A 144,179-nucleotide genomic window follows, 5' to 3' on the forward strand; every position below is an offset into this window, starting at 1 on the left:
GAAAAATGTAGTGTTATTCTAACCAATTGCTTATTGATTTGTTAGTTTAAGTTGAAAATTTAAAGGGTATTTTTTCTACTTTGACCACCTCACAGGTAACAGGTATACTAAAGATCTTTGATAAGGACACCTTAATTGCTGTTTGACACATTATTTCACAACCTCCTTGTGACAAAATATCAAGAAAGCTATGACCAATCATGATCAGATACACAAACTACTGTTCACAGTAAATGTGTTCATGATTCAACTATCCTCAAGTATTCACAGAAAATGTTCATTATGTAACTATCTACCAGTATTCACAGAAAATATGTTCATTATGCAACTATCTACCAGTATTCACAGAAAATATGTTCATGATGTAACTATCTACCAGTATTCACAGTAAATATGTTCATGATGCAACTATCTACCAGTATTCACAGTAGATATGTTCATGATGTAACTATCTACCAGTATTCACAGAAAATATATTCATGATGTAACTATCTCCCAGTATTCACAGAAAATATGTTCATGATGCAACTGTCTACCAGTATTCACAGAAAATATGTTCATGATGTAACTATCTACCAGTATTCACAGAAAATATGTTCATGATGCAACTATCTTCCAGTATTCACAGTAAATGTACATGATGCAACTGTCTACCAGTATTCACAGAAAATATGTTCATGATGCAACTATCTCCCAGTATTCACAGAAAATATGTTCATGATGCAACTATCTACCAGTATTCATAGTAAATATGTTCATGATGCAACTGTCTACCAGTATCAACAGAAAATATGTTCATGATGTAACTATCTCCCAGTATTCACAGTAAATGTGTTCATGATGCAACTATCTACCAGTATTCATAGTAAATATGTTCATGATGTAACTATCTACCAGTATTCACAGAAAATATATTCATGATGTAACTATCTCCCAGTATTCACAGAAAATATGTTCATGATGCAACTGTCTACCAGTATTCACAGAAAATATGTTCATGATGTAACTATCTACCAGTATTCACAGAAAATATGTTCATGATGCAACTATCTTCCAGTATTCACAGTAAATGTACATGATGCAACTGTCTACCAGTATTCACAGAAAATATGTTCATGATGCAACTATCTCCCAGTATTCACAGAAAATATGTTCATGATGCAACTATCTACCAGTATTCATAGTAAATATGTTCATGATGCAACTGTCTACCAGTATCAACAGTAAATGTGTTCATGATGCAACTATCTCCCAGTATTCACAGAAAATATGTTCATGATGCAACTATCTCCCAGTATTCACAGTAAATATGTTCATGATGCAACTATCTCCCAGTATTCACAGTAACCAAGAAACAGTGAATGCAACTAACCACTATTCAATTGCATTCATGATGCAACTAACTGTAATTCACAGGAAATGTGTTCAAGAGCAGATACCTTACTCTACTCAGCTTTCACAATATTCTAACTGAATGTGCTCACCTGTAAAATTGCGACGATCAATCCAAACAATCCAATAGCACTGCCAAAAATTTCGATGATAAGAATTTTGACAAAGAGACTAGAGTTGGCAGCATCTGCAAGAGCAGCACCAGATCCAACAATGCCAACACACACGCCACATGCCAAGTTAGTGATTCCCACGGTCAGACCAGCACCGAACATCATGTAACCTGAAACATTGTCGCAACACGATCAGTGTGGGTAGTTCATCTGGTTGGTACATATTTTTCAATGACTCTGTAACACATTTAAAGTCATTATGTAAGTTCTTATAGTTTCAGTTACTTCAATATTTAAAACACGACAACAGGAATGCATCGATTACGCAGAGTTTGAAATTAAGGGGAGTACTGCAGAAGTTAAATTCAAACACTGGTAGTTTTGCATTCATAGATATCCATCAAAATATTTACGTTAGTTACTGATTATCGCACTGTTTTATATCATGATGAACAATGTATGAATTCTATACAATGAAAAAGGGTTAATGTGTAATGTTGAGATTCTTTGAGCCTACACACACTAAACTGCCTGCAGTCAAAGGGAAATAACTCTGTAGTAACTCAAGCCTGAAGCTGCAACTGCTTTGGGCATCACACCATTAGCAGTTAAATTAGCCTTGACTCAAGGACAGTTACATTTTGACAAACATAAGCCTTGTTACTGAGATCGTACATACAGCTTTAATCCACAGAGAACTAATAGATATTAATAATCCCTACCTGCAGCATAATTTTGGTAGAGTTTCTCCTGGTTTTCAATCTTGCTTATGTCAAAATACTGAAAAATGAAAGAAACAAATCAGCATCTTTCGTCTTCATCTTACAAAGATAATAGGCAACCTTTAACCACCAAACACATAATTGTTCCGACTTTTTTTCCACAGTCAAGCCATTAAAACATTCACAGCATGATAGGGAGTGTGTTGAAAAGGGAGGTAACTTCTCAACAACACCATAACTGATGTGAAAGAAACTTGTTGAGCATGTTAACATGGTTAAATGAAGTACTTGTACCATGTTTACTGGTTCTACATTCAAACATTCCCAAACTCTGAGACACCAGTCCTGGGTTTTGGAGTTACGAATGTAGTTCTTCTGACCATGACACGTGAACAATGCTTTCCTCCATCATTCGTGAATACATACAGCTGCTTTGCAGTGTGGTTTATATATAACCAGCGGTGTTCAAATGCCAAAATTTCCTTCTTGCCCAAATGCACATAAACATGAAAATTCTCCTTTCATCAAATCCATTTACCCATTTGCCCGGGACGTTCTTTTCACACGGCTTCATTTCCTCAGCTGACCAGAAGTACACACACGTCACCACTACAGCGCATATTGTGCAAAAGTATTTTAGAAAATATCGATGAGTGGGAGTTGTTTTATTGAACGACAAACAATGAGCACCAGCATTATGAGATATCAACATTATGCAGTCTCCTTCAAACATAACTCCCTGAAAAGAATCCAACCTCAGAAATTCATATTTTCGTGTGTCCGTTCTCCTAATACCGATTGTCATATCTCTCCCACTTTTGGATGCGATCGTTTGGCCATTGCATTTATTAGCTTAGCCCAGCTGCATCTTTGGGGAACAACTTACTATACACTTCCCTCTCAAAAATAACGTCCAATATATGACATCAAGTTGCTAATGCACATTCAAATCTCCAGGAATGATGTCATGATAAGGATAATGTTTTATCATGAAATATACCATGCTTCATTGTACTTTGCTATTAATGGCGTGGCTATCTAATAGACTGTATTCATGGCAGATGGAGGAATGTACTGTATACAAAATAGTGGCAATGCATATGTGTGAGAGGAGAGCTCACTTTCAGTGACTGGTACCACAAGAATGATATAGAAAATAACACAAAAATCTGGTTTTGGTAATCAACTTCCTATGGCCTTTGAAAATACAGTACGTTTAGTGAAATTCAAGCACATTCATGGACCAAACCACACTTTGAGTGAGTGAGTGGGTATGGTTTTACGCCGCTTTTAGCAATATTCCAGCAATATCACGGCAGGGGACACCAGAAATGGGCTTCACACATTGTACCCATGTCGGGAATCGAACCCGGGTCTTTGGTGTGCGAGCGCACGCTTTAACATTTAGGCTACCCGACCGCCCCACCACACTTTGAGGACTGAGGGTGATTTGATCCTTGAATTTCGCTAAGAAGTCCTGTGATGAAACAAACTGCAATACAAACATGGCCACAGTAATGCAGTGTTTAAAGTTAAGGGGATCACTGGGGTCCTCGAGGTGTACTTCTTTAGCATCTTTGTTGTTTAACACCGCACTCAGCAATATTCCAGCTATATGACGGCGGTCTGTAAATAATCGATTCTGGACCAGACAATCCAGTGATTGACATCATGAGCATACATCCGTGCAACTGGTTTACGATACCCAAGTCAGTGAGCCTGACCACCCAATCCCGTTATTAGCATCTGAATCTAAATGTTCAACCATTAACATAAGCTTTATGACAAGGTCTCCTGGAGTTCAATGGTTATTTTCAAACACTGAATGATGATATTGATAGACACATGATACTCGAGATAAATTATACACTTAAAAGTTCAGCATGTTAAAATGATGTTTACTTTATGGTTATCTTTCATTGCAAATTTAGAATAATCTGGTTTATGTTTTTCATATCATGAGCAGGTCTTGCAAAATAGACAACAAGCAACTGACTATCAACCAGGGGTCCGGAAACCATCATATGCGCCGGACATGTCCGATTGGGAATCTCAAATGTCCGGTTTAAAATATTGCTTACCGGACATTTAAATTGTTCTGTCCAGAAATTCTTAAATTTTGACCGGACATGATCAACAGTTAGGACTGAGCAGTTTCTGTCTGCAGTTGTAACATAATGAAGATTATCTACACTGACAAGCTTTGTTTGTTTTGATTGCTGTAAATACATCGTACTTTCATGATAGTCCAATCGGTCAATCACTGTAAAAGGCAATAAACTGAGTTGACACTGATTAATCAAGGATTAATTACTGAGCAAATCTTGTTAATTTGAGAGAAAGGTGTTTACAACTGTACAAATACCTTGCATCATCGATGTACCTCATTATCCTCACAATGCTGCGATACGTAACCTCAGACAAGAAGCAAAAGCGTGACGACAGCCAGTCGACAGATGCAGATCAGTCGAGCGGATCTGCCAAACCGTTAAGTCTGGACGATCATTTTGTAAGTCGTGGCTAACGACTTTCACTTGGTTTACATACATTGAGGATTTGCCGATTTTATTGTTTTCAGTAGCTAGTCGTATATTGAATCTTGATTGACCGCCATTTTGCTTTCTGTGACGACCGATATCAAATTTTTATGGTCAATAATTAAGTACATATGAAAAAGGTATTCAAATAACTATTGCTATCAACGATATTTTAGTATTTGTGATTATATTATCTGTCTTGTTTTTAAATTATCTTTAGTTTTAAAAAAAACCTTTTCCCGTAAGGTCACGTGATAACCAAATATGGGATAATAGTCTTGATCCAAATGTTACAACGCGTACACTTGAGCAGACTCATGAATATAACTCATGAATATTAATTAGACTGTTCACTACGTTAACAGATCGTTATTATAACAGAAACAAACGTATGTTTTCCATGTATATCTAAAATGATATTATTTGTTATTAATTGTCCTGTGAATTAAACAATTTAAATTGAAACAATTCATAATTCATCATATTATGAATACGTAACAACTTGTAATGAGTGTGAAAAGTCATACTAAAATACGCTATTTGAAGGGGGCGTGGCCTAAATGCAAATATCCGATTGGGATTTTAAATTTTCCGGACCCCTGCTATCAACTATTGGTGTATGACAACAACGTTACACTCTAAAACCGAAAGTGACAGTATTATAAAACCGAGAGTACCAGTATTATAAAACCAAGAGTGACAGTATTATAAAACCGATAGTACCAGTAATATATAACAGAGAGTACCAGTATTATAAAACCGTGAGTGACAGTATTATAAAACCGAGAGTACCAGTATTATAAAACTGAGAGTGCCAGTATCATAAAACTGAGAGTACCAGTATTATAAAACAGAGAGTGCCAGTATTATAAAACAGAGCATCAGTGTTATAACAGTCACCACTACCGTGCTCTTCCTTGATACACCTGAACTACATACCACTAAGTTGGTGCTGATGACAATGGCCATGATGATGCCGTAGATGGCGACGGCCTCACAGAAAATAATGCTGATCAGGTTCTTGGTCTTGATTCTAGGTGCCTTCACACCACCGCCGGCGATGCTGGCTCCAGTTGTGTAGATGCCCCTACATGCAACAAACACACCATTAGGAACAGAGTGTGACAAATCATCTTATCATCCACAATATTAAATCATAGTTGCAAACTGTTTCAATGAAGCAACGGCTACAAATACTTAAAACAGACATGTAAATAAAAGTTTGTAATAAAATGGGCTCTGGGGTCCTCAAGTTTTCTACTATGGGAATTGAATATAGGATCCTCTAAACATACTGAATCTATAGCTTTAGACATTAGACATGTTAGAGTCATGACAAGACCTCATTGACTTTCATGCTTTAATTTGAACACTGATTGACATAAGACTATATCAGATTATAATAGCCATATCACCCTGGATTTGTTTGTTTGTTGTTTAACACCACTCCCACCAATATTCCAGCTATATGACTGCTGTAAATAATACAGTCTGGACCAAACAATTCAGTGATTGACAACAATGACATCATGAGCATCGATTCACGCAATTGGGATAAATGACATGCATCAACCAAGTCAGCGAGCTGACCACCCAATCCCATTCGTTGCCTCTTATGACAAGCATATGCGCCTTTTACGGCAAACATGGGCTGCTGAAGACCTGTTCTACCCCGAATACTCATGGGTCCATATCACCCTGGTAAACACCAATGAAGAAAACATCACAAACCTGTGATTGATTGAGTGACATTCATCTAAAAGTAAAATGTTTACTCTTTTGGTACCTTGAAAAACATTAAGCCAGGCAACGTTAGAGAGTTATGTCCATCCAAGATGGTAACCTATCCAATACAAAACGCTCTGCAGCCATTATCACAATACAAGGAGTGTGTTTTTCACATCACAGTCACATGTGTTCCAATTGAATCACCATGATCACAGTGACCTGTTGACATGGTTAACAATCAAGACTTGTTGACCAGGGAAGTCAGTGGTTAGCGTGATCAGTGGTCGACAGTGTTAAGTACAATGACACACTAACATCCCCGTCATGATGAATAACTACCAATTCCACATTCTGATTCCTTAATGCCTAAGACAAGAATAAAGTAATGGGGTCTATTCTGCCTTGGAATCCTGAATAGCCCCCACATATTTGTGTGTTTCCGTTTTTCATGCCAACCCATCTTGTGCCCCCATCCCTAAACCTTTCTTTCTTGTCACGTATAATGGCACCATAGTTTTTCCTTGTTTGGTGACAGAAGATTAAACTTGTTGCGTTGACTATACACAAACCAGTTATTGCTTCAACATGGTCACACATTTAAAATCAAATTTTAAGTATCCTTTGTTACAAAGAAAATATATAATAATGATATATAATATATACTTTATACCCCATTTTACATGTTTTTGGATGGGTTAAATGATAAAGTAGACGCAACAAACCAATCAGAACAATGATTAATGTTAGTCCGGGTTAGTATTGATCTTCAGCAACCCATGCTCACAGCAAATGGCTGCAAGATTGCTGAAGCTGTGTTAAGCGATATTCATTCACTCACTCAGCAACTCATGCTTATCATAATAGGGGCCAACTAACTGGATCGGGTGGTCATACTCGCTGACTCAGTTGATGTGTGTCATCATATCCCATTTGTGAAGATCAGTGCTAATTTCAATCACTGGTTTGTCAGGATTATTTACAGAGCACAGTTATACAGCTGGAATATTGCTGATTGCAGCATTAAACAACAAACAAACAATGATCAGTGTTGACACCTCAACGGCAACTCACCAAGCGGCTCCCACTACAGAAAGGGAGATAGCAAAGCCTGTTCCGATCAGAGCCCACATGTAGGGAGACGTTGACTGGAGAAACCTACAACACATAATCACACATGTTAGAAGACAACAGTATCGGGTGATAAAAGTTATATTTTCCCCACTTTTCCAAAACATGTTGACCATGTGACTATCAAGTTTTGCATATCAATTTAATAAAATCTAAATAGTTTTTACATTTGCAATACTTATCCAGCATTACTACCTTGTATAGTTAGAAATGGTTAGAGATCTCACGGTCATCATTCTTTAGACTTGATTTAAATGAACAAGAAGCCTGTCATGCCCCATGGATCATCCTACGTACCATCCAATGTCAAACCTCTGCCCCTTGCCAGTCAAGTTGTAGTATAAGCCTGCAAAGAAAACATCCACTTGTAACTCATTTATATCACATACATGGTGAAACGTGCAGACAATATCACATCATCAAATTACAAATGTTGATAGCCGAGATCATGATGTTTACCAAGTTTGAGAATTATACTGTCTCTCCAAACAATGCCCAATATTTGCCATTTAACATGCTTAATTAATAATAAGTAATGCTCGCAGTTGTTTCTTTAAACATGTATCTGAATAATTTCTGTCAGGGCTCTGGTAAAACTCCAAAGGAGACATTTTGCACCTAACTCGAGACCTACAGTGGGTACCTGGGTAGGGTCAGGTAATAGGGGGTCAGATACCTGGGTAGGGTCAGGTAATAGGGGGTCAGGTACCTCGGTACTAACTTTAGACCCGTCCAAGCCCTAGGATGCAGAACAGATCTCAAAACCATCTCAAATGGCTCATGTCACAAACACTGATACCTTAAGCATGTTAACACAAGTAAGAAACATATATCATGATATATGTGATTGATAAACATGCTCAATTTGGTCCTTTAAGAATTCTTGCATCAGGAAAAGTATTTCCTGACCCAAATTGCCAGCATGACTCCAAAAACATGCAAAAGACTGAGGGAACACATCTCACACACTGTTTGCACCACGCCTACTGTTAAGCACAGAGTTCTTTAACATGTTAAAATAGATGTCATTCATTATTGGTGCTACAGTTCTATGTCTGAATGAATATCATCCATGTTTTGAACATGAGTCTTCAAACCCCTAGTGTCTAATTGTGTCGGACTAACAAACCATTTTAATGTTTACCCCGTAGACATTGTAGACATCACGATCTTGTCCTCGAACATAAACTTATCATGCCGACTGACCTAAGCATATATTCATAAGCATTTAATATGCTTAATCCTTCACAGTTAACTTAAACTGCAAATCCACAGTGATCCTTTTAAGTTGAATTATGATCAACAGATTAATAATCTGTGATCATGTTCCTGTGAGGTGCCAGTGCAGCATGCACAGCTCATAATCAACATGCTTGTTACCCAGTGATCATCTATCTTCCCAGTCATTGCAAGTAGGATTGTCCTCAGGCAAACTTATTTGGACAGATACATGAATGACATGATTTACGAGACACGACAGTGTTCCTGGTTGCCACTGCCCTCAACATGCTCAATTTCTTCCAATACTCATAAACTCAGTTTATCAGGTTATCTTTGGTTATTGGCAACAGCAGTAAACACATGGATAACATGGTCAAGTCAACACCACTATGAGTGCATGGCCTGGCACCAAGATCATATACCATGGATAGATTATTCAACTGGAGCTTGCCTATATCAAACCCATGATACTTAGTTCAACAGAATTCATGCAGAATTTCACTTGTTCAACATCATGTATATCATATGTTCCACTTATCTGAGATCTTCCATTATCGTATTCCTCCAATATCATGAAAATAATTATGTTGGACTTGTAGTTCATGGTTTCTACTTCAGTTCATCATGTTCACAACAAATAACGTGACTACTTTAACATAAGTGTTCCGAAAATATGTGGTGTCCTGGGGTCATCAGAGTTTACTCATATGACTACCTGAGTATCATATTGCATACATATGCTGAATGCTTAGTGCATGCAGTATTCTATTTGTAAAGTTAGAAATACTTCTAATGAATACTTTGTTAGCAATGGGGAAAAGACAAGTGTGGAAAAATACCCAAAAATCACCTTTTTGTCAATAGTGAAAATGAACAGAATGTATGATCATGATCATGGTGCTCAGTAAATAAATAGTTTGTTGGATACATGATAGAGCTGTAAAAAATAATTGTTCCAGAGCTGCAGATAAGTAGCGTATTTGCGTAAAATACCCCTAAAAAACATTCAGAACCCAATTACTTTCAATTAACTTGCGTACAGAAACACATGCATTAAATGAAAAACTCAAATGTATAAAAACAGCACATGTAAAAACCCATTGAAGCTTTTTCAGCATGCGTACAAAGGAGCTAATTTCCGAAACACAATTACGAAATAAGTTACTTTCCGAGTCAAGCCTATATATTTAGAACAGTTATATACATCTAAAACACTATTTCATTTTTTATAAATCTTAAAATGTTCACTCTTTTTGGAAAAAAAACAATAGTGATGAATAGATGAGTGAAAAGAATATTGGTTACCCAGTGAAAAATGTAACAACCCAATTAAAATAGAAACCCTAGAGTGAAAACTCAATTGCTCAAAAATTGATCTGGAGCTCTGTTGTTCCCCAACCAAAAGGAAGTATGATCATATTATCACTGATTTGTTTGTTGTTTAATCAATGATAATGTCATATTCAGCAATATTCCAGCCATATGCAGTTACATGGTCATTTTGTACAATCTACAAATAACTGAGTTGACCAGACAAACCAGTGATTGATATTAACAGTTGTATACCTTGATCACAGCTCTCATACATAATGATAATTACATATCATTCCCTAACATTGATTTAATTATCATCATGATCATAGGGAATATTCAACATCATGTTATATTGTTAAAGATTACAATCAGATGACAACTGGAGATGACACTGCCATGAAGGATACAAAAAAGTACAAGTAGAAGAAATTATTTAGCATTGTTGGACCTCACAAAATCAGCAGGTGAGAACAGAATCTTCCTGCTACTGCTGATCATGCTGAGCTTGAATGCAATGCCCAACATAGCTACAGTGGAATTCATCAATATCTGGGTCATCACCACCATTACAAAACTGTGTTTATATCTGCACTCATGAACATTTATCAGTAAACTTATATTAGCCTTCGGAACTACCTATCATTCTCTAACCTTCAGTCCACAGCGTATAATACTGAATTTTGATCAATATGGCATATTCTTGAACATGACAAAACCATAAGAAAATTATTATAATGGTACTTACAAGTACAACTATTTAGCTGTTTGTCTCAAAGTGTCATTTTAACAATTACACAAAATATTTATGAACTGGAAGAAATCTTACCATTACATTACATGATCTTAATTGTTTTCAGTACTACGATTACTTACATGATGTATTAAATTGTTACACCTTAAGCATGTTAGTGACAGGACATGTTAATTTATATATTATCCAGTCAATCATGATTATCTGACAAACAAAACCAGATGATGAAGTACATGTTATACGAGATAACAAGTCTTTACATCATGATGTATAAGAAATAATTTACAAAAAATGTAAATACAAATTTTCACCATGTTCACATCACCACAAACCATGCAAACAAAGTTTGAATACTGGCAAAATATCCTGTCAGGTCTTACGACTGGCCTGCAAGCGCTTATCTAACAAACTCGAACAGTAGGGCTATGACTAGGACGATGTGTGATGATGTACGAAAATAATTAATAATCTTCGTTATGCCTTTGGTTCTGGTTGTCCATTTTTGTCTTCAGATTGTCCAATGTGATGTCAACCCCCTACCTTAACATGTCCATAACTAGGTTATAACAACTTACATCACATATAGACCATATAAGCATACTTTCAGTCGGTCGTGTTATCACTTACATTTTAAAGAGTAAAGACAAGAAATGGCTTAGCAGGTTTGGTTTTAGAAGGGAGGGATTGAATCTAATGTGAGTACTTCCTTCACCGGCTTCCCATATTTTCAATTCTGACCCATCCATTATATAGCAGATTACTGGACATGAACAGATCTAGATCATTTAAACTTGTATGAAAGGTTATGGTCATTTATTTCAATGTATCTGAATCAAAACATATCATGTGCGTTATAGGTTAATGTCTGTAAACAGTCATATCCTGGACACAGATGTGTGGTTTCACGTCATGCTAATGACAAACTGAAGGACACGACCCCCGGCTCATATACATCGCATACTTACCTAAAATTATCAAAATGGCTATCAATATCCACACAAGGCTGTCGTATACAACCTTAGCCGAGAAACCCATGGCTTTCGGGGGTGCTTTAACGGCTGATTCCATCTTTTCAGACAATTATTTTTGTGTCATTCAACAAGACCAGTCTCATATGATCACCTCTCGGTTACATACGCGAAATCACGAGACCACTAAAGGGAGACAACGCGTATTGTTGTTGATCACTAAAAAATACATAACAGGCGATTTTAAGGTAATTCTTTTTTCGTCATTGATATTTGTTCAAATTAGAAAACTCTGCCACCAACCAGCATTGAAATGATTATCTAAAAGATAGCAAAATGTTACTGCCAATTTAATAGTTAGGACAACATTGTATTCTTGCATGTACATCTCATTACCTATGCAAAATTGCTAAAAGCGGCGTAAAATCCTAGTTTTCGTCTAAATTAATATTCCGCTAAATTCCGACAGTGCATTTCTTTGTGAAAATATCGTAATGTATTACCTTTGGGTTTGATAGTTAATGTAATGGACCAAATACTGAAATATTATTACAACTGCACAGTTCAAAGACGTACAAACATCTATCTACGTCTTTGCACAATTCTTTATCTTAAGAACGTTTAAAATCCTTTATGTTAAGCTACTGTATCAAAGGAAATAAAAAATAACTTCTATTATTACCTTCAGGGTTAGAAATAATCGAGTTCATAAAAATCGTTTTTGCACTGTGACCCTTAATCATATATGATTATAAAAGAAATATAGAGAGTGAGTGAATTGGGTTAAACGCCGCTTTTAACAATATTCCAGTTATATCGCGGCGTGTCAGCTTAATGTGGGAGGAAAGCTCGAAGTGATGCAGGTCTCAGACGTTTACCACTTCAGTGAAACCCCCAAGCACGGGGATGGTGCTGACAAACCTGGAAACATGATCGGGGCGAACCGGGATTCGAACCCACAATCATAGGTTTCTGGCATGCCCAAGTGACGCAACTCTGCACATCGAATCGTGGCGCCTTAGACGACTTGGCCACCCGTGTCCTGCACATTAACTAGCAAAACAAGACAAGTCTTGAAACATGTTTTCACGTTAACATAGCATAGCGTCCAACGGGTATGCTGATAAGAACAATGTGGATGAAGTAGCCCATGCAAACTCGATTATCCAAACTAAACTAAACTGTGGCTTCAATTTATTAGATATGCGTAAGATACTTGGCATCTATATAGTTAATGGAAGATTTAAATAAGATACCACAGGCAATTTGACTTCCGGATCACATTCTGGATGCAGCGTTTTTGACTATTTTATTATTTCTACTGATATTTTCACAAATTTTCACCAAATTTAGCAGCCTGTTTGCCGTGGGTTGCGTCCACGTGTCGGCAGTCGAAGGGAATCTGGTGGTCGAGGGTGCCGTAGCCGGTGGTCCAACACACCACTTCGACCCTAACTTTGCCAAGACGGGTGGTACAGTGGGCCTGATTCTGTAAATGGGCTGGTCATGTCATGCCCTGTGCATACAATATTTGGCATTTGAAAAGTAAATTCATTCTAAATTTCTATCCATAAACTTACTTAGAGCCCTATGCCCAGAAAGCGATGGCTCATGGGCCAATCTGGTGACGCTGATCTCCGAATTCTGTACGTCTCCAATTGATTGTCATGGGCCGGACCAGCCTGACTTTTTATTCGGTAGACAGCTGAAGTATATCACCCCTTTATCCTTGGTCTTTGCAGCTTAGAGATCAACTGCAGCATAAGACGGTCCTTGTTGCGGTGGGTGGGGAAATGGGGTGCTGAATCATTTTTCCTTTCGACATGGCGTCCCAACACACTGGTTCAACGGACGATATATAGAATCTGACAACATCTCATTAAACGAGACTACATCCAATCGATGTGACTATTGCCCACGTTTCTTGGCCTCTATTGACTGCCAGACTGATCTGATGCAGGCTCCTGTCCTGCTGTTACTACTGCCTACAGCCTCTACTGACTGCCAGACTGACTTGATGCAGGCTAACACCCTGCTGTTACTACAGCCTCTATTGACTGCCAGACTGATCTGATGTAGGTTCCTGTCCCGCTGTTACTACAGCCTCCACTGACTACCAGACAAATCTGATGCAGGCTACCGTCCTGCTGTTACTACAGCCTCTATTGACTGCCAGACAGATCTGATGTAGGTTCCTGTCCTGCTGTTACTACAGCCTCTAATGACTGCCAGACTGTTCTGATGCAGGTTCCTGTTCTGCTGTTACTACAGCCCCTACTGACTGCCAGAGTGATCTGATGCAGGTTCCTGTCCTGCTGTTACTACAGCCTCTACTGACTGCCAGACTGATTTGATGCAGGCTACCGTCCTGCTGTTCCTACTGCCTACAGCCTCTATTGACTGCCAGACAGATCTGATGCAGGCTACTGTCCTGCTGTTCCTACAGCCTCTAATGACTGCCAGACAGATCTGATGCAGGCTACCGTCCTGCTGTTACTACAGCCTCTATTGACTGCCAGACAGATCTGATGCAGGCTACCGTCCTGCTGTTACTACAGCCTCTATTGACTGCCAGACAGATCTGATGCAGGTTCCTGTTCTGCTGTTACTACTGCCTCTATTGACTGCCAGACTGATCTGATGCAGGTTCCTGTCCTGCTGTTACTACAGCTTCTACTGACTACCAGAGTGATCTGATGCAGGTTCCTGTCCTGCTGTTACTACAGCTTCTACTGACTGCCAGACAGATCTGATGCAGGCTACCGTCCTGCTGTTACTACAGCCTCTACTGACTGCCAGACTGATCTGATGCAGGCTACCGTCCTGCTGTTACTACAGCCTCTATTGACTGCCAGACAGATCTGATGCAGGCTACCGTCCAGCTGTTACTACAGCCTCTATTGACTGCCAGACTGTTCTGATGCAGGTTCCTGTTCTGCTGTTACTACAGCCCCTACTGACTACCAGAGTGATCTGATGCAGGTTCCTGTCCTGCTGTTACTACAGCTTCTACTGACTGCCAGACTGATCTGATGCAGGCTACCGTCCTGCTGTTCCTACTGCCTACAGCCTCTACTGACTGCCAGACTGATCTGATGCAGGCTACCGTCCTTCTGTTACTACAGCTTCTACTGACTGCCAGACTGATCTGATGCAGGCTACCGTCCTGCTGTTCCTACTGCCTACAGCCTCTAATGACTGCCAGACTGATCTGATGTAGGTTCCTGTCCCGCTGTTACTACAGCCTCTACTGACTACCAGACAGATTTGATGCAGGCTACCGTCCTGCTGTTACTACAGCCTCTATTGACTGCCAGACTGATCTGATGCAGGCTACCGTCCAGCTGTTACTACAGCCTCTATTGACTGCCAGACTGTTCTGATGCAGGTTCCTGTTCTGCTGTTACTACAGCCCCTACTGACTACCAGAGTGATCTGATGCAGGTTCCTGTCCTGCTGTTACTACAGCTTCTACTGACTGCCAGACAGATCTGATGCAGGTTCCTGTCCTGCTGTTACTACAGCCTCTATTGACTACCAGACTGATCTGATGCAGGCTCCTGTCCTGCTGTTACTACAGCCTCTACTGACTGCCAGACAGATCTGATGCAGGCTACCGTCCTGCTGTTACTACAGCCTCTACTGACTGCCAGACTGATCTGATGCAGGCTACTGTCCTGCTGTTACTACAGCCTCTATTGACTGCCAGACAGATCTGATGCAGGCTACCGTCCAGCTGTTACTACAGCCTCTATTGACTGCCAGACTGTTCTGATGCAGGTTCCTGTTCTGCTGTTACTACAGCCCCTACTGACTACCAGAGTGATCTGATGCAGGTTCCTGTCCTGCTGTTACTACAGCTTCTACTGACTGCCAGACTGATCTGATGCAGGCTACCGTCCTGCTGTTCCTACTGCCTACAGCCTCTACTGACTGCCAGACTGATCTGATGCAGGCTACCGTCCTTCTGTTACTACAGCTTCTACTGACTGGCAGACTGATCTGATGCAGGCTACCGTCCTGCTGTTCCTACTGCCTACAGCCTCTAATGACTGCCAGACTGATCTGATGTAGGTTCCTGTCCCGCTGTTACTACAGCCTCTACTGACTACCAGACAGATCTGATGCAGGCTACCGTCCTGCTGTTACTACAGCCTCTAATGACTGCCAGACAGATCTGATGCAGGCTACCGTCCTGCTGTTCCTACAGCCTCTAATGACTGCCAGACAGATCTGATGCAGGCTACCGTCCTGCTGTTACTACAGCCTCTATTGACTGCCAGACTGATCTGATGCAGGCTACCGTCCTGCTGTTACTACTGTCTCTATTGACTACCAGACTGATCTGATGCAGGCTACCGTCCTGCTGTTACTACAGCCTCTATTGACTGCCAGACTGATCTGATGCAGGCTACCGTCCTGCTGTTACTACAGCCTCTATTGACTGCCAGACTGATCTGATGCAGGCTACCGTCCTGCTGTTACTACAGCCTCTATTGACTGCCAGACTGATCTGATGCAGGCTTCCGTCCTGCTGTTACTACAGCCTCTATTGACTGCCAGACTGATCTGTCAAGTCAGTGCAGTCACTAACTACTGCTTCACAAGAAAAAACAACAGCTGTGAGACCGTCGCCTATGAAACTCCCAAACCCAAAACTGTACACACTGTCGATTCGCAGACTCCAAAACCAGTACCTGAACCAGAACCAGAAAATGTTCAGTTTTCAAAGAAAGAAAATTATTAAAACAAAACCATCAAAAAGAGAAGCTGCAAACACCACCACCAAACGCCACCTCTACTTCAGAGGTCCCCATAAAGGTGCATAACTCCGTTGGTCCTCTGGACATGGAGGTAACTCCAACTCCACATGAAACAAAAAGGAGTACAAAAAAACTACCTCACGTTCACGTGATATATCTCATGTGGAAGCACCACAATGAATCCTACATTCTACCATGAATTTGGAATTTACTCGATTCTGATTGGTCAATCAGAGGCTATTAAATCACAATGAACCCCCTCTGATTGAAACAGCTGGTTTGACGGCCGCATCACCGCGGAAGCTAAAATTGATAGAATAGTACTATTTTCAGTCATTGTCGGTAGGCACATTTAAATAATTATATCTACAATTACAGGTTACAAAATGCGCAGATGCGGTTACTACAATATTCAAAGGATGTGTGGCAATACATTTCGTGCAGAAAAATACGACAGAAATCTACAAGGGGAATGTATTTACGTTTTGGAGACAACAGAGAGCTTGAAATTTTGGCGCTTTTCTATATACGACCGTGACGTCATATCTTTTGCGTCACAATGAGCGATATGACGTCATAATGGTGACGCGCGATGTAGAGCGAAAGCCTTGCAAAGCTTGCTTTGTTTTCTTTAGGGATGCCCACCTCATGTTAGCTTACCAAGTTGCCGTGATTATATACTTTCAATGCCTGTCATATGTTCGAGCGAAATATTACGGAAACAAACTGCTTGCGTATATACAGCACCATATTTTGTTCGGTGATTCCGCAATTCAGATCGATAACCCACTCAAAACACTGAACTCAACCCATGCCGCTTCACTCAGTATTTTTGCTAACACCAAAGAGTTCGCGTTTTATTTAGTCATGGTAGAATGGAGATAAACATACTGTGTTTTCAATGTAGAGCTAGGTTACCTGTAGATTTAACCGCGCTAAATTTAACATTTGAAACCTCACGGTTCCAAATTCAATTTAGTGGGGTTAAATCTACAGGTAACCTAGCTCTACATTGAAAACACAGTATGTTTATCTCCTAATTATACGCTAGAATTGCAGAATTTTGATAAAATACAACTAATATTTCAAGCTTTTAAACCGTCGGCTTTTTGTCTCCAAAAAACTTAACTAAAGAACACCGATCAATTTGATATCAGTCAGTACAGTTCTTACCATTCGTTTTCCCCCTGATGATAAAACTACGCGAGGTTCTCTATCCTGGTGAGGCAGAGCATAATCCATAACCCTATTCCACTTAACACTCATCTTCAAACTGTTGCTGTCCGTGTAACTCTGAACATAGTCTTTACTTTATGTTCACTGTATCTTCCACCTTCCTCAATCTTATCTTCAGACTTTGTATGATCAGCTCCCGAAGCCCTGTATAATCATGGGCGATTTAAACGGGGGAGTAATGATACAAATAGTAAAGGAAAAGTCCTTAAAGATTTTATCTCAAACAATGATTTATGCATCTTCAATGATTGATTTCATCCTTGTCTGCATCCTGCCAATGGTCGGTCCATGATGACCATTGTGGAAGTGACCATTTTCCAACATTACATTCAACTATCAATCCCGCTGATGATTTAAAACAAGATATTTTCAGGAATGCTCCTGATCCTCTACAACTATTTTCAGACCAATTAAATGCTATTGCAGACGAAAGTATTCCTAAGTCCTCTGTGAACCGTCATATACGTAAGCCATGGTTTGATAATGATTGAATGAAAGCCAGAAAATATAGGAAGGAAGCTGAGAAATATTTCCGCCCACATGCTATCCTGGACAACCTGAATGATGTCAAGGCGAGACGTACTTATAAACAAAATAAACGTCAATCCAGAAGAAACTATGTACCAAATCTAAAATCAACCACTAAATCTGAAATTGTCAACAGGCTGGTGAAACTTTAGCAAACCAGGAAAGAGTAAGGTCAATTTTTACTCTGACATTGGTGAGGACTACAATGAAACATTTTAACTCCATGAATTGCATACTGTCCTGGGAAAAGCTCAAGACACTGCAGCAGGAGCCGACAGCATTCATCATCAGCCCCTGAAACACTTGCCCGATTGGTGTTTGGAAATTATACTTAATAAATTTATATTTGATGAAATATGGACAACTTGAAATTTCCCTCCTTCGTGGCACAATTATTATATTTCCTATATTATCATTCCTATACCAAAGCCTGGACGGGATCATACAGATCCATCCGATTACCGTCCAATATCATTAAATAGCTGTGTAAAACCATGGATGGCATGGTCAACAATCGAATAGTCTGGTACTTGGAGACCAATAACCTCCTGAATGACATCTAGTGTGGTTTCCGAAAAGACAGAAGTACCATTGACCATTAGTGGCGTTTAGAATCATTTATTAAAAGTTCCATTGTCAACAAACAAGGAAAAAAGGTACTGTATCAACAACCCAGGTTATTTCTCAATTTTTAAATAACTGACAATTTCAAGAACGAGTGGGCTCTACCATGTCTGATCATTTCGATCTAAATCAGGGCGTCCCTCAAGGCAGCATCCTATCTGTCACACTATTTAGCATAACACGTGATAGAACACCTGTGTTGATGGGTCACTTTTTGTGGACGATTTCAACACTTCTTGTCGTGGTAAGAACATGCATACAATAGAAAGACAGCTCTGTGTTAACAAAATTCTAAATGGGCCAACGAAAATGGCTTCAAATCTTCCTAATCCAAAACAAACTGCATTCACTTTTGTCATATATACAAACCGCGCGGGCGGGCGCACGCACGCACGCACGCACGCACGCACGCACGCACACACACACACACACCCACTCACTCAATCACCCACTCACACACACACACACACACACACACACACTCACATACAGAGACCACACACACATGCAATTTTGACAAAACTATACCAAAGATATAAAGATATACATAAAATATTGCAATGATAGCTGATTTAAACATATGTAGATAATCATAGTAACACACTCACACACACTCACACACTCACACTCACACACACACTTTACATACACACAACTACGGAAAGCTAATGTAATGAATTGTGTGCCTGACGTCCTCCAAGGAGAGAAGTAACCTTGTGTGCTGCACTGAGAAAGTATACTGTGTTAAAAATAGTATATGTATTCACACATTATGTGATAGATGTGTGTTGTGAGGAATGTTGAAAACCAATGCGTCACCAAACCGAGAGTAGTACATTAATGAGGTCAGTTATGAGAAGCTTCGCATATAAAATGTCAGTTTAAATACGAAAATAATACAGCTCTTATCAGTCGTCGCTCATCCGGTACATTGCGAAAGGGTAGCCCCCATTCTACCCACCTCCTCGCCAACCCCACCACCCCCCACACACTTTCCCAATGTTCTATTTAATTGAGAGTGACGTGTAAATAAAATAGTCTGTCTGTCTGTCTGCCCCAACATTTGTCAACTGTTCAGCCAGGCGTAGAACAATCAAAGGTTCAACTGGGGTATGGCTGTGAGATAAGTTCACCCTTCACTTAGAGTTCACTCTCTCACCGCCTCCTTCATCGATAATCAATGATAACTCTGTTCATCAATGAGGTTTCTATCTCTGATATAAATAAACTACTTTTTGGACTCCTATGCAATCATCATCTCATAACTTCATCTCAGAGAAGGCCGCACAACACCAATCCAGTATGCTGATTATGTATCCGACCTTATTCGAATTCCGACATAATCATGATGTAATTGTTGTAAGGACTTTAAGATATATATGTGTTGTAAAACATAAAAGATATGTGATCTGTATGTTGTTAAACCAAAATTGAAACCAAATATATGTCTAAATGTTGTAAAACATGTAAGAAAACAAACAAAATGTTCTATATAATTATGTTTATCTGTCAAATATGTGATCTTTATGCAAGAGTACCATAAATCATTGGTAATAAAAGTTTATGTATCATACATATATGGTGATCTATATGTTCTAAACCATTGGTAATAAAATTGATGTATTAAACAAGTTATTCCACTTATTATTTCACTTCTCCAACAATCTGACCCATGCCCACTGAGAGAGAGAGAAGAAGAAGAGAGGGAGGGAGGGAGGGAGGAGAGAGAGAGAGAGAGAGAGAGAGAGAGAGAGAGAGAGAGAGAGAGAGAGAGAGAGAGAGAGAGAGAGATATGCTTGGCGATTTTATGCGTGTTTCGCACACGGCCCACTATCAAGACCCCTAATGATATAGTTAGCACCACCCGCCACTTAACCCCGATGTTGTTATACCCCTATCAGTGTTGGGAAAGTGGGGGGACACCTGCGATAGATACCCAGGGTGGGGATTCTTGGTGATAACATTTTTCCCAGTATTATTATTTCACTTCTCCAACAATCTGACCCATGCCCACTGAGAGAGAGAGAAGAAGAAGAGAGGGAGGGAGGGAGAGAGAGAGAGAGAGAGAGAGAGAGAGAGAGAGAGAGAGAGAGAGAGAGAGAGAGAGAGAGAGAGAGAGAGATATGCTTGGCGATTTTATGCGTGTTTCGCACACGGCCCACTATCAAGACCCCTAATGATATAGTTGGCACCACCCGCCACTTAACCCCGATGTTGTTATACCCCTATCAGTGTTGGGAAAGTGGGGGGACACCTGCGATAGATACCCAGGGTGGGGATTCTTGGTGATAACATTTTTCCCAGTACACATGCTTGTCGATAGAACCGACCAACGAGGGTGGAGCAGTAACAGTGCGTGGGCTGGCTGATTGTGTTCCATCGTACCCAGATGACGTGGGACGTTGCTCATGCTATAACCCACTGGTGTGACCTCCCAGGCTCACTTAATTACAGGCTAGCTTGATATGGCTGGAATAGTGTTGAACCCGGCCTGGATGTCTCGCTCATACATGATCAATTTTATGTTCAGCTCTTTTGACACATTACAGCCTGAACTTAGTAGCATGTGCCGTTATATGAATATAATGAATATATAGTACTTTCATTAATAGGAGTACTTGTGATAACTTTAATAACGATTTCTTTGATTTTGCTTTGGGTTCAGTTGTCCTATTGTCCATTAGTTAGATATCGTCATTTCAAAAATATAAGCGACAAAACCCTTTCCATATCCACATATATGTATGTATATATATATTACTGTTAAGTCTAACTTCGACACATGAAAATAGTAAGCGTCTTTTGAACTGTATATACACATATAAGATATATATAAGTCCTATTCTCCTGTCCTTCTTTTTGAGAATATATTATATGAATTGGATTTCTTAATCCTAGAAATCAGAGGAAATAATAATTGAACACTGAATGCTTTTAACATATTATATACATGTAAAACTAACACATTAATGTCGTGTTTACCCATCACCTGGTACCGTCTGTAGTTTCGATCTTCTACTCATTCCCTCTCCGCTTATTTTCAACACGATACAGTAAACTACGTTTATATCGATTATGCTTATAACGAACTACGGTTATTACGAACTAAATTTAGTGGTCCCTTTAAGTTCGTTATAACCGTAGTTTAACTCATATACAGTTACATATGTCGTCTGTCAAAAGTATTCATGTTTCAAATAAAATATAACAGTTCCTCATGAAGTGATTATCATGTCTTGTAGGGGCGGTCGGGTAGCCTAGTGGTTAAATCGTTCGCTCGTCACGACGAAGACCCGGGTTCGATTCCCGACATGGGCACAATGTGTGAAGCCCATTTCTGGTGTCCCCCGCCGTGATATTGCTGGAACATTGCTAAAAGCGGCGTAAAACCGTACTCACTCACTCACTCACTCATGTCTTGTAGTGTCTGTTGATTGCTTTTTGATAAGGGTGTTCAACTATAACAAAATAATGTGAAATATATCATTTCTTCTGCAGCTAAAGGTATGTGAGCGTGTAAAAACTATGCCACTGTTTATTGTAGTCAAATAAAAAAGATCTGCAAGACATATTGCATCATGTTTTGAAATGTCTCATGCCTAATGGGCAGGTTATTTATTTCAATACTGTATTGAATTCCATTCCACACACTACTGCACACAACATGCGCTAATTAAAAACAATTCGTGTCTGGTTTGAAGGCAGGTATAACGGCGGTAGACATGAACTTTTGTTTGTAAAACAATTTGTGTGTATTAAAACACGGGGGTGGGGGTGGGGGTGTTTAAAGGGAGGTATGAATATTTAGTTGTCTGTTCATGTAACTGAATTCACTATTTTTTCCTGAATGAAATATTAATTAAACCAAATGAGCTTACCTCTTGCTGAAATGTTGTAAACAACCAATCGTTGTGAATATTTATAACGTCAATGCTAGGGAATAACCAGTTCCGATTATCCAAGGAAACAGATTCGATATTGGCGTAAAATGTTATGCCGACACCGTGAGCGACATACACAAGCGCTAGGAAAGGTAAGTCATGAAATCATTTCCATGTAGAAACAAAGAATGACTAAAATAATCTATAAACATTAAATAACACAACAACCAAAACATAAGTGGTTGAACACGTTTTTATACAGTTTCTTGAATATTAACGGCAAAACCTTTTTCGGGGTTTTTATCGTAAGTGTTTAAAGAATGGACACATATACATGTAGTCATACGAATCCTCAAACTTGTGACACAACAATATGGAGGGTGGGCACATTCATTCAAGCAACACGCAAACCCCACAACACTAACCATATACGCCTCCAATATATTCATAAATTTATACATAAATATACCAGAATATTTAATCAAATATGGACAATTGAAATAGTAAGGGGAGTGATTTAAGCCTACGAGGGTGGAGTGCTCCGAGACTAGGGACGGTGATGTCTGGTTATATACCAAAGAAGACAGCTTCCTCAAAGTTGCTGACACATGTTGAAATGTTGAAGAACTTGTCAGTTTGGATTGAGCCGCCTAGAAATGTCCCATCGTTCTCCTGCTATACTTTTGAACAACCTGGATGACCTAAGCTATGCCCAGGCTTCCAACACTGACGAAAGCTACAATGTTTCCACCTAAAGAAGATGCTTTCAAGCAACACATGGTGAGAGCCACTCATCTCATCTGCAGTGACAGATCATATGTCGTCTCCAGAAAGTGTCCTTGTCTCATGCCTGGACTGCCACGTACTGAACACTGCACCTGCTTCGTTTTCCCAAACTCTGCACATGATGATGAACCTGAAGGCTTGAGTGGCAGTGGCAGTGGCAGTGTTGGCAGTGACTAAATGCATCTTACTGTATTGGAGTGAGTGAGTGAGTTTGGTTTTACGCCTCTTTTAGCAATATTCCAGCAATATCACGGCGGGGGCCACCAGAAATGGGCTTCACACATTGTACCCACGTAGGGAATCGAGCGTGACGAGCGAACGCTTTAACCACAAGGCTACCCGACTGCCCCTACTGTATTGGAGAAACATTATGGATTTGTTGATGAGTGAGTGAGTGAGTTATTATTTAACGTCACATGAGCAGTATTTCAGCCATATCGTGACGAGAAGTTATACATTTATGATACATTTATGATACATTTATGATACATATATTTAGACTTAATAAAAAGCTGTCAACGATGGACAGTAGAATAACTAGAATATCACAGACTTGATTTAGAACTAGTTGAGAATATTAAAAAACCCAGTAAGCATTAATGAACAACACAATATAAAAATGGGCTAGAAATCGTCAGCCACTGAAGGGAGATCACCATACTGGGGACCATGGGGACTTACAGTACCTTTGCTTCCTGCATGGACCCCGGCAGGATTTATATCATCCCTTCAGTCACTGGCGACAGTGTGCCAGTTGAGCCTTTGATTAAAATAACGAATATACTACGTTTAAATGCCTGGTATACAGAAAAATACTTCGAATGATATGGGACTTACATACCCTCTTAGGGGGACAATAAGTTTAGCTACTTCAACCCCCCTCGAGGGTACAGCCACTAACAATCTAAGTTATTAAATTGCACTACGAATTTTTAAAACAATACAGTAAGTACATCCAAATTTATGAATAAGGTCTATTTCTTTTTAAAAACATAGTATTAAATGAGAATGAACTTTACTAAAAAGGTCCTTCACTGTTTTTACACTGAAATATTTATCCCTTGAGATGGAAAAATCAATACAGTCAAGCTTGACATGCTTGACCGTGATTCTTTCATCACAAGGGATACAAAACGGAGGATTCTCACCTTTTAACAAATATTCATGAGTATAACGAGAATGGCCAATACGACATCGTCTTAATACGACTTCTTCAAATTTTTGACAACCCAAGTAGGTACAACCTATATTTGCTTTTATGTAAATGTAATTTATTTATACCCACTTGGGTGTCCCACTTCTTCTGCAGTAGGTCTTTGATATAGCATCTAATAACAGGTTTAAAGTCACTGTATGGTAGAACAAGTGTAGTCACAGATTTGTTGAGAGCTGCCTTTGCTGCAGCATCAGCCATAGTGTTACCCGTGATTCCAACATGACTGGGCAACAGTCGTATTGGCCAGTAGCAAGGTCATTATATAATTCTAAAATATCTAAAATGAATGGATGATGTGAAGAGCTTGATTACCTGTATACACGATAATGAATCTGAAAAGATGATGAACCGTTTACAACTGGACTGTTTTTGGATATATTCCAAAGCAGTTAATATTGCTCTGGCTTCAGCGGTGAAAATTGAGCTATGGTCTGGTGAGTGGGATGATACGGTTTTTGATCCAATGTCAGCAGCACTGGAGACTGTGCAACCGTCTTTGGATCCGTCTGTAAAAAATGGAACGGTGGGATTCATATTTAGTTCTAACTTGTATATATTCTTGCTGATATATTAATTGATTTGTGTCTGATATTTCAAATTGTGTAAGAGTAAAGTCCACCTCCGGTCTGAAAGGTTGCCAAGGAGGAGAAGACAGTTACATGCAGGGTTTAACGGGCTAGAACGTAATATTGTAATGTATTGAAGCGATAATTTGATACGCCGTTGCTTCAACGATGGTTCATCAGCTTTTACATATAAGCTATCAACAGGAGACGTTCGACATGTGCCAAGACATAGTCTTAGGCCCTGATGGTGAATTGAATCTATTTTTTGCAAATTGCTCTTACAGGCTTCACCATAAAAGATGGAGTCATAATCTAATTTAGAGCGGATCAGAGACCTATACAAGTGTAGGAGGGTTCTCTGATCACCTCCCCACTTTGTATTGGCAGCAACTGTCAACAAATCTAGAGCCTTCAGGCATTTAGTTTTGAGATAATTAATATGTGGCTTAAAAGTTAAATGGTGATCGAAAATGAGACCCAGGCAAATGGCCTCTTAACCCCAAATTATGTAGATCTTTTAAAATACCATGCTTCCAAGTGGTATCATACGCTTTTACTAAAACAAAAAAGATTGAAACTGCGTGCTGATTATTGACAACTGCATTTTTGACAAAGGATTCTAAACATACCAGATGGCCCATGGTACTTCTATTTTGACGGAAACCACATTGGATGTTACTTATGAGATTGTTAGTTTCCGAGTACCACACCAGTAGATTATTTACCATTCGTTCCATGGTTTTGTACACACAGCTGGTTAGTGATATTGGTCTATAATTAGATGCATCAGTATGGTCCCTACCAGGTTTGGGTATGGGAACAACTATTGCATTACGCCACGAAGGAGGAAAAAATCCTGACGTCCAGATCTGATCAAATACATCAAGAAGCGTCTCTAAACATGAATCAGGCAAATGCTTCAGGAGCTGATAGAGAATATTATCAGCTCCTGAAGCAGTATCGTGCGCTTGACCTAGGGCAGTATTAAGCTCGTGGAGCGAAAATACCTCATTATAATCTTCTCCATTTTGAGAAGTAAAATCAACTCTCTTCTTTTCCTTTTGTTTCTGATATTTTTGAAACTTAGGATCGTAGTTCATTGATGAAGAGTGTTTGGCCAGTGCTTCGCTCAATTTATTGGCAATGTCCAATTTATCTGTTAACAGATGGTCACCATCCTTAAGATGATGGACACTCAATTTTGAACCTTTGCCTTTAATTTTAGCAGTCATGTTCCACACCTTGGATATAGGTGTGCGAGAATTGATTTAAGAGACATAATTCCTCCAAGACTTCGCTCATTTTGCTTGAAGGTACGGCGTGCCTTGGCACTTGTAACTCGAGCAGACAAATTAAGTAAAACTTAATGTAGTCCACCGGATTGATCCATGAGCCACTAGCCATAAGACTCTCATCTTCCCGAGGCAAGTGAGTTAACTGACTATAAAAGTCCAGTTTCCACCCTTGCCGAACTAGGATGGTATTATGGAGTTAGATTTTGGCTGGACTAACGAGTCTATGCACAGCCCAATCAAAATCGCGCACCGAAATCGAAATCCGAAGTGTCATGCAGATTTCGGTCGACTGCAGGATTTGCAAAGCATGTGCACCGCTAGCTCGTTGTCAACAGATATTTTCTAAATCTTTTCATGTTTTTAATCAAGGTGCTCACTTGATTTGATGCGCTTCGCGATGTAAGACCCATTTTGTCACAATATAGATCTTGATTATCGATCAAATCGTCTTGACTGGGCGCCACCGTTTTGTTTGAATCAAATGCAAGTGATACGAGAGGTTGAATCTGATTGGTCCATAGGAGAGGCATAGAAGGAACAAAATTCGTAATAGCCACTGGTGGCGCTGCGATCGGGCCCAGGAATTCCATCCTAGTTCGGCAAGGGTGGAAATTGGACTTTTAAAGTCAGTTAACTCTCTTGCCTCGGGAAGATGTAAGACTCTAGGCATATGAAAGATTTCACAATAAAAAAATCAGGTTTTATACGATAAACAATTTGGCCCAAACCTAAAGTATAAGTGAAATGTGAATATAATTTTTGTGCATATACAAACGATGCACAGGGCTCGACATGACCAGCCGATTGATAAGACCGGGCCCATCCTACCACCCGTCTAGGCGAAGTAAGGGTCAAAGTGGTGTATTGGGCAAAGGCACACAGTTCCTGGATCCAGTGCCCTCAACCACCAGACTACCGTCCTCCGCCGACACAGGGACGCAACCCACGGCAAACAGGTTGCCCAATTCGGTCGCCTTTGACGACCAGCAATGGGGTACTGTGGAAACATTCTGCCCCGGTTCCACACGGGGGAAGAGCTATTAGCGTTACCCAGCACTCACCACGGAGAGGTTGCTCTTCACGAGTGCCGGATTTGTTGATGAGTTACTGACAATTCTGAATCAATTGCATATTAGTGCTGCACATTAACACTTCAAAGTAAGTCAATATGATCTGAAATTATAGTACATAACATAGGCGATAATTATCTTTTATATATCACAATGACATGATAGATGGAGTTCCTGGTCAAAATTTAAATTTTGACATTTAAATTTCTCATACATTCCAAAGTGAAGACGAAATATTGTCATTTTCCTGTATTGGCGGCCATCTTGGAGTCCATTTTGTCCGCCATATTGGATAAATCAAATTTCTCAAGCTCATATATGTGAGTACTTAAACGATTCATGTGTTGAAATAACACAATTTGTTGTACAGGAATGTTATTGTTGTCATAGTATTTCTTTTAATGTGTAATATATATTTGTTGATTTTTAACAGGATGGGAGGTGGGATAACATTTACTAAGTTTTCATACATTATATTATACCTACATTAATTGTGGAATTTTGTATAAGCTCCTAAAGTATTCAGGCAGATTTTGAGATATCAAACGACATGATTGTCACTTTGGAGGTTACATTATCTTTAGTTTTGTAATATATTTAAAATGCAAGTCGAGTGATCTTTTTCACTTTTTGACACATTTCGGCCCATTGCTCGACTGAAACAGTTTTGATCACTAAATAAGCATCATTATTGTATATATGATATGTAGAATTCTTTATTAATAGAAAAAACGTTATCTCGATACATTTCGTTGGTCCCCATTTCTATTTAAGGTGAGGTGAAATGGGGTTTAACGCCGCGTTCAAGATCATAACACGTATATATAGCACGTGTGTTAATGTCTGTGTTAGTGTGTGTGTGTGTGTGTGTTAGTGTTAGTGTTAGTGTGTGTTAGTGTGTGTGTGTGTGTGTGTGTGTGTGTGTGTGTGTGTGTGTGTGTGTGTGTGTGTGTGTGTGTGTGTGTGTGTGTGTGTGTGTGTGTGTGTGTGACCATGATTATCTATATATGTTAAATCAGCTATCATTGCAATATTTTATGTATATCTTTATATCTTTAGTATAGTGTAGTTAAAATTGTATGTGTGTGTATGGTCTCTGTATGTGTGTGTGTGTGTCTGTCTGTCTGTCTGTCTGTGTTTGTCTGTATGTGTGTTTGCTTGTACTAGTCCGGACTAATGAATGCCGAGTTTACAGCACAGGAACTCGTTATTGGTCAGTAAATAAAAATATATACACCCTATATGTAAGTAGAGAATTTTCTCTACTTACATAAAGGGGGTATACATTTTTATTAAGTGACCAATAACGAGTTCCTGTTGTTTACAGTGCTAACCCACTGTACACCTCACTCAGACACAGTACACTGACTACGAGCCGACCAAATAATGGATACTTGATACATTTCGCTGTTATTAGCCGTAAATAGGATGTAACCAAACACGCGGATGCACATTTAAATCTCTTACCGTCCTTGACCCTTTCTGTATTTACAAGTACAATTCAAACTACACAATTCTGCTATCCGTGTATTTTGTAATGTAGAAATGACGAAAGATAGTTTTCACAATTTTTAAATGATCACATAATGCCATAACTGAGTTAGGTACTCGGGATTATTTTTATCACTGTATTTTAATCCTTACGCGCATTCTGATTGGTTTGTCGTATTCGCCGACAGGTGGACAATCCTTCTTGCAGGTTAAGGAGAGGGGCGTGTCGTGTGACGAATGACACAAAATCATACGAGCAAAATGTGCATTGGTCATCGGTCATCATTTGATTGAAGGTACGATATATTCTAAATATTAGTAGTAGTAGTAATAGTTGTATTATTATTGTTGTTGATGTTGTTGCTGTTGGTTTTCTTGTTGTTTGGATATCTGTGTAAGCTTGTGTCAACTTGATTTTGCATGTAGTTGCGTCATGTTTATGAAATGTCACACGGGAACGCCCAAACTTGGGACCTATTATTAAATGTATAACTTCTTTGCGTAAAATTACCCACTGGCTAATGGGGTTACTGGTTTCTCTCTGGGTCTTCCATTTAACTGTTTTATAAAAATACCGACAGCTCCGTCTTACCGACACACGCCACACATGTAAGGAAAATGAAACCAAGTGAAACATCATCCGTAATGCTTTTAAAGTTGTGATCTCAATTGGAACGAGGCTGCTCACGATTCCTTGGTCCATATTTGAATTACTGACGAAGTTTTTAATTGTCAACAAAAGTGGAGTCACCTGTGATTATGTGGCCAACACGTTTGTAGCAGTGCCATGACTATTGTCAACCTCAAGTAATGAAATTTACTTCATGAGCTGCCAGTTCCACGTTCAGCAACACGTCTATACACGAAAAACTTGTATGAAACAATGTTCAAGAAGGAAAATGAAACTGTTGATGGTTCTCAAAACTTGAAATATTGTCGCACAGTTAGGGAAATTGATTTTGTTTGTCTGAGAACGTTAGGGAAGGAAATATACTGTTTAAAAAGGGGAAAACTATTTTTCAGTCATTTTCTTCAATTTTCAGTTAAGTTCAGTGAAACTTTTGTCTTGACAATAGAGATTATAAATACATTACAATATCAGCATGGTTTATGAAATATAAACTACGTTGATTAGAAAATACACCCAGTGATGTAACCACTTATATCGGGTACACCATCTCACGGTCACTGCGGTATATATATACCAGGAAGTAGTTGTAGTGATAAGGTCGAGGAAAGAACTTGAGCCCTTCCTCATTTTATTACTGCACGCAGACGCAAACATGCTATAACATTCAATAATGAGAGTTTTCACAAATGTAAAATATTATTATTTAATTTCCTTGTTGAGAATGTTTAAACTTTTGGCAAAACAATTTGAAGGTAGGTAACATTTAATTTATATATTCTATATTATTATTACCATCATGTTGTTGTTTACATATCTTTGTGACCCGTGAAGATCCGGGGTAGGATTGTTCTTCAGCAACCTATGCTGGCTGTAAAAGGCGATCGCGATCCCAATCGCGTTGATCGATGGTCATGATGTCAATCACTGGATCGGGTCCAGACTCGATTATTAACAGACCGCCGTCATATAGCTGGAATATTGCTGAGTGTGGCGTTAAACAAAACATACCTTTGTCAGCTTTATTTTTAACTTGATATTGTTTATCATATGATTACGTCAGATTTATGAAAAGTCACAAGACAACCTCCAACCCTAAAACTTACTATCAAATGTGTTACTAGAAGTTCCTGAGGTTAAGTTACCCATCGATAGTCCATGGTACATAAATATCATGGTTATATATGAAAAAAGCTTGTTGTCTCCGTGTGATATATATTAACTTGCCAAAGGGTTACTGAGTACTTATTATAACTGTACATGAAATATATCGAAAGTAATATCTTATATACCAATCCAACCATCCCCAGCGAAGCTACGTTCACCAACGCCACCCAAAACACGCGGCTATACGTGGATAAGGAAAGTGAACTCAACTGAACAAAGCAGATGTGTGTTGAATAGACAAGTGTTGTGATGGAAGTCTGTCGCGTATTGCAATCCTACCCACATCAGACTGGCCCGCTCCAAGGAGAGGAGTAACCTAGTGTGCTGCACTGAGAAAGTATATAATATCATAATATATTGTATCCACACATTTTGGAAAATATGAATGCTCTGTGGAATGTTGAACTTAGATTCCGACATGGAAATGATATTTGCACTTCCATTTTAATCGATTCAATGATAGTGAAAGTGCTAGCGTTCATAATTTAGAATCATAACATTGCGACGACTATTCGAAGATGAATACACCACTAAAACTAGGGAGGACATGGCTTTCCCAGACTTCTATAAAGTACAGATTCCATGAGAGATAAGATGTGTTACAGTTAATGCCCCAATTAGTTTCCCAAAATGTCCGACAGTATTTCAAGTTTCAAGACCCACCAACAATTTCATTTTCCTATACGAACACCATGTCATCTAGGTTGTTCGATTGTAGGAAAGTGTTACAGAACGTGGATTTGGCAGCTCATGATCTCATTCCACTAGTTGTGACTGCCAAGACTCATCATACTGCTACCAACCTGTAGACCATATGACCAAAAACTCATAACAAATTCGCATGGTGAGTGAGTGAGTGAGTGAGTTGGGCTTAACGCTGCTTTTAACAGTATTCCAGTTATATCACGGCATGTCAGCTTAATGTGGGAGGAAAGCCCGAAGTGATGCAGGCCTCAGACGTCACATGGGGTTAATTGTCAGTTCACAATTCAAATTATCCTGGATTACCAGTAGTTGTCTAAACTTAACCTGCATGTAGCTGACATACCACTTGTGAAATATCAGTATGAATAGATTGTATATGAAAGGCCCGAGGAACATCAGCCTATGTTGTCTTCAAATTAAGCTTTTATGATTTTTAGCAACTCTTAAAACGCCACCAAAGGACTGAAATGTAAACACACTATCTTTCATTAAAGTAAAATAGTTACATATGAAAATGTATTGTTTTGTAACTGGTGGCTATTTCAGTTACTTGAAAATATTTATCACCTCTTGGTACATATCAAAATGGATATTAAACTGAATTACATTTGGAAAGCCAAATAGATCGTCAGAGATGGATGTGGCAGTTATGTGCCGTTAACTGAATGTAATCAAACGCACGTGCGTACATTTAAATTTTCACCGTGCATGACCCGTGCATGTGTTAACATCAACAATTCTGTTGTTCATCTACTTTGTAAAGTAGAAATGACGCTACGTATTTTACACAGATTTTTTCATCACACATTGCCATAATTGAGTTATCAAAGTACTTCAATCTTTACGTGCATTGTGATTGTTTTGTCGTATTGACCGACAGGAGACAACTCTTCGTGCATGTCACGGGGTGGGGCTTGTGGTGTGACGAAAGACTCAAAATCATACGAGCAAAATGTGCGTCCTCATGTGCATTTGGAATATTTAACATATATGTCAAGATTTTATTGAAGATACGTAATATTCTAAATAGTAGTATGTTGTTGTTCAGTTGTTTCGATATCTGTGTAAGCGTATTGTCATCTTGATTTGACATTTCATGTTATGAAATGTCACATAACAACGCCCAAACATTAACTCAGATTTGAAAAAAAGGAAGTGGAACAGAACATTTGTTCTGTACCTGTTTAATATGTGTTCTTGGTGTCATAGCTACCGGATATTGATTACACTTAGCTACACAACGTGGTTAATCCGGATATCGATCGGATTTCAAGGAAAAAGCCATGCATTTCTCAGAATGCTAGTAAACATTTTATGAACTGTGTCTTAAGCGGCGCAGTTTATGTTTAGTACGTGTTGGAGCTACGACATGCCTTGATCATTCATACTGCTAAATGACAGTAAGTACATAATGACATCGTTTGAATGTAGAAGTAACATGTTTTATCAATGCATCCATATAATACGTCACAAATTGCTAAATACCCCTATGTCACATGTTACCGCCTCACATACACCTGATGGGGTAGTCAAGTTGTGATAGCGTTAATGAGTTGTGTCCTGTGCCGGGATTCGAATTTCTCATTAGTGAAGTGCGTGACATCCATTTCACATGCAATGATACAGTGTGATTCGTTCTCACTTACTACGAAACCGTACCCGGCCATGGCCACGCTGTTACTTAGATGTATGCATTGTGGGTAAAATTACCACGTATGCATATTTGTGACATTCTCACGTAATGTAAAGCCTATTTGACGTTTGATGAATATGAATGATTCTAACCTTATGCCGTGTATTTAACTCTATGTGAACTTATATTTGAAAACAAGATATAACGTATGAAAACCACCTGAGCATAAACGTCTTTATCTGAGTGTAGTTTCGTGACCCGACAGAATCATTTGGAATCGATAGATAAATATAGGGAAATATACACACGTACACACCTCGCATCCTTGACAACACGCCCGCATTTAACGTGTATACCTCGCATCCTTCACAACTCAGCCTCCTTTAAAGTGTATACCTGTCATCCTTCACAACTCTGCCTCCTTTAAAGTGTATACCTCTCATCCTTCACAACTCAGCCTCCTTTAAAGTGTATACCTCTCATCCTTCACAACTCAGCCTCCTTTAAAGTGTATACCTGTCATCCTTGACAACACACCCACATTTAACGTGTGTACCTCGCATCCTTGACAATACACCCACCTTTTACGTGTGTACATGCCTGTATGCGTGTGTGAGTGTGTGTGTGTGTGTGAATGTATGTGTGTCTGTCTGGGTGTGTATGTAACTATGTATGTGTGTGGGTGTGTCTGTATGTGTGTGTGCGTGCTTGCATGTATGTGTGTGGGTGTGTCTGTTTGGGTGTGAGCGTGCTCTGTGTTTGTGATCCATTTAAAGTCTAGTTGCTAGTGGGAAGAATAATAAGATTTTAATAAAAGAAATGTAGTGTAATGTAAAGAAAATCCACTGATAGTCTAAAAAGCCGATGAGTTACTTCCCTTCCGTTATCGACATGCATGCTTTCATTACTGTTATACTGTTTAACATCATGAAAGTCACAACCAAACTTAATTAGCAACCTTATACCTTGCAACCTTCACAACACACCCGCCTTTAACGTGTATACTTCGCATCCTTTATTCATGGTATTGTACTGAAAAAATAAATACAAACAACACACCCGCCTTTAACGTGTATACCTCGCATCCTTCACAACTCTCCCGCCTTTAACTTGTATTCCCCGCATCCTTCACAACTCACCCGCCTTTAACTTGTGTTCCCCGCATCCTTCACAACTCACCCGCCTTTAACTTGTGTTCCCCGCAATCCTTCACAACTCACCCGCCTTTAACTTGTGTTCCCCGCATCCTTCACAACTCACCCACCTTTAACTTGTATTCCCGCATCCTTCACAACTCACCCGCCTTTAACTTGTATTCCCCGCATCCTTCACAACTCACCCGCCTTTAACTTGTATTCCCCGCATCCTTCACAACTCGCCCGCCTTTAACTTGTATTCCCCGCATCCTTCACAACTCACCCGCCTTTAACTTGTGTTCCGCGCATCCTTCACAACGCACCAACCTTCAAAGTGTATACCTCGCATCCTTGACAACACACCCACCTTTAACTGGTGTACATGCGTCTGTGTGTATGTATGTGTCTGTCTTGGTGTGTATGTATGTGGGTGGGTGTACTGAAAGAATACATATAAAACGTCAATGCAAGAGAATAACCATTTATTTGCCGAAACAGATTCCATTCGGCGTAAAGGGCAAACTAGCTGTGGAAATTATATGAATGGATCACTGAAAATCAGTGATGGCACCAGGTGTGGGTAAGCATGTCCTGCATGTGTGGGTAAGCATGTCCTGCCCTACCGGTAGCACCCGCTATTAATACAATTTTTATAAAAAAGGAAGTATATGCATTGATAGTTCCTTGAAAAGGCGATGTGCTACCTCCCTTCCGTTATTGATGTACATTATTACTGAAAAACTGACTCGGCAGGAAAAAGAAGTGAATATAAACTCCTGTATATTCTGATGGAAATGCGTAACTATATTAATATTCGCATTAATTTTATGAATTGCAGTTATTATGTTCTTTTCTCTTCATCATTATGTTTTTCCTTTCAGTTTCATCTTGCTATAAGACTTGACATAAAGGGCGGAAATGCATCAACCAGCAGATGCATCTGCTTCTGACCAGACTAATCTACTCCACGATCCCGCTAGTGCAACCGGAAGTCAAGATGAAAGGGTCGAAATGCAACAACCAGCAGGTGCATCTGCTACTGACCAGACTAACCTACTCCACGATCCCGCTAGTGCAACCGGAAGTCAAGATAAAAGGGTAGAAATGCAACAACCAGCAGGTGCATCTGCCTCTGACCAGCCTCGTCTAATCCGCGATCCCGGTAGTCCAACCGGAAGTCGAGATGCGCTCCAGGTTTATGACCAGTTCGTGACAAGGCATTTTCCAGACTTCAAGACTCATGTCTACAGAGTTCCCCCTGTTCACGTTGGGCCGAGACAGAGTGAGGACAGTGGCGACAGTGGTGATGAATATAAGATTTACAGAGTAAATCCATCTGATGTAAAGGGAGATGAGGCCGAAAGGAAAACAGCAGATTGTATTGAAAGGTTTCTCAAGAAAGAAGGCGCTAAAGCCTTTATACTTACATCCTACCACTTTAGGAACTTTTGTCATAAGGCAGGGCCACCAGTGGAAGATACTAATGAGTATACAAGCCCATGGGGCAAGGAGGGAGAACATGACATTGTTATAATAGATTATGAAAGAGGGGTTCTGTTCATACAAGTGAAGGCTTATGCTGACAAACGAGATAAGGGAGGAGCAAGTCAAAGTGTTAAGACAGCCTTTAATCAACTTCGTCGTGATAAAGACTTCTTTGAAGCCAACTTTAAAGATCTGACACAAGATATGACTAAATCGTTTGCAGTCAGTCTCCCTAACTTCTGTCGAAAGAACTTTAATAACAAAGGGTTCCCAGAAACCTGTAAAGAGTTCAATAGTGGGTTTCATAACCTTATGCATTCAAGGTCACCGAATGATGATTATCTTCACCTGGGCCTGTTCTTTGAGCATCTCGATGATGAAACAATGATGAAGACATGGTGGAATGATATTTCTGAAAAATGTCAAGGATTTTCATCTTGGGATGATTACAAAAGAGTTGTTGGCCGATATATTGGATTCAGATCAACAGTTGAAACTCCGTTTGGAGAGGGTTTAACGAGGGAACAATGTGTTTCTCTGATAGATAATAAGTACACGAATATTGTGTTGACACCTCACCAGATTACTGTGCTGAATACCACAGAGGCAAAGCTGATAATTCGGGGAGAATATGGAGCTGGAAAAACCGTTCTTTTGGTTTTAAAAGTCCGTCAGTTATTACGCAGTGGACGTACGGTGAGTGTTGTTAGTATGGCAAAGTCAGACCTCCTCAATGTCCTACAATTCCAGATTCAGCAGGGTTTAAGTCAAGATGAACAAAACATCGAATTCAAACAGATTGATTCAACAGCTGATTTGGCAACGTATCTTTGCCAAAGTAGAAATGGTGGAAACAAAGACTTATTTATAGACGAATATCCCTCCCATGTATTGGAAGATATCGACCTAAAGGATGCCGTCACCAAATATCCAAATACCCTCTGGATCATCATGAGCCGCGAGCGTCAAGATGACATGAGTAGAGGGGTTAAAGACATTTTAGCAGGTGCTCTTCCAGAAGTTGTACTAAGGAAAGTTTTGCGTTGTCCACCTTCCATTACAACATTTCTCCCCAATGGAAAACGAGAAAGAAAGGAGATAGAATATTGTGATAAAAATAGTGGCAGTCTAAAAATGATGATCAAAAGACATTTTAAAACTATTGGATTTGTTTTCACACAAGATACGGTAGAAAAAAGTCAGTCATGTCTAAACATATCTGATATTGTTGTGGTTGATGCCATAAAACGTGAGTGGCTTGTGAAACTTATTGGACTTGATGTTCCTATCGTGCACGATTCTTCCGTCACAAAAGATCAAGTTGCAAAAATCAAATCCGGGCAGTTGAAAAAGGCATTATACAGTCACAACAAAGAAGGTGATGGAATGAGAAAGGTGGCTGAAACTGAAGAAGGAGTGGTCTTCTACTACAAAGGCACCAAACAAGTCACTGACATTAAAAAGCTCAAAAGAAATAAAGACTTGGCGTTGCTGCTGCATTCCCTTGGAGCAAAATCTCATGCGATTAATAAAGCGTTAAAATCAGAACACCATTCCATTGAGCCCGATGAACACTTTCATTGGTATGACATCACAGTTGTGGATGAGCAGGATAAACCAGATTTCGTATACAAAGCCTTGAGAGAACTACGCTTTCCACTTGTTACTCCTGCAGAACCTGACAAAGTTATTTCAGAAGATGCTGTGCTCTTTACAAACCCAGAGAACTTTGAAGGATATCTAAGGAAAGAAGTTATCCGAGTAGAACGCGGCAGATTAGTGATCAATGACGATGAACTCGCCTCCACTGATGGCCCAGAATGTCAGTATGTCAAGCATATCACAAACCATGGATGTGTTCTTGAGAGATGCAACATCTGCAGGGAATTGCTGTTGAAACACCTGCGTGATCTTGGTTTACATTGTGAACAAGTCGCTGCCCAAGAATCTGAAGGTCCTGAAGCAGCAACCCCAACAGTAAGAGACCTCGATTGGTCTGATGTTGTGGTATTGGACAATAGATCAGATGGTAATATTTCTGAGATTCAGAATCACTTTGCTTTTCCAACCAGTGTAATATTTAAGAAACCCAATTCCTTCCTTGGCCGTGAGAGAAAGGTGGTCATCGTGTTGACCAGTAATGAGGTACAAAGTCCATTCTCGGATGGATGCATTGTGGATCACCTTGAGGCGGCGATAACGAGATGTTCCTCACAACTGATTATAGTAGAAATACATTGATACAGTGACAACCTATTAATGTGGATGCTACCGACCACAGTTAAAAAAGAGAGAGATATCTAGATCTAGATATATAGAGATATATACATATATCATTCTTAAAAATGCATTTAAGTAGATACTAAATAATGTATCCATATAACCATAATTTATCCAAATGGACCAAAACAAAAGTCATACAAATTGTATGTGAAAAGAGAAACCTGTGTGATCGCCAAAAGAAGTTCATGTTAACTGTCACACGTTGCTGCTAGATTGACACTCAACAAACTTGAGTCCGTTTGGATATATTGTGTCAGTGACGGCTTCAAACGAAGGACAAGTTCGTTATCAGAATGAGGACAGATACCTGATCTACACACTGCGTTCTACGTAGAAATCAGTACTGAATATTCTTATTCACAGCAGAAAAAAACAGAAGCCAGACACACTTACATGAACTGTCTAAGGATACAGATTTATCTGATCGTGCAAGCGTGTTCATTCATTACAAGTCCCTTGAAGATTCCGGGTTAAAATTGGTCTTCAGCAACCCATGCTTGCCGTGAGAGGCGACAAACGGGATCGGGTGGTCAGGCTCGCTGACTTGGTTGACGCATGCGTGGATCGATTCAAATGATGTCAATCTCTGGACTGTCTGGTCCAATCTCGATTATTTACAGACCGCAGTCATATAGCTGGAATATTGTTGAGTGTGGCGTTAAACAACAAACAAAACATTATTTCAAACTTTGTCGAAAACAATGGCACAAAATATGCTTTGAAGGGAACACAGACCAAATCAACCAAAGCAAGTCTAGATATCGTTCTAAATATTCCAAACCCGCTTCATTTCGCCACGCTGAATTTATTACATGAAATCAGATTGAGTGAGTGAGTGAGTGAGTATGGTTAACTCCGCTTTTAGCAATGTTCCAGCAATGTCACGGCGAGGGACACAAGAATGAAATCAAAATGAAAGTCGCGAGCGATTGGGTGCATAGTAGGTCTTTGTTAACATATAACAAAGAATGCATACCGAAACTCAGGTGTTTTACGTGATTACTTGGTTTAATAAAGTGTAAGAAAACTCGTGGATGCATATGAATGAAACAACCTGAACTTTCACTTTTGAACTTTGTGGGGTTATCCAATCAAAACTTATAAAACTAGGTAAAAAACACTACGACACAGGACGGACGAGTGGGTTTGGTATCTCTCCACCTGTCTCTTCACCACCTGTCAGTCATGATTTACGCCGCTTTTAGCAATATTCCAACAATATCACGGCGGAGGATACCACAGATAGGCTTCACACATTGTTCCCATGTCGGGAATCGAACCCGGGTCTTCGGCGTGACGAGCGAACGTTTTAACCACTAGACTACCCGACCGCCCATAATTATATTGGAATATGTATTATCACGACTTTACAACCCAGGTACAATCAATTATATGTTTTGCTTAAGACATAATTGTGAAAACGAAACCTTTGATTAAGAATAATCTAAAACAAGTATCATGTTCTGACAGAAATCTGAGGGAAACCTAGAAATCAAGAATAAAGTGTATTTTATATATGTAAGGTTATTGGTATGTTTGGGACAACCATCGAGAGGACCAGTAGGAGAACCAGTGAGAGATTTTCTCTAGATTAATACTATTTCCAATTTTGGAATTGTGACTGTTTTATCTGTTTTCCTCCCGTCACGAGTGTTCCAGGTTTGATTATTGGATCACATGTTATCTGTATGTCTCAGAAAATAATTTCATAATTGTAGAATATATGTACAAGTGAAGACGCACATTGGCTATGTATCCAGCGTGTTCATCATTTTTCATTAAAATCTCTGTATGGCCTCTTTGTTTTTTGTTTAACATGGTAAAAAGTCTAGCTATATTACAGAGACATATACATAATGAACCCTGAGCAGGGCAAACAAGTGACATTACCAACAATCCACCCACAGAGTCACAATAAAAGGCATAGATAAAACCCTTTCAACCATCCAAGGGAATCTCTGCTAATAGCTAAAAGGTGAGTGTATCCTGCTCCTCTGTTAGCATCCATCACAAACACATTCAATGGCAAGTCAATTGTTCATCTGAAAAAACAGGAAAATAGGGAATTGCCTCAAATGGGAAATCCCCTCCACATGTCAACAATAAGGATGGAGTTGCTGGACTATTCCTCGACATAAAGGGAGAGTTGGCTATTTGAAAATTGATGTCATCATTGTTGTCAAACAGCCTTGTGGGGAGATTTTGGTCACTCTGAATCTTTATACATATATCTAAATCTGAAACAGGTGAGGCGGTTCCAGTGTCTCTTGATTTCCAGCACAGGTGGATAAATCAGTGGAAGGGAATTGGCTTTATTGAACGATATCAGATCATCGATAAATGTGTTGCTTAAATTGAATTTCTTGTTTGAAAGTCCGACCAAAAATAACCAACAGATCAGCAAGGAGGGGCAGCAAAATTGGTCCCCATGGGGATGCCTACCCGTTTTCTAAATGTCCTTTCCCTAGATTTAAAAATCCAGTCTTTCAAATACTGTTTTCTCAGTAAACTTCAGATCACATTTGATTTCATTTTTGAAAATGTATTCTGACCCTTTGAAGATACCCCACAGTGCAAACAAGGGAACATTTTATTCCTTAATTGGACATGTGTGTGTAACCAAACGTGGTGACCATACACATAGTACCATCTCTTAGTCTTAAATAAAAGCAATACTTCATGCTGTCATAAACATTTGTCCAAAGATGTGGGTGGTTACACATGTTCAAACGGATGTAGAATGCAATCAATTCCTCCAACTAATACAAGATTTTTATAACACTGACGGTCTATGTATTACACGTAGAACTATAACAAGTGTGGCGTGTCTGTTTTTCGAGGTGAATGGGTTTTCACACCCCGAAACGGAATTGCTAATAATTCTTTTTTAAAATAAACGTCTACATAGGCAATTGCATTAATAGTTGAAATTCAGTGTTAATCTTAATGTTGGGACTGACCAGCATCGTCGAATTAGATATCAACCTTATATTCCATACATTAATGCATACAGCTGAAACGAAAATAGCAGGTGTTGCTAGTAAGGACAATTGCACTTTTAATAAGTTTTCACTTTATTCACTCATTCTATTATTACTGTTGTTAGGAAGACTTCGTTATCGCCGGCTCTAAGTGAACGATAGTGCGTCCATTCTGAATACGGTAACTGCTGATAGTGAGGGTTAACTTATATTCCCTGAAAATATTATACAGTATATGTATATTCCAATAATTACTGCATTTAACAGAATTTAATCGCTGTGGTAGTGGTACTTTCTTGAAGTTGCATATGATACATGTGCACAATATAGGATTCTGTAGAGTGAATTGTGCACTTTCTGTCCATTTCGAAATGTCCATTGATACAGTCATGGTCCAACACCTATCTGTGACCATCATACAAACAGCGGGTTAATTAGCCTGATTAGTTAGCTGATACAATTGACCTGACCTTTATGTGACATGCAAGCTTTGATTTCCTTTACAAAATCATCCACACCCAAAAGTGCCAGGCCACTGAGATACTATGCTGCAGTTTAACATTGATAACAGACACAATATACTCAGCGCCGACCTGTCCCTGTTTTAACCCCTTAATGTCGAGCGCCAGACAGGGTAACACAACAAGTACCATCTTTTACCATCTTGTATTTTGGTATGACGCGACCGGGGATCGAACCTAAGCGGTCCACAATCAGTGCTTTTGCTAGGGGAAACGCTGAAGTCGTGTCCCTGGACCGTGTCAACTATTTCTCATGATGTACTTATCAGTGACTTTACAGTGTTGGGAGGCATGTGGTACTGGCTTATTCAACGTAGTCCATTGTTTGAGTAGTTCATTGCAAGTGTATCTTGTCTGTCGAGGCCGTTTGTGTATTAGTGACTGCCAGTTGAACGTGTTAGGTGTCCAAATGGACACAGAAATGGAAAAGAACGAGTACCGAGCAGTCATCAAGTTTATGGCTTCAGAGAAAAGTACTCCCCAAGAAATCCATGGCCACATGTCATGAGTGTATGGGAATAATTTTCCTCCGCCATTCCACTGTTAAACGTTGGTCAGCTATGTTTAAGGTTCGGAGAACAAGTCTTGATCATGACCTTAGGTCTGGACGTCCCTCAACTTCCATCAATGAAGATTCAATCAAGGAGATAGAAAAACACAGGTCAGATAGACGTATTTGCATTGCTAAACGTGAGGAAGACACGGGTTTAAGCCATGGATCTATTGAAACTATTATTCATGTACATTTACAGATGAATAAGATATCTGCTCGTTGGGTTCCAAAGTTTCTAAATTCTGATCTTAGGAGAAACGGCGGAAGATTTCGTCTTATTCAAAACGAGATTAGTAACGATCATACGTGAGTCTACCTCTATGATCCCGGGTCAAAACGTCAATCCATGGAATGGCACCATTCAACTTCTCCGGCACCAACGAAATTCAAGTCTTCAAGATCAGTGAGGAAAGTTATGCCACTGTATTCTGGGATGCCAAGGATGTGATCCTTGTTGGTTATTTAGAAATTCAAAAGACGATAACCGGTGCCTACTGTGCTGATTTGCATCATCGCCTGAGATATTCTATGTAAGGAAAGTGGCGAGGAATGCTGAATCCTGGAGGTCTCCTACTTCATGACAATGCCCCAACTCACACCTCTCGACTTGCAAAGGTTCCTGTGCGGCCATGTGGGATCGAATAGTTTCCCCACTCCGTATTCGCCCTACCTGACAAAGTATTCCAGTTATATCACGGCGTGTCAGCGTGTCAGCTCAGTGTGGGAGGAAAGCCCTAAATGATGCAGGTCCCAGACGTTTACCACTTCAGTGAAACCCACGAGCACGGGTATGGTGTTGACAAACCTAGAAAGATAATTGGGGAGAACCGGGATTCGAACCCACAATCATTGGTTCCCAAGAGAGGCAACCCGGAACTGGGAACGACTGGGAAACGACTGAACTGAAACAACACTTTCGTGGAAAGCGCTATGACGACAACGTTGACCTCAAAGCCGGCGTGAATGGGTTTTGCAGGGTGTTTTCAGAAAACTTCTTCCTGACTGTAACTGAAAAAAATCCCTATCGATATGAAAGTGAATTGAAAAGCAGAGAGATTATGTGGAAAAATGCACTTTAACAATTGTTGGTTTTGTTTGTTAGACTTTGAACGTTTTTACCAGCCCTCGTATCAATACATTGTATGCATTAAAGCTGTATAAAATTAGTAGCAGATAAGGGTTAGCGAGTAATGAGGAGCGTCGACTGGGACAGTATTTCTGTATACAAAAGTGGGTCAGCTGACCTTAATGTGGCGTGCAAACTTGCATTTCCTCAAAAATTGAAATGCAGATAGCGCGACAAAACCCTTTCCATATCCAATAGAAACCATTAAGTTCCCATCGGGCCAAGCTTACATGTCGTGATTATGACATATTGACTGGTGCGTCGGGTGACGCTAGACAGAATTTCGCATTTTCCCACTTCTCGGGAACATGTTATTGTTCAGAGTTTGAAGGTGAAGGGGAGCTGTTACTTCCGAGCACAATAACAAATACACTGTGTTGTGTCAGGGGTGTTGCCGGGGGAAACGCTGCGGGCATGTCATTGTTCCGTGTCAACTCCCATTTCTCAATATATTGATCATAATACATCAGATAGCTTCACGATAAATCGCAAAGAACAATGAAGAACGAAGCGTGGTTTATTTCACAATAAATCATTGCTCTATCATGACGTCAATTCTGGAGATTCGAACATGCGCTCGCAAATTGATGACGTCGAATGCTTGACGACGTTATTTTTGAGAGGGGAGTGTCTAGTGAGTTGTTCCCCATAGATGTACCAGGGCAACGCAGATAAACGTGATGGTCGAACGATCGCATTCAAAACCAGGAGAGATAGGACAATCAGTATTGGGAGAAAAGGTACAGATAATCGACGTGATGAAAGTAAGAAAATGCGGGAAATGCCAACCTTTGCATAAAATGAATTTGTCCGACATTGCCGAGGCGAGGACGGATTCTACTGAGGGAGTCATCATTATTTAAATAGGGGTTCATATTTTTAAAGCTTGTACATGTTATCATCATCCTTAAAGAGGTTGTACATAATGTTGATATCTCATATAAGAAATCAACGACGAGTTGGAGTTGTAACATAAGTGACAGCGAGTCGTTGGTTCGAATCCAAGGTTCACTACGACTACGACAATTGACCATATTTATGCTGATGAGTCAACTATATCATAAATGTACCGATCGTATGATACCTCAGTTTGAGGTTTGCGGTAGAGCAGGACATGCACAATATTTTCCTGAACACCCGGTGTCATCACTGATTTCCAAAGGTCCAATCATATCATTTCCAACGCTAGATCCTTTACACCCCATGGAATCAGTTTGGGCGAATAATCTAATACTGATTACTCTCTTGAGTACCATATTTATGTGCAGAAACGATCTTAGGACTTTTCTGAAATGACATTCTGAAGTTATACTGCATTAATCATGAATGTTCATAAAAAGCAATAGATATTTTAGACTTTAATATCGTTCAGCTACTCCTTCTGGGGTATTTGAAAACCTGGGGTGTCCTGTAGTTGAAGTGCACTGAAACAGGAAAAACTTCCATGATTGGAAGTGTTTAATACTTTGTTATTAAGCTAGGTTCATTCATTAGTTGCTTCGTCACAGTAAAGGTATAATCATGATTGACTATCTGCAATGATGTCAGTCTATCAATGTGTACCTTGCCACAGAAATATTCACGGGTTCAGAACCAAGTTAGTTGGGAGAAGCTACCAAGGAAAACTGTCCAGGAAAGCTTCATTCAGGTGTGCTACTGTTTGGGGATAATGTTTTTGTTTTCACATGTGGAAGTGGTCAAACCGTAATAAATCACAGCCTAATTATTTTAATTTGTGCCTACCCAATGGGGATCCAGTGTACAAGCTCAATATGTAATATGAGTAGTTACAATATTTCAGTTACATCTTAATTATTATCAGCATTAGCATTAGAATAGCGTTCACTTACAAATAGGATCATGACACTGTAGCTCACCTGTATAAATAATCACAGGTTTAAAATGTCAACAAAGACGTCTTCTTAACAAACGTTGCTGTCGGCATTGATATTCCAATATTTCAGTTTCAAATGTCAACAACAATTTGTAATTTACAACTTTGTTTCAATAAAGAACAACTATATTTACAACTCTGATTCTGTATATGCCCTCCGGGAGATTTCATTTTCTTATACAATTTTTTCCAAACATTTTGTGAATGAAACACTTTCCATTTGTTTTGCCCTACATTATACTGAATCCTATAAAGGGCAGAAAGATCGACATAAAGTGTCAGAATAATCTGGTCTGCCCGCATTTGAGTAAATAATACGGTTAGCATACTAAAAGTTTACATACAGGAATAAAAGCGACAAACATCATTTCCATAATCATAAGAATTATATCACCTCTCAAAGCAGAGTCCGTTGTATGAATCTGGCTATATTATATCCATGTGTTTATGAGTCACTATAAAATAGTGATGTACCAGGTGTTCGCGAAAAGGTGTATGCATCCTGCCCCACGGTGGCACACATTACAAACACAGGCAGAGGCAAGTCACTTGTTAGATGGAAAAAAAACATATGGTACCAGTCAGAATAGGGCATTGCATACTCTGCTGTGGCATTGAATAGTGATGCAGCCCTGTTCAAAGAATCTTTTAGCAAGAGTCGTATGACACTCTTTGAAATATTTGTAGAAAGAACGTGTTTGGAATCTTGTTCGACATAAAGACCAAGTTTTAGTCATTCCTCTTGTGAAGAGTGTATTGTCAATCACTAAACATGTAACCGATGAAGCGGCTTCAATGTCTCTTCTTCCATCAATGGGTAAATTATGTTTTTCCTCAATTAATTTAGTTATGCGTACATATAATGGTAATGCCACTTGAGGCCTTGTAAATAGGAACAACTACAAACTATTTCGAATGTGGGGCAGCCAAACTTTGGATGATAGCTCATTGGGACAGAGTGTGTTTATTCCCATTCTGTTTCCTCTGTCTCAGTTTGTACATTCTACCAATGACAGTATCACACACTGACGTAACTCATTCCGAAAGACATTCAACATTATATCTTGGCATATGCTTCGACAGCATCCGTAGTAGTTTTAAAGTTGTGATCCCAATTGGTGGGAGGCTGCTCACGATATTTTGGTCCATATTTGAATTACTGACGAGGGTTGTTGTCATCAATTTCGTCATGGCCGCCACTGACTTTCAGTCACATATCCCCTCTGCTAAAAACGTCCCGGGGAAATACTCATATTTGTTGAAGGGGATGAGCAAGTAGGGAAGGGAATACACTGTTAAGAAAGGGAAAATGTTTAGTCAGTCACATCTGTGGTAAGTCTCGACATATGAGATTATAAATACAGGACAATATCAGCATGATTTATGAAATATAAACTTCGTTGATTTGAAAATACATCCAGTGATGTAACCACTTACTCGGATGTTTCGGGTACACCAACTAACGGTCACTATAACTGATAATAGTTGTAGTGATAAGGAGGAGGAAAGACTTGAGCCACACGTCGGCCTTCAATAGTTTATTACTGCCCGTAGATGCAAAAATGAGTGAGTGAGTGAGTGAGTGAGTGAGTTTGGTTTTACGCCGCCTTTAGCAATATTCCACCAATATCACGGCGGGGGACACCAGAAATGGGTTTCACACATTGTACCCATGTCGGGAATCGAACCCGGGTCTTCGGCGTGACGAGCGAACGCTTTAACCACTAGGCTACCCGACCGCCCCTGCAAAAATGAACTAACATTCAATAATGAGAGTTTTATCAAATGTAAAGTATTGTTACTTAATTTCCTGGTTGAGAATGTTTTAGCTATAGGCAACGAGTTTTGAAGGTAGGTAACTATTCTATTAAAATTCTCTTATTACTATGATGTTTCTGTTGTTTGGATATCCCTGCAAGCGGTATTTTTAACTTCATAGTGTATGTCATGTGATTACGTCAGGTTTATGAAAAGTCACAAGACAACGCCCAACACTAGGTCTTATTATCAAATGTTTTACCTTGAAGTTCCTGAGGTAAGGTTACCCATGACAGTCCACGGTACATATAGATCATGGTAATATATTAGAAAAGAGCTTATTGAATACTTCATATAAATGTACATGAATTATATCAAAATAATAATAATAAAAATATAAACGACAAAACCCTTTTCATAGTCACAAGAAATATCTACTAAAAGTCCATTGTACAATTCCGAGTGTATAATGAGCATGTGTTTATTAATCACTATCAAATAGGGATGATACCAGGTGATCGCGAACCGACGTCACCCAAAACCCGCGTCTATACTTCCATAAGGAAAATGAAACCAACTTAACAAAGTAGAAGTGTGCTGAATAGCCGCGCTAAGTTTTGTTATGGAAGTCTGTAATGTATTGCAACTCTATTTACGTGACTGTCCTACTCCAAGGAAACTAGTAACCTTGTGTAGTTTGTTAACGTTAATATGAAATTCACAATTAACTGTATTTACACATTGTGGGACACATGTGTTCTGTGTAGAATGTTGAACTTAGATTCCGACTTAGAAATAATATTTGCAATGTCATTTTGGTCGATATAAAGTACATATTCCACAATAAATTAGTTCTTTTTTACAAGTTAGTGACTTCATCTACATTAGAAGCTTCACATACATGACGTGTCAGTACAAATATAAAAGCAATACAGCCATTTATGCACCGTTGATCACCCAGTACCTTTTGAACGATACCCAGGGTGGGGATTCTGGATAAGAAAATTCTCTTAGTACACAGGCTTGTCTATAGAGCCAGCTAACATGGGTGGGGTAGTTACAGTGTGTGGCCTGGCTGACTGTGTTCATTCATTCCCAGACGACGTAAATGCTATCAACCACTGGTGTGCAGTCCCAGACTAAGTCCCAGGCTAAGAAGAATATTGTTAACAAAATTCACTCAGTCGGACTGAAAGCATGGGATTTTAGGGACCAATTGCATTACATAGTGGTGTTCATGGCGTGATACGATACACGGTTCGACTTGGAAACATTAATATAAAGAATCAATGAATCGACAGACTTCGTGTGATAATACACAGCAACTGTAAGGTGGAAACTTCCATGTACACGGTGAAAGAGAACAAAGAGCCGTCACGCCCGAGGATCATAACTGCTTCGATAGACATTAATCTCTATGCCCTATAATGCTCAATGGTGTTGCTTCGGTGTCAACTCATTATATTGCCATGAGTAAATTTACAGTGTTACTAGCTTGCTCACGTATCTATTTCTAGCACAGATGAATTGTTAAGCATTGAGGATGCATACAATCATTTACAGATAGCAGTGAGTCAGTGAGTAGCGTCGCCCCGGACTAGTTCTGTATACAACAGCGAGTCAACTTAACATGGGAGGAAACTCCATAGTGATGCGCCTGGATTCGCTAGTCGTGGGTTCGACAAGCTGCGATCATGAGCCCTGAGCATATGTATGATAATGAATGAACTAATGCACGAAACGTCTGCAACCTCAGTTTGATATGCTGAGTGGAGCAGGACCCGTTCCACAAAGCCATCTTAGTGCTAAGGTGATCGTAACTCCATTACTTTAACACTGGCTTACGATAGTTCGTAGCGCTAAGATTGCTTTGTTGAACGGTGCCCAGGACATGCTTGCTCTTTGTGAGTGTCATCACTGATTTTCAGTGATCCCTTCATATGATTTGTAACACTTCTTTGCATTTCACACCCTATGGAATCTCTTTCGGCAGATCATCAAGACTGATTCATCTCTGGCGTTGACGTTTTCAATTTCCTTATTTCTGCTTGAGCATTATTACAGCATCAGAAAACACAAACGATGACAGAAGTTCGATACTCTGCAATTATTGGAGACCAAGTATGGTTTGGTGTGGTTGTTTCGTGTTGTGTGGTTTGGGGTGTTAGTGCTTGAGGGAAAGGTTTTCATGGGGTCACGTTATGCGAAGTAAGAAATATCAGTTCCAAGTTTTACACTGTAGTCGTCAATATTCTAGCTAGCTCATGGCGGCCTATCAATAATCGTACGATAACACACAACCAGCCATATCAGACATTAGTCGGCACTTACTACGACCTATCCTGTCGACCAATCTCTACGGGGACACAGCGTTTAATTGAATAAAGGAGCTACGTTTCGGCAAGAATAGGATTGCTTGATTGTCTAGGAAAACACTTCTTCTAAAACCTTTTCTTGGTTGAGTATATGCCATTTTAGTTACTCAGAAATGGCTTGATAAGCATTTAGAGCCAAATGGAACTATCGGCTGCTATTTTGAAGCATGAAACATGAACTCATGTTGAACACAAGGTCTGGTAGGCAAACACTGAAACTTCGTCACTTGGGACTATCGCAAATATATCGAAGACATTTGTCTTTTCTTGTCACATAGCATGTGTATCTCATCACGTGACCTGTTATAGCTGCAGATATTTTCATGAGTGGCGCACGTAAGCCTTACTCACATTAAGGCCCAATTTTGATTAAAAACACATTCATTGTAAATGTGTTTAAGGAAATATTCACTCAGAATTGAAGGAAGTGAAGCAAAAATGTTATCTGGACGACAATAATGTTATCTGTTATCTGGATGTCGATCGGATTTCAAGGAAAAGGACAATCATGATACTTGTTAGTACTATTTCAGGAACTGTGGCCAAACCGCCGTAGTTTTAGTTCGGGAGCGTAGGAACTACGACGTGCCTTGACCCATTCTACTTCTAAGCGCAGTATGTAAAGAATAACCATACATGTAATACGTATCAAATATTTGTATCAGTGTTACATGGAGTCTTTTACATTTGCTGATGATACAGGGGCGGTGGGTTGGCCAAGTGGTGAAAGCGCTGGCCCCGCATGCCTGTAACGTGTCCACTTCCAAATTAAAACAATAAGTTACCCCAGAAACGAATACATAAAAGAATCCAGTGTGAAACCAACAAACAACTAAGAAATGGTATCAATTAGCAATTGTATTATAAACTTAACTTGGTTCACAAATCAATACAAATATAAATCTTAATACTTTAAGTTTGAGAGCTGGACGAATATGTCTACAAGTTTGCAATCGGACAAAAGCAATTCTGGGCTTTTACTATTCATATTTTTAAACTGAACAATAATTGTATCTTCTTATAAATGTGCAAATGAGTATTTTGTTTCACACTGATATTTATACTGTATTGGTAGTTGGTTCTTATTTCAAAACATAGCAAAATTTAAAGTCTTTAATTCACAGGATACCTAGCAATTTTGAATGTATTGTACACACACGATGAATGAGATATTTAGGTGTCGTTACCTTGTCATGAGGTTTGATGTGTTCACACTGAAAGAACTAACAGATCTACAAAAGCTACGAAATTGTTCACATCATATTTTTACATTTCATGTCAAGCATTCATATGAGTACAATTAGTTGTAGTCCTGCACCATGACCGTGGAATATATTTTACGAAAAATAAATCAATCTAGAAATGCATACAAGAGCAAGCCTAGCCAGCTCAAGCTAGCTCTAGTATATCTGAAATCAGCACAGGGAATTCTTTTTGAATTTTAGAGTCAAGAAGGATATTGTGTAATATAAGATTTCAGAGACTAAATGTTAGTCTAAATCAGCTGTTGCGGCTCGTATGTATTTGATACCATATCTCTTATTTACACAGATGTCAGTTCGACCACACAATACTCCTTGAAAAGTAATCGTCTTTTCTCTCAAGATGATGAACAGGCATGCTATTCAGTGGGCTTATGGTTATATTTGTTATATACTAGTATATGTGCTCTTAAACTTACTTAAAGATGATATGAAAACATTTACCACGATATAAATAGTTATTCAAATATGGCCCACAAACACGAGGTCCGGAAGAGCGGAAAGTAACTAACATTGCCGACTGTGTACCATTGATATGCAAATCCACAATTCCGGACACTCAAAAGCACACCGAGCAAACAAATCCTAGTAGAGACGGTTTACTCTGTAGGTAAAAATACTTCAAGGTATGTAACATTATATAATGATCTTATTGTCTTCTTTTTGTTTGGATACGTGTGTAAACTTTATTTCAGTGACATTTTGTATTTCATGTGATTGCGTAATGTTTATAAAACATCACAAGCCAACGCCCGACACCGGGATCAAATGTGCTTCCGAGAGGTTCCTATGGAAAAAGATATTCATATAACTGTACATGAAATTTGTCTAAATAATAATATTAGAAATAATATGGATGAAACCCTTTTCACAGCCATAAGAATTCTATGCGTAAACCCCGAGTCGAATGTACGATTCCGAATGGTTCATGAGCATGTGTTTATCAAATAGTGACTAAAGCAGGCGTTCGCGAAATTGACGTCTACCAATCCAACTACCCCCAGCGAAACGACTTTCACCGACGCAACCCAAAACCCGCTGTTATACGTGGATAAGGAAAATGAAACCCATTGAACTAAGCAGTAGTGTGTTGAATACTGGAAATGAATTTTAACATGGTATCGTATCGAAACGTCACACTGAAAGGATATAAAAGATGAAGTCAACGTGTTCTCTATAACATTGCAAAAACTTGTGTGTGGATGACCCTGATAATGTTTCGGTGAAAAACAGGAATATTTAATAAAGGAAATGTAACGCAAATGCGTTGTTAATTTCTTTAAAAGACTAAGAATCACTTCCGTTATCTATGTACGTGTTGGTTGTTGTTGTTTTTAATTGTTGTAATGCTGACTCGGCGGGATAAAGATGCTTCTATCAACTATTACTTGTATTCACATTGTGAACTACCTTCTCAGCGGATCCAATAAATAAACAAACAAAACACCCCATGTTGGAATATAAATAGTATATCCCTCCCTGTCTACCCCTTTTTGTGCTTTTTAATATTGAAGTTTGTTTTCTTAAAATTTGAAATGGTTGAACTATTATCAACTGATGATCTTTTATTTTCAAATGTATATTTCTAAATATGGTAAAACATTAGTAAAGAATACCTTACAGTGAAAAAGTATGTTTATTAGTTTTAATGTTTTTCCTCCAATTTCCTCGGCATTAAAGAATCGCATTAGGTTTGGTTTGAGTTCAATGTGCATTTAACATATTTTGTAAACATGTACATTTTGTCAGCTGTAATAAGCCCAACGCACGTATACATCTGTCAGTACAAGATCAAATACAAGTATATAGTATCCAATTTTGTTATTTATAATTATTTTATTTTTTACATTCAGTTTCAATAAATCAATTCTGTCAGTATTTATAGCTGTATTTCAATGACATATTTTCCCTTAATAATTCATCATTTATTATTTTTAATGTTCGAAATAATGTACTTGTGACTCATTTGTCTTTGATTGTATTGGTATATGATTTTACGTGTATAAGCAAAATAAGTATCTAACAGGGATCGCAACAAAACAGAATATGTGCAGCATATATATTTCCCTTAAGGAATTTTAAGATCCTTAATGATTATCTTAAACGTTAAAAAAAGCATCAATTAAGAGTCTATGGTGTAGCATTTGTAGCTATGTTTTAATTGTCTCAAGATACCAATACTGTAATAACTTGAGGTGTTCGTTTAATTTGTATTTAATTTTTGTAGCTTTGATTTCTAACAATATAGATGTCTATATTACATTAATCATTACCAGAGTTAACTCAATAGTTAGTATCTAACACGGAGTTCTCAGAGCTAAATATCGAGGTGTTTATTATCTATTCAGAATATGGTTTAATGTGAAAACAATGTTGTCTAAATTTATCAGGTGTCTACAGGGTCTGTGAATGTTGGCTATAGTTTTGAATGAGTATTCTATTGCTTTAACCTCTACTAAATTGTGTCGCGGTTATGAGGAATTACGCAAATGTATTTTTTTGCAATCCTTTCCCAAACCCTAATAAGTGCCATGGTAAGTGGATTCATCCTTGAAAAATGAAAAATAATTCAGTTATATTACCTTATATAGTGAATCCGTAACCTAAGTAATGCCGTTTGGGGTTCAATCATTGTACCCATGCCATGAATACCACTCACTTACAAGCACACTTACGCACACAGTAACACACATATGCGCAAACATACATAAACACACATAATAACATACACACACACACACATACACACACACACACACACGCACACGCGCGCACACACACACAAACACCACACACACACAAACACACACACACACACACACACACACACACACGTAGTTAAATCAGTGCGATACTTGTGAACGCGTGTGACGTTATACTTCATTTCACCTCACCACATCTGTTGTCATGGCTCCCGATCAGAGATTTAACATTCATCCCCTCAGACATGGGACATACGTTCATACGACAGCGCCGCTATATTTGGGACGTTTGCAAAATAGGTCACAGCTTTCCAGGAAACCTCTCGCTCTCCGGGAATCTTACATACCGCTCACGTAACCATGCACACAAACAATCACAAACTGTTCTTTTTTATATCGAAACCATCGAGCGCAACCAACGCGCTGTTTAACTACTGGCATTAGACAGAGACTTTATACAAGGCGGTGTGTTAAGGTATGAGTACGATATCTCAACTTATTTATTTTGTCCTCATTTCGGTTGGGGAAAATACACAAGAAACATCATGTTATGTGGAGTATTCATGTGGGCATGTGACTTACGACATGCATGGGTACTCATAAATGAATATATTTGCTGATTTCAATATATTGATGTTATTCAGTCTTGAACTATTGTCACCAAAATGACGTCTAATTATGCATTACAATAAATATATATGGATCAGTCAAACAGTCATAATTCGTATTTCATTGTAGTTTGCTTTATAGTTTGACCTTTATGGCATCTTCACCTACGGCATTGCAAACTTATTTAATGCCATTTTATAGCACGATCATGAAAGTGTCAGACACTGGTATTTGGCTATTGTCAACCAAATGCGCATCTGTTTTCATATTGTAAGATTCGTACGACTTTTCACGTTAATGATCATTATTACAGGGTTCTTCATAAGTGAGAGATTCTTTAGTTTAAATTAACCCAAACGCTATTATTGTTATGTCACTGCTGTAGGCCATCGAATCAGCCCAGACAGTCCAGTTCAGCGACTTCCCCGCTATCCCCATTTACCTGACTCTGATTACACGACTGATAACGTGAGATGTGAATATAAATTGTCAGTGCAAGAGTTATTCAAACCAATATTATTATATACTAATTTATATGCTATTTAACGGATGTAAATCTGACAAAGTTTTGAACATCATTATCAGAATGTAGATGTATTTCACAAAGATTAATGATGGAAGAAGGGAAGCACAATAATATACCCTGGAAATCAGAGATTGTATATCCAATGTTATCTAAATTCAGTGGAGGATGAAAAATATGTCTGATCCATTTCCCTATTTGACCTAACCATGTATTCACATGGGGTTGTGTCAGGTAGACAATAAGGTTACATTTGTATATGTTTGTGACGAGTGCCACCGGTGGGGTAGGATACGCTCACATTTTCACATTACCAAGTATCATCCCTAATTGTATCTATTCATAAACAAATGCTCATGATATAGTTGGAATCGTACAATAGACTCTTGTTGAGAGGACATTTCTTGTGATTATGGAAACGTTTTTGTCATTTTTCGTGGTAAGAGACAACTAAATTGGATTGTGTTTCAGTTCACGTGACTCAATATATTATGTGCTAATGTACCCTGACGACGAGGAGCACCATTCATAACATATATTATTGGTTTGACAGACTCGACTATTTACAGGCTGTTAGGACATTGACTCAATATTGCTGACTGCGATGTTAAGCAACAAATAAAATAAACTATAGTTCATGTTGTTCAGAATAAGTTATTGATAGTGCAAGGACTCCGCCCATATCGAGAGTACCGAACCTAACCCCTGCCATCCCAAAAGTCTTAATATAATTTCGGGGTCGAAGCGGGAAAATGAGTAAAAGGAAAAGCACCTCATGTGAAAATGTACCCGGAAAAAGGTCGAAAGTCACATCTATGCCATGTACAGAGACGAATAGTAATGACTCAGATGAAGTCGCATCTCTTACAAATTCCATAGGAAACCTTGACATACGCGATCCATCAAGCGAGGGTGGATATATGCCTGCTCATGAGGCATATATCAAATATCTAAAGGAAAACCACCCAGATTACAACGAAAAGGTATACAGAGTGCCCTGGACATTCATTGGTACTTCCCCAGTACGATTCAATAAAGACAACAGAGCACAAAACTTTACATCACACGATGAAACATTCCCTGAATGGAGACAGCCTGAAGAACATATACTGGGCGTCAATGCTGAAAAACGAGTCGCTGACAGTTTAGAATGGCTACTCAAAACTGAAGAGAACCCAGCTTTCATCCTCACTTCATATCACTTTAGAGACTTCTGTAACCAAGAAGTTGAACCACCTCCAGATGACAAAAATTTAAGCAGTGAAAAGGGAGAACATGACATTGTTATAATTCATTTAAAGTATGGAATCTTCTTCATTCAAGTTAAAGGCTGTGATGATTCTAATTACCAAAATAGACGTGGAGATGCTAGAGGTCAGCTACGTAAAGACGAAACGTTTTTCAATGACAATTTCAAGGACTATAGGGGAACCAAATCGGCCATTCTTGCATTACCAAATGTGAAGAAATCTATATCTGGTTGTCTACTGGATTGCCATTTGCCTTGTCATTCTGAGGGACAAGAGGAAAGGGAAAGCAATTTAAAACAATGGTGGACAGAGAAAACAAAACAATGCACAGGTTTTTCATCATTTGCTGATTACCGCTGTGTTGTGGTGAAATACGTTGGGTACAAATCAACAGTAAAAGCACCAATGAATCAACTTCGGGAATCAATTCGATCTCCAGCTGAAGTTATCGCAGGAATAGGAAATCGTTACATGAACATTACGCTCACACCACAGCAGATTTACATCCTGAATAATCATTTGCCAAAACTCATTATTCGTGGTCAGCATGGAAGTGGTAAAACAACAATGCTTGTTCTGAAAGCTAGAGAAGTGATAGCTCAGGAAATATGTATCATCAGCATGGCCAAATCTCCACTACTTGAGGTTTTGGCGGATTCTGTCAGATATGACATGACTCCTTTGATGTCCAACAACATGATAATTGAGCAAGTGGGTGACCATTCGAAACTAACAACGCTGTTGCAGAGGTGTGCAGAGGAAGAACAGCATGTATTTATTGACGAGGTTCCCTCCAGTCTTGAGAATGATCAAACTTTAAAGAACGTTATTAACAGTTACCCCAACGAACGCTTCATTTGGGCAATAATGAGTTGCGAGAGAGATGACAATCTGAAACCAAGCCTTGGAGAAATCTTTCGACATAGGAATACAGAGTTTGAAATAGCTGTTCTCCACAAAGTCTTGAGATGCCCCCCTTCGATCTTTCAAAGCTGCAAGACGACTGAACAGCGTGAAGAAACACTCAATTTAGAAGAAACTAAAGTAAAAAATTTCTTTGAGAAGCTCGGACTGTCATCACAATCTCCACCCCGTTCACTTAAATGGTCCGATGTGACTGTTGTGAATGCAATGTCAGAGAAAACGGACATTATTCAATGGTTGGGAGCTCTGAACTGTCACTTTGAAGAATTCGAAAACATGATAGACTATACAGAGGAACAATTCAAATCGAAAGCAGATGAATTGAAGAACACTGAAACGATTCTTGTCACAAACAGATTACCTCAAAGTTCTGTTCTCTCTTACAAAAAGATCACGGTTAGCAAAGGTGGTGAAATTTACATCAAAGAAGCCAACGTAGCTGATGAGACAGAGGTAGTTTCTAAGAAAAAACAATTGGCGAGATTATTGTGGTCACATGGTATTTCCACAGCCGAAATAAAGGACTGTCTCAACATCAACGAACAACAAATGAGAAAACACAAAGAACGAAACATGAAAGACAACACAAATGAAATTATATTTGTTATCAAGCCATCTCTGTACTACTTCTTTGAAAAACCTCCGGTTCCCACTGGTTACTCCATGCGACATTGAAGATGTTCTGAGACAAAATGCCATCCTGTTCACGAATGAAGAAAACCTTGCAGGATTTGAAAGAAAAATGGTTCTTCGCATCATTAAACGAAAGGTACATGTAAATAAGGAACTGCATCCTATTGAAGGACCCAACCCTCTAACAGTTGATCACACAGGACACACAGGCACAGTTGATCAATGCACAGACTGTCAACAGAACTTGCGTGGTTATTTTCAAGAGCTTGGTCTTGTACCCATCAATGCCAACAAACAAGGATCCGACAATGTCATGGGACAAGCATCCGGCCGTGTCATGGGACAATAATCCCACACTGACAAGGAACAAAGATCAAAAAATATCATGGAACAACACAAAAAAAACAGCAGTAAGCATGATTGTGTGATGTTATTGTTCTTGATGACAGAGAACCAAAAAGGTATGACGTGGTTGGCTTGCTGCAAAAAATCGACATCGATACCGAGACCGACGAGGTTCAGCCATACGGATATGAAAACAAGGTGGTTTATACAACTCCAGAAATGTTTAGAGGCTTAGAGAAAAAGGTTGTATTAGTTGTCACTGACAATGGTTATACAGACTTGGCAGTTAGCAGATGTTGTTCTCAACTGATTAGATTAAAAACAGCCAGAGCTAAATCCTGGACTGCCATCTAGTTGAGTGGACTAAGGCCGACACAGACGAGGCTCAGTTTGCTAAGATGGGTACATGTCATCTTGTTGTTAGTTTGCTTTCTTCTTTTTATTTGACAGATAGCCACGATATGGCTGAAATACTGCCGATGTGACTTTAAATTTTAACTCATTCACTCATTCTATGTAACAGTGATAATACCCTTAAGGCTCTACAATGGTCTGATATGACAAGTTAAATATGTCATTAGCGGAATGTGAGTGAGTATAATTGAGTTAGTGAGTATGGTTTTACGCTGCTTTCAGCAATGTTTCAGCAATAGCACGTAGGGGCACCAGAAATGGGTTTCCCACATAGTACCGTGTGGGGAATCGAACCCGAGGCTAACTTCGTGACGAGCGAACGCTTTAACCACTTTAGGGGTGTACAGGTTGTTTTAGCTGAAAGTTCTTGTACACCCAGTCTGTATGCCGATATTTTTGCCATACCACCCGACTTACATAGGTTATTTCAAGATGGCAGCTGGCTAATCAAATAGCTTGATTCTATTATGAGAAATGATATGTAGGCAGAGACAGTTAGGGTCTACCGTCCCTTTTGGGGCTATTTCAGTGGTATGAAGGCATTTTAGTTTAATGAAGGAAGGCCCTAAGTGAAACAGGTCATAGATAAGTAAGGATAAGAATTTATGGAAGAACAACTTCTTTATTACAATTAAGAGCGACGTTTCGGTGATTGCTTGATAACGGTGTTAGAACCTACACCGAAACGTCGCTCTTAATTGTAATAAAGAAGTTGTTCATCCATAAATTCTTATCCTTACTTAGTACTCCAACTTCTAAATGCCTATCAAAGAGGTCATAGATAGTTGCCCACGAAACATGAGCAGATTGTGATCAATCGAGCAACCGAAGTGAAGGTTCATGTGCCATGAACCTGTCAGCTACGATTTAAACATTTATACCATAAAACGCAATCACATGTAGACATGTTTCGGACAGAAAAAAATACAATAGCTAGCAGAGGCCACTTGAAATGATAAGTTTTGTAGCAATTTTCAAAATGAATATAGATCTAGGTTTATATGATTTAACGTCATTTGCAACATATTCATCTGTTTTAAATGTATACCATGGCCATTTTGAATGGGTTTTCACGATTATGTTCAAGATATATTCATATTCGAACTTTGACATTGTTTGAAGTTTTGTTTTTTATTTGTTGTTTACGCTGCATTCAGCAATATTTCAGCTGTATCCCAGAGGCATGTAAATAATCGAGTCTGGACCAGACAATACAATGATTGATATTATGAGCAACGGTTCACTCCGTAGGGATACGATGACACGTTATCAACCAAGTCACCGAGCCCTACCACCCGATCCATTAAGTCGTCTGTGACAACCAGCACAGGCTGCTTGGTGTCTATTCTTACCCGAAGGAGCTACATACCTCAGCATGTATTACTGGTTATATCATTTAGCAATATAATGTATATTTACCATATTCCCATTTAGTATTCCAGAACATCTCTTTAGAGCCTACTAATGAGGATCGGTGGATCTAATGTGAGAAGGTTCGCTCCCATTGGTTGCACATGTCATTTGTCACACACTCCGATTTTACCAGTTGTTACACAGAGGATGTGGTGATCAATTAAGTCAACCTACTGTTGTAATGGAATAATCCAAACTCACTTCGAATTAGGCCGATCTGCAGGAGATAAGGTGCTGCGAGCTTGAGTCACAGTATACTTAACTAATACATATTGGAAGAAAAACTCTATTATTGTAAACCAACTAAACGATACAGTTAATAGAAGTATTCCCACTCTTTGATATCCTTTTAGTTTGACAACTCTGCAGGAGATAAAATGCCGCACTCAGTAATATTCCAGCTGTATGACGGCGGTCTGTAAAAAATCGAGTCTTGACCAGACATTGGGCATCGATCTACGCAATTGGGATACGATGAATTAACAAATTTAGATTCAATGTTTGCTGAAAGCAGAATCCTTTGTATGATATCGACAATCCACCCAAAACAGTAAGAGAATCTGTACTTTACTCAGAAAGTGTTATCCCAAATATAATATGTGTTAGATATTCCTGGTGTATTTCACTTGGGATATCATTGTATATGGTAACAGTAACAGGAACTCTGATTATTTATTCCATCATATCCTGCTTCCAAGTGAACATTTTTCTCCAGATGAGTCCATTCACATCTTTTATCCAATTTCCTGAGGGAGCATCTCAAAAGTTTGATGTCGGATATAAATCTTGATACTTTGTTTAGGAGCGGGATTAATATGTCTACAGGTTTGCAGTTCTTGGCTTTTACGATTCATGTCCATAACATAATTGCTCTAATTGTCATATTTGTAGACTGAACAAAAGTTTATCTTCTTGTAAATGTGCAAATGTGAACTTTGTTTGATATTTTTTAGAAATTTAAGATTTATACTCATTGGCGGTTGACAAAGTAGACACAATAATGGATAACAACTTCTTTAATACTGTAAAGGCGACGTTTAGGTATAGATCCTTATGCCGTTGTCAAGCAAGACTGAATGAGCAACACTGTAAAAAATATAAACAGTAGGTGGAGGATTAACAGTTGCGGATTGGTGGTTGGTTCTTTATTCAAAATATAGCAAACTTTTAATTCTTTAATTCACAGTATACCTAGTAATTTTGCATCTGTTGTTCACACACGATGAATGATATATTTAGATGAGGTTGATGTATTGAAAGTACTACCAGATCTATAAAATCTATGCATATTGTTCACATCAATTTTTACATTTAAAGTCAAACATTCATATGAGTACAACAGTGTGTGTGTGTGTGTGTGTGTGTGTGTGTGTGTGTGTGTGTGTGTGTGTGTGTGTGTGTGTGTGTGTGTGTGTGTGTGTGTGTGTGTGTGTGTGGCTATCATTGGCTATGTATGTTAAAGCAGCTATGATTGTAATATTTTATGTATATGTTTATCTCTTAAGTATAATTTTGTCAAAATTGTGTGTGTGTCTGTGTCTGTGTGTCTGTGTGTGTCTGTGTGTAATGAATGCCGAGTCTACAGCACAGGAACTCGTTATTGGTCAGTAAATAAAAATATATACCCCCTATATGTAAGTAGAGAATTTTCTCTACAAACACAAAGGGGTATTCATTTTTTTTAAGTGACCAATAACGAGTTCCTGTTGTTAACAGTGCTAACCCACTGTAAACCTAACTCAACATGAATACCTCACTCCGACACAGCACGCTGACTACGAGCCGACCAAACAATGGATACTTGATACATTTCGCTGTTATTAGCCGTAAATAGGATGTAACCAAACACGCGGATGTACATTTGAATCTCTTACCGTCCTTGGCCCTATCTGTATTTACAAGTACAATTCAAACTATACAATTCTGCTATCCGTGTACTTTGTAATGTAGAAATGACGATAGATAGTTTTCACAAGTTTTGAAACGATCACATATTGCCATAACTGAGTTAGGTACTCGGGACTACTTTTATCACTGTATTTTAATCCTTACACGCATTCCGATTGGTTTGTCGTATTCGCCGACAGGTGGACAATCCTTCTTGCAGGTTAAGGAGAGGGGCATGTCGTGTGACGAATGACTCAAAATCATACGAGCAAAATGTGCATTGGTCATCGGTCATCATTTGATTGAAGGTACGACATATTCTAAATATTATTAGTAGTAGTACTAGTTGTATTATTATTGTTGTTGATGTGGTTGCTGTTGGTTTTCTTGTTGTTTGGATATATGTTTAAGCTTGTGTCAATTACATGTAATTGCGTCATGTTTGTGAAATGTCACACGGAAACGCCCAACCGTGGAACTTATTATCAAATGTATAACTTGGAAGTTCCTTGCGTAAAATTACCCACTGGATAATGGGGTTACTGGTTCCTTTCTGGGTCTGCCATTTAACTGTTTAAAAAATACCGAAAGCTCCGTCTTATCTACAAATGGAACTATCCCCAGGGCAGTCGCGCTCACCGACACACGCTACACATGTAAGGAAAATGAAACCAACTGAAACATCATCCGTAATGCTTTTAAAGTTGAATCACTGACGAAGTTTTTTTTAACTGTCAACAAGAGAGGAGTCACCTGTGATTACGTGGCCAACACGTCTGTAGCAGTGCCATGACTCTTAGCAACCTCAAGTAGTGGAATTTACTTCACGAGCTGCCAGTTCCACGTTCAGCAACACGTCTACACACGAAAAACTTGTATGAAACGATGTTCAAGAAGGAAAATGAAACTATTGATGGTTCTCAAAACTTGAAATATTGTCGCACATTTGGGAAACTGATTTCTTTTGGAAATTTACTGCTTTAAAAGGGGGAAACTATTTTTCAGTCATTTTCTTCCATTTTCAGTTAAGTTCAGTGACACTTTGTCTTGACAATGGAGATTATAAATGCATTACAATATCTGCATAGTTTATGAAATATAAACTACGTTGATTAGAAAATGCATCCAGTGATGTAACCAGTTATATCGGGTACACCATCTCACGGTCACTACGGTATATATATCCCAGGAAGTAGTTGTAGTGAGAAGGTCGAGGAAAAAACTTGAGCCCTTCCTCATTTTATTACTGCACGCAGACGCAGATATGCTATTACATTCAATAATGAGAGTTTCCACAAATGTAAAATATCATAATTTAATTTCCTTATTGAGAATGTTTAAACTTTTGTCAAAGATTTTTGAAGGCAGGTAACATTTAATTTATATATTCTATAATATTATAACCATTATGTTGTTGTTTACATATCTTTGTGACCCGTGAAGATCCGGGGTAGAATAGTTCTTCAGCAAACTATGATTGCTGATAAAAGGCGACTATGCTTTTCGTAAGAGGCGACTAACTGGATCAGGTGGTCAGCTCGCTGATTTGGTTGATGCATGTCATCGTATCCAAATCGCGTTGATCGGTGGTCATGATGTCAATCACTGGATTGTCTGGTCAAGACTCGATTATTAACAGACCGCCGTCATATAGCTGGAATATTGCTGAGTGTGGCGTTAAACAACAAACAAAACATATCTTTGTAAGCTTTATTTTTAACTTAATATTGTATGTCATATGATTACGTCAGATTAAAGAAAAGTCACAAGACAACCTCCAACCCTTAAAGTTACTATCAAGTGTGTTCCTAGAAGTTCCTGAGGTTAAGTTACCCATCGATAGTCCATGGTATATAGATATCATGGTTATATATGAAAAACGCTTGTTGTCTCCGTGTGATAAATATTAACTTGCCAAAGGGTTACTAACTACTTATGATAACAGTACATGAAATATATCGAAAGTAATATCTTACATACCAATCCAACTATCTCCAGCGAAGCTATGTTCACCAATGCCACCCAAATCTCGCGGCTATTCGTGGATAAGGAAAGTGAACTCAACTGAACAAAGCAGATGTGTGTTGAATAGACAAGTGTTGTGATGGAAGTCTGTCGCGTATTGCAACACTACCCACATCAGACTGGCCCGCTCCAAGGAGAGAGTAACCTAGTGTGCTGCACTGAGAAAGTATATAGTATCAGAATATATTGTATCCACACATTTTGGAAAAGATGAATGCTCTGTGGAATGTTGAACTTAGATTCCGACATGGAAATAATATTTGCACTTCCATTTTAATCGATTCAATGATAGTGAATGTGGTAACATTCATAATTTGGAATCATAACATTGCGACGACCATTCGAAAACGAATGCTCCACTAAACCTAGGGAGGACATGGCTTTCCCAGACTTCTACAAAGTACAGATTCCATGAGAGATAAGTTGTGTAACAGTTAATGACCCAATTAGTTTCCCAAAATGTCCGACAGTATTTCAAGTTTCAAGAACCACCAACATTTTCATTTTCCTATACGAACACCATATCATGTAGGTTGTTCAATTGTAGAGAAAGTGTTACAGGACGTGGACTTGGCAGCTCATGATCTCATTCCACTACTTGTGACTGCCCAGACTCATCATACTTCTACCAACCTGTAGATAATATGACCAAAACCTCATAACAAAATCGCATTTTGAGTGAGTGAGTTGGGTTTAACGCCGCTTTTAACATCATTCCAGTCGCGACGTGTCTGCTTAATGTTGGAGGAAAGCCCGAAGTGATGCAGGTCTCTGACGTTTACCACGTAAGGTGATGACAAACCTAGAAACATAATCGGGATGAACCGGGATTAATCAAGGAGTACGTCACTGTGTCAACTATCACTACGTTAAGGTCTCAACATTCATAATCATTTGATGAACGACACGACACTATTCAAAAAGTATACTATTTTAGCTGCAAATAAATTCCCTTCATTGTCATGATACTTCTCAATTGTTATTATCTATGCAAAACTGCTGTCACTATTTACAGTCATCGTATACCTCACATCAGTACATACAGTTATGTGCTATTGAACTCGCCACTTAAACTCGTTGTTAGCAGAGACAGGAAACGCACATATCCATAGTATATTGTCGCGGATCACCCGCTACCCCTCTCTTTACAATTGGACGAGCCAGTGGGTGGACCTCATACCTAGTCACATGTGGTTAATCGTCAGGTCACAATCCAACTTATCCTGGATTACCAGTAGTTGTCTAAACTTAACCTACATGTAGCTGACATACCCCTTGTGAAATATCAATATGAATATATTGTATATGAAAGGCCCGAGGAACATCAGCCTACGTTGTCTTCAAATTAAGCTTTTATGATCTTTATTAACTCTTAAAACGCCACCAAAGGACTGAAATGTAAACCCAATATCTTTCATTAAAGTTAATTAGTTACATAATTTGTAACTGGTGGCTTTTTCAGTTACTTGAAAATATTTATCACCTCTTAGTACAAATCTTAATGGATATTAAACTGAGTTAAATTTGGAAAGCCAAACAGATCGTCAGAGATGAATATCGCAGTTATGTGCCGTTAACTGAATGTAAAAAAACACACATTTGAATTTTCACCGTGCATGACCCTGTGTTAACATCAACAATTATATTATCCATCTACTTTGTAAAGTAGAAATGACGATACATGTATGTAGTTTACAGTTTTTCAAAATGATCACACAATGCCATAATTGATTTAGGTACTCAGGATTATTTTTATCAAAGTACTTCAATCTCCACGTGCTTTGTGATTGGTTTGTCGTATTAACCGATGGGAGACTTCGTGCAGGTCACGGGAGGGACTTGTGGTGTGATGAATAACTCCAAATCATACTAGCAAAATGTGCGCCCTCATGTGTATTTGGAATATCTAACATAATGGTCAAAATTTTATTGAAGATATGTAATATTCTAAATATTATTATTATGCTGTTGTTGTTCAGTTGTTTCGATATATGTGTGGCGTATGTCGTCTTGATTTTATATTTCATGTTGTGAAATGTCTCATGACAACGCCCAACCCTCGGACCGATTATCAAATGCGTAACTTGGAATTTCCTTTGGTAAATATATATTCCAGAATATATATTTCAGAATTTTAAGAATTGTTGTTGATCATGTGAATATTCTGTCAGTGTGTTTTATATGCTAACGACATTAAAAACGCGACCTGTAACAGCGACCACGGTCAGTGCACGTGTTCTCGTGGTATCCCGTCTTGATGTCTTATGATATATTCGATAATCTTTAAACGACATAGTGTTCGTTCAAATATTGAGTGTAATCTTATACACCTTGACGACATTCTAGGTAGCTGCACCTGAATAACCCTACGGACCCACAAGAGTTACTACCCTTGGTACACGATATTCAATCATGGCCGCGTGTGTTCGCAGCCACTGAACTATCAATTATCTCTCTGAGTTAAAAACGTCTACGATATACTCACACGGATTGTTGAAAGAGAATAAGCAATTAAGGAAGGTTGTACACTGTTCAAATAGGGAAACTATTCTTCAATTTCATCTCAGGTAAGTTCAATCTGATCTCGACACATGAGTTTAAAAATACATGGTTAAGCATGATTTGAAATATCCACTACGCTGAATATAATAATTGTATATACAGTGATGTAACCATTTACTCGGTTGTCTCGGGTACACCAATTCATGGTCACTATACGTGATTATTAGTAGGTCACCCCAAACCCGGAAGTACTTGCAGTGAAATGGATGAAGAATGAACTTTGAGGGTCTGTTTGTATATAACGCCTACATTTCGCAAAAACCGCAGACGAAAAAATTCACTCATTCACTCAAAGACATTATGTGTGACATGAGTTATGTCCCTTAAAATAAGAATTTAGTTCATTGCTATTTCTCCTGTATTTCACCTGGGATGTCATTGTACATGTACAATGTTTGAAGACCATCTCTGGTGTCCCAGCCTTGATTTTGCTTGAATAATGCTAAAAGCGGGGTAAAACTATACTCACTCACTCCCTCACTCATAGATAAGTTGTGAAAAATATTTGTATTGTTTGATTTCATCAATAGAACAATTGATCGATATTTGTATGGAAAAATAGAACTGTTTTAGATATGTTTTCTCAAGTTAATATATTCAGTAGAAACTAACAAAACATGATATTAATCCTCCACTGAATTGTATTGAGTACAACCCTCTATAATCTTAGTATATTACTGAGACTCCCTAGTCAAATCATTAATCTATGTGCACTACATCGAAATTATGATTATGATATTCTCAAGTTTACATCCATTAAATAACTGTCAGTAGATAATAATGTATTTGTAACACCAGATTTTACATCTTGATAGATATTTCATACTAATTTTCTCAGTGTGTTACTTATTCTGTGAGAATGAAACAAAAACCATCACTTACTTCGACATACTGAATCAATGATTTCAGAAAAGTCAACAATAATTTCAAATCCCAATGCTTACCCCGTATGTGTAACAGCCAATGTCAAGATCAGGCAATATGTATATTGACATAAAAATGTAAAACTTCATGAAAAGGTATAGGAAAAAAAGTTATCCAGAAAAAAACTCCTTCCTTTCCATAATCCCATTTAAATTTAAAATAACTTTGGTCAAACAGCCAATTCCCTCCCATAGATTTATCCACTTGACCTACACGTAAATGACACCACCTCATCTGTTCCTATTTCCTAGTATATATATGCTTAAAGAGTGACAAAAACTATCCACAAGAATGTATGACAAGAGAGATGACTATCCATAAGTCAAAGTTTCCTTTATGTTGAGCACAATTCCAGCAGATCAAGCCTTTGGTGTCAATATTTCACAGCTTTTGAGAAACAATCGAGCATGCTCTTTCTAAGAAGATTTCATTTCATGTAAAGAGAGCCATTTTCCGGCCTTTAAAGAAGTAATGTCTATTCGGTTTCTCACTTTTACACCTCCTTATTTTTGCCTCTGCGACCACGTTAAATCATTTACAACAGTATAACGTTTAGATGTAAAGCGTTCACGTAAACTAAGAGTATTTATCTTGTCATCCCAATGAATCAGGCTTGCAAAAACGTATAACTTCATTCTGGGAAACCACAGTTTATAATTATAGTTTACAACATGGTCCACTTTTTCATCAACCGCATAAACATCCAATCGGATTATATTCTGTTCTTCCCTTGTGATATTTGTCCTGGAGGACAGGACATGCTTACTCTTTTCACGAACATCTGGTGTAATCACTGACTTTCAATGATTCATTCATAATTTTCACCGCTATTTGCCTTTTACGCCCAATGGGACCTGTTTCGTCGGATAATCGAGACGGGTACGTTATATCTTTGATATTGACGTTGTATATTTGCTTTTGTCATTATGTGACTTCACACATAAGCCATCCCATATCATCCTTCCTAAAAGTTATTTCATTTTTTATTTTATCCCTTGATGACTTGCATCACCAAATGGTATATAAGGCTATGTAACGAGGACAAGTATTTGATAGATCGCCATTGTAGCTGTCTGGTTTTCGAACTGCTCTAATTAGTGATGCAAACTCATTTCCATATCAAAGCGTGGCAGACAGTTAACCCTGTCTTGTATACACTGCTTTTGGGAGCAACAGTCATACCTGTGCCTTACCATAAGCAGTAATACTGTACAAAATATAAGCCGGTAAACCATTCGTCCGTGTCGATCTGTCTATGCCCTCGATGGTAAATACAACAGCCAATCCTCGCTCTTCAGATGTCGACTGATACACATATTATAACTCGGAGGGAGATTTTTAGCCCAGAAGATAATCTTAACTTGAAATATTTAAAAAAAACTGTAAACGACTTACACGTACAGCCCCTACCTAAGGGACGTAATTGTCATAGTGTATGTAAAGACTAACAATAACAACAATAGTTCAATAATATCTTGCCTCCACGTGAACATAACGTCCAGACGAGTCCATTCACCTGAGGAAAATTGAGAAAAACCCATGTTGTCTCCTTGTGATAACTGGCTAAAAGGGTTACTGAGTATGGCATATCGCTGTGGATAAAATATATCGAAAGTAACATGTTATCTACTAATCCAACTATATTTATGCAGCAAAGCGACGTTACCACCCAAAACCCGCGTCTATACGTGGGTGAGGAAAATCAAACCAACTGAACAAAGTAGAAGTGTGTTGAATAGCCGCGCTTTGAGTTGTCATGGAAGTCTGGTATGTTTTATTATCCTACCCCAAGGAGAGATGTAACCTGAGAAAGTATAATTGTTTAAGAAAATAGAAACTATCACAAGTCACACACAGTTAGATAGTTGGATGCTTTCATATTTTTAATCGATATAATGGTATGGTTTTGCGATTTCTTGACGGGTCATGGGAACGTCGGATCAGGCAATGTATCGGATGCCATGTTGTCTCACCATAAACTGGCACCAAATACGCCATAATCTTAGGGGGATAACTCAGGCCTGTTTAGCTCGGACAACCAAGGCCTCATAACGGCATGATATTTTCACACTTATTGTGAGCTTCGTACTTTCACTGTGAGAAAAACCCGTATATATATTGTCAAACACTGATACTAAGTAATTCAAAAAATGCGTTTTGTTGAAATAAAAATGAAAGTGATTTTTGCGTGTAAACTTCCCCTTTAATTGTACTGAAGATAGACCCCACATGAATTATTCATAGTGGTAATACTTTATTGAGATGGTAGCGTGTAAATAAGTGAGAAATTGTGTCAGTCACGTCAAGCACCTTTCCCTTCCCCACCTCACAATGTGTATTTATTGCCCCCTCCTCCACCCAAATCTACCTCAAACCTGTCCAACCTGTTGCTTTGTTTGTTGATCCATGTGGCATTATTGGATACGTTATTTATACCAAGTTCTTTGACCAAACAATAAATATAGTGATGCTTACATATAATGGTTATGTTATTTGAAGCCTTGTCAATGGGAACAACTACGAACTTATCATGGGGGACAGCCAAACTTAGTATGACAGCTGGCTGTGAAGGAATGGGTTTATTCCAATTCAATTTCCTCTTTTTATGTTTGTGCTTTCTACCAATGACAACGTGACGCACTGACTTCATCCACCCTGAAAGACATTCAACAGGTTCCTCCTTTGGCCCATATTTTGGCATATGCTTCGACAGCATCTATAATGATTTTAAAGTTGTGATCCCAATTAGTAGGAGGCTGCTTACGATATTTCGGTCTCTATTTGAATAACTGATGAAGATTGTTATTGTCAACATTGAAGAAGTCACCTTTGATTATTTGACTACAGGTTGGGAGCAGCCACAAGAAGTGGAATTTATATCATGAGCTGCCAAGTCCACGTTCTGCAACGCTTTCCTTTAATTGAACAAATGAAATGCTGTTCGTATTGGAAAATATAATTGTTGATGGTTTCTGAAATTTGTTGATATGTACGTCCAAAAAGTGGACTTCTGATGGTGATGCATCTAGTAAATGTTGTTATTATAAACTATACAAACCATTATTATTATATACTGTAATAACGAGTGTAATCTTACACATGCTGCGTGCTGAGTAACTGCACATATGTATCCCTATGTATCCCGCAAGAGTTACTCCCCTTAACACACTTTTCATTCATAGATTTCACAATATTTCATCACGGCCGCTTGTGTTCGCGGCCACTGAACTTCAATCAGTTACCTCCCTCCGTTACAAACACGCACGAAATACTCACAATAGTTGTTGAATGGGAATAAATAATTGCGGAAAGAAACCCAGAAACAATTTTCTTCAATCATATGGTAAGTTCAGTGACAATATGAGAATGACTTGACACATCAACTGCGTCTATTATAATTATTATAAATGCAATAATGTAACCGCTTACTCGGTTGTTTCGGGTACACCAGTTCACGGTCAGGACAAGTGAGTTTTGGTGATAACGTGTACACTTCCTCAGATTATCACTGCTCGGAGACGCAAATATGGTATAAAATTCAATAATGAGAATTTACTCAAATGTAAAGTATTATCCCAGTGAAATAACATTCACTCAAATACGCTATGTGTGACAGAGTTATGTTCTTTTATTTGTATTTTTAGTTCATTGATATTCCTCGTGTATTTCACCTGGGATATCATTGTATATGGTAAGACTAACAGTAACAGCAACTCTGATTATGTATTCCATCATATCCTGCTACCACGTGAATATTTTCACCAGATGAGTCCATTCACATCTTTTATCCAATTTCTTGAGGAGCATCTCACGAGTTCGATGTCGGATATAGATCTTAATACTTTATGTTTGGGCGTAGGGTTAGCAAGTCTACAAGTTTGCAGTCGGACAAAAGCAATTCAAGGCCTTCACAGTTCATGTCCATAACATAACTGCTCTAATTGTGATATTTTTACACTGAACAATAATTGTATCTTCTTGTAAATGTGCAAATGAGTATTTCTTTTCACACTGATAGTTTTAAGAAATTAAAAGAATTATACTGAATAGATGGTTGGTTTTTAATTTGAAATGTAGCAAACTTTAATTTCTTTAATTCACAGCATACCCAGTAATTTTGAATGTGTTGTACACACACGATGAATGAGATATTTAGGTGTCTTTACCTTGACATGAGGTTTGATGTGTTCACCCTGAAACAAACAAATCTATAAAGGCCATGATATTGTTCACATCCTTTTTTTTATTACATTTCAAGTCAAACATTCATACGAGTACAATAAGCTGTTGCGGCTCGTATGTATTTGATACCATACCTTTTATTTACACGGATGTCAGTTCGACCACACAATACTCTTTGAAATATAATCGTCTTTTCTCTCAAGGTGATGAACAGGCATGCTATTCAGTGGCCTTACGGTTATATTTGTTATATACTAGTATATATGCTCTTAAACTTACTATAAGATGATATGAAAACATTTACCACGATATGAATTATTATAGTTATTCAAATATGGCCCCAAAACACGAAGTTCGGAAGGGCGGAAAGTAACGAACATTGCCGACTGTGTACCATTGATATGCAATTCATATTCCGGATACACTCAAAAGCACAACGAGCAAACAAATCCTAGTGGAGACTGTTTACTCTGTAGGTAAAGATTCTTGAAGGCCTGTAACATTATATAATGATCTTATTGTCTTGCTGTTTGGATACCCGTATACGGCTTAGTTCAATGAGATTTTGTACTTCATGCGATAGTTGTGAACGCATGTGACGTTATATTTCATTTCACCTCACCACATCTGCTGTCATGGCTCCCGATCAGCGATTTAACATTCATCCCCTCAGACATGGGACATAAGTTCATACGACAGCGCCGCTATTTTTAGAACGTTTGAAAAATAGGTCACAGCTTTCCAAGAAACCTCTCTCTACCCGGGAAACTGACATACCGCTCACGTAACCATGCACAAAAGCAATCACAAACTGTTCTTTTTTATATGGAAACCATCGAGCGGAACCAACGCGCTGTTTAACTACTGTCTTTAGACAGAGACTTTATACAAGGCGGTGTGTTAAGGTATGAGTGCGATATCCCAACTTATTTATTTTGTCCTCATTTCGGTTGGGGAAAATACACAAGAAACATCATGTTATGTGGAGTATTTATGTGGGCATGTGACTTACGACATGCATGGGTACTTATAAATGAATATATTTGCTGATTTCAATATATTGATGTTATTCATTCTTGAACTATTGTCACCAAAAATGACGTCTAATTATGTATTACAATAAGTTTATATGGATCAGTCAAACAGTCATAATTCGTATTTCATTGTAGTTTGCTTTATAGTTTGACCTTTATGGCATCTTCACTTACGGTATTGCAAACTTATTTAATGCCATTTTATAGCACGAACATGAAAGTGTCAGACACTGGTATTTGGCTAATGTCAACCAAATGCCCATCTGTTTTCATATTGTAAGATGCGTACGACTTTTCACGTTAATGATCATTATTACAGGGGCTCTTCATAAGTGAGTGATTCTTTAGTCTAAAATTAACCCAAACGCTATTACTGTTACGTCACTGCTGTAGACCATCGAATCTGCCCAGACAATCCAGTACTGCGACTTCCCCGCTATCCCCATTTACCTCACTCTGATTACACGACTGATAACGTGAGATGTGAGTATATAAATTGTCAGTGCAAGACAAGCCTGACAACACATGCCGCTCCCGTCATCAGACGATACGCTTGTCTTACTCTCAAGCGATATGCAGTGAATTCTACAGCATCTAGTAAATGTTGCTATTATGAGTTATTCAAACCAATATAATTATATACTATTTTATATGCTATTTAACGGATGTAAATCTGACAATGTTTTGAACATCATTATCAGAATGTAGATGTATTTCACAAAGATTAATGATTGAAGAAGGGAAGCACAATAATATACTCTAGAAATCAGAGATTGTATATCCAATGTTATCTAAATTCAGTGGAGGATGAAAAATATGATTGATCAAATTCGCTATTTTGACTTTACCATGTATTCACATGGGGTTGTGTCAGGTAGACAATAAAGTTACATTTGTATATGTTTGTGACGAGTGCCACCAGTGGGGTAGGATACGCTCACATTTTCACATTACCAAGTATCATCCCTAATTGTATCTATTCATAAACAAATGCTCATGATACAGTCGGAATCGTACAATAGACTCTTCTTGAGAGGAAATTTCTTGTGATTATGGAAACGTTTTTGTCATTTTTCGTGGTAAGAGACAACTAAATTGGATTTTGTTTCAGTTCGCGTGACTTAATGTATTATGTGCTACTGTACCCTGGCGACGAGGAGCACCATTCATAACATATATTATTGGTTTGACAGACTCGACTATTTACAGGCTGTTAGGACATTGACTCAATATTGCTGACTGCGATGTAAAGCAACAAATAAAATAAACTATAGTTCATGTTGTTCAGAATAAGTTATTAATATTGCAATTTATGTTCATTTGTTTATTATAATTATGTTTCAGGCCATGACTGTTGGGACTGAAGGACACCGCCCATATCGATAGTACCTAACCTAACCCCTGCCATCCCCAAAGTCTTGATATAATTTCGGGGTGGAAGCGGGGAAATGAGTAAAAGGAAAAGCACCTCAAATGAAAATGTACCCGGCACATCTATGCCATGTACAGAGACGAATAGTAATGACTCAGATGAAGTCGCATCTCTTACAAATTCTATAGGAAACCTTGACATACGCGATCCATCAAGCGAGGGTGGATGTATGCCTGCTCATGAGGCATATATCAAATATCTAAAGGAAAACCACCCAGATTGCAACGAAAAGGTATACAGAGTGCCCTGGACATTCATTGGTACTTCCCCAGTAGGATTCAATAAAGACAGAGTACAAAACTATACATCACACAATGAAACATTCCCTGAATGGATACTGCCTGAAGGAAAAATACGAGGCGACAATGCTGAAAAGCGAGTCGCTGACAGTTTAGAATGGCTACTCAAAACTGAAGAGAACCCAGCTTTCATACTCGCTCCATATCACTTTAGATACTTCTGTAACCAAGAAGATGAACCACCTCCAGATGACAAAAAATTAAGCAAGGAAAAGGGAGAACATGACATTGTTATAATTCATTTTAAGTATGGAATCTTCTTCATTCAAGTTAAAGGCTGTGATAATTCTAATTACCATAAGAGACTTAAAAAGGCTAGAGATCAGCTAGAAAGAGACATAACGTTTTTCAGTGACAATTTCAAGGACTATAGGGGATCCAAATCGGCCATTGTTGCATTACCAAATGTGAAGAAATCTATACCTGGTTGTCTACTGGATTGCCATTTGCCTTGTCATTCTGAGGGACGTGAAGAAAGGGAAAGCAATTTAAAACAATGGTGGACAGAGGAAACAAAACAATGCACAGGTTTTTTATCATTTGCTGATTACTGCCGTGTTGTGGCGAAATACGTTGGGTACAAATCAACAGTAAAAGCACCAATGAATCAACTTCGGGAATCAATTCGATCTCCAGCTGAAGTTATCACAGAAATAGGAAATCGTTACATGAACATTACGCTCTCACCACAGCAGATTTACATCCTGAATAATCATTTGCCAAAACTCATTATTCGTGGTCAGCATGGATGTGGCAAAACAACAATGCTTATTCTAAAAGCTAGAGAAATGATAGCTCAGAAAATATGTATCATCAGCATGGCCAAATCTCCACTACTTGAGGTTTTGGCAGATTCTATCAGATGTGACATGACTCCTTTCATGTCTAACAACATGATAATTGAGCAAGTGGATGACCATTCGAAACTAACAACGATGTTGCAGAGGTGTGCAGAGGAAGAACGGCATGTATTTATTGACGAGGTTCCCTCCAGTCTTGAGAATGATCAAACTTTAAAGAACGTTATCAACAGTTACCCCAACGAACGCTTCATTTGGGCAATAATGAGTTGCGAGAGAGATGACAATCTGAAACCAAGCCTTGGAGACATCTTTCGAGGGTTTGCAATAGCTGTTCTCCACAAAGTCTTGAGATGCCCCCCTTCGATCTTTCAAAGCTGCAAGACGACTGAACAGCGTGAAGAAACACTCAATTTAGAAGGAGTACAAAATTTCTTTGAGGAGCTCGGACTGTCATCACAATCTCCACCCCGTTCACTTAAATGGTCCGATGTGACTGTTGTGAATGCAATGTCAGAGAAAACGGACATTATTCAATGGTTGGAAGCTCTGAAATGTCCCTTTAAAGAATTAAGAAACATGATAGACTATACAGAGGAACAATTCAAATCGAAAGCAGATGAATTGAAGAACACTGAAACGATTCTTGTCACAAACAGACTACCTCAAAGTTATGTTCTCTCTTACAAAAAGATCACGGTTAGCAAGGGTGGTGAAATTTACATCAAAGAAGCCAACGTAGCTGATGAGACAGAGGTAGTTTCTAAGAAAACACAATTGGCAGAATTATTGTGGTCACATGGTATTTGCACAACTGAAATAAAGAACTGTGCCAAAAACAACAAACAACAAATGAGAAAAGACAAAGAACGAAACATGATAGACAACACAAATGAAATTATATTTGTTGTCAAGCCATCTCTGTACTACTTCTTTGAAAAGCTCCAGTTCCCACTGGTAACTCCATGCGACATTAAAGAGGTTCTGAGACGAAATGCCATCCTGTTCACGGATAAAGAAAACCTTGCAGGATTTGAAAGAAAAATGGTTCTTCGCATCATTAACCGAAAGGTACATGCAAATAAGGAACTGCATCCTACTGAGGGACCCAACCCTCTAACAGTTGATCACACAGGACACACAGGAACAGTTAATCAATGCACAGACTGTCAACAGGAATTGCGTGGTTATTTTCAAGAGCTTGGTCTTGTACCCATCAATGCCAACAAACAAGGATCCGACAATGTCATGGAACAAGCATCCGGCCGTGTCATGGGACAAGAATCCCACACTGACAAGGAACAAAGATCAAAAAATATCATGGAACAACACAAAAAACCCAGCAGTAAGCTAGGATTGTGTGATGTTATTGTTCTTGATGACAGAGAACCAAAAAGGATTGACGTGGTTGGTTTGCTGCAAAAAATCGACATCGATACCGAGACCGACGAGGTTGAACCATACGGATATGAAAACAAGGTGGTTTATACAACTCCAGAAATGTTTAGAGGCTTAGAGAAAAAGGTTGTAGTACTTGTCACTGACAATGGTTATACAGACTTGGCAGTTAGCAGATGTTCTTCTCAACTGATTATATTTAAAACAGATAGAGCTTAATCCGGGACTGCCATCTAGTTGAGTGGACTAAGGCCGACACAGACGAAGCTCAGTTTGCTAAGATGGGTACATTTCATCTTGTTGTTAGTTTTGCTTTCTTCTTTCTATTTAACAGATAGCCACGATATGGCTGAAATACTGCCGATGTTACCCATTCATTCAGTCATTCTATGTAACAGTGATAATACCCTTAAGGCTCTACAGTGGTCTGACATCACAAGTTAAATATGTCATTAGCGGAGTGTGAGTGAGTATAATTGAGTTAGTGAGTATGGTTTTACGCTGCTTTCAGCAATGTTTCAGCAATAGCACGGAGGCACACCAGAAATGGGTTTCCCACATTGTACCCGTGTGGGGAATCGAACCCGAGGGTACGGCTAACGCTTTAACCACTTAAGGGTGTGTACGGGGTTTTTTTAGCTGAAAGTTCTTGTACACCCAGTCTGTATGCCGATATTTTTGCCATACTTCCCGACTTGTATAGGTTATTTCAAGCTGGCAGCTGGCTAATCAAATAGCTTCATTCTTTTATGAGAAATGATATGTAGACAGGGAAAGTTAGGGTCTACCGTCCCTATTGGGGGCTATTTCAGTGGTATGAAGGCATTTTAGTTTAATGAAGGAAGGCCCTAAGTGAAACAGGTCATAGATAGTTGCCCACGAAACATGAGCAGATTGTGATAAATCGAGCAACCGAAGTGAAGGTTCATGTGTCATGAACCTTGCAGCTACGATTTAAACATTTATACCATAAAACGCAATCACATGTAGACATGTTTCGGACAGAACAAAACACAATAGCTAGCAGAGGCCACTTGAAATGATAAGTGCTGTAGCAAATTTCAAAATGAATATAGATCTAGGTTTATATGATTTAACGTCATTTGAAAAATATTCATCTGTTTTGAATGTAAACCATGCCCATTTGTATTTTTTTCGCGATTATGTTCAAGATATATTAATAGTCGCACTTTGACATTGTAGTTTTGTTATTTTATTTGTTGTTTACGCTGCATTCAGCAATATTTCAGCTGTATCACAGCGGCATGTAAATAATCGAGTCTGGACCAGACAATACAATGAGTTATATTATGAGCAACGGTTCACTCCGTAGGGATACGATGACACGTTATCAACCAAGTCACCGAGTCCTACCACCCGATCCATTAAGTCGTCTGTGACAACCAGCATAGGCTGCTTGGTGTCTATTCTTACCCGGAGGATTTAAATACCTCAGCATGTATTACTGGTTATATCATTTAGCAATATAATGTATTTTTGGCTTACCCTTACCAAATTCCCATTTAGTATTCCAGAACATATCTTTAGAGCCTACTAATGAGGATCGGTGGATCTAATGTGAGAAGGTTCGCTCCCATTGGTTGCACATGCCATTTGTCCCACACTCCGATGTTGCCAGTTGTTACACAGAGGATGTGGTGATCAATTAAGACAACCTACTGTTGTAATGGAATAATCCAACTCACTTCGAATTAGGCCGATCTGCAGGAGATAAGGTGCTGCGAGCTCGAGTCACAGTTTACTTAACTAATACGTGGGACGTTGCTCAATCAAACCACTGATGTGCCCGTCCCAGACAAACGTATTCACATGCTGACGTGATAGACGTGACGTGCAATATTGTTGACAACACCGAGCCTGACCGGCCGACCTTCCACCGTCGACACTTACGAAATGCACGGGATTTTAGATACATGTTCTTCCCGGAATCACGAAGGATTTGTTTTAAATTAAGTCTAGTTGTTCTTTGGCGTTGACCTTTTATAATTACATCAGGAAAAGAACAACCAAATTTAACGAGCAAGTTAACAGGAATATTTGATAAAGGAAATGTAACGCAAATGCCTTGTTAATTTCTTTAACAGACGAAGAGTCACTTCTGTTATCAATGTATGTGTTGGTTGTTATTGTTTTTAACTACTGTAATACTGACTCGGCAGGATAAAGATGCTTCTATCAACTATTACTTGTATTCACAATGTGAACTACCTCCTCAGCGGATCCAATAATTAAACAAAGAAAACAGCCCATGTTGTAATAAATAGTATATCCCTCCCTGTCTACCCCTTTTTGTGCTTTTAGTATTGATGTTTGTTTTCTTAAAATTTGAAATTCTTTAAATTATTGTCAGCTGTTCATCTTTTACTTTCAAATGTATGTTTCTAAATATGGCAAAACACAAGTAAAAATAGCCTGTAGTGAAAAGGTATGTTTATTAGTTGTAATAATACCCTGCGACACTTGTGTTGGTTTTGTTTTAATGTGAAGTTAAAATGATATTTTGTAAACACGTACATTGTGTAAGCTGTAATAAGCCCCAACACACGTGCACATCTGTCAATACAAGATCAATTGCAAATACTGGTATATAGTATCCAGTTTTGTTATTTATAACTGTTTAATTTATTACATTCATTTTAAATAAACCTGTCAGCATTTATAGCTATCTTTCAATGACACAGTTACCTCTAATTATTATACATTTATTATTTTTAATGTACTTGTGACTCATTTGTCTTTGATTTTATGGGTATATGACTTTAAGTGTAAAAGCAAATAAGTTTGAATGGTTATTGAGGGGGAAAAGAATTACAGATAACAATCATGTTCAATCTGTCATCTGATATTAATATAATAAAGGTATCAGGGATGGCAACAAAACAGAATATGTGCAGAGAAAACTTAAAGAGCATATATAGTTCTCTCAAGGAATTTTGAAATCTTTAATGGCTATCTTAAAAGATAATAAAGTATCAATTAAGAATCTATTTTGTAGCAATTATAGCTATGTTTTAATTGTCTCAAGACATCAATACTGTGATAATTTGGGATGTTCATTGAATTTGTATTTCAAATATGTAGTTTTGATTTCTAACAATTTGTAACATAGATTTCAATATTACAATAATCATTACCAGATATAGCTCAAGGGTTAGTATTTGAGGTGTTTATTATCTTTTCAAAATATGCTTTATTGTAAACACAATGTTGTCTGAACTTGTCAGGTGTCTACAGGCTCTGTGAATGTTGGCCATAGTTTTAAATCAGTATTTCCGCGCTTTAACCTTTACTGTGTCGCGGTTATGAGGCATTACGCCAATGTATTTCGAATTCTAATAAGTGTCATGGTAAGTTGATTCATTCTTGAAAATTGAAAAATAAATCAGCAATGTTAACTTATGCAGTAACTCCGTAACCCATGCAATGCCGTTTGAGCCAATATGTCTGGTGGTGTCTCAGTCAAGTTAGCATATGTATTATTCTGGTGCGAGTGCGTTTGGATTAACGCCACTTCAAAGAGTATTTATTAGGAAACGATTCTATAATGTTCTTTGGGAGTGGGGAGGTGATTTTGCTTTGCTTCAAAACATTAAATGTAACTTTTCTTATCAAGACTCATTTTTTCAGGACACCCAGCGTTCCTAGTGACCAATTATTATTTGAAGACCCAAAGAAATGTTTCAAATGATATCTGGAACAAATTACTTTTTTCAAAACCAACCAACAAACACACAGTGAATTGAAAACAAATAGAACAGAGAGATGAGGAAGAGTACAGCAACCCAGGAGTTAAAGGGAAGAAACTGTGGCGATTATATACAATACAAAACATGTATAGAAAAACAAAGGATAACAGTTAGCTAAGTGTCCCGTATTGTAAACATTATTAAAAGACAGACACACTAGTATTTGGCTATTGTCAACCAAATGCGCATCTGTTTTCATATTGGAAGATGCGTACGACTTTTCACGTTAATGATCATTATTACAGGGGTACTTCATAAGTGAGATTCTTTAGTTTAAAATTAACCCAAACGCTATTACTGTTACGTCACTGCTGTAGATCATCGAATCTGCCGAGACAATCCAATACGGTGACTTCCCCGCTATCCCCATTTACCTCACTCTGATTACACGACTGATAACATGAGATGTGAAGCCAGACGACAGTGTTGTACCCACAGTGTTCGTGTCAGCAGACTATACGCTTGGCTTACTTTCAAGCGACATACATATTTTTCATTCCAAAAGAGTATCCAGTTTTAGTTTGTTTTGGCTATGGTGAGCACATTTATTATCGGTGCTCTCGCCACTATTTTATATACACATATCCAACTACATACAAATACAAAAGCTTATTGTGTACAACTCAGGATGAGTTATTAAAACGTCTGGAATATTATGTATATTACGTACGTACGTACGTACGTACGTACGTATGTATGTCTGTCTGTCGGTGTGGGTGTATATGTATGTTTGTATGTGTGTTTGTATGTATGCGGGTGTGTCCGTATTTGTGCGTGTGTGTGCGTGCGTGCATGTTGTGTGTCTGTGTGTGATCCATTCAAAGTCTAGTTGCTAATGGGAAGAATAAAATGATTTTAATGTACTGTAAAGAAAATGCATTGATAGTTTATCTAAAAGCCGAAGTGTTACTTCCCTTCCGTTATCACTATGCATGCTTTTATTACTGTTATACTGACTCGTATGGATACATATGCTTGTCCTTCTCATTGTGGAGTATTTGTTCGGCGGATCCGATAACTAAACAAACAAAACGTCGAATGTTGGCACAAATTGGCATGACAATGACATATCTCCTTTGTCTCCTCTTCTTGTGCTTTATGTATTGATGTTGTTTTTTCTCAAAATGTGAAATTCTAAATCTATTTAACTAAAATAACTTGCTGATCATTCTTCTGTAAAGATCTACACTTGACATGACCTTTACATATGCTGCATGTGATTAAAGTGAACTTTGAAAGAGTACCATTTGGATATCCTTCAAAATACACAGTGCAGTGGACCCCAACGAGTAGAATCGTAACTAACCTGTTAAGGCGATAAAGGGGTACAGAAAAGGACTTTAGTTATATCTTATCTTGTCGGTATTTCTATCCCACACATATAATCTGGAAGGTAATTTAGTGTTGAGGTGTATGTACAATTTAGTCAAATACTATTCATGCCACACCCTCTAAACCTGTAAATACCATTACCCAACTAGGTATATGTTTATATGTATACCTAGTTGGGTACTGGTATTTCTTAGTCCCATATATATGTATGTATATGTATATATATCAGAATATATATTTCAGAATTTATAAAATTGTTAATGATCATGTGAATATTCTGTTTCTTTGTATTATAAGCTGACGATGTTAAAAACGCAACCTGTAACAGCGACCTCGGTCAGTGCACGTGTTCTCGTGGTATCCCGTCTTGATGTCTTATGATATATTCGATAATCTTTAAACGACATAGTGTTCGTTCAAATAATGAGTGTAATCTTATACACCTTGACGACATTCTAGGTAGCTGCACCTGAATAACCCTACGGACCCGCAAGAGTTACTACCCTTGGTACACGATATTCAATCATGGCCGCGTGTGTTCGCAGCCACTGAACTATCAATTATCAATCTGAGTTAACGTCTGAAACGTCTACGATATACTCACACGGATTGTTGAAAGGGAATAAGCATTTAAGGAAGGTAGCACACTGTTCAAAAAGGGAAACTATTCTTCAATTTCATCTCAGGTAAGTTCAATCTGGTCTCGACACATGAGGTTAAAAATACATGGTTAAGCATCATTTGAAATATCCACTGGGCTGAATATAATAATTGTATATACAGTGATGTAACCATTTACTCGGTTGTCTCGGGTACACCAATTCATTGTCACTATACGTGATTATTAGTAGGTCACCCCAAACCCGGAAGTACTTGCAGTGAAATGGACGAAAAATGTGTGTGGTTTATATTCTTAATACTACAATAGGTACAATGTGTGAAGCCCATTTCTGGTGTCCCCGCCTTGATTTTGCTTGAATATTGCTAAAAGCGGGGTAAAACTACACTCACCCACTCATTCACGCACTCACTCACTCACTCAAACCCACTCACTCACTCACTCACTCACTCACTCACTCACTCAAAGATAAGTTATGAAAAATATTTGTATTTTTTGATTTCATCAATAAAACAATTTATCGATATTTGGATGAAAAAATATTTAATATAAACTAACAAAACATGATATAAATCCTCCACTTTATTTAAATTACATTGGGTACACACTCTCTGATTTCTTAGTATATTACTGCGCCTCCCTAGTTCAATCATTAATCTATGTGCACTACATCGAAATTATGATTATGATCTTCTCAAGTTTACATCCATTTGATAACTGTCAGTAGATAATAATGGTTTCTATAACTTATAACATTTGCCAGCTGAACTAACAACACAAGTCGATATATCAACATTAGTTTTTCTTAGCCTCATTAAAAATACTCCTTGCTTTTGGGGGGTACACATTGATTGTTCTATATACCACTTTTATAGATGTAGTTCTTCTCATGAAAAGCCCTGTTTGTAGACCCGTGTTTTTCATACAACATCATATTGTAACATTTTCGTGGTAATCGGAACATGGAATATTAAGTATTTTCAACCAGTATTTTATAATTGTAATATATTGGGAAACATGTAACGGTAAACGTCCACACCCACATTAAACTATTACATTTGAAGTACTTTGTTTTGTCCCTTGAAATATTTTACAGCATAAAGATGAACTGATAATATTACTTTAGATTCACATAGTCCCCATACCACAGAGCCAAATAAAAGAATTGGGGAAATCTTAATATCAACAATTTCTTAAATGAAAGATCATATACATTTTGTAAATTACGTAACCGTCGTACCTTGAATGGCTGCCCAGTAGTATGTTTTTTTCCACGATAACTTATTTGAAACATTTGTTTATTAGGGTAATTGTTTCTAATTGTTTGCCTTTGTGATACCATATTTCCTTTCTAGACACAGTGACCTTAGTCTTATTTATATAAACATTCAATACCCCCCGGCATAATTAGGTTTTATCAGTTTGGCAAGTTCCTTAAAAAGAATGAGAAGCGAGAAAGACACACAGCCTTGTCTCACACCAGATTCTCAAGCAAATATTTCAGAATATATATTATTATTTGTAACACAAGATTTTATATCTTGATAGATATTACATACTAATTTTCTCAGTGTGTTACTTATTCTGTGAGCGTGAAACAAAAACCATCACTTACTTCGACATACTGAATCAATGATTTCAGAAAAGTCAACAAAAATTGCAAATCTCAATGCTTACCCTGTATGTGTAACAGCCAATGTCTATAATCAGGCAATATGTATATTGACAGAACAATGTTTGGAAGTAAAACTTCAGAAGCCATTTCACTCATACATAAAAAGGTATAGGAAGAAAAGTTATCCAGAAAAAAACTCCTTCCTTTCCATAATCCCATTTAAATTTGAAATAACTTTGGTCAAACAGCCAATTCCCTCCCATAGATTTATCCACTTGAACTACACGTAAATGACACCACCTCATCTGTTCCTATTTCCTAGTATATCTATGCTTAAAGAGTGACAAAAACTATCCACAAGAATGTATGACAAGAGGGATGACTATCCATAAGTCAAAGTTTCCTTTGTGTTGAGCACAATTCCAGCAGGTCAAGTCTTTGGTGTCAATATTTCACAGCTTTTGAGAAACAATCGAGCATGCTCTTTCTAAGAAGATTTCATTTCATGTAAAGAGAGCCATTTTCCGGCCTTTAAAGAAGTAATGTCTATTCGGTTTCTCACTTTTACACCTCCTTATTTTTCGCCTCTGCGACCACTTTAAATCATTTGCAACAGCATAACGTTTAGATTTAAAGCGTTCACGTAAACTAAGAGTATTTATCTTATCATCCCAATGAATCAGTCTTGCAAAAACGTCTAACTTCATTCTGGGAAACCACAGTTTATAATTATAGTTTACAACATAGTCCACTTTTTCATTAACCGCATCAACATCCAATCGGATTATAGTTTCTCTTCATGTGATGTTTGACTTTTATCAGCCACGAGTGGAAGCAAAACATGACGTAAAGGATGTATATGTGTTTGTTGTTTTATGCCATACTTGTGATCAATGCAGAATTGCAATTTGATTCTAAATTAACGTTTCAGTCCAGTGAGCTTTTGTCAATACTGTCAATTAAAAACGTGTTTGGGCCGAGAGAATAAAACAACTCATGGTGTCCATTCAAATAACGAGTGTAATCTTACACATGTTGAGTAATTGCAGCACATGGACCCACGAGAGTTATTCCCCTTAACACACTTTTCATTCATAGATTTCACAATATTTCATCACGGCCGCTTGTGTTCGCGGCCACTGAACATCAGTCAATTATCTCCCTCCGTTACAAACACGCACGAAATACTCACAAACATTGTTGAATGGGAATAAATAATTACAGAAACAAGCCTAGAAAAGGAAAACATTACTTCAATCATATTGTAAGTTCAGTGACAAGTTGGTCTCGACACATGAGGTCGAGATACATGGCAATATAAGAATGACTTGATATCAACTGCGTCTATTATGATAAATATAAATACAGTAATGTAACCGCTTACTCGTTTGTTTCGGGTACACCAATTCACGGTCAGGACAAGTGAGTTTTGGTGATAACGTGTACACTTCCTCAGATTATCACTGCTCGGAGACGCAAATATGGTATAAAATTCAATAATGAGAATTTACTCAAATGTAAAGTATTATCCCAGTGAAATAACATTCGCTCAAATACGCTATGTGTGACAGAGTTATGTTCTTTTATTTGTATTTTTAGTTCATTGATATTCCTCGTGTATTTCACCTGGGATATCATTGTATATGGTAAGACTAACAGTAACAGCAACTCTGATTATGTATTCCATCATATCCTGCTACCACGTGAATCTTTTCACCAGATGAGTCCATTCACATCTTTTATCCAATTTCTTGAGGAGCATCTCACGAGTTCGATGTCGGATATAGATCTTACGTGTACACTTCCTCAGATTATCACTGCTCGGAGACGTAAAAATGGTATAAAAATCAATAATGAGAATTTACTCAAATGTAAAGTATTATCCCAATGAAATAACATTCATTCAAAGACGCTATGTGGGACAGAGTTATGTCCCTTAAAATACCGATTTTAAGTTGATTAATATTCCTCGTAAACATACAATGCCATGGAGAAAGTTGTCAAATGTAACACATGTTTTATTTGGGATAACACTTTCTTAGTAAAGTACAGATTCTCGTACTTTTTTGGGGTTGAGTACCGTCCGGGATTCGAAGCCAGAGTGAGGCACCTAATTGTCAGCATACAAAGTCAGCGATCTAACCCACTCAGCCACCGAGGCTTCCACAAATTTGAAACTTCGACAATTGGTAGTCTGGATCACGTACACGTGTGAGTTCTGTGTCGGCCCGGGAAGTCGAAAATCTATTTACCAGTAGTACCGGAAAGGCGAATGGAGGGGTAAGGGACTGGGGACCGGGAAGGCGAATGAAAAGATCAGTGACTGACTGATATAGAAGATTTAACGTGCGCTTTCCGACTGCAGCGTATTTCGCATACGGGTCAGTACTTACTTACTTACTTTGGAGATTTAACGTGCGCTTTCCGACTGATGCGTATTTCGCACACGGGCCCGGCCAGGCCATTTAATGTGTTTCCGAAAGGGGCGAGGGTGGTCTGTGCAACCCAAGAGGGGGCTTTAGGGGTTGCTTATATGGAATTTGGGAATTTTGAGATTTGGAATAGATGCCGATGGGGTTGGGGAGGAGAACTAAGGGAGCTGGGTATGGTGGATGATTGTTTGTTTATGTGATTTTGATTTGGTAGGTTATTATGGTTTTAGATGCGTTTTATTAGTTCCGTTTTGATTAAGAATACGCCTAAGGCCTTGAAGTTTTCTAGTTTATTTTGTGGGTTTAGTATTGCTTCTAGAGTGAGAGCTTTGTTTAGATTGAGGGTGGTTTGTAATGCGGTTCGATGTGTTAGGTAGTGTGTGCAGTGGATGAGTGCGTGTTCTGGGGTTTCTGGTTGTTTGCAGTGTGGGCAGTGACCTGTAGTGTGTTTCTTAATTTTTTTTAGATGGTTATTCAGGTTGGTGTGTCCTGTTTGGAGTTTAGTGATTACTCTGTCGATTTTTTTTGATGGATGGAGAATTTTTGGTTTGGTTAGTGGTTTGCTGAGCACTCTTTTGATTTGGCTATTTGAGTTAAGATATAGGTTATGCCATTTTTTTGTGATTTTTTGTTTGTTTACACTTTTAATTTCTGATTTTGAGATGGGTAAGTTTAAGCTTATTTCTGGGATTTTGAGGGATAGTTTAGCTGCTTTATCGGCGTTTTCATTACCGTATATTCCTACGTGGGCGGGTATCCACAAGAAGGTTATTTGTTTGCCTGCCTTAGTTACGTCGTTGGAGCTTTTAAGTATTTGATTTATTAATTTAGGTCGGTTTTTGGTATTTTTGTTTTGGAGGGCTTGTAGTCCACTTAGGGAGTCAGTAAGTATTAGGATTTTTTGGTGGTTTTTGGATTCTTGATTGTGGAGGGCTGAGGCCATGCCCATTAGTTCTGCCGTGAATATTGATTGGTTATTTGGGAGTCGGAAGGATTGTGTGGTTTTAGTTGGTTGTGTGGTATGGACTCCGAAACCCGTGTGTTTGGAGGTCAGATCTGAGGATCCGTCCGTGTAAATGTGACACCAATTTGGCCAATTTTTGTGTTTGTATGCTAGTGTGGTAGTTTTAGCTATGTTTGGGTCGGTTTGTTTATTTATTTGGCTTGCTAGTGTTGTGTCTATTTTGGGTATTTTAAGTTTAGGGGTGAAGATATTTGATTGTTTGCAGTTTTGTTTAAGATTTTTAATTTGGTGTCCATTTAGGTAGTTTGTTATTCTTTGGGATATTGGGGTAAGTAAGGGGTGTTTACGAGCTAGAGCTTGGTTTTTAGGGCTGATGTTTTGGTTTATTAAGTTTTGGATGAGAGTGTTTGATTGGGACGCGGCCCAGAAATTTAAGCTTAGCTGTTCCCTGCGTAGACTTGGTGGCATTTCTCCTGTTAAGGCCTGAAGTGAGGTGTAGGAGGTGCCATGTTGGGTGCGTGTAATGAGTTTGAGAGCCTGATATTGTATTGAGTCAAGTTTTTTAGATAGAGAGTTGTTTAGGGTGTTGTATATGGCGCAGCCGTAGTCTAGTTTTGATCTAATTAGTGATATGTAGAGAGAGAGGAGAGTATCTTTGGAGGCTCCCCAGTTAGAGCCAGTTAGGCATCTTAGGGTGTTTAGGTCTTTACTGCATTTAGTTTTTAGGTTTTGGATGTGAGCATCCCAGGTGAGATGTTCATCGAAAATAAGTCCTAAGAATTTGGTTTGTTTTTGAAATTTGATTGTTTGATTGTTTAGCTGGAGGATTGGGGAGGTGGGTTTCATGTTTTTATGTTTGAATACTATTCCTTTTGTTTTTTCTGAGTTAAGAGAGAAGCCCCATTTGTCAGCCCATTGTTGTATTTTATTAAGAGATTTTTGGAGTAGATTTTTGGCCATTTTCATGCTTTTAGTGCGGATCAAGATGGCTCCATCATCCGCGAATTTTGATGTGTTTACTTTAGGGGATAGACCCTCGAATAGATCGTTTATCATGATATTGAAGAGGGTGGGGCTGAGGATACTGCCCTGTGGAGTGCCATTTTCTAGGGGACATTGGTCCGATAAAGGTTGGTCTATACCCACGGTTATTTTACGATTGTTTAGGAAGTCCTGGATGTAGTTTATTATCTGACCTTTGAGTCCTATTTTTTTAAGTTTTTGTATTAGCCCATCGTGCCATACCATGTCGAAAGCTTTCGAGAAGTCTAAGAAGATGCCTGTGGTATATTGTTTATTTAGTTGTCCTGTTTTAATATCTTGTTCTAGTCGGGCGAGGTTATCTAGGGTTGAGCGGCCAGGAGTGAAACCGCTTTGATCTGGGTTTATGATGTTATTTTGGGTTAAGTAATGTTGTAATCTATTTTTAGCCATTGATTCCATTACTTTACATAAGTTTGAAGTTAGGGATATTGGTCTATATGAGTTAGCTTGATTAGCTGGTTTATTAGGTTTAGGGATTGGTATGACTAGGGCCTGTTTCCAGGGACGGGTCAGTGATGTGTACCCTCGTTATGTATACAAGGGACACTTATACACTGAGGACACTGGGGTGTTGTGAGACGGAAAAGTGAAGAAAGAGATAAAACAAATTGAACTCAGAGAATATGATTACTAACTTCCATTGAACTCGTGAGACGGAAAAATAAAGAAAGAGATAATCTACTAAAATTGTTAAAATTGAACTCAGAGAATGTGATTACTAACTTCCATTGAACTCAGATTAAGTAATCTAGTAAAGAAACGATGAAGTTATAACAACACACGGGAATCAGTTAATCTCTACTACTATATCTTGTATTGAGAAGATGCGACTTTAACGCAAAAGTTGTTTGAATTGTGAGTAGGATGTCTCTTTGTTCTGAAACCCAAGTAAGAAGTATATAAGATTTTTATATGTAAAAGATCAAAGGCCAACAACCTAGCCAAACACTTCTCTAAAGTTAGCAGCAACAGTAACTTCAGTAAGAAATTCCAAGATAAACTAAATAAAGAAACCAAATTCTCCAAAGAAAACAGACAAGACAACCTAGAAATAAATCAACCTTACACCATAGAAGAACTAAATCACGTACTAAACAATAGAAAAAAAGGAACAGCCCCTGGCCTAGACCTCACCTCTTACCAAATAATCAAACACTTACCTACCAAACTACTCCAAACTTTACTTAAACTATACAACCTAGTCTACCTAAACGGACAGGTCCCATCCTCATGGAAGGAAGCTCTAGTAATCCCAATACCTAAACCAAATAAACCAGCAGATCAGGCAAACTCCTATAGGCCCATCTCCCTAACCTCAAATCTCTGCAAAATAATGGAACTTATGACTAAAAATAGGCTACAGCACTACCTAGACCAAAACAACATCATAAATCCTGACCAAAGCGGCTTCACTCCTGGCCGATCAACTCTCGATAACCTTGCCCGACTAGAACAGGATATAAAAACAGGACAGCTAAACAAGCAATACACCATAGGCATATTCCTCGACTTCTCTAAAGCTTTCGATATGGTATGGCACCACGGGCTAATACAAAAACTAAAAAAAATAGGACTAAAAGGTCAAATAATAAACTTCATCCAAGATTTCCTAAACAATCGCAAAATTGTGGGTATAGACCATACACTATCGGACCAGTGTCCCCTAGAAAATGGCACTCCCCAGGGCAGCATCCTCAGCCCAACCCTCTTCAATATAATGATAAATGATCTATTCGAGGGTTTATCCCCTAAACTAAACACTTCAAAATTCGCGGATGACGGAGCCCTATGGATCCGCACTAAAAGCATTAAAATGGCAGAAAACTTAATCCAAAAATCTCTTAATAAAATACAACAATGGGCTGACAAATGGGGCTTCTCCCTTAACTCAGATAAAACAACAGGAGTAGTATTCAAACATAAAAACATGAAACCTGCCTACCCAATCCTCCAGCTAAACAACCAAACAATCAAATTCCAAAAACAAACAAAATTCTTAGGACTTATTTTCGATCAACACCTCACCTGGGAGGCTCACGTCCAAAACCTAAAAACTAGATGCAGCAAAGACCTGAACACATTAAGATGTCTCACCGGCTCTAACTGGGGAGCCTCCAAAGATACCCTCCTCTCACTATATACAACACTAATTAGATCGAAACTAGACTACGGCTGTGCCATATACAATACCCTAAACAACTCTCTTTCTAAAAAACTTGACTCAATACAATATCAGGCTCTCAAACTAATTACACGCACCCAACATGGCACCTCCTACACCTCACTTCAGGCCCTTACAGGAGAAATGCCACTAAATCTACGCAGGGAACATCTAAGCCTTAATTTCTGGGCCGTGTCCCAAACAAACCCTCTCATCCAAAACTTAATTAACCAAAACATTAGCCCAAGAAACCAAGCTCTAGCTCGCAAACACCCCTTACTCACCCCAATATCCCAAAGAATAACAAACTACCTCAATGAACACCAAACTCAAAATCTTAAACAAAACTGCAAAAAATCAAATATCTTCACCCCTAAACTCAAAATACCCCAAATAGACACAACGCTAGCTAACCAAATAAATAAACAAACCGACCCAAACATAGCTAAAACCACCACACTTGCATACATACACGAAAATTGGCCAAATTGGTGTCACATATACACTGATGGATCTTCAGATCCGATCTCCAACCACACAGGCTTCGGAGTCCATACCACACAACCAGTTATATCCACACAATCTTACAGACTCCCTAACAACCAATCTATATTCACGGCCGAACTTATGGGCATGGCCTCAGCCCTGCATAACCAACAATCTAAAAACAACAAAAAAATCCTAATTCTCACTGACTCCCTTAGTGGACTACAAGCCCTCCAAAACAAAAATACCAAAAAACGACCTAAATTAATAAATCAAATACTTAAAAGCTCCAACGACCTAACAAAAGCAGGCAAACAAATAACCTTCTTGTGGATACCCGCCCACTTATGAATTTACGGCAACGAAAGCGCCGATAAAGCAGCTAAATTATCTCTCAAAATACCAGAAATAAGCCTAAACCTACCCATCTAAAAAACAGAAATTAAAAGTGTAAACAAACAAAAAATAACCAAAAAATGGCATAATCAATATCAAAACTCAAATAGCCAAATCAAAAAAGTGCTCAGAAAACCACTAACCAAACCAAAAATTCTCCATCCATCAAAAGAAATCGACAGAGTAATCACTAAACTCCAAACAGGACACACCAACCTAAATAACCACCTAAAAAAAATATAAAAAACACACTACAGGTAACTGCCGAGAAACCCCAGAACACGCACTCATCCACTGCACACACTACCTAACACATCGAACCGCATTACAAACCACCCTCAATCTAAACAAAGCTCTCACTCTAGAAGCAATACTAAACCCACAAAATAAACTAGAAAACTTCAAGGCCTTAGGCGTATTCTTAATCAAAACGGAACTAATAAAACGCATCTAAAAACACAATAACCTACCAAATCAAAATCACATAAACAAACAAACATCCACCATACCCAGCTCCCTTAGTTCTCCTCCCCAACCCCATCGGCATCTATTCCAAATCTCAAAATTCCCAAATTCCATATAAGCAACCCCTAAAGCCCCCTCTTGGGTTGCACAGACCACCCTCGCCCCTTTCGGAAACACATTAAATGGCCTGGCCGGGCCCGTGTGCGAAATACGCATCAGTCGGAAATCTCCAAAGTAAGTAAGTAAGTACAAGATCATTAACGTTCAAAACGATGGCTAATGCACAGGGACGTTTGATTTTCATCGACTCTGTTCGTGGCGGCAAGCATCTTTACTACAGTGGTCATAAGTATCGTATTAACAAGAAGACTGATGAGAAGACTTATTGGAAGTGTGTCACCAGCCAGTGCAAGGCCAAACTCATCACCTCCGATGATGTCCTTCAGTCACAAGGATAGGCACACAACCATGTAGAACAGCCCTTCATCATGCACGTTGATGCCTTCAAATCGAAACTAGTTCATCGTACCAAGATCGAGGTGACTCCTATACCCAGGATCTACGATGATGAGATCGCCAACCTGAGGAAGAACCATGACATTGTACCTGATGGTGTGCTGGCTGAGATCCCGACCTTTGCTGCGATGAAGACTATCCTTTACCGCCAGCGTCACAAGACTGTTCCACGCCTGCATCAAAGTAGACTACACGTCAACTTAGAAGGAGAGTGGACCCGTACTCAAGGAGGAGAGAGATTTCTTCATACGGTACCTATGTCAGAAGGCGAAGACCCTATCCTTATCTTCACTACTGACAAGAACCTAGAACTGTTGTGTGAAGCAGACATTGTGTATGAAGATGGCACTTTCTCGTCTTCTCCAAAGCTGTTCGACCAAGTGTACACCATTCATGCTGAGTTTCAAGAGCATATGTTCCCTCTTGTATTCTGTCTTCTACCAAACAAGGCAGAGTGTACTTACGTGAGAGCTTTTGAATACATCCAAGAGGCTGCACACAACTTAGGTTTTGATTGGACTCCCCGGGTGTTTCAGCAAGACTTTGAGCGCGCTGCCCACAACGCCGTTGAATCTGTGTTCGCCACTACACATACTAGAGGCTGCTTCTTTCACTTTACCGAGTGTAAGTGGCGACGCGTACAGAAGGAAGGACTGGCAACAGAATACACTAGCGTTGAAGAAGTGAAGAAGGTTGTAAGACGAGCTTCTGCCCTTCCCTTGGTGCCACTAGACATGGTTGAAGACGTGTGGGCTGATGCGATTGCAGACAGTCCTCAAAGCGTCAAGGTGACGCGCTTCATGGACTATATTACCACTACATGGGTAGAAGGATCTTGGAGCAAGGACCTGTGGAATCACTTCGGAAACCAGGGACGCAGAACAAACAACAACCTTGAAGGATGGCATCATCACCTGAACAAGAGCGCCCAGACTCACCCTAACATCTTCGAGGTAGTGAATCTTCTGAAACAATCTCTAACAGAAGTGAGGGTTGAGCAGCTAGGCGCTCACCCAAGAGCGCCTGCTCGGAAGAGAAAATACCGAGTGATTGACTCTAGACTCTGTGCCTTGAAAGAAGATCTGTTGAACCAATTGACGACAACAATGGACTACACTGACGATGTGGCAGATCTACTGCACTGGGAATGAACTGAATTATTACATAAATGATAAAATGTATGTCTATATACATCTTCAAATACATGCATGATATATGATATGTTATACTATACTTGTTATATATTGACTTTGTTGTCCATATTAAATAGTGTCCTCATTTCATTGGTGTTTTCTTTGTAATTAACAAGTACCGAGAAGGCGATCATCTGCCATAATAAGAATTTTTGTGATGACCGGGAAGGCGAACGTAATTTCTAACTCTGAGGGATTGATTTTCGCCTTCGAGGCCCATAACCGTGGGTTCGAATCTCGGACGGGAATCAACCCAAAACAATAAGAGAATCTGTACTTTACTCAGAAAGTGTTATCCCAAATATAGTACGTGTTAGATATTCCTGGTGTATTTCACCTGGGATATCATTGTATATGGTATATCAGTAACAGGATTATTTATTCCACCACATCCTGCTTCCAGGTGAACTTTTTCTCCAGATGTGTCCATTCATATCTTTTAGAAATTAAAGATTTATACTCATTGGTGGTTGACAAAGTAGACAAAATTTATGGATAACAACTTCTTTAATACTGTAAAGGCGACGTTTAGGTATATATCCTTATGCCATTGTCAAGCAAGACTGAATGAGGAACATTGTAAAGAATATAAACAGTAGGTGGAGGTTTAAAAGTTGCGGATTGGTGGTTGGTTCTTTATTCAAAATATAGCGAACTTTAAATTCTTTAATTCACAGAATACCTAGTAATTGTGAATGTGTTGTACAAACACGATGAATGAGATATTTAGGTGTCGTTAACTAGACATGAAGTTGATGTATTGAACGTACTACCAGATCTATAAAAGCTATGCATATTGTTCACATCATTTTTTACATTTCAAGTCAAACATTCATATGAGTACAATATAATGATCTGAGTGTGTGTGTGTGTGTGTGTGTGTGTGTGTGTGTGTGTGGGTGTGGGTGTGCTCTTAAACTTACTTTAAGATGATATGAAAACATTTACCACGATATGAATAGTTATTCAAATATGGCCCACAAACACGAAGTTCGGAAGTGCGGAAAGTAACGATAGACGACTGTAACGACTGGGTACCATTGATATGCAAATCCATATTCCGGTTACACTCAAAAGCACAACGAGCAAACAAGTCCTAGTGGAGACTGTTTAATCTGTAGATAAAGATTCTTCAAGGTCTGTAACATAATATATCGATCTTTTGTTGTCTTGTTGTTTGGATACATGTGTAGGCTTTAGTTCAATGACATTTTGTACTTCATGCAATTGCGTCATGTTTCTAAAATGTCACAAGACATGGTAAAATTATCCATTAATGGCTCCCCACCCCCCTCTCACCCCCCCACCCCCCCCTCTCACCCCACCCCCACCCCCAACCCCACCCCCCACCACCCACCACCCACCCCCGCTCTAGGTGTTGTGATGGGAGCCTGTCATGTATTGCAGTCCTATGCATGCCGACTGGCCGCTCCAAGGAGAGAAGTAACCTAGTGTGCTGCACTGAGAAAGTAATACTTGTTTAAGAAAATAGCAAATATCACAATTTACTGTATTCTCACATTGTGGGATACATGTGGTCTGTTCTGAATGTTGAAATTAGATTCCGACATAGAAATAATATTTGCAATGTATTTTGATCTGTACAATTATAGCGAATGTGTTTGCGTTCACAATTGTTCTTTGGCGTTGACCTTACATCAGAAAAATTACATCAGAAAAGAACAACCAAATTTAACGAGCAAGTTACTGGAAATGAATATTTAACATGGTATTGTACCGAAACGTCACACTGAAAGCATATAAAAGATGAAATCCATTACAGTCAACTTGCTCTCTATAATATTGCTGAAACTTGTGTGTGGATGACTCTGTTTATGTTAGGTGAAAAACAGGAATATTTGATAAAGGAAATGTAACGCAAATGCCTTGTTAATTTCTTTAACAGACGAAGAGTCACTTCTGTTATCAATGTATGTGTTGGTTGTTATTGTTTTTAACTACTGTAATACTGACTCGGCAGGATAAAGATGCTTCTATCAACTATTACTTGTATTCACAATGTGAACTACCTCCTCAGCGGATCCAATAATTAAACAAAGAAAACAGCCCATGTTGTAATAAATAGTATATCCCTCCCTGTCTACCCCTTTTTGTGCTTTTAGTATTGATGTTTGTTTTCTTAAAATTTGAAATTCTTTAAATTATTGTCAGCTGTTCATCTTTTACTTTCAAATGTATGTTTCTAAATATGGCAAAACACAAGTAAAAATAGCCTGTAGTGAAAAGGTATGTTTATTAGTTGTAATAATACCCTGCGACACTTGTGTTGGTTTTGTTTTAATGTGAAGTTAAAGTAATATTTTGTAAACACGTACATTGTGTAAGCTGTAATAAGCCCCAACACACGTGAATCTATTTTGTAGCAATTATAGCTATGTTTTAATTGTCTCAAGACATCAATACTGTAATAATTTGGGATGTTCATTTAATTTGTATTTCAAATATGTAGTTTTGATTTCTAACAATTTGTAATATAGATTTCAATATTACAATAATCATTACCAGATATAGCTCAAGGGTTAGTATTTGACACAGAGTTCTTAGAGCTAAATATCGGGGTGTTTATTATCTTTTCAAAATATGTTTTATTGTGAACACAATGTTGTCTGAACTTGTCAGGTGTCTACAGTCTCTGTGAATGTTGGCCATAGTTTTAAATCAGTGTTTCCGTGCTTTAACCTTTACTGTGTCGCGGTTATGAGACATTACGCCAATGTATAACTGTCATGGTAAGTTGATTCATTCTTGAAAATTGAAAAATAAATCAGCAATGTTAACTTATGCAGTAACTCCGTAACCCATGCAATGCCGTTTGAGCCAATATGTCTGGTGGTGTCTCAGTCAAGTTAGCATATGTATTATTCTGGTGCGAGTGCGTTTGGATTAACGCCTCTTTAAACAGTATTTATAAGGAAACGATTTTATAACGTTCTTTGGGAGTGGGGAGGTGATTTTGCTTTGCTTCAAAACATTAAATGTAACTTTTCTTATCGAGACTTATTTTTTCAGGACATCCAGCGTTCCTAGTGACCAATTATTATTTAAAGACCTAAAGAAGTGTTTCAAATGATATCTGGAACAAATTACTTTTTTCAAAACCAACAAACAAACACACAGTGAATTGCAAACAAATAGAACAGAGAGATGAGGAAGGGTACAGCAACCCAAGAGTAGAAGGTAAGAAACTGTGGCGATTATATACAATACAAAACACGTATAGAAAAACAAAGGATAACAGTTAGCTAAGTGTCCCGTATTGTAAACATTATTAAAAGACAGACACACTGGTATTTGGCTATTGTCAACCAAATGCGCATTTGTTTTCATATTGGAAGATGCGTACGACTTTGCACGTTAGTGATCATTATTACAGGGGTACTTCATAAGTGAGATTCTTTAGTTTAAAATTAACCCAAACGCTATTACTGATATGTCACTGCTGTAGACCATCGAATCTGCCAAGACAATCCAATACGGTGACTTCCCCGCTATCCCCATTTACCTCACTGTGATAACACGACTGATAACATGAGATGTGAAGCCAGACGACAGTGTTGTGCCCACAGTGTTCGTGTCAGCAGACTATACGCTTGGCTTACTTTCAAGCGACATACATATTTTTCATTCCAAAGAAGTATCCAGTTTTAGTTTGTTTTGGCTATGGTGAGCACATTTATTATCGGTGCTCTCGCCACCATTGTATATACACATATCGGAGGGTAGGTGGTTCGTTCCCATTGTCGTGTCATATCAAAAGACGGTAAAAGATGGTACTTTTTATTATATTTAACACGCAAGGCGTTTGACATAACGGCATAAAACATGGGGCAGAATAGGGATTAGTATAGTGTTTCTGATTATGATATTCTGGTTAATTAGTCTGTAAATGAAAGTTGAGGGCCAATTATTTCAAATCATGCGGAACTATCATTTATATAAGTTCATTTATTTCATAACAAAATGTTAGAGATTGAAGGCAAAGAGTGCATGTCGCCATTCCTCGCTAGGGACAGTGTATGTGTTTGTTTGAACACATCGTATTCAGATTGAAATGGATTGGGAACTAGTTATGAGAGACCTCCCTCTCCATGATACTTACCAAAGCTTGTATAGCAAATAACATACAAGGAAATTAGAAAAGAAGATAAGTGTATAGATATAAAAGGAATGTAACAAAGTAAATGGGTTACATAAATCAGTGTTACACCACTCTGAAGGTGAGTATAATTTTATAATGGTTTGAAACCCTCTGAATCATGCAGTCATGAAACATGTACGGTACTTGAACAAGAGTCGGTATTTGTCCTTGCAGGTTACTCAAGTGTGGATTTGCTGTCGTTATGGATGGACAATCTCAGATGGAAGATCACGATGTACACCAGTCTCATCAACCCATTTCTATACATCCCTCCATGTCGCAGGGTATTACAAGTACGAATGTTTCTGAAGCCCTTGAAACACTTAACCTCGGAACGGATGAGGAACTGGGAAGTGGTGATGATGCGTCGGGAGGGAATGATGGAGAAGGGTCGCTATCAAGAAAACAACCTGCACCAATGTTCCAACCTGAAGGTGGAGTTGAACACTCATATAGAACTGAAACCTCAACTGACAGTGAACAGCTTCTGATTAGAAGCCCTGATCAAACATCAGGAGTAGTGTCAGAAAGACGTGCCTTTAAGGAATATATAGAAAAACACTTTCCTTGTCTGGACAAATCAGTGTATGTGATTCCCTCTGTTTTTATTGGACACTCCACTTTCAAGGAATCAGCACCAGAGAAGCGAGAGGGTCCATTTGCATTTTTCAAGTATGATCCAGGGCATTGTTACAGTCAGGGTGAAGAGGGAGAACGAAGGGTTGCTCTTTGTATGGAATATTTGCTGAAGTACTGGTGCAGTGAAGATGGTCCTGCATTTATTGTCACACAATATCACTATGACAACCTTTCGAAAAAAACGTATGAGGGTAAAGGTGAACACGATGTATTGATCATCCACTACAGATTCGGATTGCTGTGCATTCAAGTAAAGAGTTGCCTCGCTAAATCTGTCGGTGCACTTAAGGAGCCGATTGATACAGGTCTGAATCAGTGTAAGAAGGATCTGGATTTCATTGAGAAAGAATTTCCCCATCTTTCTCGTTTATCAAAAACATGTATACTTGCCCTTCCAAATACATCAACAGAAATGGTTTGCCAGTTTAGAAATTACGAAAAGTGTCTTGAGCAACACGAAGTGTTATGTCTTGATCACCTTCCAAATCCTGAGTCAGATTTTGAATCCCAGAGTTTACAAAAGCAACAGCTTGCAGAGTGGTGGAAGAGGTTCACGACGCAAAGACTCTCGGGATTTGATTCCCATGATGATTACCGTGGTATCATTGAAAGATATGTAGGATGTTACTCGACTGTTACAATCCCAAAACCACGCCAGACGAAACGTCCTGGAAATACACTTGGAGAATGTGTTGCAGAAGTTGGGAATAGATATATGACCATTGTTCTCACACCCACTCAAATAAGGATCAACAACTCAGATGTGAAGAGACTTATCATCAGAGGTAATTATGGTTCTGGCAAAACAGTATTGTTGATTTTAAAAGCAGTGAAGCTTTTGAAAGCAGAACAAAAAGTGGCTGTTATAAGCATGTCTGATTCTCCTCTGCATTATGCTCTTAAAGAACAAATAGTTACAGGCTTGGGGGATGAATGTAAACCATTCCTTACTGTCCGACAGGTAACTGATCAAGAATCGCTTGCTGGGGTTCTTAAAGAATGTGCTGATGAGCAAAGGAATGTCCTGATTGATGAGTTCCCTTCTTTCCTACATGGAAATGCAAATCTTCATGGAGCTCTCGATATGTTTCCCAAAGAATATCTCTTGTGGATAGTGATGACAAGAGAGAGAGAAGAAACTCTCAGCAAAGGTGTACAGGAGGTATTTGAAGAACAAACAAATACAACAGGCTCCAGTCAACAAGAACTCAAATTTAAGGATGTGCGTCTCCTGGGAATATTACGATGTCCACCATCTATTTTTCATTTGTGGCCAGATTTTCGACAACCACAGAAGTCATTCAGTGAACAAAACATCAAAATAGAGGATCTAAAGAAAAAGCTCTCTACTGTGGATTTGATTCCACCCTTTTCTCGATCCACCAACATCACACATGTTACAGTTAGGGATTTAAGAAAAAGAGGAGGAAAGACCAAGGAAGAGAAGAAGGAGGAAAAGAAGGAGGAGGAGGAGAAGAGACCCTTCTTTAAACAACTTAAAGGGTTGAAAATTCCAGTTGCAAAATCAAATAGTGACACTCTAGACTCTAACTACATACTTCCTGATTCAGATAATTCCCATTTGGCAGAAAACGAAAAGGTAGCCGAGATAGGTTTTGGTGGTAACACAACGATATGTGTTTTTGTGAAAAATTCCAGACTTGACCACGTTGAACAGTTAAGCTATAACAAGAAGAGGTTTGCTGTTTTTCTGTACAAGCTAGGCTTTGGAGATGACTCTGATACGATTTCAAGAATTGCAAGGCAGGGAAATGTAGGAAATCGGGATATACGTTACAAATGGTCAGATCTAACCTTCATGGACATGCCTTATTATTACTCATTACTTTCAAACATGGGTGTGTCTTTAACATCAGATCGACCTTGTCAAGGAACAGACTTGAGAGTTGATATTATTTCAGACAAACAGGTTCACATTTCAGCTATCTCGGGATTCGAAGGTTACCATAGAAATGCAGACATTGAGATAATTACTGATGAACTCGTTTCAAATGTTTCCTTTTTGGAATGTAGGCCGCTTGATGGACCCAGCTGTGTGTATATTGATCACAATCACACATGCATACTTGAGAACTGTGGTGAATGCAAGAAACAACTTACATCATTCCTGAGTTTACTTGGCCTTACGTCTTCCCAAACTGACCACACATTACAAGGCCATGGTGATTTGATAACAACCAGAAATGATCTTGACTGGACAGATGTGATCATTTTGGATGACAGAATAGAGGCTAAATGTGAAACAAAATTGCTTAAGCAATGTGGGATGTCCGTGACGAACAGGCTGAACACGGAACTAGACCCAAGAGTTGCATTCGGCTCTACAAGGAGTGTAGACTACATGCGACCTGAACAGTTCCAAGGACTGGAAAGGAAAGTTGTTATGGTTGTGACATCAGGCGAACCCGAAATCCCTAGCCCTTTAGGTAAAGAGGTAGTGAGAGACGGAATTGAGGTTGCAATAAGTAGGTGCACTTCACAGCTATTGATTCTCAGGGTATGGCAATAGCTTATTATGACATCACGTCTTTCGTGAATACTTGAACATGGTCAACTAAAACTGCAATAACGTTCCTCTCATTCAAACCTTCCAGTATTTTTTTCAATATTGGTATTGATGCAATGTGTCACACAATGACAAGATATACTTCCTGGAACAGCACAACCAATAGAAAACATGTGAGTGTATGATAAGTTGCAGGGGACCGTGAGAGATTGATTTGAGTGTGTCCATCCTCTGATTGAGAATATATATGCCTGGAAAGAAAGAGGCATCTAAGAGGCGACTAACGGGTTCAGGTGGTCAGGCTCGCTGACTTGGTTGATCAAGAAAGTGATTTAAAAAATGATTTATTTGAAAGGGTTTACATGAGTATCAACCGATATGTGAAAACTCAAATTCATATAACTTTTCATTGATTGTCCATTTTGTACATTAGCTAGAAACGAATCGAGGCACTCACTATTGTTCATTTGAAAGATACTTATGGTGTTAATATTGACTTGATGCTAGTTGGTAATGCAGCTTTACCTGATCATGTGAACGAAAATATTTCAAACAATGTAAATACATTTCTCTATTTCTCTTATTTCCTTTCTGCCATTTATTGTAAATAAGCAAACATGTAAATCTACAGGAGAGTGCGTTCTAAGTTTTTGGTAACTTGTGCCCAATCCTTTTCAGGAGAATATATGTTTCCACAAAACTTGGTTGGTGCATGTCATCGTATCCCAATTGCGTAGATCGATGCTCGTGATGTCAATCACTGGATCGTCTGGTCCAGACTCGCTATAGTACAGACCGCCGTCATATAGCTCGAATATTGCTAAGCGTGGCGTCAAACAACAAACTAACAAGCACTCGTGGTGATTAACAAACACGATCGCGTCAAGGAATCCTGGTTCTGATCTATGTGCATGGGGAGTATGTGATGGAAGATTTTGTCCAGTAGACTCACATTTGAATTTTAGTAAATACATGCGGATGTGCAAAACGTATACATGTTATACATTGTTATGTACTGTGTATGTTTACATTAGTAATAAATAAAATATACTTGATGATTTCAAGGATGATATTTGTACTTTTGGGAGCACATTGTAATTTATTCAAACTTCATCGTTGCCCGAAGGACGTTTGGACTTCAGAGCTGCGGGGTAGCCCACGGGCTAAAGTGTTCGCGCAGACTCGGATTCGATACTCTAAAATGCGGGAAGCCCCGTCGTATGGCTGGAATATGGCTAATAGCTTGGCAAGTCCATATTTACTCTCTTATCTGAGTGAGCCGTATCTCATGGACTCGACCGTGCCGTGCAGTAGGAAAATAACGGTCTTCGTTAATTTCACAACCTCTTAGCCACTGATTTTGATTGCTGTGGTATCATATAATTCTACAATCAAACGCATATATTATTGATTTCTTCACAATAAAAGGGATTGGTGGTGAGGTGTAATGGTGTTTAGGATCTCGTTGAAGATTATGCACTTACAAAGTGAAATGCGTGCGTGTACTAGTCCGGACTTACGACGGTTTTACGGAGCTTGCTGATTTACTGAGATACCATGCTGCAGTTTAACAAGGATACTCCAATCAGACACACTACACTGACTTCCTTGTTTTATCTCTTTAATGCCGAGCGCCAGGCAGGACAACAACAAGTCCATCTTTTAACGCCTCTTTTGGTATGACGCTGCCGATGAGCGAACCACCGACCTTGCCTCCCTCGGGAAGAAGTTGTGTCCACCCTATGAGATATAATGAACGTCGAAAATAATGTATGCAGTAGAACACTCAGTGAAAATTTACCATGTGCCCTACAACTGTTTGTTTGTAGTGTCTGCTGTGTGATTGGACTCCGTGTAAACGTCCATGATATAATCAGCACAGTATCATTGGAATAGGAAACAAGAACTCCAGAGAATAACCAGTCTCGATTATAAGACGAAACAGATTTCATTTGATAACTTAGCCACCAGAGCCTCAACACCATTGAGCTGATGATGGTTACACATAGAAATCAATTAAAGGTATGCAATAATTCCGACAGTGGAATGGAATGAGACATTCGTGGCCCAGAAATAGTGGGTCGTGAATGATTTTCTTAATTGTGCGTGTTCTGAAATGAGTTTCATCAAGTTTGACTTCAATGATGTCGGGACATTGTTTTCGTGGCTTTTCGAATGGACGAGTGTCTTCTGAGTGATGGACTTTCAAATCCTCTTCTGCCAAATTATATTATTATACTTTCTTAATGAACCGTAACCATTCTTTGACATTTGTTAATGAAAATGTGATAACTTGTCAAAAATGAAAAGCATACGCAATATCTTGAATGGACTGTGAAGGATGTGACGAATCGTAACATGGCGCTGGCCTGTGGCAGAGTAGACTAACATCTAGTCTCTGAAATGAACATATCGTACAGAAAAAAACAGTTGTTCAGTTATCTTAATACAAATATAATAAAAGGGAGCCCAGTGACTCTCTTCATTTTCAGATACTGCAGTAATCTAGACTTGCCAAACATTATAGACTTGCATGGGCTGTATTTGATCAGGGTCTGTAAGACAGACTAGTGGCAGAGGTACTATGCTGGCTGCCGACCGCAATGAACTCTGGGTAGGAGAGTGCCATTTTTAATGAAGATTTTATGAAGAGGCTTAATAGATTTGAAAGGGGTTTCCGTAGCAAAAAGGAAACCTCTTTTTAACCAATCAGAATCAAGCATTCATCACTGTCATGGTAGAATACATGTCAGTTTTCATAGCATACCCCATATCAACCCGACAGCCCCATATCAACCCGACAGCCCAATATCAACCCGAGACCCTCATATCAACCCGAGGCCCTCATATCAACCCGAGACCCCCATGTCAACCCAAACACCCATATCATCCCGAGTCCCCCATATCAACCCGAGGCCCTCATATCAACCCGAGGCCCTCATATAAACCCGAGACCCCCATATCAACCCGAGACCCCCATATCAACCCGACACCCTCATATCAACCCGACACCCTCATATAAACCCGAGACCCTCATATCAACCCGAGACACCCATATCAACCCGAGACACCCATATAAACCCGAGACCCCTATATCAACCCGAACACCCATATCAACCCGAGTCCCCCATATCAACCCCAGACCCCATATCAACCCCAGACCCCTATATCAACCCAAACACCCAAATCAACCCGAGACCCCCATATCAACCCGAGACCCTCATATCAACCCAAACCCCCATATCAGCCCAAGACCCCAAAATCAGCCCGAGGGTCGAATGTCAGAGGGTTGGTATGGGGGCCACAGGGCTGATAATTATGGCGGTCGAGGGTTGATTTGCGGTATGATATGACAACTGCCCTATAACAACCTCTTTATCATATACCATAAAATACACTTTATCTATTTGAAAGCGAATGCAAAACATTTTCACCTTGTTTGGAAGTCATTGTCACGTTAAAGCTAACTGACCAAACGAGCAGACGATGCACTAAAGGACGTAGCTATAAATTCTTCTGGTTACTACACCCCCTGTGATATTACCGTCTCCATGTTGGCTCTATCGCACATGCAAAATACCTCATATCATTGATAGGTATATGATAATATCCGATATAACCACTACAACATTGTGTACACACTCCATATCTTTCGACCAAAGAACTGTATTAACTTGGAAATTAGGCAAGGAAATTCTGAATTTACACAATTCTCTTCAAATTGCTTCAACTTGTATTATACTGAAGCATTTTTCAGGTTGTAGCTGGCGATTGATACAAACCTAATTCGAAAGACTCTTTGAAGTTATAACAAAGATGACGACCATATTGGACAGATCATCCTGAGACACTGTGTGAAGCCCATTCCTGGTGTCACACGCAGTGATATTGCTGGAATATTGCTAAAAGCAGTGTAAAGCCAAACTCACTCACTCACTGAGACACTGCGGCTGTGGACTGAATTAGGAAAGCGGCCTCAATTCTGGCCTATGTCTTAGGCTCCTGGCCATTTTGTCCTTTTGAAGATCCTTTTATAACAAGCACCAGGCATATGTGTATTCTCAGAGAAGGATAATCTAAAGTTTAAAGTCTCCGTTTATAAGAATTCTGGCCCCTGTCTTAGGCTTATTGGCATTTTGCCTTTTGAATATCCTTTTACGACAAACATGAGTCATATATGTATTCTCAGAGAAGGATAATTTAAATTTTCACATATATTTGTCTCCGTTTATAAGTTTTAGAAAACACTTTTTCTTGGTTATGGTTGAAATGTAAACACTTGGAGTCGGGGACATGTTCCTTCACCCTCGGGTTTACATTCTCAACAAAGAAACGAGAAAAAAACTGAGACACCTGTTAAAATTAAAAGTGGGTGCACATTTTCCTTTCTTATCGTGTCTTGTCATGGTCATGCCGTGTGCAGGTTATCGTTGTGTCATGCACGACGTCACTCACAAATAAGTACAATGTGTAATAATACCACGTGAAGAGAAGATATGTCCATGTTACCAAACAACTTTAAAAGTGCCATATTTCATAAGTTTTACACATAGATCATAAAACCTCATTTGCACTGTCCTCAAAGAGCATTGTTGACTCAGCCGGATATTTGAATAAATCTTCTGAAAACATTCTCAATTGTGTATATACCACTTTCCTTTATATCCCTTTAAACGTGTTATAGCGATTTGTCGTGTAAACTCCATTAGCGTTTTCAAAAATATAATCATTCTTTTTTTGCTTCAAATACACATATCAACTCAAAAAGTAAAACCGTAAATTTGGTCTAGGATACAAATTAGCATCAACTGATACTGCCGAACCTCTGTTACCACACAACTGTCACCTCAACTACTCCTATTATGTTGCTTGACCCCAAGCATAACATATAGTGTGTTGTCGTGTGTATGGTGGATATAACAAGCCGGTATCTGGCGAAACACCCCTTTGCCATATAGTTTGGTATCACGCTCGCGTCCTCGCCCCAAACTAGGACATCTCATAACGGATTCCGGGAAACGGAACTCTGGGCCCTGAACAGGAATACCTATCGACGTTAACGTGCGTAATAACCGGCCGGTGTTGTGCAGCGTGGTGCACGGCACACAAAGCATATGGTGTGCTTCGTCTCATGATTAGATCGTCTCATAGTAAGGCTATAAATCTTTATCGATTGTCGATGATGTTGTATACCATGTATTAGTATTCATTCGACGTGAAAATGGGCGAATATATATGTGAAAATGTATGTGAGATCGAGTTCTAATGAGTCGCTATTACTGATGTTACGATGAACAGGGCTTGCGCGCTGATTGTGAACGTGGTTATACATACCGTATTTCATCTAATTCACGCTGTATCGTCTATTAATTTCGCGCAAGCCGTTTACCCGGCGTCTATTCTGTTTAATGCTGGCACAGTGGCAACTCACTACCTTACCGAATGCCAAATTCTTCTGTCATACAAAAGGGTATATTTGCAGGAGGTGAGGTGAAATGGGATTTAACGTCGCGTCCAAGATTATTGCACTTACATAGCGACGTGCATACACGTGTGTGGGGCTGCTTGAACTAGTCCGGACTGATGTCGATTTATAGTGCTAGCACACTGAGATACCATGCCGCAGTTTAACATGAATACCCCACTCAGACACAGTATACTGACTCCGAGCCGACCAGTCCTTGTTTTAACTCCTTAATGCCGAGCGCCAGGCCGGGTAAGAACAAGTACAATCTGTTAACGTCTTTCGGTATAACGCGGCCTGGGATCGAACCCCGGATCTTCCGCTCCCCGTGCAGACGCTCTACCACAAGACCACGGAGGCGGTCTTCATTTGCAGGAAACAGTCATTATTCAGTGACGGAATAATCAATGCATGCCTGTATGGGGGTGATTGAGTCAAATTCTAACTCACTCACCCCATGCATGCTATATGTTGGTGTGATAGGAGCAACTTATTTCATCAAATGATGGACTCGGCGTCAAATTGAAGCGCGGCCTCTAGTTTTTGGACCGAGCGTATATCCCGGTATCAATTAGAGGTTGACGTTTTATTAGAGGAAATGCAGTAATAACATAAATGTTCCTATGGAGAGCAGAGTTTAAATTGATAAGATGTTTAAGTCATACCAGGCCAGTGTATAAAATAAAATAACAACATATTCTGGTTGGGTCAAAGCATGCATATGGCAGATACGGATAGAGCGGCTAGCAGATGTTTGAGGATATATAATTGAGACTCATAATTGGTGTTGCTGCTCGTGTCCCAGTGACATAATGCTTACTGTGCCTATGCTGAGCTCTGTTTTAATCTTACTTTCAATGTTGTGTTGAAATCTTTATACCATATATTCTCTACGTGGGATGATACTGAAATATCCATGAATGGTCCAAAAAATATGATAAATCTGAAGTTTATATTTTGTAAATATGGTATAAAATCTCAGAAACCATTTGTTTTTATTAGATTTATCAAAAACAATTCATTATTATACCCCCGACAAAATGTCGGGGTATATAGTTATACCAAGGTTCCGTCCGTCCGTCCGAAAACTTTGTCCGCGCGATTTCACTTAAACTATTCAGTGGATTCATCTCAAACTTAGTAATATAATATGTGTCATATGGAGGGGTGCAGTCCAAAGAAAAATATTGTTTTTATTAATCTTCCATTTTTTTATGAATTTTTCAAACCCTAACCCTATCCTAGCTTTTTAATTTGTAACTACTGACACACTAGGCGGGTCGGGGGTATTAGTGAGCCACGCTCACTTTTGCACTTGTTTAGTATGTATTTATTAATTAATATTACATTGTTTTCATCCGTTGAGTATATACTATAGGGAATATGATACTAATGGAAAGGATATTAGTGATAATGTTTAAATGATTAAACAGAATACACATGAAGACATCTGTAATACTTCAGGGTATATCTATTGTGAATATTAAGAATACATAAAACTATAATGGTGGATTCTAGTCAGATTATATACATGAAGATAACAGGAGTGTTAATAAATCTCATACTTACGAATGTAATGACAGAAATATATGGGGAAAGATTTTCGCTTACAAACTCCAGTTTTAAAATTTGCAAACAAGTAAAGTCGATATACATGTATCATCATATCCGTAAGAAGCAACCTTGTTATGACAGAACGGAAACTACATGTGTGGGTGGGTTGCTTACAGGAGATAATTTCGAGCTTTTGGAGCATCATTAAATGTTTGAATAATTTCTTGAAACGAGATATAATTATTCGTATAGGCTCTGACTATATACGATTCATTTAATAAATACATTGTATACAACATTAATGCCCGAAAAACTGGTTTTACGAGGCGATGAAATGGATAGAAAAGTCATAGGATGTAAAGTGTGTGAGTAGTTAATTTTCATATTGCTTTCTATTGATACAAATAGTATCCTTTTCTGTAAAGTTATAGTCAAGAATTCAAAATATATTAAATGAAAATTTATAACATGTCTTCTTGCCCTATTGGGCAATTTGATCTGGCTAACCTATTTGAATACACACAACGACATACTTCTGTATACGTTCAAAAGCAGATACAACAACCAGCCAATATAAGACATAAAGTTTTTGTTTCTAGAATTTAAGCTGACATCAGCTATGACAGTTTTGCACAAGAGAAAGTTTGATGAGATTTATCACATCCCATATTTTAACCCACCAACAAATACATCGTATCAACTGAATAAATTAGAATACCAATCATGGATATATTAATGGTATCATGACAATAAAAAGAATTCTTAAGAAATATTTTATACAAAAGAATTAATTATCACTTGTTTGTACGAAATACCAAGAAGAACATGTAGAGTGGATGTAGACATGCAAAGAGGGTGGAGTTAAAGTAATATATATATATATATATATATATATATATATATATATATATATATATATATATATATATATATATATATATATATAGTAAATTACTTTTGTGATGTTCATATTAGTGTGTGTGTGTGTGTGTGTTAGTGTGTGTGTGTGTGTGTGTGTGTGTGTGTGTTAGTGTGTGTGTGTGTGTGTGTGTGTGTGTGTGTGTGTGTGTGTGTGTGTGTGTGTGTGTGTGTGTGTGTGTGTGTCAATAAGCTGAGACTTTGTGCTTATGTAAACCAAATGTCCTTCGGGATAATAGGATATTGAGGGAGAGAGGTAGACAGGTGGATAGGTAAAAAAACGTCGTAGACGAATAAAAGAGTTGTTGATAGGTACAGAGGGATGTAGACAGAGAGATGGAACCATAGACAGGTACCGTGCGGTCTAGACAGGTTGAGGGGTAAACAGGTATAGAGCTAGGTAGACATTATAGGTAATAGATGATGGAGGTATACAGGTATATATGGCAGTAGAGAGGTTAAGATAGTGGTAGGGAGGCATTGAGCTGGAGGGGTAAGGTAGAGGAAAGTGTAGGTTATGTTATGTCATCTAAATATTTTTGTTGACAGGTGTGACTACAGTGAACTATAAAGGCAAGTCTTGCTATGGCTGAACAGGGTGCACGGGAGGCTGCTCTGGCTGAGATGCCAGATGCCGTCAACTTGGATCATTCCCTCCGTGATTTGTCAATTAAAGAAACACCACCAGATTTGACCAACACTAATGATAATGCCATTGTTGATGTTGAGGACCCACAGAACCGACTTTCCAATTCCTTAAAAGAACCAGGAAATTTCCAAAGTGACCCTGTGACGACACCATCAACAAAGTTTACTCAACACGGTGAAAGCTATGGCGAAGATCCATCCAGGACGGAAACAACATCTGATTTGTCAACAGGCTATGAAGACGTATTTGTCAGATATGCAGGGGAAACATTGGGAACAATACCTGCAAAAGAAGCATTCCATAAATACATGGACAAATATTTTCCCAATCTAGATACATCTGTCTACATGACTCCGCCAATTCCCGTTGGACACCCCCCAGTCATGAGAGAGAAAACTGACATTGGATACATATATGGTCCTGAGTATTATTACCTTCTAGGTGATGAATCAGAGAAGAGGGTTGCAGAGTGTATGGAATACTTCTTTAAACATCTGGCCAGGGAAAAGGATCCTGTTTTCATCATCACATCTTACCATTTTGACGGCTTGCACGACAACAAGTATGACAAGAAAGGTGAACACGATGTACTTATTATCCATTATAGGTATGGTTTGATATTCATAGAAACAAAGGGATGTATGGGTAAATCTGACGACGCAGTGAATAGCGTTATACAAGCATGTCTTTCTCAGCAGGAGAAAAATAGACGTTTTTTTGGAATAAACTTTCCAGATGTCAAGGATGTATCTACAACATGCGTCCTTGCATTTCCAAATATATTGAAAAACACTTTCCATACTTTCAATAAATCAGTGAAACGTATTAAAGAATCAGGATTTTCAACAGATGAGTGTCTCTTTCTTGATAACATCCCTAGCGTGGAACAAAATTCGGAAACAAAACAAAACTTAGTGGAATGGTGGTCGAGAATGACAGAGAAACAAAGAAAAGGATTTCAATCCTTGGAAGAGTACAGAAGTGTAATTGAAAGATACGTTGGAGAACATTCGACCGTCAAGATTCCAGTATCTTCAGCCAAACATGACAAGGAAGGGCCTGGGAGAAGCTATGGAGAATGTGTAGCAGGGCTAGGAAACAGATATATGAATATTGTTTTGACACCCACCCAGGTTGCCGTCTATAACACTTTTATTGACCGGCTAATTCTCAGAGGAGACTATGGATCGGGGAAAACAATATTGCTCATCTTACAGGCTATCAAATTGTTGAAACAAGGGAAGAAAGTATGGGTCATTAACATGGCGGAATCCCCTCTACATCATGTCCTTGAAGCTTCAATTTTGCATGGATTAGAGGAAGATACAGATGTCCGAAAGCTTCTCATTTCAATCCATGTTACGGACCAACGATCTCTTAGAACGGTTCTTGAAATGTGTACAAGAATTAAGGCAAATGTTCTCATTGATGAATGTCGATGTCTTTCTCTTGCCCGTTCTGCTGATCCTGACATTCAGCCAACACTATCATCATTCCCTCCTGAGTGCGTACTCTGGATTGCAATAGCCCAAGAGAAAGACGTTGATCCAAGTAAGCACTTGTGTCATCTTATTTTTGATGACAAAATATCTCAACCTCAAAATGGCAAGTTTAAACAAATTCTCCTGGAAGAAATACTTAGATGTCCACCATCCATACTTCCATTTTGGCCAAACTTCAGGGAACCTCAAAAGCCATTCAGTGGTACTATTCAAATACCCAAGGTAGTGGATCATCTTGCTTCGGTGGGCCTGATGCCTTCATTTGACACAAAATTAGTTGTACGTGATATGACTGACCCCAAAACTGAAAGACGTCCTTTGTTTCGACAACTTGAAAAGCTGGACATTCCATTATGCACAAGTCCCGATGCATCTGATAAGGCAGTCTATACTTTTGGATCAAGAGTTTTTTCGTCTATACCAGTAGCAGAGTTTGTATATGGGGGTAATACAAACATACAAGTCTATGTAAAAGATCGTGATACACCTCCTGAAACGCCTGAATCGCCAAAGACATATAATCCTAAAACATTTGCTAAATTCCTTTACAAGCTTGGTTTTGGAAATGACGATGACACGATTGCTAAAAGAGCAAATCAAGGTCAGATGGACAAACGGAAGAAGCTCCGTCAATGGAAGGATCTTGTGTTTAATGAAGCAACATTTGCACATTTCTTCCTTTCAAGAGCTGGCCTACCTTTCAGATCGTCACGGGTCTCTGAAGGACCCAATTTGAACATTGAAATTAACTCAGACAGCATAGTATTTTTGGCAGCGACCTCAGGTGGGTTTGAAGGATATCAAAAACGAGCTGAAATTCACATCACTGATAAGGAAAAGGCAAACTATTCATTCAAGGAAGTACGCCCGCTCGACGGACCAGAATGTTTTATTGTACATCACAAACACGCCGACTCACTGTGTTTGCTTCGAGATTGCCGAATATGCAAAGGTGAACTTGAACACATTCTCAACAGACTTGGGGTCATAGAGAAGGCAGCTCAGGAGCGTAGTGATGTGTCTGTCCATGAGATTGAACTCAGCAAAACCCGAAATGTTTTGGCTCAAAACGAGAAGCCAAGAAGTGACTTAGACTGGTCAGATGTCATCTTGTTGGACGACAGGACAAAACCAACATTCGAAAAAGACTTTCTTGTGTCTTGCCAAGTCCCTGTCGTTGATAAGACGACACTGCAGCTAAACAAGAAGGACGCCTTTGGTGACCCACGCGAAGTGTTGTACATACGCCCAACTCAGTTTCAAGGGTTGGAAAGAAAGGTTGTCATTGTCATACAGAAATGTGAGGAACCGTGTTCTGTCTTGGCAATTAGCAGATGTGTTTCGCAGCTAATTTTCATAAAACTATGACAGTTATGTTGCATCATGTTGTCAACACATACCGCCCTGATTTCTTCACAATTATCTTGATTTGATTTTAGTCATGGAGGGGTTGGTGAGCCTGTTAATATTCGAGTCTGGACCAGACAAACCAGGGGGTGAAGGCATGACGAGTGTCCCAGACCATAAGGAAAGGAATCAACCAAGTCACCGAGCCTGACCCCTTCTTCGGCGTGCATGTGACACTTCAGCCTTATTATTAATTTTTCTGTTATCCAACTAATGAAATGATTTTGAATGGACATTCAACTCTCAGGCCAAATCATTGATCAGTAGTGAGTTTTAAGTATGCAGAAAGTATCCTATGAAACTAGCCCTATTCTGATCGTATGTGTCATATAATGCCATATAACATGTAACCTTTCACTGTACAGTTAATAGATTTGTATCTTAGTTGGATCACTATGCTTTATTTTACAATAAGCTTTATGTTTTGTTGGAAATTTTGATGATGCATGTGACGACAATTCTTAAAGAGTATTCATGCTCTGTTCACCATCCTAAGTCTATGACCTCTCTACCATGGGATCTTACTTTGACATTGGTCAAGAATAGTCAGAGGTCGAGGTTAGCATAATGCAATGGATTTACAGGTTTGAACTCATACTGCAGACGGCATTTTTCTCCCCAAACTCAAATAATGTCATTAGTCTGGTACATCTGGGACATTATGGAAATGAGGGTTACATGTAATCAATGTTTAATGTTCGAAAGATGTACACTGCTTCAAAGGGCAAATTTAATGCCTTTTATCAACATACATGTATATGTATATATACTTTTTGTTGCCAGATATCCCATAATCGCAAACATGTTCGAAAATTATGTTCAATTCTATCTCTGTATGTACATGTGTATCTATATTAACAATTTGCAATTTGTCATTTATTGTGTTTTTTAATGTCCTCTCTAGCATATATCTATCACATATACACTTGTACATTTTCACGTGCAGATCGTTTGTCATGTTCTCTAAATATTCTTGTGAGGGTTTAATATTTTGCCATAATATGAATTATACATGTAGATTATTAAGGGAATAAACTGACGTTAATTCTTGTACAATAAGAATTTCTTTCATTTGTTTGTGCATGCATCGAAGTAAAACAGTCAAAAATTGTATAAAATCGCGTAGCCGTTTCTAAAGACATATATCAATATCCGAAATACATATATCATAAATTGAGAAACGTTCAACGGAACATTCGGTTCAATGAAGCCCGGGAGATGAAGAGATATGATTCCACACAACCGAGCTGCAGTTTTGAATGTTAGGACATACTGTTGCAATTACCGCTAGGCAACATAAAGGAAAACAAAAGATTCATGACGTAGGATTGCAGCAACTGACATGAATGAGACTATTGCCAAAAGACTGCTCACTTGGTCCAAGGGAGACTACTCAAATTGTCACCACGAATTTCAAAGCCTCAAGTACTGCTACGATGGATGTCTTGTTGATGATGCGATATGATGTTTCTTTTATTACTGACCCCTATCCTCAATAATGACACAGTGCTTGCAAAACTTCGCTACATGGTCGAGAATCCGTATTCTCTGTGGACATTTGTTTGCGAGTTTTGGAGGAATACACAAAGTCGAAACAGATCAAGTAAAGTCATACATAATGTTTTGAGATGCAAATTATTCTTAGGCTGTCATGGGCGATATTCCTTCATTCGTATGCTGTCATGGACGATGAACCTTCATTCTCGTGCTGTTATGGGCAATAGTCCTTCATTCTCATGCTGTCAAGGGTGATATTCGTTTCGTATCGTTTGTTTGCTGTTTAATGCCACACTCAGAAATATTTCAGTTACATGACGGCGGTCTGTATGTTTTACCAGACAATCCAGTGATTGACATCATGAGCATGGATCCATGCAATAGGGACATGATGACATGCATATAAACCTGATCCCATTAGTGGACGCTCACGACGGGCAAAGTCGCCTATTACGGCAAGCATGGGTTGCTGGGCGATACTTCTTAATTACTTCGCTGTCATGGGTGATTCTCCTTTTTCATTCTTATGATGTAATGTGTGATTCTCCTTCATTGTTATGATGTCGTGTGATTCACCTTCATTCTTATGATGTCATGTGTGATTCACCTTCATTCTTATGATGCCATGTGTGATTCTCCTTCATTCTTATGGTTTCATGTGTGATTCACCTTCATTCCTTTGATGTAATGTGTGATTCTCCTTCATTCTTATGGTGTCATGTGTGATTCCCCTTCATTCTTATGGTGTCATGTGTGATTCTCCTTCATTCCTTTGATGTCATGTGTGATTCTCCTTCATTCTTATGATGTCAGGTGTGATTCTCCTTCATTCCTTTGATGTAATGTGTGATTCTCCTTCATTCTTATGATGTCATGTGTGAATCGCCTTCATTCTTATGACGGCATGTGTGATTCTCCTTCATTCTTATGGTGTCATGTGTGATTCACCTTCATTCCTTTCATGTCATGTGTGATTCTCCTTCATTCTTATGGTGTCATGTGTAATTTTCCTTCATTCTTATGATGTCAGGTGTGATTCTCCTTCATTCTTATGGTGTCATGTGTGATTCTCCTTCATTCCTTTGATGTAATGTGTGATTCACCTTCATTCTTATGGTGTAATGTGTGATTCCCCTTAATTCTTTTGATGTAATGTGTGATTCGCCTTCATTCTTATGACGCCATGTGTTATTCTTCTTTATTCTTATGGTGTCATGTGTGATTCTCCTTCATTCGTATGATGTCATGTGTGATTCACCTTCATTCCTTTGATGTAATGTGTGATTCTCCTTCATTCTTATGGTGTCATGTGTGATTCTCCTTCATTCTTTTGATGTAATGTGTGATTCGCCTTCATTCTTATGACGCCATGTGTTATTCTTCTTTATTCTTATGGTGTCATGTGTGATTCTCCTTCATTCGTATGATGTCATGTGTGATTCTCCTTCATTCTTTTGATGTAATGTGTGATTCTGCTTCATTCTTATGGTGTAATGTGTGATTCTCCTTCATTCTTTTGATGTAATGTGTGATTCACCTTCATTCTTATGACGCCATTCGTAATTCTTCTTTATTCGTATGATGTCATGTGTGATTCTTCTTCATTCCTTTGATGTAATGTGTGATTCACCTTCATTCTTATGATGTCATGTGTGATTCTCCTTCATTCTTATGGTGTCATGTGTGATCCTCCTTCATTCTTATGGTGTCATGTGTGATTCTCCTTCATTCTTATGGTGTAATGTGTGATTCCCCTTCATTCTTTTGATGTAATGTGTGATTCACCTTTATTCTTATGATGCCATGTGTGATTCTGCTTCATTCTTATGGTTTCATGTGTGATCCACCTTCATTCTTTTGATGCCATGTGTGATTCGCCTTTACTCTTATGGTGTCATGTGTGATTCTCCTTCATTCTTATGGTGTCATGTGTGATTCTCCTTCATTCTTATGATGTCATGTGTGATTCACCTTCATTCTTATGATGCCATGTGTGATTCTCCTTCATTCTTATGGGTTCATGTGTGATTCCCCTTCATTCCTTTGATGTAATGTGTGATTCTCCTTCATTCTTATGGTGTCATGTGTGATTCACCTTCATTCTTATGGTGGCATGTGTGATTCCCCTTCATTCTTATGGTGTCATGTGTGATTCTCCTTCATTCCTTTGATGTAATGTGTGATTCACCTTCATTCTTATGGTGCCATGTGTGACTCTCCTTCATTCTTATGGTGCCATGTGTGATTCTCCTTCATTCTTATGATGTCATGTGTGATTCTCAACTATTCTTAAGCTGTCATGTGTGATTCTCCTCTATTCTTAAACTTCCATGTGTGATTCCCCTTAATTCTTATGATGTCATTGCCGATACTCCCTACACTGTCATAGGCGATGCCCCTTCATTTTTCTGATATCTTGGGTTCTTCTCCTTTTACATGTTCATGCTTTCATAGTGATTATCCTTCATGCATATGCTAGGTATCGGTGATACCCCTTTGTTCTTATGCTGTCATGGGTGATGGCCCCGCATTTGTTATGCTGTAACAGGTCATATTCCATCCATCTTAAGCTTTCACGTGTGATGCTGACATGGGGGATATTCCTTCATCCTTGTGTTGCTCCTTTGTCCTTGTGTTATCATGGTTAATACTCCATAACTCATGATGTCATGCGCGATATTCCTTCATTCTTATGTTGTCATGGTCAATACTCCATAACTCTTATGTTGTCATTGGCTATGCCCTTCATTCTATGTTGTCATGAGTGATGCTCCATAACTCATGTTGTCATGGGCGATGCCTTTCATTCTTATGTTGTCATGGGTGATATTCCTTCATTTTTATGTTGTCATGGTCAATACTCTATAACTCTTATGTTGTCATGGGCTTTGCCCTTCATTCTATGTTGTCATGAGTGATGCTCCATAACTCATGTTGTCATGGGCGATGCCCTTCATTCTTATGTTGTCATGAGTGATGCTCCATAACTCATGTTGTCATGGGCGATGCCCTTCATTCTCATGTTGTCATGGGTGATACTCCATAACTCATGTTGTCACTTGCGATGCCCTTCATTCTTATGTTGTCATGGGTGATACTCCTTCTTCTTTCGAATATTCTAAGTATCCTTAAGAAATCATTGTTCCAAGGTTATTTCCACTTATTAACGACAGCCTTCTCCACTTCTCCGTTCGTTGTTCAAATACGACACACATGAATAGTGGGTGAGTGAGTCTCAGGTCTCAGGCGTTTACCTTTTCGGTAAAACCCCACGAGCACGGGCATGGTGCTGACAAACCTAGAAACAATCGGGGCGAACCGGGATTCGAACCCACAATCATAGGTTCCTGGCGTGCCCAAGGGACGCAACTCTGCACAGCGAATTGCGGCGCCTTAGACGACTGGGCCACCCGTGCCCCAACACACATGAATAATAACACCACAATCATACATTAGCCCCCACACACGTCGATATCTACTAGTAAGTGACATAATCTTAAACAAGACGTTAAACCCCATTTCACCTCAACAAACACTTTTAGCAAATGCTTTATTTTGGTGAGGTAGACCAGCGCAAGAGATTAGTATTGTGGTCGTAAGTATTTAATCCTTGGAAATAATCAAAGCGAAGCATTCCTAAAATCTTCCCTTATCGCCCACATTGTATTCGATTTAGCGCTTGTGTGTAGCTGGCTCGAGATTACGAGGTTCAACTGAATACAATGTAGCTTCGCAAATTTAAGAAATTAACGACAAGTGGGAGTTGTTTATCGACCACGAGTCATTTATTTTTTATATGAGATATCAATATAATGTAAAGCCTCTTTAGAATGATGATAAAATCTTTTATTCTTTTTACCCGTATTTTGATAATGATGATTCCCTGAATAGAGTCCGACCTCGGCAATGTCGGACAAGTCCATTTTATGAACAAATGGGTTAGGTATTGGTATTTCCCGCATTTTCTCACAATCCTCACGTCGATTTTCTGTACCTTTTCTCCCAAAAGCGATTGTCATATCTCTCCCACTTTCGGATCTGCGTTGCCCAGCTAATTCGATGGGGAAGAAGTCACTAGACACTTCCCTCTCAAAAGTAAAGTCTTCCAATATACGACGTCATCAAGCTGCGAGCGCATGTTCGAATCTCCAGAAATGAAGTCATCACAGAACAATGTTTTATTGTGGAAAAAAAACAACGCTTCTTCTGGAGGAGCCAGGCAAGACACGGCGAGCCATTACCGCAGCATCTACACTCAGCTGCCATTGTGAGCAATCAAACCCATTAAAAGTCGCCGCCAAGAAAATACGGGGAGATAATGTTCAAGATCACAACTAGTGTTGGTACAAAGCTGCTTTCCCAAAACGACGTAAGTTTACGTCTTTGTGACCTCAGACCTGGGGTCCGTTCCGCAAAGCGATCGTAGCGCTAAGGTGATCGTGACTCCAATACTTAATATACACTTACGACAGTCGTAGCGCGAAGGTGATAGTGACTCCAATACTTAATATACACTTACGACAGTCGTAGCGCTAAGGTGATAGTGACTCCAATATTTAATATACATTTACGACAGTCGAAACGCTAAGGTGATAGTGACTCCAATACTTAATATACACTTACGACAGTCGTAGCGCTAAGGTGATAGTGACTCCAATATTTAATATACACTTACGACAGTCGTAGTGCTTACGTGATAGTGACTCCAATACTTAATATACACTTACGACAGTCGTAACGCTAAGGTGATAGTGACTCCAATATTTAATATACACTTATGACAGTCGTAGCGCTAAGGTGAAGTGACTCGAATACTTAATATACACTTACGACAGTCGTAACGCTAAGGTGATAGTGACTCGAATACTTAATATACACTTACGACAGTCGTAGCGCTAAGGTGAAGTGACTCCAATATTTAATATACACTTACGACAGTCGAAACGTTAAGGTGATCGTGACTCCAATACTTAATATACACTTACGACAGTCGTAGCGCTAAGGTGATAGTGACTCCAATATTTAATATACACTTACGACAGTCGAAGTGCTTAGGTGATAGTGACTCCAATACTTAATATACACTTACGACAGTCGTAACGCTAAGGTGATAGTGACTCCAATATTTAATATACACTTATGACAGTCGTAGCGCTAAGGTGAAGTGACTCCAATACTTAATATACACTTACGACAGTCGTAACGCTAAGGTGATAGTGACTCCAATATTTAATATACACTTACGACAGTCGTAGAGCTAAGGTGATATTGACTCCAATACTTAATATACACTTACGACAGTCGTAGCGCTAAGGTGATAGTGACTACAATATTTAATATACACTTACGACAGTCGTAGCGCTAAGGTGATAGTGACTCCAATACTTAATATACACTTACGACAGTCGTAGCACTAAGCTGATAGTGACTCCAATACTTAATATACACTTACGACAGTCGTAGCGCTAAGGTGATCGTGACTCCAATACTTAATATACACTTACGACAGTCGTAGCGCGAAGGTGATAGTGACTCCAATACTTAATATACACTTACGACAGTCGTAACGCTAAGGTGATAGTGACTCCAATATTTAATATACACTTACGACAGTCGTAGAGCTAAGGTGATATTGACTCCAATACTTAATATACACTTACGACAGCCGTAGTGCTTAGGTGATAGTGACTCCAATACTTAATATACACTTACGACAGCCGTAACGCTAAGGTGATAGTGACTCCAATATTTTAATATACATTTACGACATTTGTAGCGCTAAGGTGATCGTGACTCCAATACTTAATATACACTTACGACAGTCGTAGCGCTAAGGTGATCGCGACTCCAATACTTAATATACACTTATGACAGTCGTAGCGCTAAGATCGCTCTGTTGAATGGGGCCCAGGCGGTTTATTCAAGATGGGCATTTAATTATTTTAGAAAACTGTTTGAATCATGGTGTTTTTCGATTTGAGGGTATAACCTACTATCACACCTAAGCCTGTTGGTATTCCATGCTGACAATACATCCATTGGTTTGTTGTATCACAGCTATACTTTTGTACTTGTTTTCATCAAATGTTGTTTGTTTGTTCTTTAACGCCGCACTCAGTATAATTCCAGCTATATGACGGCGGTCTGTAAATAATCGAGTCAAGACAATCCAGTGATTGATGTCATGAGCATCGATCCACGCAATTTGGATACGATGACATGCGTCAACCAAGTCAGCGAGCCTGACCACCCGATCCCGTTAGTCGCCTTTTCAAGCACAGTCACCTCTTTCAGCAAGCATAGGTTGCTGAATACCTATTCTAACCCAGATCTTCACGGGGCCAATCAAATATTACACAGACGTTGCTTAACATAGGAGGAGTAGAGACAGGCTGGTCACCTTGGTGTATCATTATTCACTGACAGAAATAAACACAATTTATCCGTCAGTTTTATCAGAGTTCAATATTGGCGAACATGCCTTATCTAATTAATGCTTGAAAAAAAATTTAAAACGACAACAGAACCAACTACAGTAATCTAGGGTTATAACGAACTCAAAGGAACCGCTAATTTAAGTTCGTAATAACCGTAGTTCGTTATGAGCATATATACAATATTCACTCTTAAAAAAATGAAACGCATAGGTAGTATGTAGTTCATTGAACCTGACTTCACAAAAAATCCGGTATATAAATTGGATATATGTTATTGGGAAATGGTGGTAGTCTGATATTCGATAAACGGTGCGTCAAAATGCGCGTGCAGGTTATGGCATTCGTAACTCGTGGTAGTGGCTATAAAAAGGCAAGCATAAGCCAATTATTTTGTCATTCAATTGTCAACATTTTTTCAAGTTCGAAAATACCGAGTCTCAGTGCTGCCGATCGGAACATCGCCATAGGACGTATCCAAAGAGGGGAATCGCCGTCTTCTGTTGCACGCGACATCAACGTTCACCACAGCACCATTTGCCGACTTTGTGACCGATACACACAGTTCAATCTGAGACCGTCTGAGAACCGGCCGACCAAGAGTTACCACCCATGCACGGGATCGCTACATTCGACTGTTCCACCTACGTCATCGCAATGCCACAGCTACGGAGACTGCAGGAACCATCTTCGCGAGGCTGGAATCCGACCCAGAAGACCAGGTATCGTCCCTGTTTTGCAATAGATCCATCGACAGCGACGCTTGCGTTAGTGCAATACCTCACAGCCTTGGAATTTGAGAAACTGGAGACGGGTGTTTGTTTAGTGATGAATCACGATTTCTTCTTCACCGGCGAGATGGAAGACAACGTATTTATCGTCGTCGAAATGAGAGTTTTGCCCCACATTATGTACGTGAATTCGGTGTCGGTGTAGGGAAGATCTGAATCGGTTGTGGTTCAGGGACATGTGTCACCAAATCACTACATGAATCAAATTCTTCAACCTCACCTTCTTCCAATCATTGACCCCAGAGGGAGCTGTTTCAGCAGGACAACGCTCCATCGCACACGGCTCGCGTTACGATAGACTACCTTCATAATGCCCACATCAACGCCTTGTCCTGGACGTCGAGATCTCTAGATTTCAACCCAATCGACAACCTCTGGGATGAACTCGATCGACGTGTACGTCAACGTCAGAACACGCCCCAGACACTCCCACAACTGGCCAACGCGTTTCAAGCAGAATTGCGCGGAATTCCGCAGGACAGAATTCCTACACTTATCCAGTCAGTGCCGAGGAGATACAGAGCCGTGATTGCTGCCCTGGGCGGTCACACGAGATACATTGTGGCTTTATGTGACATGCCACTGAACAGTTTTCAATGCCTTTGTACGACGACAACATGTGACTATCGAGCTTCAAAATTTCATATCTGTATCTACGATATTGAATTAATATATAGACTTTATTAGGTACAATAAATTTACTAAAAATCTGACTGTGATTTTCTGTTTTGAAGAGTGTATACACAATAAATGGCCAGGACTAAAAAATAAGTTCATTATAAGCGTGTTCGTTATAAACGTAGTTTACTGTATTGTGAGGTGCTGATCTTAATAGATAGGGCATCCCTCTAGAGCTATCAGCTAAAATATATATCCTTACACCTTACACTGTGCTTGTCGTAAGAGGCAACTTACGGGTGGCCAGGGTCTCTGACTTGGTTGGTGCATGTCATCGATCTCATTTGCATGGATCAATGCTCATGATGTCAATCACAGGATTGTCTGGTCGGGACTCGATTATTTACAGACCGCCGTCATATAGCTGGGATATTGCTGAATATTGCGGCGTTAAACAACAAAGAACAGCATGCCATACATGTAGCTATGTCGCAGTGCACGGAGAGCTTGTACCAGTCTAAACAAGAAGGGTTGTTATGCATCTCGTGACACATTACCTATGCTTTAGTTTCAGAACGAGGAGTCACGTAGAGGATTATGTCACGGAGCTTATGGGAACCCTTTGTGCTCACAGCACAGAGATCCACGCCATCAGGGTACGGTGACACGCAATCGGCAGTCATCGTGCGAAACAGGAAGCAATATCTGTTTCCGATATGAATCTAATTAAGACCAACATAATTCCTGAACTCGTCACTGCCGTGTCCCGAATGTATTCCATTTGTAAACTTACCTTTTATACCTTTATCACGTGTTGGTTTTGTTTGTTTGTTTTTAATATCAATTGAACTATTTTAATTCATTGATTCGACTAATACATATGGAAAATCACACCGTGCTTACTTGACCTTTTCCAAAGTCAGCGAATTAGTTGGACATTACGCTGATTTTGGAACCTTTGGCTTGCAATAATGTATTTATGGTCTGCCCTAAAGAAAAGCTGTATTTCCGCTTTCCGAAAAGTCTATCACTGTGCCTCGTTCTCTTAAGACAGTCGTAGATTACCAAGGGAGTGTTGCTCGTTGGCTAAGGGCCCATGTACAATGCGAATAGAATGAGTGTTGGTGAGTTGGGTTTAACGCCGCTTTTAACAGTATTCAAGTTAAATCACAGCGTGTCAGCTTAATGTGGGAGGAAAGCCCGAAGTGATGCAGGTCTCAGACGTTTACCACTTCGGTGAAACCCACGAGCACGGGTATGGTGCTGACAAACCTAGAAACATAATCGGGGCGAACCGGGATTCGAACCCACAATCAAAGATTTCTGGTTTGCCCAAGTGACAAATACAATTAAATGTATATACAGCTGGGCACATAGAACTATTTACAAAGACATCAGGAGATATTTTCTCATCCACAGTAGATGCAAGTTTATACGTTTCTGAGAATGTATTTTTGTAGACACGAAAGTCTTCAGTTTATCGTGTTTGGATTGTGCCAGCACCTAGAGATAATCAACTTCAATCTGCATATCACGTATCAATAAGATTGTTTGTTTGTTTGTTTAACGCCGCATTCAGCAATATTCCAGGTATATTAATAAGAAATTATATTCATATTGTATTCCAACCCATTCATAATGAGAAATCAATGTCTCACGATCCGACCTCGTTCATCCTTAGCCTTATTCACAGCTGAATCGTATTGAACTGTTTCTAAATTTCCTCTGTAATAATAAACTTCATATGTTCCTTGACCTATTTTGTGTAGTATACTATGGCTTGAGCTACTTTGTAAAGGATACTATTCCAAGTCTGAGGAAAACTCATTGACAGCTGCCTTCTCAGATGCTATAAAATGCCAGTTTTCTCTCAGTTTAGGAGCTCCACACAAATCCAAGACGGGCTCAGTTTATATATATAAGACCTTCGTTAACAAATTCTCTATTATAATATTAATTGCAACGTTGCGGTATAGATCCTTAGTAGGACAACGGTATATTATCTATACCGAAACGTCGCTGTTACTCTATACTAAAGAAGTTGTTTTACATATTTATGTCTACTTAGCAGTATTTGAAATAAAATAAATCGACACGTAAAATTACTGTAGACCATAAGGTCCTATACAAATTTGAAACCAGGGGTCCGATACGAGATCTGCCTGCCACGTGCCTACAGACAGGCGCTTATTTCGAACACTGCAACTGTATCATCCATCAACTTCAAGGAAAGGCATATCAAACAGTTGACGTCATTTGAATAGTACTTCAGTCAGTTTGATGTGGGTAGAAACTCCCAAGGTCATGCAGATAATGCGATCCATGCAGACGTTTTGAACCTACTGACCGTCGTCAAAGGTTTCTCTGACAACAGGAATCCACTAGGGGGTTCTTTCCCTCATCCATGTCCTCTTTTCCTGGGCTAGTCCAAGAACAAAAGCTGTATAGAATATCCCATTGCCTCTATGGAAAAAAAGTTTGTTCTTTATGACTGCTGTTGAATGACTGATCTTCTTAGCGAGCGAATGAGAATGGTTTTACGCCGCTTTAGAGCAGTATACCAGCAATGTCATGGCGGGGGACACCTCGAATGGGCTTCACACATTGTACCCATGTGGCGAATCGAACCCAGGTCTTCCACATGGCGCGTGAACGCTTTAACCACAAGGCTACCCCAACGTCTGGAGTGATCTTAAGAGATATCCGGAATGGCAATGTCAGGTGGCCTAAATCACGTGTGAAAATAAATTATAAATACTTTATCTCACGAGAAGCTTACTCTAGTGAGTGAGTGAGTTGGTTTAAACGCCGCTTTAAACAGTATTCCATTTATATCACGGCGTGTCAGCTTAATGTGGGAGGAAAGCCCGAAGTGGTGCAGGTCTCAGACGTTTACCACTTCGGTGAAACCAACGATCACGGTATGGTGCTGACAAACATAGAAACATAACCGGGGCGAACAGGGATTCGAACCCACAATCATAGGTTTCTGGCATGCCCAGGGGACACAACTCTGCACAGCGAATTGTGGCGCCTTAGACGACTGGGCCACCCGTGCCCCCGAAGCTTACTCTATTCGCAAACATACCTAAGAGTGAAAATCTGTCAATGGGGCATGAGACGTTTGCAACTTTGGTGAAACCAACGAACGCTGGGTGAATATGGGAATCGAACTAATGATGAGAAATTGCTGGCACATCTAAGGGACGCAACCCTGCACATCGGCGCCGCTGCACTGGTATATAAAAGACCTTACAAGTGCACAGTTTTCACCACATTTTAATACCACTTTTAAATAAACAACATATAACTGATAGGACTAGTGTTAGCACATGATTGTATAATATATATCATTATAATATATGCACTGAAAAAAACATTTCAGCAAAACAAAAAGTAGACATTCGCAGTTTTCGACACAAACAGGAATCTTTATATACAGCGTCAGGCTGTCTATCAAAGTATACGTATCACATTTTCACGAACTTCACATTTTGAAACAAGCGAGTGAAAGATTCGATGCCATAACTACCGTCAGTACAACTACATCGCGATACAAGCACCTGATGGGGTAAATTACAGATCAGTGTCAGTGAGGATAGTGAGTGAGTTGGGTTTAACGCCGCTTTTAACAGTATTCAAGTTCTATCGCGGCGCGTCAACGTAATGTAGGAGGAAAGCCCCATGTGATGCAGATCTCAGACGTTTACCACTTCGGTGAAACCCACGAGCACGGGTATGGTGCTGACAAACCTAGAAACGTAATCGGGGCGAACCGGGATTCGAACCCACAATCATAGGTTACTGGTGTGCGCAAGGGACGCAACTCTGCACAGCTCACTTCGAACCCATTCGAAACCGGACAAAACTGTGATCGATAGCATGATTGTCTCGGTGAAGCACATTCAGCCAAGTGACACATGGCACCCACTGGAAATAAATCCCAGCTCCTATAAGAATATCAAATGGTACGTCCCTATGTTTAGAGCCAAGACAGCAATGACCCCCACATGCTCTGTCAGCCCATCCAGACAGAGCCTCCAAACACTTTTACACACAAAATAAAGGCAAAATTTAAATTTTCTGAGTATTTCCATACTGCGTGTTGTAGCCAAGAAATTGTAGTGTATTTGTACTACCATTAAACATCAATAACATCCCCTTGTTCAAGTCTTGAAGCAACAATTCCAATAAAAATCGCAGGCTGCTCGGTAATAATCTACTCATCATTCCTAATACTTGCTCAACATTGGCTCAGCACTCAGCAGTCTACTGCAGTTGATCAAATGATACACAAAAAGAAAATTGTCTTATTGATCGAACGATAGTTAGTTTCCTTTGAATAAAATGAACGTCGCATTTTGGGGCACCTCTTCAGTTTTTTTCTGGTATCTACGGTAAACCTCTATAACACTGTGACATATCTGGCAGTAACCCAAAGCTAGGTGTTGTATATATAGCATTTCAGTACTTCCTTGAATACATAGTGTATCTGGATTTTAATCCTTAATGATTAAACATTGAACCATCAACTAAACAATGACACACATCCAACGTGAATACATAACATTAATACAAACACATACAGGATATCAATTGCGGATTCATGCTTGCAAATGAAATCTTCAGACAGGATAAAATATTACATGTATACAGGAGAGATTCACAGTTAGCACATCACTGTAATGCATGGGCATTTAACGGAAGATAACATTAATATTAGAGGAGGATGAAATCACATTACATTATACACCAGAGATTCACAATTAACACACAACTGTGATGTATGGCATTTAACGGAAGATAACACTAATATAAGAGGAGGATTTCCTTGTTAAATTCCTGCATGGTTCTCTTTCCATAGCCTCGCATACCAATGGCGGCCTTGCGGCTTTAAGTGAACACAGTTTTATGTGATGAGCTCATTGTCTTCAACGTCGCATTTCGCCCGTGACACACAGTGACAACACGCCTTGGGCTAGTACGGTTGAGTTATGAAGAGATTTATAGAGAGAACGTTCCGATGGGCAAGGTTATAGGCAACAAAGCAAGACCAGACCGAAAGAGCGGTTTCAAAGGAAAACATTATTGCTTTATCGCGTCAAAAGTCACTGCACATGTGCTTAAAGGGTAAATTAGTTCAATAGCAACGTTTGGTCATGGACAATAATCAAGTGAAAGTGTCACACATCCAGGCCTTTAGGAAGATAATTGATAGATGAATGTACACAGCTGAATGTCATTGGCAATAATATACCGCAGCATGCTTGACAACATAATTATATAGATGAGTAAATATTAGTATATTTTCAGAAAGGTCTCGTATCAGATTAATATGTTTCTGTCAGTATAATTACACATCATGGACAGAGCAATTCATTACTGTCATTCGAGTTCACATATTTCTCGATCACACGACTGGGAAAAAACAAATTCTCCCGGAATTTTTAAACATCATGTTTACATTACATGAGGCTCGGGGCAGCGACGACAGGCCCAACTTGATCCGTCAACTTCGTGGCAAAATTCCGCACCCCGCCCAAGCAGGATACCTCGGACTTGACATCAGTAAATCCACAGATCAAAACATCTTTGCTCCGCTGTGCCACAAAGATTCCATCCGAGTTTCTCCCGATCACAGTATCTTTATCCACGGCGAAACAGCTGTACTGAATTGCCTCTATAAACAGGCTGAATATATTTGTCGTGAGAAACACCATGGACCTGAGAATGCCGACCGCTTCAGCCCCAGTGATGTTTATCCCGCTCGTTCCTGCCAACTTTTCGCCATTTAGATCGAAAATGGCGGCCTTCTTGAGTTTTCCCTCAGAAATCAAGCTATCGACGATCTCGTTCCACGTCATGAGTTCAAACATAATTCGCTTGGAAAACAAAAACTGATAAAAGTGTATCCGTCAACGTTGTATTGACAGCTGACAGCCGAGAAATGCGAAGCTTGAAAACGGAGCAGGGGTGATCACACTGACTTGTTTTAGTGAAACTTTTGCTGAAGTGACAAAACCTCCTTCCGTCACTGAATTCATGTGGCGATCATGGCCAAACGAACTCGCAATGCGATTATTAAACTTGATCTCCACGTGCGAGCGTTGGCTAATCCTGCTTGCTTGTGTTGAAGCTTTTCCCGTGCTGGGCCAGTCCGAGCGCCTATTCTGATTACGTGCTGCTCTTCGGCAAACATCGACTATTTCCGTGATAACTAAATTTGTATCGTCTGCTCGCTCAAAATGAACGCATTGACACAGACGGGCTTCACTGGCTGTCAAATGAACACCGGTGACAAAACATGTGACCATGTGTATATAACCTCACTTCAGTTACACGCCCAGTCCATTTCATCCATAAATATCACGTTTTGGACTTTTTCAACGAGTTATAAGCTGTAATGCATATAAAACAATAGACTAACATTTAGTCTCTGAAATCTTATATTACACAATATCCTTCTTGACTTTAAAAATAAAAAAATTCCCTATGCTGATTTCAGAATAGAGCTAGCTTGAGCTGGCTAGACTTGATTTTGTATGCATTTCTAGATTATTATTTTTTCATAAAATAAATATATTCCACGGTCATGGTGCAGGACTAATAAAACAACAAAGTGCCATATTAATCCCATACTTCAATGCCCCAGGTATTCCAGCAAATTTAACAACACTGCGCACATCGGTAGCTCTCAATCATTCATTGCCGATATCATATTGACCTTACTGTGCTTTCCTCAATGTGTAAATTCTTATTCGAGTGCATATCTATTGCTTGTTTTGTTTGTTTGGTTTTTTTTAACGTCGCACTCAGCAATATTCCAACTATTTGGCGGCGGTCTGTAAATAATCGGGTCTGGACCAGACAATCCAGTGATCGACATCATTAGCATCGTTCCGAGCAATTGGGATACGATGACATCATGCATCAACCAAGTCAGCGAGCGCCACCATCCGATCCCCTAAGTCGCCTCTTACCACAAGCATATAGTCGCCTTTAACGGCAAGCATGGATTGCTGAGGACCTATTCGACTCCCGATCTTCACGGGGGGCATATATATATATATACACTTACAGTCAGTAGACATTAAACATTTATGGACAACAACTTTATCGTCTGTTTCCAGGTTTTGTGAACTACTTCTGCCCCTTCATCGGGTGAATTCCTAGAAGGATTATTGAGTTCTAAATGCCCATCATAGATTTAATTTGTTTGACATAAAATCGTGTTTATCACACAGTACATTTAACACGTCCTCATGTTTCCTCATGTTTACATGTTGTTCCTTAGCTCACATTTAACTGGTTCCATTAAAACTGCAGACTTGGTATTTCTCATTTATCGAAAGAACCACTACTTATTTGCACGCAATCACTTCATATGAGTACATTTAAACGATGGGATTGTGTACGTCCCAGACATATTATAAGTTCATTCTGTGCAGTTATGTTAAACGCGTGCATAAACGTAAGTGTGTAAACAGCACGTTCGTCTACTTCAAAACCTTTAGTGGACAACAACTGTCATAGCAGAACCCTAAACACACCTCGACTCGTTGCCATTTTTGACCTATGTCAGGGTATTTCTAAAAATAATTAAAAGTCCTAAAGAGGTTACATTTGTTACTAAGAGGCTCACGATCTAATTTGTGGGAGGTCACTGTCCACCAGGTTTATAAGGAACTAATTATTCATTTTTTTTAATCTGGGACACGCCACCCCAAGAATATCAAATGACCAGTCCCTAACATACATGTTGTTCTCAGCAGAAATCTAGCGAGGTGTACAATATGTTGGGCATGTCGGAGTGACAAATTGTCAGCGTCCCGTCAAGCTGCATGGCAATGCCCAGCTACACAAACTGATCTTAGTGGAACGACGTGGATATATTGTGAGTTAGCCGTGGGAATGTCTTATCGCTGCGATCTCTTTATATACTTATGGCTCGCAGTTCTTTATAGCGATATAATTACGACCACAGGACTAGGACTGCTGAAGCATAGATGGTAGATGAGATGGCCAAGGTATGTTTTGTGGGATTATATATTAGAACTTGAACGCTTACTGGGTATTTCCAATTATTTTATCATTTGATAGGCAGATGTAATAAGAAATAAATACATTGCAAGTGATTCTGTGGCATTTGATTGGATAACATAGCAAGTCTTTTGCGCTTATGTTTTCATAAAATGCAAAATAATTTGGCCATTCCCATTAACGGACTACTGCTTCCTGATTGGCTGATAGTAGACTAGGCGGGTCTTATGTTACATTATTGCGCTGAAAGATGCCACTGATTTCATATTGTTAAGAACCTGGACAAGAAAATTACTTCGATAATTGTTATCATTATCAAAATAACTATCCATGAATTCGAAAAGTTGCGTAGCTGAGAATTCTGCGGCTTGGGGTATTTCTTTCTCGAATTAATAACTGTTGGACTTGTTACCTTCTTTCATTTTGTCCCTATGTGGGACTTCTGACTTGATAATTCCGTTACGAAACGTTATGAAAAGTAAGGCAGACTCAAAACAAACTTGAGGTATCATAGACATAGACTTTCCACAAAAAGGCCGATAGAATGAAAGGCTGACAAAGTTGAAAACATCTCGGTAGGCAATTGTCTTTTTGCTGATGTCGCAGTAACGTCGCTGTCTAAAAGATAAGTTTCAGTTGTCCGACTGACTAATCACCGACATTGTAACGTAATATATTCCTGTGCACATTCCAGGAAAACTTGCAATGTTTAGATACCGTTTGTGAGTGATAAATTTAAGAATGACATTATAAAGAGGCTATCATCCTTGAGTGTTTTGGGATGATAACTACCCTGTATTAGGATGAAACAGTAGGTATTTAGCTCGCAGGGGCTTGTTAAATACCATCCCAAAACAAACTCTCGTGATAACCTCTATTTATACCTCGATAAGCGCAAAACATATTGAAGTACATGTATTTGTTACTTATCGTTATGTTATGATGTTTGATGTTCTGACGTAGTTAGCCATTGTGACGTCACAACGTTAACATCATATGGCGCCATACCCTCAGTGTCAAACAGTGGTTTCCGATTTTGTATTAGGTTAAAAAAGACACACGACATTTGTAATAACGGATCAACTCCCATGCCCACTTGTAGATTTGCTGAGTGCAAGCAGCCTGGCCGGTCGTGGCGTATACGGTTTGATGTGACGTAACATTCAGTAGGCAATTCACTAATGGAACATAAGTATTGGTAATTTTACAACCTGAGCTACCTTCAAACGTTTAGACTCATTGCAACCATGTGTAAGGCATAAGGAACGAATCATTTGACTGACCCCGTGTACACATGGTATTGTATCATATTTGGTGATGCCAAATGTCTTTGACAGGATCAGTGTAGCTGTGTGTCCACCTTTCACAAACTCCAGATCCCGCATGATGAAAGCACGTATGCTGCCCGCGGCAGATCTGGAAATATCTGTTACTTGTATTGGCAATACACCATGTTTACAAACGTAAAGAGTGTTTCTTATTGAAGTGGGTGAGTGAGTGTAGGCAGTCTTACACTGATCATATTTGGACTGACGATCATCGATGAGTAGAGTTTGGCGCATTTACGGTTTATTCATCGAAAGAATTAACTTGAGATTGAGAAGTTGACCCCTCAACCTGAGGTCGCTTTGACCCCGACCTGAGGGATCACCCCCGGGCATATGTGGCCTGTATCTGACATAGACGTGGGTGTGACCTGACATGGGGGTCGTGACATGGGGTTATATACATATGACCCCTCGGGATGGTATAGATTACGTATCTTCGGTGAGGCTTACTTTACGCACTAGGTCATTTTAGGTCACAATCAGTAGCATGCCAGCTACATCACGGCGTTATGTATATCATCGAGTCTGGACAAGGCAAATCCGTGGCTGAAAACATGAGCATAAATCCATGCCATCGATCCAGACGATAATTCAAGACTGCCCGGGTTAGTATAGGTCCCTTAGCAACCTATGCTGATCGTAAGAGGCGACCAAATGGATCGTGTGGTCAGACTCGGTGTCTTGGTTGATTGTGTGACATCATACCCCGATGGCGTGGATTATTGTTCATGATATCAGTCACTGGATTGTATTGCCTAAACTCGAATAATTGCTTGTTGCGGTCATATAGCTGGAATAGTGCGGCATCAAACAACAAACAAACAGGTTCGAGACTGACCTCCCTATCTTCATTATTTGGCTCCAATAACACAGTATCACAGAGCGAGGGCAATCTAAAACGGTTTATATCTATTCAAACAATACAGAGCGCATTGTTTGTACTTGACCACCAATCCGCCGTTATGCATATGTTGAAACAAAATACAAGGAAAAAAGTACTGTAGCAACAAGTATAAATAAATCATTTCCTTCAATGTTTCGAGTCAACAAGTAGAGAAAATGAAACATCTGTTATCTTTTCGATTACTTTGTTGAAGGCATCTTACGTCACGTCATGAATGACGTCCGGATGACGTAAACAAGACACTAGAGCGCGTGAACTGATATTTGCACTAGTGCACATACATTTTTATTAACGCGGTTATTCAACCTATGGGTAATAAATAGAGACTATTACACTCGCACGTGTTACATACTGATATTACGAATCGAGTGTCAGACTTCATGTATTTCCCGCGCGTGAGTGAGGGTAATATATGAATTCTTACACAAGTAAAATCAGTATGACACATAGACGAGTGTACTACTTTCTTCATTTTTAATCATTTCTATATCCTTTGGAGCTCCCCTTTTGAAAAATGGAGTAATCACGACCGCTTTCTTACAAAACCACAATTGTCGAAAGACATCAACAATCTTCAGCTATGATGTCGTTTCTCGTGTGACGTCATTCCGACCTTACGTCACAATAAGATTCTAATGACCTCATCAATGCCGTACGGATGATGTAAACAATACACTAGTACGCGTGAAGTGATATTTGTCTTAGTGCACATATGAGGGTACACATAGTGTCTTGTCCAACAACAGTGATTTCCCCAAAATATCTGTTCCTCAACTTCTTTCCATCAGTATATACTTATCGTCCAAGAACCTTTATTTCTAAAAGATTGACATCATAAAAATTCACATGTTTCCACGGCCTCCAGTAGCAGTTGCAAGGGATTATTGTAAAGACTTAATGTCGTGAACGAGTTTTTTCGATTTTGTATAAAACCAATATCGCCATGTTAAGAAATAAAATACATTTGACTGGGGGCCCATATATATACTCTCTGACAGTGGCCCTTGATATTCATGGTCTCTGTGTGTACAGTCACGTCTATACCACACCCTAACCGGACAGTTCATGTTGACATTGGGTCAGGCAAACTTGATTCATTGTCGCCAGCCTGGGGACCTACCATTGCACACAAGGGGGGCGGGACTGTGTCAATGTGTATACTTACACCGTGCTAGTTTTCACATGACTACCATTTTGCACGTTTTAACAGTAAAATAATTATTTCCAATACCGTGTACGTACTTGTAGATGTCTTTAAAGTATTCCTGTAATGTTGTAAGACGTCTAACTGAACCTGCCAACCCTGTTGGACATGATCTGTAGACACAATATATAACATACGACAGCTACTTACTGATGACACATTCATACTCTTGTAAAGTCATTAAGTAGGATATTGTTGGAGGTCTCGAGAGAGGTCATTTATTCGAGGCTGCGAACCGTGTCCAGTCTAGGTACATTCATACACAGCATGAACAGCCACAAAAAGATTCCTGACGCACCTTCGAATCGAATAATGTGTCAGAATATTAGCATTTATATATATATTTCTAACTTTTGTTATTTTACTGTATGAACAATAATCAATACGGTTTACAATTGTTCTTGTAGCTCACACTATCGATCACTGAAGTTTCCAGATTTATTTACAGGCCGCGTTCTGGAATATTGCAGGACTCGGCGTTAAACAACAAACAAAATAGTTCACAAACTTCCATGTGACCCTTGAAGATCCGGGGTAGAATAGGTCTTCAGCAACCCATGCTTGTCGTAAGAGGCGATTAACGGGATCAGGTGGTCAGGCTCGCTGATTTGGTTGATGCATGTCATCGTATCCCAATTGCGTAGATCGATGCTCATGATATCAATCACTGGATTGTCTGGTCCAGAGTCGATTATTTACAGACCGCCGTCATATAGCTGGAATTTTGCTGAGTGCGGCGTTAAACAACAAACAAACAAACAAAACAAACATGGCAGTTATGGCAGGCTGATCTTAATGCATATCTTAAATTCTTCCACAGCATCAAGTAGGTAGTATATATATGTACGTGTATAAATAGATGTTTCGTTATAATGAACAAAATAGTTTTGCTCCTCACTACGACCAGAGACCAGATCGTACCATGACAACTGCTGTTCCCACTTGTTGGTTGGTTGGTTGGTTGGTTGGTTGGTTAACGCCGCACTCAGCAAGATTACAGCTATGTGACGGCGGTCTGTAAATAATCGAGTCTGGACCCGACAATCCAGTGATTGCTATCATGAGTATCGATCCAAGCAATTGGGATCGTTGACACTCATCAACCAAGTCAGCGAGGCTGACCACCCGATCCCGTTAGTCACCTCTTACGACAAGCGTAGTCGCTTTTTACGGCAAGCATTGGTTGCTGAAGACCTATTCTACGGATCTTTACGGGTCGTTCCCACTAGTACAAAGAGAGAGTAGAGCGACTAATGTTGGAAGTCTGTGGTGGCCATCATCATTAATGGGTTGAACGTTGGCTTCACAGTCTTGAACTTTGTCGACGGGAGTCTGCGGTGAATTATGGGGCCTTGGCTATATAGCCCTGAGCGTGCTTTGTGCTAGACTGACACTTAGTCAATGAAAACATGTCTTTAAATTTTTATTTTTTCTTCTTCGAAAGAACCTTTCCTCTTCTGCTGGAATCAAGCATACTAGACTTGGTTAGTTTTATCTAGACTTGCCTGGGCAATTAGTTTTAAAAAATACCTAAAAATTATATATTCCACAGTTATCGTGCAGGACTAGCTTTGTGCAAGTGAGCCCTGGTGATGAGGCGTGTTTACAAATGTGTCATCACAACCCTGGGAAACAATGTAAGCTCATAGTGTACAACAACACCAACTTTCAGCCACGTCAGGCCATGAAAACACATGAATGTTCCTCATCGGAAGCTTATAACAAGGTCATTTTCCCGGAGGACGAGGCTAAAAATCCATGGATGTTCAGAAAACATATCATCAAAACAGCTTGTTTGTCGGACCAAGCCAAACAATAATCGTCGTGAAAAAAGATCGTTCCAAATAACAAATATGATGATTCAGAAAAACATGTTTTCATTTTTCCTTGCCTAAAGGTAGTCACAGCCAGTGTGTTACACTCAGTGCAGCGAAGGTAAGGGGCATATATGCCATCAAGAACATGAATAGATATAACTTGTTAAGCTGGAAGAGGGGTATCATGCCTCTGAATGGTATAGTATTCTGGTATATATATATATATGAGCTCGAATAGTCACTGTGTGTATAGCTTTCGGAGTAGGTTTTAAAGACTTATATATATGTATTAGGTATTCCAAAGAGGGGTATAGTCTGAATATACAATTATACATATAGGAGGTCTAGATTGCCCTCTTGACAAATAATGGGACTCATATTTGATAATTGAATAAATGTGTATTATAAAGGATGTTTTGGTGATGGCGTGGCGGTGAGGCAGGTGGTTCGTGTTATCATGGTAGTTGTGAGATGGTGTTGGAGTTTGCGATGACGTGGTGGTGTGGTGTGGTGTTGGTGTAGTGGTAGTGATGTGAAGAGAATGTTGGTGTGTGTTACTGTTCGTGTAGTGGTATGAAGATGCTGATGACGCGGAGGCGAGGTTGGTTGTTCCTGTGGTGATGGTATTTGTGGTGATGACGCTGATAGCGCCGATGATGTGGTATGCGTGTGATGATGGTGGTGGCGTTGGCGTTTGTGCTTTATAATAGCTAAAACCACTTGTGTACATTGGAATTGTGGCGAAAGTAACAACAATAATACTGTCTATAACGTTGTAACGTTGATCTTAATAGGTAGGGCATCCCTCTACAGCTATCAGCTAAAATATATATCCTTACACCTTACACTGTGCTTGTCGTAAGAGGCAACTAACGGGTGGCCAGGGTCTCTGACTTGGTTGGTGCATGTCATCGATCTCATTTGCATGGATCAATGCTCATGATGTCAATCACAGGATTGTCTGGTCGGGACTCGATTATTTACAAACCGCCGTCATATAGCTGGGATATTGCTGAATATTGCGGCGTTAAACAACAAAGAACAGCATGCCATACATGTAGCTATGTCGCAGTGCACGGAGAGCTTGTACCAGTCTAAACAAGAAGGGTTGTTATGCATCTCGTGACACATTACCTATGCTTAGTTTCAGAACGAGGAGTCACGTAGAGGATTATGTCACGGAGCTTATGGGAACCCTTTGTGCTCACAGCACAGAGATCCACGCCATCGAGTGAGTGAGTGAGTATGTTTTTTTCCGCAGCTGTTAGCAATATTCCAGCAATATCCACGGCGGGGGACACCAGTAATGGGCGTAATACATTGTACCCATGTGGAGAATCGAATCAGGGTCTTCGGCTTGACGATTTAACCACTAGGCTACCCCATCGCCCATATAACGTTGTGAGGTCAATAATGAAGTAGTGTTCATTTACGCATTTTATAATCTGTCAGTACATTCGATCTCGACACAAACAAGAATTGATTGTTATGCATACATCGACTGAGGCAAAAACAACTCAACAATATTATCGTCTATGTTTATCATTTTATTATTTGTTTCTATAAATGAGGTAATAAATATGTCGGTGCCAATTATACTATGTACAATGTAAAAATTCTCATTAATATACATTCACAACGATTTTGTGTACATTCACACATGCCAGTGATTTGTGTACACAGTATCAACAACAAGAAATAAATACACATCAAACAACATTCGTAATGTTAGATCTGTAATAGCAGTATCACAGATACGGTACATCCTTTCATATAAAAAAATAACAATAATAAATTGAACAAACACGTCACGTTAAATGCATCAATCAGGTCAAATGTATTAGATTGGCTGGATTAGCACGGATTGGACGAGCTCGACCATGTCTATCAAACACGTCCCGATCGTCCTCCCGGGAACCGACTGGGTCAACTGACGATTCCGACAGTTCAGAGTCCGAGTTGTAGGCATCGTTGTGGTTGTTGAAGTTCAGATATGACGTGTAGTATCTAGGCCGGGGGCGGGCGTCAAAGGTTGGAACAGCCACTAACTTTGGAGGATTGTAATTGGCTGCGACAGTCACGTGTCTGTAGGTCTGAGCGGGAATGGCAGGAGCAAAACCAGCCGGTGGTGCAAAGGCTGCATTTGGGCGGGAAATGATGGAGGGGTGCAGACGTGAGTGTTGCTCAAATGGGACTCGGTGGAGAGTTGAAGCGAGAGATGGCCCAAATGTGTGATATGCTGTGGGTTTGAGAGGAGGTTGAGGTGAAAACCCATGACGTAGAACTGTCGGCTGCAATGTGGGCCTGGGCTCCGGTTGTTTCTGGTGAGGCTGGAGAACCACCATATTGCGGTAGTCGTAGGGCTGAGGAGTTGGCACACACGTCATCTGGTTGGGCACAAACGAGATGTTTTGGTTTGGTCGGACTGCACCAATTCCTTGAGACTGAAAAAACATGATTGTGAGATGACAGCTGTATTTGACACTCACAGCACCGTGCAACATCTCGTGTCCTATTGGGTCAGAATTTCCTAAAAAAAACGTCTTAAAAAACAGCTATTTTGCCCTTTACTTCAGATATAATCTACTCGGCAGATAATCAAGACTTCTTATTCTCTTGCATTGACGTTTTTTATTTACATACAGCAAACGCAACTTACCTGAATAAATCTCGTGTTTTCTTGTGGCTGGTGTAGATTCGTCATTACATTGTGCTCTGCCGCCGTCCAAGGAGATGTCACCGTCTGGTACTGGCGCAGACGTGGCTCTGCTAAAGCCCCACGCGGGAATACCTCCAGACTTGGTTTGAGTTCCAGCTGGTGCGGGGTCTGTGGGCGTATTATCCGTGCCTGGGGGATCTTGTCCGAGTTGTCACACGGGGAGGACATGCTACCCTGGTGAGAGGTGCGGGAATAGGACGCCAGATTAGGCCTCAGTGACCGCAGAGTCTGGTAGGATTGATGAGGTATAAGGGAATGTTGCGATTGAACAGGTGCATCGGGCTTTGTCCATACACTTTGTGATGTTCGTTGCCAAACTGTTGACGGAACGGACGTCAGCTTTGGCTGCAAATGGTTCATGCTGCTCTGAGAAGAAGCTGAAAGAGGCTTGAGAAGCTTGGCATCACCATTTGTCCATGACTGATCTTTGCCATCTATCTTTGTCTCAGGACTGTTGATCCATATGTTCCACAAATCGTCTACAGTGTGTTCTTTTTCATATATCTTCTTCCATCCGTTCCCAGTAAACCTCATATTGCCAATAAGGCCACACGGCTTGCTGGCCGACTTACCTACACTGGTGAGGGGTTTAACCTTATCCAGAATGGGGTTGTCATAGTACGATTTCTTCGTATCGAACAGTTTATACTCTTTGACAGGACTGTTCTCTGACTCATGTGCTGGAGACCACTGCTGATATGATTCTGTTGACTTTTGACTTTCAGGACTATTTAGGAACTCGTTGCTCTGACCATCACAGACGCGATTTTGCTGGTGGCGGTCGTTGTCATCCAGGTGAAACGGAAGCTCTTGATGTACGACAGACGATCGCTTCATCTGCTCCGGCGAGGGCGTTTTTGGCATAAAGGGCTGACTGCAAGGACTAAGGCTATTTCGATTCTCGTGCCTCTGCTGAGGAGAAGTTTTAATATCTGTTAGCTCTTCCTCGATCTTATTAAGTCTTTTTTCACTCTCGCTCCCTGTCAAGCTGTAGTCATCTGAGACTGGCCACCTTGGAAAGAAGGGCTCACTGTGTGCAGACAGCTCGATCCTCTGAGTAACAGGGTAGCAGAAGTCCTTGACATGATCATCTCTGTATTCTTGGTGGGTTTCGCTCCTGCTGAAGCCGTGTTTGCTGTGAGGAGGACGGCCGTCTTCGCCGTGGCTCTTCACAGTCCACACTCTCGTGTCTGAAATGGTTGCCCTGGAATTGGACACAGCTTCTGGCTCCGAGTATCTGAAACGATTAGAACATGATTTGTGAGCTCTAGTCGGACTGAAGGTTCTGCACAACTTCGGGTGTAATAATTCATGAAATAATGATAAAAAGGAGTCTCATTATCTGGGTTTTGACTTCATGCTTAGTAAACTAAGATGCGTACATTAGCTGCAAGATGGTCTGATCATGGATTCGGGGTGATAATATTGCTTGGTTTTTTAGAACCATGCCCGTGCCAGACATATCACTAAACATCCACGCTGCGGGTCATGTTTATCTTTCTTCACTCATGAAACTAACAAACCGTGATTTATATACTGTTAAAAAGCGCTCATTGTAGATATCAATGACAGAAAATGATAGAAATAGCCAGCACACCTGCAGGAGTCTGAGTACTGTACGTCATCGACAAACGTGACTTGGTATTCTCTGAAATTGGACCTCCTAGCGTTCCTGACCCCCCTGACTGGACGTTCCCTCCTCTTGGTGGACACTAGGAGTGGGATTTGTAAACCAATTTCGGGGGATAAATGCTGTTCTGGTGGTTGGACATCACGCGGAGACCACTCAGACCTGGACAGAGTAAATATACATTATGGAATACAGACATCGTGGAACAAACAATTGTTACAAATGTACAGCACTGTTGAACGATATTGCTAAAGCAGTGGTGTGAATTGATCACGATATGGCTGCCGACGCTCGTGACGCTGAAACCAGAGGTCAAATCCACACATGGATACAACGTGTGAAGCCGATTGGTGCGTGTTCCTCGCTGTTATATGTATAACAAAGTAATAGTATCAAAGGCGGCGAAAAACCAAACTCACTCCAAAAGGTCTTGGTGTGTACCAGCCTTATGTTATGTTATTCCAAACAACAAGAAACGTAATCAACGTGTCTCCATTAGTTTCAACCGACGTCCATGCACTGTTCTCTCACCGAAAGGAGACCATACAAACAGACCTAGACGTTCTGAAGACCTACAAATGCAAATTTGGTACACTATAAAAATTCGAAAAATGCCTTCTCATTTTTATACATACCTGTTCGGACTTCCATCCCCTTGGCCGTCGTTCTGTTCTGGCACACACCAAATGTCAAACAGTCTGCTGGTATGTCTGTCTGTCTGTATGATGTCCAAGTCATCATCAGGTTCGTCCCTGACTGTGTCAGCGTGAGAAACCAGCGACTCCTCTTTGACCACGTCCGGCACTGGGAGGTTGAAGCCGTAAGACACGCGAGGCACGAAGTCCTTGATAGAATCAAAGTTTCTTTCTGCCCAGAGCTCTGATGTGGGGGCATTAGGTTCGGTACCTACAGGGTAATAATGCAACTGCTTGTAATGAGACCACTGGTCAGAGTAGCCAGAGGTCAGATCTTCGTTCACGGCGGATGAGGAGTCCCTTGGTGAACTGGACCCGCAGCTCACAGACCCCTGTTGTGAAAACACATCTTGGTCATCTGAGGTGCTGGGAGTGTAGGATGATAGATCTAACCAGAGTCGTTTGACACATTGAGAAGTGACTTTGGATGCGAGCAGACGACAGTCCTCGTCAACCTCGTTCTCAATTGAAGCCTCGTTCTTGGCTGCCAACCACAACTCGTAGGATGCAAATTTCGCAGGAAGGACGGCTTCGGGTTTATGTACCCAGTTCCCGCACGGTGACCTTGACCGCATGAAATCCAGGAAGTCGTGATACTTGTTCAGATACTCATGGACAATGTCACCGACGTCGTCTACGGCGAGACAGATGTTGTCCTGAAGTTCGTCATCTGGTCTTACAAACTGGGCATTGGGAAACACAATGTCCTGAAGGCCAGCAAATGTTCTGCAAAGATCGATTAAAAAATTATTTCGAAGCATTTCAGGGTATTACAGGGTACATGTGAAACTTGCATGAACAAAGTGACAAAAATTATCAATGTCACTAATTAATCATAAATGACGACAGGACAAACCTAATACATCTCCATACTGTTTAATTATTTAAGACCAATACAAAAAAAACTTTGTCAGCGCAAACACATATAAAAATGGGTGCGGGCGGGTACCCTAGTGGTTAAAGCGTTCGCTCTTAACGCCGAAGACCCGGCTTCGATTCCCGACATGGGTACAATGTGTTAAGCGTTCCCCGCCGTGATATTGCTGGAATATTTCTAAAAGCGGCGTAAAACCATACTCAATCACTCAAATGTAAAAATGTCCATGTAACAGCTGCCATCTTAAAACAAGTCAAACGTGCTGAAACAAAGCTATTGTGATATGAATAGTGTCGCGGTACTGTAGCTCAACAGTCTAACATGTCAACAAAGACATCTGAGAAGATTATGTGACGGGGACACACACCCCCCCACACACACACACTCTCCCCCCCCCCCCCCCCCCCCCCAGCTCCCACACACACACACACCCCCCCCCCCCACACACACACCCCCACACCCCAACACACACACACACACTATACACTGTTTTTCACGTGCAGAATATAAATATTCTGATATATGAATATAGTCAAACGGATACCTCACAGCACACACTACACTTACAATCTGGGATCAAAGGGATCATTGTAGCAAACACCGGGTAGTCCATCATTCCGACCAAATCCGACTGTCCTCGCATCGCCCTGTCGGTAGAAGAGTAAAGGTGGTTATATACGTCATCATACAGCCGAGACATGTATTTCCCCATCCCTTCTGGGACTACTTGGGGCACGGGTGGCCCAGTCGTCTAAGGCGCCGCGATTCGCTGTGCAGTGTTGCGTCCCTTGGGCACGCCAGAAACCTATGATTGTGGGTTCGAATCCCGGTTCGCCCCGATTATGTTTCTAGGTTTGTCAGCACCATACCCGTGCTCCTGGGTTTCACCGAAGTGGTAAACGTCTGAGACCTGCATCACTTCGGGCTTTCCTCCCACAGTAGGCTGACACGCTGTGATATAACTGGAATACTGTTAAAAGCGTCGTTAAACCCAACTCATTCACTCACTCTGGATTACTCTTGATACATTCAGCATCAGCATCACCGTGTGGGAACCCTGCCCTACCATTCAAAAGCTCATAAAAAACATCAAAGTCTCTACAGACTCATCTGTTTAATAATCTGACATTTCATTTTTTCAACAAGTCAGTCTGGCCACCTCAAACTTGAAATGACTGGTCTGGTCTAGACACGATTACTTACAAACCACCGTCATATGCTCTTGATTTCGTATACTGGCATTTGAGTTGTGGACCAGCGTATTTGTCAAACCTTGTACAAACCCATTTACACTTAAATGTGTCTCCCTTAGCCCACACAGAAACTATACACAACAAAAGATACAACCCACCCTTCGTTGCGACATTTTCAAATAGGTCGGGCAAGCCTCTCATTTGTTTACCTGACTCAGTTACCTTTACTCAGTTCTAAAAAGTGTTATTTTGTCAAATGTGATTTTCGCTTCTATGTTTTAAATGCTTTTACGACAACAAATAAACATAATTGTCGTAAGACGATTAAATAATTAACACAAAAGGGGAACAAAACCAACTTCCATCCTCTTCACAACTCGTATACATCACTGTCGTAACGCAATGGTAACTTTTTATGTTTCTGTCTCTAGAACGATATATGTTGTTACACGGACACCAAAGAGGGATTTAAAGAGGATACAATCCCCCTTTAGGATATATATAAAGTAAAAAACGGGAGAAACCCCTACAGTAACCGTCTTAGTACAATCTGCCCGGATTTTAACATCACACATCCTTTACCCGCCTCTTACAACTGTTCCCACTACAACACAAACTATTTCGTTTTCTGCAGATTATATGACTGATTATTTTTTTATCAATTGAATCTATGTTCATATTGCCATCTGTATTACCTGTTGTATGTCATCCGTGTGGTCTAAATTGGTGTCATGTGTACATTCCTGATGTAAACCAAATCTGAAGTGAGAAGAATAGCATCAATACGACATACGAAAAGATCAAGAACAATGTCATAATACATAGGCCTAGTACACCCGCTTAAAATTTCCTTCTGCTACTCGTACCATACATGTATTATATATTTTATAATGATAACAGGTATGTAAGTAATTATTATCTCATCCCTTGAAAGGTCAAGATGATTACTCGTATTTTTATAAAAATTGGACAAATGACCATATACGATGGTATCATGTACTTACACTGGACTGCAGAAAAAGTCGTCCTCTTCTGTGAATTCCGGCTGCTCTCTTTGGTTAATGGGTGATTTTTCTGTTTGAGGACCTACGGCAATACCAGCTAAAATATCAGCGGATGTCACTGAAGAAAGTCTTTTCTGCAGAAGTTCACTCGTAAGGCAAATGTTGCATAAAGTTGGTGTCAGGACATCATATTTCGAAGGATCATCTTGCCATATGTCATTTATGCGAGATCTGATGCTGTCGAGAGAAGATTCATAAGCGAATCCACGCATGTCATCTGGTCTGCTTTCCTTTTCAGAATTGTGCTCAAAATTCTGAAAAACATCCTGTTTCATACCCGAAGACATGACATGAATAGATAATCGGTGCGAAACCGATAGCCAAACCGTCCCGTTGCAACATGGAAACCGTATCGTCACACTTCCGCTATGTGACGTCACACATACTATTATGACGTCATGCATTGTTTACGTCAAAACTACGCAGGTAAAGGCCATTCATTGTGCGTCTCCTTCCCATCTCTAGATCTAACCTCAGCCAGTAGTTTAGTTATTGACAGGTTGTGTAACATATTTCATAACTTAATATTAAGAACACAGTGAAGTGAAATAATTTGTAGTATATATTTTACACATTCACAATGTCCTATGGTCTTGCATGTACATGTCAAGCTTAAATTGCCCACGGAGCACACACTGGTAAGGTAATACATCTTAGTGAAGGGGTCATTTGAACCTTTTTTAAATGTTTTGATAAAATGTGGTGAATTCAAATAAATTTTCAAATTCTGATAAAGAAAGATCCAATTGAACTTTTGGAGTTTATGATTGTGATATGGTAGGATTATAAGAGCTGGGCATAAAATTCCACAGCGCCGGAAAATTTGTTTGTTATTTCTAGCGTATGAATCCTGAATGTTTACATTATTCATCTCACGTTAGTTGTTTTGATAATAACTGACCTCAAGTCAATGTTTACCTTCTTTCATCATGTATAAGACTTTTAACCAATAAACCGTAAAAGAATGATTTAAAAAATAAATAAATAAAAGTACTCATGGCGCCGGAGTGTGGTACGAACCCAGGACATGCGACTCATTTTCATATCCGTATGCGTGTACTTGCCATCCGTATATCTTATCAAGTTTACGGGGGTAAGGTGTTTAATGTAACTGATGGGTGCTTCCTTAATGTCAAAATAATGGACTGAGTGAAAAAAGAAATCGTGTGCGTAAACAAGAAAGAAAAACATTTTTGTACAGGATAATCAGTATTTCACGTGGTTGTAAACTCATATTATCGTAAAATATATTTTCTTTTTCTTAAATTATCTTCCTTTTACATTTAAATAGCACCCATGACCTGTTGTTGTTTCTACAACGGACAATCTATAATCGTTAGTAAAATAACATGAAAAATATCACTAC

The 144,179-nt window shown here is 39.3% G+C and overlaps 7 protein-coding genes across 11 annotated transcripts in view; 4 read left to right on the forward strand and 3 right to left on the reverse strand.

Moving 5' to 3' along the window:
- LOC139478701 (V-type proton ATPase 21 kDa proteolipid subunit c''-like) overlaps positions 1-12,040 on the reverse strand; it is a 15,462-nt gene extending 3,422 nt beyond the window's left edge. The window contains exons 1-6 of the mRNA XM_071261287.1: positions 11,872-12,040; positions 7,918-7,966; positions 7,564-7,647; positions 5,704-5,851; positions 2,228-2,285; positions 1,485-1,675 (exon numbers count right to left, since the gene is read on the reverse strand). Coding sequence (XP_071117388.1) covers positions 1,485-1,675; positions 2,228-2,285; positions 5,704-5,851; positions 7,564-7,647; positions 7,918-7,966; positions 11,872-11,974 — 633 coding nt within the window. The 5' untranslated portion in view covers positions 11,975-12,040. The remainder of the gene's footprint in view (positions 1-1,484; positions 1,676-2,227; positions 2,286-5,703; positions 5,852-7,563; positions 7,648-7,917; positions 7,967-11,871) is intronic.
- Positions 12,041-29,543: 17,503 nt separating this feature from the next.
- On the forward strand, positions 29,544-40,157 carry LOC139480153 (uncharacterized). Of its 2 annotated transcripts, none has more exons than XM_071263187.1 (2): positions 29,544-29,626; positions 35,481-40,157. In XM_071263187.1, the coding sequence occupies exon 2, from the start codon at positions 35,518-35,520 to the stop codon at positions 38,323-38,325; it is 2,808 nt and encodes a 935-aa protein (XP_071119288.1). In that variant the 5' UTR covers positions 29,544-29,626; positions 35,481-35,517; the 3' UTR covers positions 38,326-40,157. The 2 variants fall into 2 exon arrangements, with proteins under 2 accessions (XP_071119288.1, XP_071119289.1); XM_071263188.1 differs by lacking the exon at positions 29,544-29,626 and adding an exon at positions 33,170-33,230.
- An 11,250-nt stretch (positions 40,158-51,407) lies between these two features.
- LOC139478222 (uncharacterized) lies at positions 51,408-101,482 on the forward strand. Of its 4 annotated transcripts, none has more exons than XM_071260617.1 (2): positions 51,408-51,463; positions 97,517-101,482. In XM_071260617.1, the coding sequence occupies exon 2, from the start codon at positions 97,545-97,547 to the stop codon at positions 100,509-100,511; it is 2,967 nt and encodes a 988-aa protein (XP_071116718.1). In that variant the 5' UTR covers positions 51,408-51,463; positions 97,517-97,544; the 3' UTR covers positions 100,512-101,482. The 4 variants fall into 4 exon arrangements, with proteins under 4 accessions (XP_071116718.1, XP_071116719.1, XP_071116720.1 ...); XM_071260618.1 differs by lacking the exon at positions 51,408-51,463 and adding an exon at positions 61,746-61,845; XM_071260619.1 differs by lacking the exons at positions 51,408-51,463; positions 97,517-101,482 and adding exons at positions 61,746-61,845; positions 73,609-77,117.
- Positions 91,963-93,141, forward strand: LOC139479399 (uncharacterized). The gene has a single exon (XM_071262252.1). It carries the CDS (start codon positions 91,963-91,965, stop codon positions 93,139-93,141), a length of 1,179 nt encoding a protein of 392 aa, XP_071118353.1.
- Positions 101,483-105,572: 4,090 nt separating the features above from the next.
- LOC139478559 (uncharacterized) lies at positions 105,573-112,991 on the forward strand. The gene is made up of 2 exons (XM_071261082.1): positions 105,573-105,658; positions 108,994-112,991. Exon 2 carries the CDS (start codon positions 109,030-109,032, stop codon positions 111,961-111,963), a length of 2,934 nt encoding a protein of 977 aa, XP_071117183.1. The 5' UTR covers positions 105,573-105,658; positions 108,994-109,029; the 3' UTR covers positions 111,964-112,991.
- Positions 112,992-126,807: 13,816 nt separating this feature from the next.
- On the reverse strand, positions 126,808-127,218 carry LOC139479400 (uncharacterized). Its single transcript, XM_071262253.1, has one exon. The coding sequence runs from the start codon at positions 127,216-127,218 to the stop codon at positions 126,808-126,810; it is 411 nt and encodes a 136-aa protein (XP_071118354.1).
- A 9,243-nt stretch (positions 127,219-136,461) lies between these two features.
- On the reverse strand, positions 136,462-143,100 carry LOC139480335 (uncharacterized). Its single transcript, XM_071263396.1, has 7 exons — positions 142,754-143,100; positions 142,445-142,508; positions 141,124-141,203; positions 139,620-140,405; positions 138,952-139,146; positions 137,295-138,591; positions 136,462-137,079 (listed from the first exon to the last, which is right to left on the reverse strand). The coding sequence occupies exons 1-7, from the start codon at positions 143,098-143,100 to the stop codon at positions 136,462-136,464; spliced, it is 3,387 nt and encodes a 1,128-aa protein (XP_071119497.1).
- Between the last annotated feature and the right edge of the window lie 1,079 nt (positions 143,101-144,179).

This window comes from Haliotis cracherodii, unplaced genomic scaffold (assembly GCF_022045235.1).
Source record: "Haliotis cracherodii isolate W230 unplaced genomic scaffold, xgHalCrac1.p SCAF_4, whole genome shotgun sequence".
In the NCBI taxonomy this organism is placed as follows: Eukaryota; Metazoa; Mollusca; class Gastropoda; order Lepetellida; family Haliotidae; genus Haliotis; species Haliotis cracherodii.

Bases quoted from the DNA above. Each gene is read 5' to 3' on its own strand.
- LOC139480153 (XM_071263187.1), top strand. From the start codon at position 35,518: ATGCATCAACCAGCAGATGCATCTGCTTCTGACCAGACTAATCTACTC.
- LOC139479399 (XM_071262252.1), top strand. From the start codon at position 91,963: ATGCACGTTGATGCCTTCAAATCGAAACTAGTTCATCGTACCAAGATC.
- LOC139478222 (XM_071260617.1), top strand. From the start codon at position 97,545: ATGGATGGACAATCTCAGATGGAAGATCACGATGTACACCAGTCTCAT.
- LOC139478559 (XM_071261082.1), top strand. From the start codon at position 109,030: ATGGCTGAACAGGGTGCACGGGAGGCTGCTCTGGCTGAGATGCCAGAT.
- LOC139479400 (XM_071262253.1), bottom strand. From the start codon at position 127,218: ATGTTTGAACTCATGACGTGGAACGAGATCGTCGATAGCTTGATTTCT.
- LOC139480335 (XM_071263396.1), bottom strand. From the start codon at position 143,100: ATGTCTTCGGGTATGAAACAGGATGTTTTTCAGAATTTTGAGCACAAT. The intron at 142,509-142,753 runs GTAAGTACATGA...TTCTCACTTCAG, and splicing joins GACTTTTTCTGCAGTCCAGT to ATTTGGTTTACATCAGGAAT. The intron at 138,592-138,951 runs GTGTGCTGGCTA...TAATCGTTTCAG, and splicing joins CAGTACTCAGACTCCTGCAG to ATACTCGGAGCCAGAAGCTG.